This window comes from Gopherus flavomarginatus, chromosome 3, assembly GCF_025201925.1.
Source record: "Gopherus flavomarginatus isolate rGopFla2 chromosome 3, rGopFla2.mat.asm, whole genome shotgun sequence".
Taxonomy (NCBI): Eukaryota; Metazoa; Chordata; order Testudines; family Testudinidae; genus Gopherus; species Gopherus flavomarginatus.
Genome location: NC_066619.1, coordinates 272,855,205 through 272,999,383, shown reverse-complemented (window position 1 = coordinate 272,999,383; position 144,179 = coordinate 272,855,205). Strand labels below are relative to the sequence as shown.

Here is a 144,179-nt window from a genome sequence, read left to right as displayed (position 1 = left end):
TTAATGTCTCAGTTAATGGGCCACTTCACCTTGAACGGTCCCTTGAAATATGCTTTAACTACGTACTCCAAACAATCTGCTCCACCTTGTATTTAGTTGTGACACTCGGAGTATGTTTCCCAGACCTGTAGAAGATCTCTGAGTAAGCTTGAAAGCTTGTCTCTCACCAACAGAAGTTGGTCCAATGACAGATATTACCTCCAGAGCCGCCCCGGGGAGAGGGGGGCAATTTGCCCCAGGCTCTGGGCCCCACAGAGGCCCCCATGAGAATATAGTATTCTATAGTATCGCAACTTTTTTTTTAATGGAAGGGGCTCCTAAAATTGCTTTGCCCCAGGCCCCCTGAATCCTCTGAGCAGCCCTGATTACCTTACCCACCTTGTCACATTCATCCACTGTAAGAGGAAAGAAGATTCTCAGGGAGAACCTGCTGTCTGAGGCCATTGACTCTATACGTTCCACTTTCAAGTATACGCACTGGGTAAACAGAAGCTAAGATAATCAGTTAAGATTTGGCGGGACACACTGAGTGAAATTCAGCCCTGTTCACCGTGACTCAGCACAACGGCTACACCTTGCATAAATCCCCTTTAAGTCTTCAAAATAGGGGCCTACACGGTATGTAGGCCTGGGACTGGCCTTTTGCACAGGGGTGAATTTTACCCCTTATGAGCATTAATCACTGAAGTAAATCATGTTGCAGCCTTCTGAACAAGCTGCTGTGCTTGCAAGGACTTATCAGGCAGCTGATAATGATGTAATCTAATCTAGGAATATATGCATCAAGGACAGGCATTCGGTAATTAACACAGGGTGAAATCAAACAAGATATTGCTACAAGAAACCCCATATTAAGAGCTTGTCTAGTCCTGAATAACACCATGCATGGAAGCCTTTTCTTATAGAATCAGACTGTTCACACATGGAGTAATTCAGGAATACCTATTCCACTTTAAGTTCATACACTACCTTCTTCTGAAATAACTTTTATGTGTAGATAGGCCCTGAGACAGCATTAACTTAAAGGAGACCTGCAAAGAAAAAGAAAAAAAAACCTGGATTTATGCCATTTTGTGCTTCTGTATCAAACTGGTAATAAAACCCCAAGTCAGGAGCATTTCACCAGGTTTGGGGCTTTCACAAATCCACTGGTGACATCCTCTAAAGCATGGGAAGGCAGTAGGAGCTAGTGGCCAGATCACTGGCCTGGGACTCAGGAACTTTGTATTGGGTTTGCCACTGGCCAACTGGATAATCTTGGGCAAAGTCACTTTGCCACTCTCTGCCTCAGTTTTCCCATCTGTAAAGTGGGGGAAATCATAGAAATGTAAGGCTGGAAGGGACCTTGGGAAGTCATCTTGTTCATCCCCCTGTGCTGAGTCAGGATTAAGTATACCTAGACCATCCCTGACAGGAGTTTGGCTAACCTGGTCTTAAAAACCTCCAGTGACTGGGATTCCACAACCTCCTTAGATAACCTGTTCCAGTGCTTAACTACCTTTCTCACTAACCTACACTTCCCTCACTGCAAACGAAACCAATAATGTTTTGTCATACGCTCAGTGAACATAGAGAACAATTGATCACCACTCTTTTTACATTGTTTTCCATATTTGAAGACTGTTCTCCACCTATCCTCCATCTGCCTTCTCAAAACTCTAAACTAGGGGTGGGCAAACTTTTTGGCCTGAAATTGTATGGAGGGCCAGTTAGGGGAAGCTGTGCCTCCCAAAACAGCCAGGCATGGCCCGGCCCCGGCCCCCACCCCCTACTCCGACTCCCCCTGCTTCTCGCCCCGATGGCACCCCTGGGACTCCTGCCCCATCCAACCCCCCATTCCCTGTCCCCTGACCACCTCTGGACCCCTTCCCCTTCGTGCTCCCCACCGCCCCATCCAACCCCTCCTCTCATTCCTGACTGCCTCCCTCAAGTCCCTCCTCCCATTCAACCCCCCTGTTCTCCGCCCTTTGACCACCCCGACCCCTATCCATACTCCCACCCCCTGACCACCACCCCGATCTCCCCTGCCCTCTATCCAACGCCCCCTGTTTCCTGCCCCCTTACTGTGCTGCCTGGAGCACCGGTGGCTGGTGATGCTACAGCCGCGCTGCCCAGAGCACCAGGACAGGCAGCCGTGCCACCCGGCTGGAGCCAGCCACGCCACCATGCAGCACAGAGACCGGGTCCTGCCGCCCAGAGCATTGCACCGGTGGCACAGTGAGCTGAGGCTGCGGGAGACAGGGAACAGCAAGGGAGGGGTTGGGGGTAACCCTCCTAGTCCAGGAGCTCAGGGGCCGGGCAGGAGGATCCTGTTTGCACACCTCAGCTCTAAACTAACCATGGCCAGTTCTTTCAACCTATCCTCACAGGTCCAGGTTTCACTAAACCTTTTATCATTTTTGTTGCTCTCTCGTGGACTCTCTCCAATATGTTCACGTATTTCTACGTGCACCTACACAGCAGCGGAGACCTTGCTTCTGTGCTAGCTCTGCTTGAGCTAGTGTGCTAAGACTAGCAGTGTAGTCAGAGATAGCAGAGGTGGCAGCTTAGGCTAGACACCCAAGGACAAACCCCCCTGGACCTCTGCTGCCATGATTACCCCCAGCTAGACTGCTATTTTTAGCACACTATCTCTAGCAGAGATGGCTCATGTCTGTCTACTGAAGTGAGGAAGTACGCTCCCAGTTGCAGTGTAGATGCACCCTCAACATGCATCCAAAACTGGCCAAAATACTCCAGCTAAAGTCTCACCAGTGCCAAGTACAGCAAGACAATTACCTCCCCTATCTTACATGCAGCACTCTTGTTAATACACCTGTCCCTTGGGCAATGCTCTGGAACTGTTCCCCACAAAGCCAGCCATGACTTTGGGGAGCCTCCTGTCCCTTGGAGCAGACTGTCTTCAGGGCAAGAAGCTCACACGGCTTCACCTTCCTGGGTCTGACCTTGGAGCATTCAGCATATGCCCCTCTGTGTGCTTCACACAGCGAGTCCGCCCAGGCGGGGTCCTGGGGAAACCAGAGGGTCCTGCACGCACCTCCACTTCGCAGTCAGACGTGACTCTCAGCCAGCCAGTAAAGCAGAGGTTTATTAGATGACAGGAACACGGTCTAAAACAGAGCTTGTAGGTGCAGAGAACAGGTCCCCTCAGCCTGGTCCATTCTGGGGCCCAGTGAGCCAGACAACCCCATCTGCCCTCACTTCTTGTCCCCAGCCAGCTCCCAACTGAAAAACCCCCTCCAGCTCCTCCTTTCTGGCCTTTGTCTCTTTCCCGGGCCAGGAGGTCACCGGATCTCTTTATTCACCTTTAGCTATTCCCTTGCAGGGGGAAGGGCCCCAGCCATTTATTGCCAGGATACAAAGTGTCAGCCATTTATGCACAATGAAGACTTAAAAAAAACATAGGGGAAACTGAGGCACCCACACAGTATTCAGAGGAAACATTAAGAACAGTCCCGCTTCGTCACAACACCCTAGAATGGCATTTGTCTTTTTCATTGCAGCATCACATTGCTGGCTCATAATCAATTTGTGATCCACTATAACCCCCAGATCCTTTTCAGCAGCACTACTGCCTACCCACTTATTCCCTATGTTGGAGTTGTGCATTTAATTTTTTCCTTCCCAGGTGTAGTATTTTACACTTGTTGTTATTGAATTTCATTGTACTGATTTCAGACCAGTTCTCCAATTTATCAAGGTCATTTTGAAGTGTTATCCTGGCTGCCAAAGTGCTTGCAACTGTTCCCCTCCCCAAGCTTGGTGTTATCTACTGACCTGTGTAGAACCCCTTTTAACATGTCCACTCCATGTGACAGCAAACCATTGAAAACTACTCTGAGTACAGTTTTGCAATCAGTTGTGCACCCACCTTATAGAAATTTCATCTAGACCATATTTCCCTAGTTTGTTATGAGACTATTATTAGAGACAGTATCAAAAGTCTTACTAAAGTCCAGATATATCACATCCACTGCTTCCCACCATCCATTAGGCTTATTACTGTGTCAAACAGTAAATTAGAATGGTTTGGCATGATTTGTTCTTGACACATCCAGTGTGGGTATTACTTATCACCTTACTATCCTCCTGGTGTGAACAATCTGATTGTTTAGAACATAAGAACGATCGTACTGGGTCAGACCAATGGTCCATCTAGCCCAGTATCCTGTCTTCCCACAGTGGCCAATGCCAGGTGCTTCAGAGGGAATGAACAGAACAAGGCACATATGGAGTGATCCATCCCCTGTCATCCACTCCCAGCTTCTGGCAATTAGAGGTTTAGGACACCCAGAGCATGGGGTTGCATCCCTGATCATCTTGACTAATAGCCATTGATGGACCAATCCCCCATGACCTTATCTAATTCTTTTTGGAACCCAGTTATAGTTCTGGCCTTTACAACATCCACTGGCAAGGAGTTCCACAGGTTGACTGTGCATTGTGTGAAGAAGTTCTTCCTTTTATTTGTTTTAAACCTGCTGCCCAATAATTTCATTGGGTGGCCCCTGATTCCTGTGTTATGCAAAGGCATAAATAACATTTCGTTTTCCACTTTCTCCACACCAGTCACGATTTTCTAGACCTCTATCATAGCCCTTTTTGTTGATTCTTTTTCAAGCTGAAAAGTCCCAGTCTTTTTAAATGCTCCTCATGTGGAAGCTGTTCCATATCCTAATCATTTTTGTTGCCCTCTACTGTACCTTCTCCAATTCCAATATATCTTTTTTGCGGTGGGACAGTCAGAACTGAATGCAGTATTCAAGGGGTAGGTGTACCATAGATTTATATAGAGCCATTATGATATTTTCTGTCTTATCCCTATCCCTTTCCTAATGATTCCTAACATTCTGGTAGCTCTTTTGACTGCCACTGCACATTGAATGGGTGTTTTCAGAGTGTTACCAGATTTGCCCGTTACTTTGGGGTATGCTCATTTATTCGGGTTACTCTTCTGGGAGGGGGGGGTTTCAATGGGCTGGGTCAAGCAGCACTTTCAAGCTGCCACCCTTATGTGTTACACATTCAGCATGTCCCTCTCCCCACTCTCACATCACAATTGTACTGGTAGTAACCTACTTGATGAGCAAACCCCACTGTATTTTGGGCACTGCAGGGATCTTTAGCTTAGGTAAAAGAAGCGTTGCTGCAGAGTAAACGAGGGAATCTAAAACCACAAAAGAGTAAAGTTCAGCAAGAGAGAGAGAAGCAACCAGCTCAATCATAAAAGTTATTGAATAATAGTGATAACTACACAAGGAGGGCTAAACCAATATAACAGTTACATTATTAAAGGTGAATACCTGAGGTAGAAAAGAAAAGGGGGTGGCGGGCTCTCACCCACTCCATGAGTCTTGAACTGGTCGGGGTTCCCAGGTGATGGTGGTAGCTCAGGGTCCTGAGTACTGGAGACAGGCAGAACCCCTGGCACGATCAGTCAGGAGAAGATGGAATCCCAGTGGAACTGATGCAGAGTTTGAGTCTATGCATCAGAACACTGACTGGAGGGTAAGTAAGGATTTTTGTAGAGAAAATACAATGGTTCAAGGGAGAACACTAGATTTGTTTATAGGTAAACTGATGACTCAAGGGTTTTCTTTAGACTAGGTAATAGGAGATGATCACTGCTAGCTATGAGTGATGTTTCTTGCTGGGAGCTCACAATGCAGTTAGGGAGCTTCAGTATTTTGGATATCAATCAAGGACTCATTACTAGAACTGGTCTGATACTGCTGAGCTGGGTATGTGCAAATGTAGGTTCAATAACATCTGAAGCAGAGATCCCCCATGATGCAGTGTGTCCCTGCTCTCCTGGTCCCAGAGTTCAGTGTGGTTCTCTGTTCTCCATTTGGTATGCTAATGAGATGAATCCCTGTCCCATCTTTCATGCAGATGCAGCTAGGGGAGTTGTCTCTGTTCTCCACTATGTATACAAATGGAGATGTCTTAATGTTGTCACCCTTGTCAGGAGGGGTCTAGGTGTGTCTCCCAATACCCTTCATTGCTCTCTGCAAGCCTTTTCTCTGATTGGTTTTGGTTCAAGCAGAGACTGGTGGGAGGGGGGTGTCTTTCATGAGTCAGACAATCTACATACTGTACCCTGGTTCCCCAAGAACACAGAGCTGACTGGTATCAAGAGAATTATCCACAATGACTCCAAGATCTCTTTCTTGAGTGGTAACAGCTGATTTAGACCTCCCCCCCATTTTGTATGTATAGTTGGGATTATATTTTCTAAAGTGTGTTAGTTTACACATATCAACACTGAATTTTATCTGCCATTTTGTTGCCCAATCATTCAATTTAGTGAGATCCCTTTGTAAGTCTTGGGTCTGTTTTGGACTCAGCTATCTTGAATAATTTTGTAACATCTGCAAATTTTTCTACCTCACTGTTTACCCTTTTTCCAGATCATTTATAAATATATTGTACAGATCTATAGCCAAGACTTCTCTTGGTGAGAGAGACAAGCTTTCGAGCTTACTCAAAGCTCTTCTTCAGGTGACCTGAAGAAGAGTTCTGTATGGATCCAAAGTTTGTCTCTCTCACCCACAGAAGTTAGTCCAATAAAAGATATGACCTCACCCCCCTTGTCTCTCTAATATCCTGGGACCAACATGGCTACAACTACACTATGTATCGTATTAGGTGCTTTTGAAAATTGTAATGGTTATCTTCAGAAAGGGCTGAGTACCCATCTTCTGAAGATCAGACCACTTTAAAAAGTCTCAAGGTGGGCACTCAAAAATGGACACTTCCAAGATCACTAGTCACTCTTGAAAATCTTAGCATGTCTCTCTCTTTCTTTCCACTTCTCCTTCCCCACGCCTTACCCAAACTGGGAACCTGTCCTTGAGATTTCAAGTTTAAGGAGCAATGAATTAATTTTAACCCAACAATCAATTGATTGGATACGTATTCTATAACAATGCAGCTGAGGACACCCTTTCTGGGGCTAGAGAGGTTAAACTGACCTCATATTTTAAAATAACCCACATTTCAATAAGGACAAGTTGCCTGACCTTTGCTATTGAGATTAAGTTTATCTCATTTGTTAGCAAGCCTGTCTAGAGAATAATTACCCGAGCCAAAATTCATTTCTTCTTTTCTTTTTTTTAAAATGTTCCTCTGTATTGTATATTGGAGTATAATAAAAGAACCTAAAGCCCCCAAAGGATTTGCAAACAAAGGGTGTAAACTGGGGGGTAGGGGGGTGGAGCTAGCATTGTGATCAATCAATTATTGTAAACAACTTATAACAAATATGAATAGGGATTTTTGGGTTTAGTTTTCCAGACTCATGAACAGCTATTTATTTGAACAGCCTTGAGATAATCAGGTTAGCGTGAAATCCACTGTAGTAAATGAGATGAGAGAAACGTGCTTCTCTAAAGTCTGGTCTGCGCTAGGAAAACTACCAGTTGTTGATGATGGGGACCTATGCTGGGGAAATTTCCCCCAAACTCTAACTGGTTTTAAACTGGTTCAGCTCACTCGACTTTCCACTGCATATCATTGGAGGTGCTTGTAGGGTATGTCAAGCTACATGCTGCAGGGAAAAGCCTGCTGCGTCCACACTATGTGGCGTGTAGCTACATAGAGCAGAGAAAGGCTCTGGTAGGGGAAGACAGCAAGGAAAAGCTTCAGCAACTCCCTGCTGCCAGAGTCTTTTCCTGGTGCTAGAGTCTTTCTCTGCGGCAGGCAAGAGTCCAGGGAAAGACTCTGGCAATAGGGAGAGGGTGGGGCGCCACCACAACTTCACAGCTGTCGCTGGATTAAAGCTAACACAGGTATGCATATCCAGCCCCCACATTACAATCACCACTTAACTTCGCAGTAAAGACGTACCCGTAGACAGGCCTTGGGTGTCAACGCTGAATGAAATTGAAATGAGGATGGACACAATCTTAGTGCAAACAGTGGCGCTGGAAGACTTTTTGCAGTGGGGGTGCTGAAAGCCAGGGGTCCCCAAACTTTTTACTTCACACACCCCTTTACTCCTGTCCATGCCCCCTCTTCTCAGAGCTGGGGCCAGGACTGGGCTGTGGCTCCAGGGGGTGGGGAGGACGGGAGTAAAGGAACTGAGGCTGGGACCACAGCTGGGGGTGGGAGGGCCAGGAGTGCAGCCCCAAGCGGGGGCTGGCAGCAGCCGGGACCCCAGGTGCCAGACATGTGGCGGCTGGGACCCTGGACATAGGGACAGGAATGGAGCTCCAGGCACAGGGCTGGCAGCAGCCGGGACCCGAGTGCGGGACAAGTGGCGGCCAGGACCCTGGGCATGGGGACAGGAGTGGAGCTCCAGGCACAGGGCTGGCAGCAGCCTGGACCCTGGGTGTGGGCCAGGAGCAGAGCCTCAGGCGTAGGGCCAGCAGTGCTGGGACCCTGGGCGTGAGACTGGCGGCCAGGACCCTGCACAAAATCTGTGGGTGCTACAGCACCCCACACACACCCCCTAGTTCCCACACCTAGGAGTGCAAGACTAGAGCAGGCTTTAACCATGGTTTCAGAAATCTGTCCTAGTCTACACTTGCAGTTCGACTGATTCACTAGGATTTGTACCTATCACAATTTAAAACACTATCTGTCAGATCCTGGTGTTCTTACACTGCCCTTTCTCAGGCAGAAGCGGCGTTGGGCCATTGGCTTCATTTGGCACTGTTGTCTCGCAGGACTCTGCCCATTGGGTAATGAAGCCAAATCTCCTAGGGAGTGGCACACACATGCAAGGTCCCTGAGTGCAGGATGTTGTAATTGGATCTCAAATTGGCTGGGAGGCTCATTAAAGCTCCTGCAGCCTGGCAAAATCCTGGTGACTCAAAATCCACATTTTGTCCTCCACCCACACGCAGTAGTGGGAGGGAGTTTAGTGTCAGAATCAGAGACCAGGCCTGGTCAAATACCATAGGCCCTGGAATACTCGTCCTTCCAGCGAGAGTGAGTGATAAATTACACCCACGAGACAGCCTGTTTCTGATAGCCTACCAATAACGTATGCAGGCCGGGCTGGAACATCTTGCTTCACAGTCCTTTTGGGGGATCCTCTCTCACAAAAGAGACAACCATGCATAAATATTAGCAGCATTTCTTATCTACCAAGCACTCTTGGTGGTCTCACCGCTGCTCAGTGCAACATGGCCCCTGACCATAGGGACTCATTACCTGAATTACACAGAGGGCCAGATGCCCTGAAGCTGGCTGGAGAAGGTGTAAATGGATCCCTGTGTAACACCGACAGACCCTGGTCATGAGTGGGTGGGATTGAACCTGAGACCTCTGAAGCTAAATGCATGACCCTTTACTGCTTAAGCTAAAAGCCATACTCCTCTTAGCTCAGGCTGTAGAGTAGACTCATTAATCTCTCTCTAAGTGGTCTTGGTGCCACTAGATGGGAGAGAACACAAAGGCACCCATGAGAGGAGAGGGTTCTCTGGCTATTGTTTTGTGCAGGTTTGTGTGTCTGAGAGAAACAGCAAAAAGAGAAAAGGCAGCAAGAAGGCAACAGACAAAGCCTGAACTAGAACTGGGAGCGTGGCCTTGAGAAAAACCTAGAGAGACAGAGCCTTTGGAGCTGAAAGAGGCTTCGAGCTGTGAGAAAAACAGCTGGCTCTTGTGATTTGATTTGTCCTGTGTTCAGGGAAACAGGACTTTGTACATAAACAGGATTGCATCAACAATACCTGGCCGTATCGTCAATTTCCTCTTGTAACTGGAACAGCATGCCAGAGCCTAGGTTTTTAACTAACTGCTCGGGTCAAAAGGGGTAACACAAAGTTTACCCCAGCAGATGCTAACTGGATTAATATAGCCCAGACAATGCTGCTCAGACATATGCTGTGATAAACCAGCTGAACAAAGAAAGCTCTTGTCACAGACAGTGAAGAGTTGTGGATTTCTTTAGTGGGTCATCCCTGAAGCGTTTAATGGAAGCTGTGAGGTTTAAGGAGGGATTCGGAAGAACCAAATTTGGTCAGTAGAGCTGGTTGGAAAATGGAGTTGTTTTCTGTGGAAATTTGTGACTTTTCATTGAAAAATTGAAAATTTTTGGCTGAAAATCAAAAAATTGGGGTTTTAAGTTTTTTGATTTTCTGACAAAAAAATTAGAGGGAAGCAGAAACGTACTGCACAAATTTACATGTAGTCAACCCCACAATTTTCCATAGAGAAAACTTTTGATAGAAAAATTTTCCTAGCCCTAATGGTCATCCAGTAAACAAGGAGACTTCCCAGCATAAGGAGCAACAGAGGTGAGAATGGAAGATGGAAAAAGAAGAGACTAATTAGGCTGGTGGCTTAGGGAGAATGACAGAAATCCTCAGGGGCCGTAGGAAGAGATGAGATCAGAGATGGACTAAGGAGCAGCGCTGTGCAAACCTCTAAGAGTGACAAATGGAAGCCTGGATTTGATGCACAAACCAGGCAAAGACCAGCCAAGGAAGGATGATTCCAAGCAGTGAGGAGGATTTTCACAGTAGCTTTTTGGATGGACCGATCATGCAACAGTTCAGCATGGAGGCTGCTGGTCACCTCACAAATTATGCAGCTTTTTAGAGACACTAATATGCAGATCTGAGTGCAGTGATTATCCTTAAGTAGCCAACTGGCAGTGGGTGGGTGGGGAAGGGGGAGTCTAGGGATGGCTTGTTGCGGTTTCTTTTCCCCTGCTTTTATGGTAGCACAGAGCTTTATCACCTCCGCTGCCATAACGGATCTAGTGGCAACCAGCTCTTTTTTCATAAGCTCAGCCCGGATATGGAGACAAAGGCCAGTGATCAAGCCTGGATCTGAAACAAAGTTTTTTCAAGTTTGGAGCTGGGGTTTTGGTTCAGACTCATCTGTATCTTCATTGACCTATTGGAGGATGGTCACTGCTTTTTAATACAATTGTGAGATCCAGGGGTAACCCTGGATTGCAACACAAGTTGCCGTTACACTGATGCTGCCAAGCATTACAACTGGGTGATATGTGTAGCTGTTGGACCATAGCCATTGCTCTTTGTGACCATAGGCGGCAGGTTATATATGTTTGCGGTGCTCGAGCACCAGCAATATTTGGAGCTGGGTCTCTCCCCCGGCCCTGCCTGGATCGGGCCCGGCCCCCGCGGGTCTCCCCCCACCGCCCCGCCGCGTCCCTGCCTGCTCCTGCTGGCAGAGCAGAACTGCTGTCTGCTGCCCCAGGGTCCTAGTGCCTGCCATCCCCTACTGGCAAGGCAGGCTGCCCTTACCCTGCCCTTCGGCCCTAGCCCTGAGCCTCTCCACCACCCCAAACCCCTCAGCCCCCCACACCCTAATCCTCTGCCTCAGCCCTGAGCCTCCCCACATCATGAATCCCTCATCCACAGCCCTCACCCCACACCTCAACCCTCTGCCCCAGCCCTGAGCCCCTCCGCAGCATGAAACCCTCATCCTCAGCCCCAGCCCTCATCCCCCCACACCCTAATCTTCTTGCCCAGCCCTGAGCCCCCCCACATCATGAACCCCTCTTCCTCAACCCCAACCCTCATCCCCAAGCACCCTGATCCTCTGCCCCAGCCCTGAGCCCCCCCACATCATGAACCCCTCATCCTCAGCCCCACAGCCCTCACCCCACACCCCAACCCTCTGCCCTAGCCCTGAGCCGCATCATGAATCCCTCATCCTCAGCCCCACAGCCCTCACCCCTGCACTCCCTCCTATCCCCAAACTCCCTCCCAGAGCATGCAACCCCTCTCAGATCGTGCACTACCTCCCCTTTCCCACACATCCCTTCCCACCCCCAAACTCCCTCCCAGAGCCTGCACCCCTCCTCCCTTCCTACACCCCCACCCCCAGCCCAGAGCCTGCACCCACACTCCATCCCAAAGCCTGCACCCCTCACCCCCTCCTGCACACCCACCCCCTGCCCCAGCCCGGAGCCTGCACCCAGCACCCAAACTCCATCCCAAAGCCTGCACCCTGCACCCCTCCTGCACCCTAATCCCCAGCCCAGGACCTGCACCCCAGACCTCCTCCCCCAACCACCCCCAGAGCCTTAGGCAGGTGGGGGCGGAGTTTGGGGGGGCGGGTTCTGGGCACCACCAAAATTTCTACAAACTTGCCATCCATGTTTGTGACAATATGTTGGGAAGAGCAAATGAAAATCCCTACGTCTCACACAGCACCGCACTCAGATGTCAAAATAACTTCCCAGCTGCCCTGCTCTTTCTAATGTGTTTCCAGAGTTCTAGTCCAGGGGTTCTCAAACTTCATTGCACTGCGAACCCCTTCTGGCAGCAAAAATTGCTACATGACTCCAGGAGGGGGGACCGAAGCCTGAGCCCACCTGAGCCCTGCTGCCCTGGGCATGGGAGGCCAAGCCAAAGCCTGAACCCCACCACCCTTGGTGGGAAGGGTCAAAGCTGAAACCAAAAAGCTTCAACCCCAGGTGTGGGGGCCTGTAGCCTGAGCCCCACCACCCAGGGCCGAAGCCAAAGCCAGAGCCCTGCCTCCTAGGGCTGAAGCCCTCGAGTTTCAGCCCCAGGCAGTGGGGCTCGGGCTTCAGCTTTGGTACCGGGCAGTGGGACTCGGGCTTTGGCCCCAGGCCCCAGCAAGTCTAAAGCCAGCCCTGGTGACCCCATTAAAATGGGCTCATGACCCACTTTAGGGTCCTGATCCACAGTTTGAGAACCGCTGCTCTAGCTGGTTTGAATCATTTGACCTTTTCTCTGACAACCAGCAGACAAAATCTCTCTGCACTTTTCTCCCCCATTTCTTTAGTTTTACAGACGCTGCTTTGTATTTTGTTACATCTGCAATTCCACGTCTTTGTCAAAAATAACCTACCCCACTTTGCAAACTTAGGTCAGCAGCTGAGGGCAATTTATCACTGACCATTGCTCAGTCATATGTTAATGTTTGAGCAAGGCCATAAAAGAATGACATCATATTACCTCTGACCAACTTTCAAGGCAATGAATCTTTACAAAGCCCAAGCACTGATTATTGACAAGCTACATTCTCTCCTGACAGGGCCACAGAGAACATCTCCAACATGAGCTTCAATGGAAAGTTTGAACTCCAGTCCCAAGAAAATTTCGAGCCTTTCATGAAAGCCCTTTGTAAGTATCAGATACATGTAACTATGTTTAGTGTGTATTGCCTCTGTCCATATGTAGAGTCCAACATTGGTTAAATGAGTCTATTTCGTGCAGGCATTCAGGATTTAGATGAAAATAATTTTAATTTCTAATATTGAATTTTACTGTCCTTAATTTTTATACATGTGGTCTGATGCATTCATGAAAAGAACACATGATGGAATGAATCTCTATGATTGACATGCAGGAACCATTGCATAAAATTCTCTGCTGTATTATGCAGGAAATCAGCCTAAAATACCATAATGGTCCCTTCTGCCCTAAGAGTCTGCGGGCCAGATCCTCAGCTACTGCAGACCGGTGTGAATTTCCACCTAAGTCAGTGGAGGTATGCCAGTTTACACTGGCTGAGGAGCTGGTCCTAGGAATCTATTAAATGAATCTGTTGATTTTGCCTTGACTCTGCTAATCTGTCACTCTGTTCATTTTGTATGGAACCTCTGATTCAACTGCTTGTCAAAAACTAGGTAAAATGGGCCACTTATTTAGGTGCCTGAAGTTAGATTTAGGTGCCTTTTAGACACTCAAGTTTGAAAAATGTTGGCTTACATTTTCAATAATTTTCTGGCCAGGGATTGCATTTTCTCCAGTCTCTCTACATCTCCCACAAAAATTCCTGTCTTCTCCTCTCCTCCATCCACTTTCTTTTGAACTTTTCTTTCCACTTAGACTTTCAAGGTGAGGGCAGGGGTGGCATTTCTTCCTCTTTCTAACCAGCCATGTAGGACAGGGGACAAGTCCTGGCGTTGGAGACTTTCCCCAGACTAGACTATGAATGACATTGTTCATTGCACTCAAACAGCAGCCAACTGCATGGCCCTATGTTAACTTAGGAAGTGTCCCTCAGAGTGAGGCCACTGTGCACCAGCCAAGGAGCCCTCTCAGCCATGGATTTCACAGCCCCGAAAGCTGGCTCTGTTTGTGTGGCTTCCCCATCTGCCCTGGAAGTAGAGCTCCTGAGAACGCTCGCTAAGCCTAGGCTTATATTTCTGGCCAGGTCTTTCTGACGAATTGATCGAAAAGGGCAAGGACGTCAAGAGCATCTCAGAAATTGTACAGAATGGCAAAAAGTTCAAGGTCACCGTGACAACCGGCAGCAAAGTGCTGACCAATGAGTTCACTATTGGAGAGGAGGCCGAGCTGGAGACCCCAACTGGAGAGAAGGTCAAGGTAGGTGCCCGGTCCTCCCTTCGTGTAGGGCTGTGGGTTGCTGAGCATCTCCTGTGGGGTGCTGAGTGCCCTGAGAGTGCTCAGTCCCCTGGAAGGGGCCCTCTGCACCTTGCAGGATCCTGCCCTGACACTCCGTCCCAGCTACACTATCCCACAGAAAGGGCTGAACTGACATTGCCCCCAGTACAAGGCAGTTGATTTCTAGTGGACTTGTAGCACTTGATTTCCTTTTCATCTAACCCAGCGGTGCCCCAGATTTGCTCAACTAACAGCCACGCCATCAGCTTGGCCCTGGAGATCTGCAAGATGCATCAATGCCTGTAACTGCTGCTGGGCTAAATTCTCTGCTTGTTTAAAGGTGTGCAGCTCTTCTAACTTCAGTGGGATTGCACCCATTTACACTGGCAAAGAATTTGGTGCCTGGTGTGTAAGAGGGATGTGTGGCCGTCAATGATTAGAGCTCCCAGCATACGCATGGATCAAAGTGGAGCACTGCATGCTGGGAGCTGTAGTTGCTGTGGCCTGAATCCCAGGTAGTGAAGTTTAGGTGGCCATGGATTGTATTGTGTAACTTCATGGATTGATCTTGGCTCACAGCTTGGCCATGTGTGATTTATTGTAGTGAAGGGGAAGTAAGGCTCCAAACTGTAGCTAAAGGAAGCATTGCATAATGGAGAGGATGTCTGGCCACTTGAGTGCCATGCCTTGTCCTGTTTTGGACAGGAGCAGAGGTTCTAGACAGGAGACCAGGTTCACTCGGCCCAGGTCAACAGACTCCAGTTCACTGGGCTCACGCCACAGTGCTAAAAGCTGTGTAAACATTGCAGCTCGGGCTGGAGCTCAGGCTCTGAAACCTGCAGCTTAAGAGCACCATCTATCACAGCTATTCTTAGCACTGCGGCATGAGCCAGAGTCTGTCGTTCTGGGCGCGGCGCTCACTGCCATGGGCTGCCATTGGCTGTGTGTCAGCAAAGTTTCAAAAGTGACCTCAGATGTTGGGGTGCCTCTCTTGCTGAGTGCCCTATTTTAGAACTCCAGGGCTTAACTCCCACAGGCGCAAAGCACTTTGCATTGACTTCGGTTGGAGGTGTGGCTGCTCACTGTTACCAAATTCCTACTTAAACTCATCACTCGGCACCTCTGATAATCAGGTCTTGGATGTCTAAAGTTAGATGCCCTAAACTATAGGCCAACCCTGAAAATGCGGGCTGTAACCTCTCTTTGCCTCAGTTTCCCCATGTGTAACATGTTTGAGAGCCACAGATGAACAATTCTGTAAAAGTGCTAAATACTGTTCTTCCAGACTAGTCAGCTGAATCAAGTTTGACATCATGTAGTCTGTTACATTACAAAAGAGACACTGAGTTCCATTTTATTTTTATAAAAGGGGATGATGAAATGTGGCAGGGGATGTACAGGCATAAAACAAAAACCTGCCCTCTTAAAGAAGGATTATGCGCAAGCTCTTTGGCTGCTCTGACTGCTCCTTCCTCTGCCCTTGTTTGCATGTGGAATTAGGGTTCACAGCTCTTAAAACTGGATGGTTCCTGTTCCTGGAAGGGAAAGGACAGATACAATGGTTCACTTAAAACCCCAGCATTGGCAATTCCTGCCCCTCACTGTCTCGATCTCATCAGCAGGTGGCTTTCTAGATCTTTTGAAGGCTGGAGGAATTCCTCAGTCACCTGAAATAGCACTGCAATGCTACATACCTAGAGGTCACTGAGATCCCACATGTGTTGTACTGGGGATAGCATCATGAACTGCTGGAGCAAACCACAGGCCACCAGCACTTGAGCTAAAGGAGAATCCTCTGCAAGTGTGGCTATAAGAGTTTTACCTGCTGTATAACAGCCACTAGGGAGCATGTAGGTTGATACTATTTGTATTATCATACTGCCTAGGAGCCCCAGTCATGGACCAGGACCCCACTGTGCTAGGTGCTGTACAAACGTGGAACAAAAGGACATTCCCTGCCCCAAAGAGTTTACAATCTAAGGAGGTAGACAAATAAATAATGTTTTCCTATTGAAAGCCTTTTACTTATGTAATTTCAGTTAGCAGCGATGTTAAACCACTTAGGACTCGTCTACACGGGAACATCCAGGAAAGTTAGTCTGAAGGAACTAAAGGTGTGAATTGGAAATGGATTAGTTACACCGCATTAAACTCCCGTGTGAGCACCCTCATTCAAAATTATAGTGGCCTTAATTTGGTTTAGTAACTAAATGGAATTAAGGCCACTTTTAATTCTGAATAACAGCATCCACCCAGAGATTTAATGTGATTTAACTAATCCACTTCAAATTCACACCTTTAGTTAATCTGGAGTCTTACACTTGCCTAATATATCAAATAATTAGACACATGAGTGTGCAAATTAGTCTTTATTCCACAGGCAGTAACGTTCATGTCTCTCTTCCCCCCACCCCCTCTCTATCAGGCTGTTGTTCAAATGGAAGGTGACAATAAATTGGTCACGAACTTGGGCAAAATCAAATCCGTCACTGAAATAAAGGGAGACATAGTCACCAACGTAAGTATATGAGGTTATATATAACATTAGAAAAACGTCATCCCTTACAGCATGAGGCTATGGTGGGAGTTTCCAATGGAGACCAGCAAGTAGCTATCAGCATAGAATACGCACCCAGAGTACTGGTATACATGGGCTAGAACTTCCCCAGGTATAAATTGGCATAATTCTACCAAGTTTAGTGGAGCTATGCTGATTCCCATCTAAGGATCTGGCCTATTAGGTAGTAATGTCTGAGAATCAGTTCTTTTAAATATATCATGTACAAGCGTGTGCGTAATTTGGCCTTTTGTTAATGATCAACGTCTACCTCCGGTGCTTAAGTTTGGCTGGTCAATCAAGTGGCCATTTTAGGCCATTTTCAATGAGAATGTGCAGTACGCTACATGCTGTACACCCTTAATTATCCAACAGGCATTGGGGCCACTGAAAAGTGTGAATAATTAAGGTTTCAGGTAAGTGAAGAATGTTTTCACTGTCATTATGGTAGATGTTGTGGGGCATGACTCTGCGACGGAAAAAAACAAGAGGGGGCTCAGCTAACTGGTTTCAAATAAGCAAGGTCACACTGGACACACACGTTTTTGAGTATTTATTAATATAGTTAAAGGATTAGCAGTGCAATTTAAAGGAGATACAGTTGGTTGACCTTGGGTCCCACTCTGAAGTGTGGGTTTCTGGTCTGCGGGATCAGGGCCTTGATATGTGTAATATTTGCAGGCTACTTCGGTGAAAGACTAATGCTTTGTGCTTTTTATTTGGTTTTTAGACATTGACCGTGGGAGACATCAACTATACGCGAATCAGCAAGAGAATCTAGCTACCCTGTGCATTTCCTATACTGTGTAAAGTGTGCCCAGTAAAGTACAGTTTGTATTAAAGCACCTTTGTTGTTATTATTATTATTACTCATTATTATTAGCATCCTCCTTGTCATTTGGTGGCAATGTTGTGATTCACAGATGCCTATTGTAAGAGCTGTATTGGCCGCAGTTTCTGTCCATTTTCCGAGTGAACAGCTATCCATGTCACAAAAGCCACCACCACGACTGGCACAAACTGGCTAGCAAGCTCTACACAGAGGGCCCAGTATGAATGGGCTATAGCAAGTGTACTACCCTCTGTGCCACAGAAGTGGTTCCTCCGGGTCAGCGTTGACACCCATTGCTGCGGCCCATGCTATATTTGTTCTGTTGCTAAACACAGGCATCCCCTTGTTGGTTCATATTCAATTTGTGAGCCACCAGAACCCTCAGATACTGCAGTACTACCACCTAGCCAGATAGTCCCATTTTGTACTTGTGCAGCTGATTTTTTTCCTTCCTAAGGACTTTGCATTTGTCTTTATTGAATTTCATCTGGTTGATTGCAGACCAATTCTCCCATTCATCTAGGTCAGTTTGAATTTTAAGCCTGTCCTTCAAAGTGCTTGCAAAACTGCTCCTGGCTTGGTGTCATCCATTAATGTTATGTGTCTTCCCCACTGCACCAGCCAAGTCATTAAGGAAAATATTTAATAATACCGGACCCAAGACAGACCTCCCTGTAGATCCTTACTAGATCCATCCTCCCAGTTTGACAGTGAACCACTGATAACTACTCTTTGACTATGCTTTTTTCAATCAGTGGTGCACCCATCTTAGAGTAATTTCCTCTAGACCTCACTGCCCTGGCTTGCTTATCAGAATGGCATGTGGGACTGTGTCAAAAGCCTCACTAAAATCAAGATACATCTAGTCTACTGCTTCCTTCTTAACCAGTAGGCCAGTAATGCTGTCAAAGAAGAAAATTAGGCTGGTTTGGTATCATTTGTTCTGGACAAATCCATGTTGGCTATTACGTATCACCCTATTATCCTTTAGGTGCTTACAGACTGGTTGTTGAATAATTTATTCCAGTAGCTTTCCAGGTATCAAATGTCCCATTAAGATGATATTTCCAAACATTTATACAGTTGAACACAGCTTCAGGAAGATGAAACCAATGTCTCTCTCTCTCTCTCTCTCTCTCTCTCTCTCACACACACACACACACACACACACACACACACACACACACACACACTTCAAACCTCACTGGGTTGTTAAAGGCCTGACCCATCTTAATGTGCACATCTTCCACAACCCTCTCCCCTCACTAGTCCTTTGCATCCACCAGCGGGGCATGCCCCATACTTTGGGAAACACTATGGTAGATCTTTATAATACAATGTTCCCTCTTCCTGCCTTTCATGTGATGGGCATTCAAACAGTGAACAGTTTTGGCATTTAAAGTATCTCCACTGGCCTCTGAGTTTACACCCATTGACATGAATTCAGACATTCAGAGCCATAGTTTCAGGCTCTCTGCAGGAGAGTCTGGAATTTATTTTTAAAACTTAATTACTTTGCAGAAGAATTTTATCAAATTTACTTGCAAGTGTCAGGTTGGGGATTCCCAGGGTTGGGGAAGGGGTCCCAGCCCCACGCACACACCAACCCTCCCTCCTAGGTGCAACAGAGTTAAACTCCTGGAAAAAGTACCACTCTTAATGATAGAACAACTCATTCCACATGCCAGGCAAACCTAGGAGCAAACCCAGGCGAAGACCTCTAGGTGGAGTTACAGACTCTTTGCCGCCAGTACGCCATAAGAATCAGCCCAGGGACAGAACTCTAGCAGGGGTTTCACAGCGTCCCTTGCCCTGGTATACCATACAGCATGCTGCCCCCATGCTTAGCTAGCATGCACCATGCACTCAGAATGGTGAGTCCTGCTGCATGGGCTCAGCTGTCCGGGCAGCTGTTTGGTGCCTGCCTGCCCTTTGTTCTGTGCGGCTGGTTCTGCTCCTCCTGGGGCAGCTGCTTCTTCTTTCTTCTCCTCCTTCCAAACTTCCTGGGCTTGCATCCCTCCCTGCCCCCTGTCCCCTGAGCCCCCCCACCAATCTCTTATTAGCTCAAACCCTCCCAGATGGCCAGTAGCCAGTTCTGTGTCCTTGTTTTGCAGCGGCACTAGGATGACCAGATAGCAGGTGTGACAAATCAGGATAGGGGGTGGGAGGTAATAGGCACCTGTATAAGACAAAGCCTCAAATATGCGGACTGTCCCCAATAAATCGGGACATCTGGTCACCCTAAGCTGCACTCCCCCCAGTTTGGTGGGAGGGGCTCTACCCACACAAGATTCATCTACCCACACAAGATTGGCAGAGGCCCTGGAGGTTTTTCGCCTTCCCCTGCAGCGTGGGGCATGGGTCACTTACTGGTGGATTCTCTGCAGCTTGAGGTCTTCAAACCACAATTTGAAGACTTCAATAACTCAGGCATAGGTTAGGGGTTTGTTATAGAAGTGGATGGGTAGGGTTCTGTGGCCTGCTTTGTGCAGGGGGTCGGACTAGATGATCACATTGGTCCCTTCTGACCCTAGAATCTATGAATGTATGTCAAGTATCAGAGGGGTAGCCGTGTTAGTCTGGATCTGTAAAAGCAGCAAAGAATCCTGTGGCACCTTATAGACTAACAGACGTTTTGGAGCATGAGCTTTCGTGGGTGAATATCCACTTCTTCAGATGCATGAATCTTCTCTGGTCCAGCTTTTTGATTTTTAGTGTCCATTGTCAGCTCTTTTGTCTAACTGACTCATCTGCTCTGACACTAGCTCACTGCAGCTGTAGCTCTGAGAAGTTGGATTGTTTTTTCCTCTCTCTTTTTTGTTCTTTTCCTTCATAGACTACTTAGCACTTTTAATCCTCAGCATCTTGTACAGATATTAGCTGGCTAATCATCATGACTCCCTCATCCAGTGATGAATATCATCTCCCTTGCACAGATAGAGCAGTTGTGAGTGATTTGTCCAAGGCGGCAAAGAAAACCTGTGGCAGACCCAGGATTTGGGCTCAGGAGTTCGTGGCCCCTAGTTCTGGGGTATTAGCTCGTGCCTTTGTCTCAAAGCTGTGCCTGGCTCATGTTTCATATATACTTTCAAACAAATGGAGAATCATTTCTTTCCCCTCCCTTTTGCCATGGGGAAAAATCACGATGCGTGTTTGATGAAATGTGACTTTTTGATGAGTCTGCTGGTGGGCAGAATTTGTTTCCACAGCCCTAACAACAATACCAGTTGGTTTCAGGGAAACTCTTGTGATCTCCTATGCCAGTTGAGACAGGCGCTTATATGTGTCAGCCCATCAACATAAGAACAGCCATACTGGGTCAGACCAAAGGTCCGTCTAGCCCAGTATCCTGTCGTCCAACAGTAGCCATTGCCAGGTGCTTCAGAGGGAATGAACAGAACAGATAATCATCAAGTGATCCATACCCTGTCGCCCATTCCCAGCTTCTGGCAAACAGAGGCTAGGGACACCATCCTTGCACATCCTGACTAATAGCCATTTATGGACCTATCCTCCATGAATTTATCTAGTTCTTTTTTGAACCCTGTTATAGTCTTGGCCTTCACAACATCCTCTGGCAAGGAGTTCCACAGGTTGACTGTGCATTTTGTGGGAAAAAAACTTCCTTTTGTTTGTTTTAAACCTGCTGCCTATTAATTTCATTTGGTGACTAGTGTTATGAAAAGGACTAAATAACACTTCCTTATTTACTTTCTCCACACCAGTCGTGATTTTATAGACTTCAATCATATCCCACCTTAGTCGTCTCTTTTCCAAGCTGAAAAGTCCCAGTCTTATTCATCTCTCCTCATACGGAAGCTGTTCCATACCCCTACTCATTTTTGTTGCCTTTGACTGAACCTTTTCCAATGCCAATATATCTTTTTTGAGATAGGGCTACCACATCTGCATGCAGTATTCAAGATGTGGGTGTATCATAGAGGCAGAGCTGTCCCTAAGGTATGGGAAAATGGGGTGACCACCTCAGACTTAGTGCTCTGCGGGGTCCTGTGCTTTGTTAGGAGGTGAGGAGCCCCTCTACCAACCTCCCCCACCCCCAAGCACCTCCTGCTCGCTGCCAGCCCCGCCAATCAGCACCTCTCCCTCCCTCCCAGCACTTACCGCTGATCAGTTGTGTTGCGGCATCTGGAGGCACTGGTGCGGGGGGGGGGGAGCGAGGGCACAGTGTGCTCTGGAGAGGGAGAGGAACTGGGCGGGGAAGATACAGGGTGGGGGTGGGGACTTGAAGGAAGGGGTGGAGTGGTCGTGGGGCCTGGACAGAGCCCGGGGGAGCACGCTGGAAACTTGACACCTATGTCCTGGGCCCCATAGGGACAGCCCTGCATGGAGGTATATAGAGGCAATATGATATTATCTGTCTCCCTTTCTTAATGATTCCCAACGTTCTGTTCACCCAGCTATGTGGGGATAGAGAATGATGTGTAACAAGCAATCAGCGGAGACGTGTGCGGACAGAGACCAAGGTCATCAGCCACTGGCAGGCACAGGCAGTAAAGAAGCGGAAAAAGTTACCACAGTCAGTCACAAAACTCCAGAAGTAACACTGTCACTCAGCTCGGCCAGTATGCTGCATAGCGACTAGATGTGATAGCCAGGCCAGCCAGAGGGCAGCAGAACACAGGAACACAACCTAAACTATCCCATATGGATGGGCAGCTTTGGGCTAAAAGGAAACACTTGGGCATGCCCATTACAGTTGGCCATGTGGAGAACAAGATGATTTCCAAAATGGTATGTTGTCCCCTTCCTCTATCCAGTATTATGGCCCCCCTGCCATGACCCTGCAGCAACTTCTGTCTCACACACCCAAGTCTTCAGCTCCATGGCATCCGCTCTGATTCCTCCTTCACTCCCATTAGCACAGCAGTAAGGAGCAGTGGCAGATTAACAAATTTGGTGCCCCTAGGCCATCAAAAAATTGCCACGCCCCGCCAGCTCACCTCTGCTCCCCCATTCCCTGCCCCCACCCCCCCAAGAGTCACTTCCAGCACCCGCCAGCTCCAGCTCACCTGTGCTCTGTCTCCTCCAATCGTGCTGCTACTCTCTTCTTCCTCTCTCCCAGCGCTTTCGCGAGGCAAGCCTGGGAGGGAGGTGGAAGCAAGGAAGCAAGGCATGCCTGGGGGAGGAGGCGGGCCAGAGATTTGAGGAAGGAGCGGAGTTGGAGAGGGCTCACGAGCAAATTTGCCACCCTAGGCTTAGGCCTTGTTGGCCTAGGCGATAATACACCGCCGGTAAGGAGAAAGGAGCACTTTCCTAACTGGAAGCTTCTGAGCAGGTGGGTGTCATGACCCTCCTAGGACCTAATTTTCCACACACTGAAATCAATAGCAAAACTCACACTAACTTTAGTGGGCACAGGATCAGGTCTTTAACTTGTATGACTGAGACCAGAGAGTCAAATGTTGTAGTCATCTGTAAAGGACTGGGCAGCTTTATGTATGCAGTGTGGTAGCCGTGTTGGTGCCAGGATATTAGAGAGACAAGGTGAGTGAGGTAATCCAATGAACTAAATGCCACAATAACAGCTAGGTGGGTGAAACCAGATAATCACTAAGCTCTCGAATGAACTCACACCCGAAAATGAGAAAAGACAAACGTACCACACTGCCTGTGGGTGAACACTTTTCACAGAGTGATTGCTCCATATCTGACCGATCAGTCCTCATCCTCAAAGGAAACCTCCACAACATTTTCAAAAGATGAGCCTGGGACCTTAAATTCATAACTTTGCTAGACACTGAAAATCATGGACTGAACAGAGATGCTGGATTTATGTCTTATTACGACAATCTATAACCCACTAACAACCCTCCACTCCAGCTGCCTGCCCCTCCTCTTCCTCCCCCTGTGATTGGAGGGCTATTACAACCCCCCACCTCCCCCCAGATGCCTTCCTCTCCTCTTACTCTCCCCCCGCCATTGGAGGACTGTTAACAGGCCACTTCACCTTGAATGGGCCCTTGAAATATGTAACTACTTTTGCTAAACAATCCAGTCCATCTTGTATGTAGCTATGACACGCTGAGGTCTGGTCTACACTACAGATGTATATCGATATAACTATATCGCTCGGGGTGTGAAAAATCCACACCTCTGGGCGACGTAGTTATACCAACCTAAACCATGCAGAAAGCGATGTGTTGAGAGGAGAGCTTCTCCCACCGACATAGCTACCGCTTTTTGGGGCAGTGGATTAACTACACTGACAGGCAAACTCTCTCCCGTCGGCTTAGAGCATCTTTACTAAAGCCCTACAGCCTCACAGCTGCATTAGTGCAACTGCACCAATGCAGCATTTTAAGCGTAGACTTTCCCTGTGTTTCCCAGACCTGAAGAAGAGCTCTGTGTAAGCTTGGAAGCTTCTCTCTCTCACCAACAGAAGTTGGTCCAATAAAAGATATTAGCTCACCCACTTTGTCTCCCTGAATAGTTTTATGACCTTTAATAACATCAGCAGCTATGGACAATAGCAGCAGGTAGGAAATTCTCATTATTTAAAGATGTGAAGTGTTCACTGTAGGAGTCAAGAAAGAATTTCATCCCCCTGAATCATCAGAGATTGGCCAGACTGGAGCGCAGATACCATACACACAATGGACTAATGTAAGGTGGGCCCTAAGAGACAGATTCTTGTCTGCATTACACCCATGTTAATTTAGAGTAACTGCAGCAAAGTCAATGAATAATATGAGAGAAGAACCTGGCCTTATTTCACCGGCCTTTCTGGTCAGGAGTAGTGAGAAATGTCTTGAATATGCCATTAATTTTATCAGCTACTCACCACTGAAGATTGGCAGAATTTGATTTCTGAAACACAGACAAAGAGAAAACATCTTTTTGTTTAAAAATGCTGTTTCTAATGTATTTCCTTTTCAACATAAAACCGACAGCCTTAGTGACACAACCTGCTAATGGCACTGTACAGAACCCAAACCAGTCTCAAAGATGATGTTAGCAGTATGGTCATGGTCTAGTGTTCACTAACAGTGGATGAGAATTGCTTTGTGGGTGCATCTGTTGAACAGGATTAGTTACAGGAAGGTTTAAAGAGACACTTTGTTAATACACGCAGGGGCAATGCTGGTTGTCAGATTGCTGTGCCTCTTCCATGCAGTGAAAATCAACAACACTTAACACCCTGCAAACATTATCTAATCATCTTCCCAGCACTCCTGTGAAACGGATTGGTATCCAATTAGACTCCAGGAGCTCAGTGTGTTTAGCTTAATCAAGAGGAGGGTAAGTGGTGACTTGATCACAACCTGCGAGTACCTTTGTGGACATTTTAATCTAGCCGACAAAATTAGAACAAGATCCACTGGCTGGAAGTTGAAGCTAGATAAATTCAGGCTAGATCAATGAGCGTAATTAACAATTGGAACAAACAACCAAGGGTTTGGGGTGACTCTCCATAAGTGGCAATTTTAAAATAAAGAGTGGACTTTTTTCTAAGAGACATGATCTAATTCAAACAGGAATTAATTCAGGGAAGCACAATGGCTTGTGCTATACAGGAGGCCAGACTAGATGAGCACATGGTCCCTTTTGGCCTGGGAATCTATGAACCTGCACTTTACAGATGGTGAACAAAAGAATGGCCACATTGGGTCAGAACAATAGTCCATTTAGCTCAGTATCCTGCCTTCTGACAGTGGCCAATGCCAGGTGCTTCAGAGGGAATGAACAGAACGGGGCAATCATCAAGTGATTCATCCCGTAACCCATTCCCAGCTTCTGGCAAACAGAGGCTTAGGGACCCCCAGAGCAAGAGGTTGCATTCCTGACCATCTTGGCTATTAGCCATTGATGGACCTATCCTTCAAGAACTTATCTAATTCTCTTTTGAATCCAGTTATGGTTTTGGCCTTCAGCACATCCCCTGGCAATGAGTTCCACAAGTTGACTGTGCATTGTGTGAAAAATATTTCCTTTTGTTTGTTTTAATAACAAACAAATGAATATGAATATGACACAGAAGGCCACATACAAAGGTGAAGCTAAACTGATGTAATTAACATTTCTTTCCAGCCTCACCAGAGTTCACATTTGTTTTAGCTTAATTTAGACTTGGCCAGAGAAAGTAATTGACTTTACCACAGACAATGACAGAGGCGAGACTGGAACACAGATTAAGTTGGCTCCCTTGCCCATTACACTAGACCGTATTCCTTACCACCAGATAAGTCCAAGCTGAACCTGACATTTCTTGAACCAAACCAAGTATGCAGGAAAGATATTGGCAGTGACATCTGTCATTCTCTTCCTAAAGGAGCCTGCCCTTTCTACCCACTCCATGCTCATCAGCGTTCACTTTCTATGGCACATGAGCCCTAAAGCCACCCCTTGGTTATACACTACATTAGACCCATCTGTGGTACTCACTGCAGGCCCCACCTGCACTTCCCTCACAAATTAACTTACACACCAGGCTTAAGCATGGTTTAAATGTTGTTGTATTGAAACAGGGTAAGCACGACACAGTTTGGTCAGCCAACAGTGCTCCAACCCAGGTTAGGACTGGGGACTAAAGTGAGTAGGAGCAATGAGGAGGACATCTCCCACTCCCTCCACTAACAGCAGAAGGGAGCTCCCACACTGTGGTCGAGGGAAGCCATGCTTCCCTGCCGCTCCCTGCCCGTTGGTTGGTGTGATGGAAGCTAACCATTCTGTTTCAATCTTCTTTGGCCACTGGCTTGGACCTACACCAGAGCCCCATTTCTGACCACTGACCTAACCTGGTTTGACTTCATCCATGCTGAGATTTAAACCAAGTGTCTATGCACTTTTTAATTGGCAGGCCAGTGTCAGCTGAGCCATTGCCACCCTAGTTTATACGGCCTTAATGGTACCTAAATTCTTCTACCTAAGGTAGGATCTCTAATTAATCTGCATATTGGTCAAAGCACTGCTTAAAGTCTGCTCCATTCGGCAGGTTAGTTCCTACACTACAAACTCGTTTTTGAACCATAGAAAAATGGCAGGAAAAGTGTCTTTACTTAAAACTTCCTCAGTGCCAAATCCTAATAGCTTTCCTCAGTTTTCACTCAATCCTCACACAGACAAGACTCCCTTTGGGCCGAACCCTGTAGTCCATCCTCATTTTCACTGGGTTTTATCCCCATCTTCACTTAGGCAAGCAGCCGTTGACTCCAATGGAAGTTTTGCTTGAGAAAGAACTGATTGAAACTCCAAGTGAGGGACTTCAAGATTTGGCCTTATATGAAGAGAACTAGCCCTAAAATGAATGATTGCAGAAGAGATGCTATAATGACCCTTTTATTATTTGTGGAAACAAGATCTATTTCCTGTGAAATATTTCTTAGCTGGTGCCCTGAGCTCCTGGAAGAATACTTGTCAAGAGCCACTCTCGGTAGATTTATGTGTTCTTAGTTAGATGGCATTGTGCTCATTACAAATAACCTCTTCAGATTTGGAAGGAAAGGGTTGATGTTCTACCAGATATGCAGGAATAGAGATAACTGGAAACTATGTGGTTACTGCTTTGTGTGGAAGAGGCCTGATGGAGCTTCATTGGTGGGCTCAGGCATAACTTGGATCTTCTGGTTCTTCAGGGCTGCTTCTCTCATTTTGTAATACATGAACTCGTTCTGTTGGAACATGCGCAGCTCCATCTCCGACTGGACACGCATGACCTTCAGGGATGAAATCAAAGGGCAGACCAAGTGGTGAAAACTCTACCATATCTCTCAAAGTAAAGAAATAAAGTACCTTCTAAGGTAGGATAGTGGTCTTCTGCTCCCCAGTTCTGTTAAATGGCTGAACATCGGTGCCATCTAATCACTGTTCAGTAGCCCATGTGACAAGGGAGGATGACCTCAGACCGGTTCCATAACCCGTCCCTCATCAGGGAGGCCAAAGGTTGCCAAAACACAGAGACTCAGCTACTCTCTCAAACCCAGTCATGGTCCCTTCTAGACCAGGCTAATTAGTAGTGTGGCAGCGTGGCGTAGATTGCACTGCCACTGTCTGCTGTGATTCTTCTGCAGACAAATACAGGTTCCCATTCCCAAAGTTGTCAACCCAGAGTTCTTCCTGAGCACAAATTCATGGCCACTGCCAGATTACAGGGCTGCCCCTGTGCCTACACAAGCAGAGAAGAGGTGCTAAGGATTCCCTTTACACCCCTCTGCAGGCCAGCTGGCCTTGGATACAGGCACACAAGGGTAAGTGGGTGCTGTGAGCCCACTATTCTCCTCCTGGAGAAGCTGGGCAAGGAGCAACAGGGAATAAGCAGAGTCTTGACTCCATCCTCCTATACACCAGCCAACTGAGCTAAGTCAGTGCGCCAGGGAGAAAGTGGGGCCTGCAACAAATTACTACCCCAGGAGCAGGGGGAGAGCATATGTAACACAGACACCTCTTTGGTGTGGTGTTCTGTCCCATTGAGTGGCACCAAGACCACTCAGAGAGCGATAAAATTAGTCTGTTCTACAGCCTTAGCTAAGGGCCACATGGCTTTTAGCTCATGCAGCAGAGGCTCATGCACTAAGCTCCAGAGGTCCCAGGTTTGATCCTGCCCACTGATGACCGGGGCCTGTTGGCATTACAATGGAATGAAGTGGATCCCTAAAGCACAATTCCTTTCCTAGGGAGCTCCTGGGAGAGCACAGCAACACACTGCCCCTTATTATGGTCTGAGGAAATAAAATGCACATTTGGCAGTGACTTTAGGACTATACTGCTGAGGCGGTTGCAGAAACACCTATGCATGTCTCTGTCTCTCAAACACACACACCCTGACCTAGCAGTCACAGGGCCACTGTCCAAGTTCAGGTGAGGACGGAGCTGGCACGAGAACATGTCACTTCTCCAAAGGGCCAGCAAAGCCTACCTCCAGCTCTGTAGCTAAGATATTGATGAGAGAAACAACTTGATCGGGAAATGTCACATTTTTCAATTTCCCAACACCGCATTTGGAAATGAAACACTTTGTTTTGAATTGATATTTTTACTTTAAAATGCCAACTTTTTGTCAAAACATCTGTTAGATATGAACACTTTCGCTTCAAATCAACATTCCAAAATGAAACACTTCATTTTGAATCAACATCTTGTTTCAACATTTCCAATTTTTTTATCGCTTTTCATTCCATGAAAGTTTTCAATACTGTATTTTGACTATTTCTCCCAATTGGGATGAAAACCAATGTTAAAACGTTGGAATGTCTCAGAGGATAGGAATTCCATTTTCCAACCAGCTCTAGTGAAATCTAATGGAAAACATATTAACATCACACTGCATGAAGCAAGCTTTATATGAGCAGTTCCCAGCTTTTTAGGCATCTGCTTCACCATTTATTTAAATTTTACTCTTCATATACGACAACAAACCAGATTACACAGACACAGAGACTCTGGTCACCTACCTCCAGGTCTTTGGTGATTGGGTGGGTAGGTCCATGGGTCACCAGAAGAATAGCATAGGCTTTGCAGATCATGCCATGCCCTGCTTCAATGAGACTGGCATGCCAGTGGGTCACCCCTGCCCGCATCACTGCCATCCCTAACTGTGCATTGTTGGGATGGTATATTTTCCTGGGAAAACATTGATAAATTTCACTGTGGTGAGAATCTAACTTTCGAAATGTAAATATTACCCGAAAACACTGTTTGCTGATGGCCAGATTCTGTCACGCTTACTCACACTGAGCGGTACCTCAATCTGTGAGTCGCCCCACTGAAATCAGTCAAACTGCTGGAAGTGGGAGCTACTACTTGGTGTGGCAGAACCTGGCTGGGAACGAACAACGTGCTGAGAGCGAAGTCTGTTAAGCTCTGATACAGGCTCCGAAGGTTTGTAACACCACATGCCATCGATATAACTGCAATCAAGATCCAGTGCTATGCCCCTAACATTGCAGTTCCAGCACAGTGAGCAATCACTTGAATTTACATTTAAACCTAGCTCTTATGTAGCATTTTTCATTTGTGGATCTCAAAGCACTTTGCAAAAGAAGGAAAGTTTAATTGTCCCCATTTTACAGATGGGGACTCTGAGTCACAGCGAGGTGAAATGACTTTCCTCATGTCACCTAGCAGATCAGGGTCAAAGCCAGGACTTAAATGTAGGTTCCATTTCCAGGCTTATGATCCTTCCCCTGGACTACATGGCCTCTCATAAAACAATAGTGGTCAATGGCATTTAAAATAAAACTGGACAAAATGGCAAACAACACACTCCTGGGAACAATTCTTCTTTGATGGGAGGAAGAATTAGGTGATGCGATAGGCCTTTTCTACTTCTAATGTCTATGATTTTAAAACCTGTGATTTCAAAGAATCTGTGCTCACTTTGCAATTTGAGCTACACTTAATATGAGGGAGGAAAAACAAAAATTGCAGAGCTTTAGGGCTGGTCTGCACTGTGGGGTGGGGATCGAACTAACATACGCAACTTCAGCTACACTATTCGCGTAGCTGAAGACAAAAGTATCTTAGTTCAACTTACCTGGCTGTCCTCATGGCGGCAAGTTGACTGCCGCGGCTCCCCTGTCGACGCTGCTTACTCCTCCTGCTGAGGTGGAGTACGGGCGTCGATTTACGGATCGATTTATTGCATCTAGATGAGACACGATAAATCGATCCCCGATAGATCGATTATTACCTGCCAGATCGGGTACCCTTAGCCTGAACAGAATAAAACCCAACCCACTTTTCCATAGCTTTACTGGCTTTGCAGTAGGAACTTGGTTTAGTCAGTAAAGAAGTAGATACAGAGTGTTCAAAGAAGACAGCAATGTTCATCATGTATGACTGAGCTGTCCAAAAGGAGATCACATTAAAATTATCACAACATGGGGGAAGCACCTAGATAAGATGCTGCTAGGCTGCTAAGATGGAAGGAAATTCTAGATGGTTTGAGGCTCTTTCTAGACCAGCTGGGTATTTGTTTCTGGCCAATCACCTCTTGATGGCCAACTGTTGGAAGGAAGGAAGGCAGCTTCCAGGTGCAGATGCTCCAACAAAGCAAGAGACTATTTCACAATGGAAAAGCTCAACAGTCAAAACAAGTTTGAATATATATTATTTCCTAAAGGCCTGTCCCTAACCCCCATCATTGAGTCCTTTAAAATGGGACTGGGCCAAGCCACCTGCAGGGGATCAGAAGGGGATTTCCCCCTCTCCCCATGTATTCTGGGAGAGTTTTTTTTATCTTCTTTCTCGGAAGCATCAGGGATGCCACGGGGCACACTGGGCAAGATGGGCCAGGGCTCTGGGGTAGCATCAAGCATTTGTTCTCTCAGGGGCTTGGCTGACTGGTTCTTGCTGTCATGCACAGAGTCTAACTGATCACCATGTGTGTGGTCAGGAAGGAATTTTCCCCCAGGTCGGATTGGCAGGGACGTTGGGGATTTTGCGCCTTCCTCTGCAGCTAGGGATGCAGGTGATTTGCCTGGATTATCTGGGTGTATCTCATTTAATCATTTCCCTGCCATTGTGGGGGCCTCGGGCACAGGTGCACCTCAGTTCCCCTGCTCTCTGCCTGTCACACATAATACTCTAATCTTGCATGAGTTTCATTTACTTTGGTCTGACTTCAGTTGTTGGGCTTAGTGTGCAGGTCCTGGGTGGGTGTCAATGTCCTGTGATCTACAGGAGGTCACACTGGATGATCTAGTGGTCCCTTCTGGCCTTAAACCCTGACTCTGACACTCAGGAATAAACTGCAAGGAACATTGACTAGCAGTAGCAAGGGCTAGATGTGACCTGAAAGTGGTGCACAGTAAATGGGCAAGACAAAAATTTGCACTTGGTGACACTTGTGCAACCCACCAGAAGTTTTCTTATCACAATAGCATCTCTTTACCAGTCAGAGATCACATTCTAGGAGCACAATGTGTTCTTTATCTAATGATAGGTCTTCTCCGTGTATAATTTTTCTGACACCATCTAAGCAGTTCTGGGCAGCTTCTCAGACAAAAGAGATGGGTTAATGAAACCTGTCCAGTTCCCCTCTGAAGTTATATGCAGATACATTGAAAAATGATCCTGTTTTGGAACTTTCCATTCACAAAGTGAGCAAAATTATTTCTCTCTTTGCTGATAAAAACAGGGCCTGATTCTGAGCTCAGTTATACAGGTTTTACACCAAGGTCACTCTGTTGACCTTAGTGGACTTATTCCTGTTTTACACCCTTGTAAACTGAAAGCAGCGTCAGGCCCAGATTCTTTGTAGAAATGTCTTAATTAAATTATAGAATCAGAAAGAGCCACAGTGAAAACGGGCAATTTGATCACATACATGTAACCATCAACCATCCTCTTTGCATAGCCTGATGCTTCCTCGAACATCTGGAGGTAGGAGAGCACTTCTGAAGCGATGCTCAGAATTCTCAGCAGGTAGATGTTAGTGTCTCCCAGTACGGGCTCTTGTTTCTTCAGACACTCACGACAGAGCTTCACAACCTAGGCACCCATGAAAGGCAAATGAGTTCAAGAGGACGTCACAGCATTGCCTGCTCTAGAATTGCACATCCGCCATGACAGAGCGCTGTATTTTGTATGTTTCACATTTATCCTATTTGCTCAATAGCTGCTCTGCAGAAAAAGTCAGTCATAAACAAGCGAGGAAAGTAAGAGTAAAAGGTGCAAATGTAACCCACTGGTGAGTGAGTTACAGGTTTCCCCTGTGTCCCCGTCCGTAAAGGACATGAGACTATTTCAGCCTCACCTAGGGAGTCTTGGCTCTTAGCTCATGCTTGTAGCTCTGGAGATCCCTGGAGTGCTGGCCAAGATGGCGGCCACCACACAAACTTTCCTCCAATCACTAATGGGCATCAGCAGAGAGATGGGATCAGAGTGACACCAGCTCTGAACCTCTCACATGCTGGTGAAGGGTGGATCCAGCGTCAGCCCTGGAGGTTCAGTCTCATCCTCTGTGAGATGGATCAGAGGGGAAAGACTAGATCTGATCCCCTTGGACACCGAGGGAGTTTAGATCCAGCTCAGAACCATTGTGACTTGGTCCCATCCCTGTTTCATAGCCCTGGAGAGAGAACGGGAGAGTTCCAGCGAGATGGGCAGCCCAGTGGAAGGGTCACTCATTGGCAGGCTGTGAACAGAGTGGTGGAGGACATGGGCAGAGGAGAATGAATGACCCAGGGAGGAAGGAAGTGGATACTGGTGAATTAATTTCAGTGTATCCATTCATTGTCTGCCCCATAAACACTGACATCAGCAAACTGACCCGTCAGCTTGAGTATGCAACTAGTGCCCCTGTCTGCAGGACAGTTTCATTAATATGACAACACAAATGCTGTCAGAGTCAGCCCAGTGGCTTGGTGAGATCAGCTGCCTCAAGAGAGAGCCAGGCCTGCTTCCTTTCCCTGAAGTTCTGCAGCAACGGGAGACCAAAGACATCGTGACTTACTTCGTGGTAGACCCCCTCGGAGCGGGCCTTGTTGATCTTCTCCAGGGTGTCCTTGGAGAATTGAAGAACTTCCTTCACTACGTCTTGGGAGGGCTGGGGACAGCATTGGAAAGCTATTGAAATGAATTCACTTCTGAAGTAACACCCATGCTCCCCAGACTAGAACCAGCTGCCATACTGAGGTCCTGAAGCTTGCTACCATTGAACTCAATAGTAAAACTGCCACTGATTTCAACGGGAGCAGATCAGCCCCTACCTGTACTAACCTACAGTGTCACTCAGAGCTGCTAACGCATATATATGGCCTGATTGTGCTCTCACTGGGATGGGGGTGTGGGGGCGGAGAGGGACCTGAGTAGTTTGGGGGGCTTGGTTTTGTTTGTTTGTTCATGCAAAATGTCAAAAGTTAGTGATTGGCAATTGAGAGACTCTTGCAAACCTCAAAGGGGAATGAAAAAGACTGAGCATGGGAGATAGAAAACAGGCTGCCCTCAGTGGGGTTACATGGAGTCACCAGGTGCTGCATGTGCACAATGTATGGCAAGATTGGGGCCATGGACTGAGACTTCCATGGAGTTATACCAGGGAGGAATTCAACCCCATATTTTATTTACATACTGGAAAAACTGTCAGCATTTGGGCCAAAACATGACTTCCCACCTGGCCTTGAAAGCATGCTCCTTCCATCTGTCCACGCTGGAATGCCGGTTGCAAGCATTCCAAAACCACAAGTCAGGCCCCCAAAATATTGAGATTGTCTTAAAAAATCATGCAATTTAAAAACTAATTACTGTTGGGTTCTTTTTCTTTGCCTTCTGTTTTTTGAGTTTCTGGGGTTCCCACTTCTTTGCAATAAGAACGGCAATACTGGGTCAGACCAAAGGTCCATCCGGCCCAGTATCTTGTCTTCCAACAGTGGCCAATGCCACTTGCCCCAGAGGGGATGAACAGAAAAGATAATCATCAAGTGATCCATCCACTGTCGTTCATTCCCAGCTTCTGGCAAACAGAGGCTACAGACACCATCCCTGCCCAGCCTGCCTAATAGCCGTTGATGGACCTATCCTCCATGAATTTATCTAGCTCTTTTCTGAACTCTGTATAGTCTTGGCCTTCACAACATTCTCTGGCAAGGAGTTCCACAGGTTGATTGTGTGTTGTGTGAAGAAATACTTCCTTTTGTTTGTTTTAAACCTGTTGCCACATCAGTCATGATTTTATAGATCTCTATCATAACTGCCCCCCCAGTCATCTCTTTTCCAAGCTGAAAAGTCCTAGTCCTATTAATCTCTTCTCATATGGAAGCTGTTCCATACCCCTAATCATTTTTGTTGCCATTTTTTTTTATCCTTTTCCAATTCCAACGTATCTTTTTTGAGATGAGGCGACCACATCTGCACACATTATTCAAGATGTGGGTGTACCATGGATTTACATGGAGGCAATATGATATTTTCTGTTTTATTATTTATCCCTTTATTAATGATTCCCAATATTCTGTTAGCTTTTTTTTTTTTTTTTTACTGTCACTGCATATTGAGTGGATGTTTTCAGAGAACTATCCACAATGACTCCAAGATCTCTTTTTTGAGTGGTAACAGCTAATTTAGACCACATCATTTTATATGTATAGTTGGGATTATGTTTTCCAATGTGCATTAGTTTGCATTTATCAACACTGAATTTTATCTGTCGTTTTGTTGCCAAGTCACCTAGTTTTGAGAGGCCCTTTTGCAGCTCTCCGCAATCTGCCTGGGACTCTTCATAGTCTGCTCTGAAATTAATTATCTTGCTGATTTTTATATCATCAGCAATTTTTGTCACCTTACTGTTTACCCCTTTCCCCCGATCATTTATGAATATGTTGAATAGGACTGGTCACAGTACAGACCCCTGGGGGACACCACTATTTACCTCTCTCCATTCTGAAAACTTACCATTTATTCCTACCCTTTGTTTCCTATCTTTTAACCAGTTACCAATCCATGAGAGGACCTTCTTTCTTATTCCATGAGAGCTTACTCTGCTTAAGAGCCTTTGGTGAGGGACCTTGTCAAAAGCTTTCTGAAAATCTAAGTACACTATATCCACTGGATCCCCCTTGTTGACATGCTTGTTGACCTCCTCAAAGAATTCTAGTAGATTGGTGAGGCATGATTTACCTTTACAAAAACCATGTAAATTCTTCCCAAACAAATTATGTTCATCTATGTGTCTGAAAATTTTGTTGTTGACTATAGTTTCAACCAGTTTTCCCGGTACTGAAGTCAGGCTTACCAACCTGTAACTGCCGGGATCACCTCTGGAGCCCTTTTTAAAAACTGGTGTCACATTAGCTATCCTCCAGTCATTTGGTACAGAAGCTGATTTAAATGATAGGTTACGAACTACAGTTAGTAGCGCTGCAATTTCACTTTTGAGTTCCTTCAGAAGTCTTGGATGAATACCATGTGGTCCTGGTAACTTATTACTGTTTAGTTTATCAATTTGTTCCAAAACTTCCTCTAATGACACCTCAATATGGGACAGTTCTTCAGATTTGTCACCTAAAAAGAATGGCTCAGGTTTGGAAATCTCCCTCACATCCTCAGCCATGAAGACCAATGCAATGAATTCATTTAGTTTCTCCTCAATGGCCTTATCATCCTTGAGCGCTCCTTTAGCATCTCGATCGTCCAGTGGCCCCACTGGCTGTTTAGCAGGGTTCCTGCTTGTGATGTACTTAAAAAAAAATTGCTATTAGTTTTTGTGTCTTTGGCTAGCTGTTCCTCGTATTCTCTTTTGGTCTTCCTAATTAATTTTTTACACTTCATTTGCCAGTGTTTATGTTTCTTTCTATTTTCCTTACTAGGACTTAACTTCCACTTTTTAAAGGATGCCTTTTTGCCTCTCACTGCTTTTTACTTTGTTGCTTAGCCACGGTGGCACTTTTTTGGTTCTCTTACTATGTTTTTAAATTTGGGCTATACATTTAACTTTAGCGTCTTTTATGGCGTCTTTAAAAAGTTTCCATGCAGCTTGCAGGGATTTCACTTTTTGCACTGTAGCTTTTAATTTCTGTTTCACTAACTTCCTCATTTTTGTGTAGTTCCCCTTTCTGAAATTAAACGCTACAGTTTCCCCCGCAATCACAAGGGCTAGAAATCTACTTCTTTTGTTTCTAAGGAAAGCTGAAGTTGTTTTATAATCACATGATGCCTTGAGGTGGGGCTTCAAGAAAAACACCCTTTATTGTGAAATTCACAATAAAATTGACAACACTGTTATATGACCAAGAACCAAAGCAGTAATCCTGGGTTTGTACCTGAGGAATAGATTTTGATCCCTCCTGAAAGAAGAAGGGGTTTGGATTCAACGCTCTAGGTTTGTCCCGTTGTTTGCTTTTAACATCTGGAGTGCGGGAGGTCTGGAGAATCTTTCTGTTAGATTTTGCTAAATTTGTGGAGACAGACACCTGTGATCCTAATGACAGCCAGGCTAGAAAGGGCCCTGAAAGTTTACAATACGAGGAACAGGAATGGTCTTTTTCTCAGAGTCTATATACAGAGTTATAGCTTAAAAGACTGAAACTACTGAAGATAACCAGATTTTAACCCGGGTTTAAGCCTAAATAGTGCTTTTGGGATATGTCTACATTGCAGGTGAGGGAGCACGTCTCCCAGCCCAGGTAGACAGGCACATGCTAACGCTGCTCAAACTCACCCTAAAAATAACAATATGGACATTGTGGCACAGGCTAGCCACCAGATTGTGGTCGTGGGGCCAGGCAGGCTTGGACGCAGCCAGCCAGCTCATGCCGCTACCTGTGCCTCAACATCCACACTGCTATTTTTAGCATGCTAATTCAAGCAGAGCTAGTGTATGTCTTTTCTAGCCCAGTTGGGGCTCACGCCTCCCGGTTGCTGTGTAGAGGTACCCTTGGGGTCCTAGCCTGTTCTGCAGACTTTGTTCAAAAGGCATTTTGATGTCAATGCAAGTTGTTTCGGCTGAGTAAGGGACTTCTATAATGGGTACTTGAAATGTAATTTAAACAGTAGCAGCATATGCTCGGGGGGAGGGGGGGCGGAGGGGCTATCCCATTTGCCTACATGAATTGTCAAATGAAAGCTGTTTCCTGCCTTCACTAAGAGCCTAATCCCGGTCCCACTGAAATCGATGGAAGCTTTGCCACTCATTTGAAAGGGTGAAGGATCAGAGAATGGAACAGTTGTTGAGTATGTAAACTGTCATTCCAGCATATATTCAGAGGGCATTTTCCATGCAGCTGTGAGGGCTGCTACTAACCAGGGACTGAGCCTGAATTCGGAGAATGTAGAAAAGCTGGGCAGCAAGCAGACATTGTCTCCTGTTAAGGTCAATACCAAGATTTATTACCTATGCATGGAGAATATTTTTAATATGTAAAATCCCAGGCCTTGCATAGGTGCAGGGAGATTTTTCCATGAGAGCACTAAAAGATATGGAAAATATTCACCCTGAAAGAGACACACGCTGACTGTATGTATAGCAGATCCCCAATGACACACGCACACAGAGACACACAAGCCTTGCTCTGTCTCTATCCTATGAGCAGCCGCAGAGGCATGGTTTAGCCCTGCTGAGTACAAGCCCACCTGAAAAGCAGTGGGTATGTGCCTCCACTCCTGTACTGGTGCTACCATGACTACAGTGCTATTTATACACACACTAGCTGGATGAGAACTAACACAAGTATATGTACATGAGCTGGGAAATCGCATTCCCTCACTCGTTGTGTAGATGTAGCCTAAAGGTTTACCAGCAGGTGCTATAGAAAGCTCTCAGATTTTTGAATATATTGCTGGAGGTGTTCAGACCCCACAGTGATAAGTGTGGTACAAGTGACCACAGATGCAGAATAGAGACAGGTAATTTACTAGTACACTATGAATTATTATCGTAAATAATAAAACGAAACAAGAGTTTAATTTGCAGTGGTCTCCCAGCAGTTAGTAGGAGTTACGGGCTGCATGCAGCCCTTACTCATGTGAGTGGTTCCTGGTTGTACAAGTAGTCCCCTCGAGTTCAATTAGGGCCTGATCCTGTAAACCTTTACTTGCAGGAACGGTCCTAACAATATCAAGTAGAAGAGTCACATGGCAGGATCAAGCTTTTACTGATTTCAGTGATGCTACTTGTATGAGTGCAAAGTTGCAGGATTAGGTCCTTAAGGTAGTTCAGCTGTGCTTTGATTTAGAGAGGGGCTGATCATTGTGTGATGTGATAGGGCAAGGCCAGATGGCTACAGTAAAGTACTGAGAAACAGCTTTGTTAGCCCCAGGCTAAACAAATCCCTAGTACCCCGGTAACCAAATGGCAGTTGCTCCAGGTTAATCAAGGCACCTAGGGCCAATTAAGATTTTTCTAGAAGGCAGTGGAGATAGCTACTTTAATTAGAACACCTGCAGCCAATCAAGGCAGGCTAATCAGGGCACCTGGGTTTAAAAAGGAGCTCACTCCAGTCAGGCAGGGAGGGGCCAGAGGAGAAGGAGCGTGTGTGAGGAGCTGGGAGCAAGAGGGCAAGGAGCTGAGAGTGAGAGAGTGTACTACTGGAGGACTGAGGAGGACAAGCATTATCAGACACCAGGAGGAAGATCCTGTGGTGAGCATAAAGAAGGTGTTTGGAGGAGGCCATGGGGAAGCAGCCCAGGGAATTATAGCTGTCATGCAGCTATTACAGGAGGCACTATAGACAGCTGCGATCCACAGGGCCCTGGGCTGGAACCTGGAATAGAGGGCGGGCCCGGGTTCCCCCACCAAACCTCCCAACTCCTGATCAGACACAGGAGGAGCTGACCCAGACTGTGGGTTCCACAAGAGGGGAAGATCACTGAGGTGAGCAAATCTGCCAATAAGATCAGGACCCACCAAGGTAGAGGAGGAACTTTGTCACAGTGAATAAAGCTATTCTTCCAAGAACTCAAGTGGAGCTGAATAATAAACAAACACAAGTCACTATGCTTCACTATGCCTGTCATGTGAACTCCCCACAGAGAATCGACTCAATGCAGCCACTCACAAAGACCTAGCCAGGGGTTCTCATAACAATTTTTTTGGTAGCCTCAGAGTGTGGCTACCAACTCTTGCTGGTGGCCACTCAGACAATTTTTCCTAAAATACTTAACTTTATGAAAAACAAATAAATATGCACATTTATGTATCCAAATCATAGTAACTTATTTATGGAGGGTTTTTTTTTTGCAGACTCAATAATCAAAATAATTTACAGTTATCTCTATTCTTTACTGGATCTAAACAGAATAGAAACACAAATAAGGTACTTTGCATGTTCTTGTTTTTTTTATTGTTGTTTCTTTTGCTTTTTTGATTGCATTTTTTTAAACTTGCTAGCTATTAAGTCTACTTCTGTGAAAAGTGACATCTGTATGTTTGTTAATATCACTTTTCACAGCAGCAGACTAGTTAGCTAGATGGGAGGCAGCGAAAGTGATATTAACAAACATTCAAATCTTACTTTTGCCAGCAAATTTACTCAGACCTGGCAAGCTGGGGCACAAATTAAGTCTTGGATGGGGAGGTGAGTAGGGAGACAACAGGGTGATGGAGGGGCAGGGGTCAGCTCGGAGATGGAGGCCGGGGGATGGAGCCCGCCATAGTGCAGCCAAAGCCTGGAGCCCAAAGTCCCGCGGTCAGAGCCAGTGGCAGCAGCCCGCTGCTGCACAGCCGGACCCTGCCATCTGCCACCCCGGGGCTGAAACCAGAAGCCTGAGTCCCACCATCCCCGGGAAGGTGGGGAACTCACACTGGCTGTCTGCTCCTCTGGTGTCTGTGGCTCCAGAGGTGGGCAGAATCCAACCCCTCCTGGCAGCCCCAGAGGAGGGGCTGCTGCTTTGCCCCTTCCCCCCAAATCACTACCCAAGAAAAGCACCTGGTGGCCAAAACACTGACCTAGACCCTGTGTTTGTAACCAGGGAAACTTACTTTTAACCCAGCTGGGCTAGCTCTGGCCTACCCAGTCTCCTATTGCCTGGGGGATAGCCCCTACTATCTGCTGCAATACAAACAGTGAAGAAGAAGCATTGCCCCATGACTGAGAGCTGCTAACAAAGTCAGTGATGTACCTTGTTTTCACCTTCTTTTACCGCCAGCATCAGATCATCTTTGATCCCTTTCTGGCAGTGCTCACACGTGCAGTCAAAATAGTACTGCTTCTGCAGCTGCTGCCTCCGCTCTTCGCTGACATTGAGGAAATCAACATAGGAGACAGTCAGCTCTTCCCCAGGTGAGATCTTACCCAGCGCACGCAGCTCGATTCTGGTTTCAGACAGAAAGAGATGTGGAGTTAGAAAGAGACATCTCAAGTCCAGGACACTGTTTGCAAAATGGAAAGGGACAATTTCCACTAAAGATCCTGCCTCCGATAAGCAAACTGTTGCCTTAAAGGACCACTTTAACCCTTCAAATACTGAAGAAAATACACATCTGTGCAGCACTTCAGCTATTCTAAATCACACTACAAAATGCCTCGTCCAAACCCTTCACCACCTCTTGCCCCTCTCTCGGTCCCAACCAGAAGTTCACTTGAAAGTATAAATGGCCTGAATTGTGATATTCAGATCTGGATCCACTTATATAGTTAGGGGCTGAATCTAAGATACAAACTTTGATTATGTTTAAGGGTAGTTGGATGTGGATCTTTGGTTCCAGGCCATTGCTCTGTCCTGGTTTACTGGGGAATCTCCTCAAATGAAGACACCAACACTTGATAGTGCACAGCTACCACTAAAACTAGCCTTTCTGATCATGTCTGCACCCTGTGAATAAAAGCACTGACTAAACTGCCTCCCCACCCCATCTAGACCATACTGGACTCAGTGTAAAACATAGTGTGGATTCCTGAAAGGCGGGAGAGACTCTTTGTTTTTTCCAAAGCCCTGGATCAGGAATCTGAAAGTGACTTTCATGTCCCTTCACCCATCTCTACTCAAAGATTAAGCAAACCCTTCAGTGAAGATGGCCACGCTTCAAATGTACAGTGAGGCCAGTCTTACGTGGGCTTCAGGTTTCCTAACAAAACTGTCCCATGTTTCTAATTGCAAGCATGTTACTATTGTCTTTACTGACCATACAGAAAATACCAACTGCTACTACAGTACTCTGGTGAAAGCTGCGGAATGATGCCAGCCCACCCCCTTAAAGAGCCAGCACTTTGCATCTTCGTTTCATCCTCTAGCATGTGTTTAAAAGCCCTGGAATACTCAAAAGTCCACCATAGCTTGTTTCACTGGAGCAGGCCAAATTCTCCTCTGCTTTATACTGGTACAAGCCCCCTGATGTTAATGGGCTGCACTGGTGTGACTGAGAGGAGAATTTAGCCCAACAGGGTTACTATCTAAGGGGGGGAAAGCTCCATCAAGTGACTGTGCATAAGGCCCTCGGAGATAGTTAAAAGTACTAGGTTGTTTCTATATATCTCTCCTTCATTTGACCCTTTTTGACTCTTTCCCCCCCATCCACCTATTAGCAACTCCTTAGCACTAGATCACTACAGTTTTGAGAACAGAGCCCCAGGGCTGTTCCCGCAATACCAGTTAGTGGGCAAAATGTATTTGTGCATTGCTAAGCATATATCAGCAAAATGGAGCTAGTCCAGTGACCGGATCTACAGTACATTTTACCTTGTTTTAATCTATCACCATGCTCCCAATCCTGCTATTACTCAGCTGTTTAGTTGCATGACCCACCACAAAGGGCCGCGTACCTCTCTACGAGGCCTGGGGATTTGTAGCGAATGAGGTCTATACTTCAGCAAATCATGTCCAGAGGAACCCCTCACCCCCACCCCGGCTCTCAGAGCAGGATAAAGCCCTACAGGGAGTGTTCACTGCCTTGAGAGCAGCAGTAACGACATTAGTTTGTAAACTGCAGAGCTAAATGGAGCAGCACACCAGACCTGAGCGGGAGGAAAGTGGGGCCTTGGGAAGTGAAACAATTCAGATAGTTATCCTCTTTTACTAAAGGTTTGAGCCTGTCCCTACTGAAGCCAATAGCAACATTCCCGTTGACTTCAGCAGTACAGGGGAGGTCAGAGTAGGTTAGATAAATGTCTATTAGGGATGGTCTAGACAGTATTTGGTCCTGCCATGAGGGCAGGGGACTGGACTCGATGACCTCTCGAGGTCCCTTCCAGTCCTACAGTCTATGAGTCTGAGATGGGAACTCCTGACTTTCACTGAAACAGCGGCACCTAGTGCAAATACAGCCAAAAGCATACCCACAGAATTTTCAAGGGATGGATGGAGCAGATCTATTTCATTGATTTTCATTACTGCATTTTTTCAAGAGGATTAAAATTTGTGCAGGATAACTATGTTTTTTGACCATAACTATGAAGAGGGTTCTAGCCCACAAAAGGTTATGCCCAAGTAAATTTGTTAGTCTCTAAAGTGCCACAAAGACTCCTCTTTTTTTTTTTTCTTTATGCAGGGGTCGCAATTTTGAATCTCTCAGCCATAAAATTCTAGGACTGCTACCTAAGTTATTCATCCGGTGCGGCTGGCCCTGACCACCTGTTGCATTAGATTATATCAACAGGCTATTTCATACTAGACTCATCACTGGACATGCCGTCAAAAAGGACAGCTATTAGTTATGTCACAAGAAAGTACTAAATTTACACAGAGTAAGGTGCAACCAAGTGTGACTCTAAGGAGAAAATGCATAAGGTACAGTATCCATGGTGAAGATTTACATATATGCACATCCCTTTTCAGACTTAGTGGGGCCTTAACTAAGGCCAATCATAAACTTAGAGAAACAAAATCAAGCTTTTGAACTCTGATGTTTTCGTAGCCCAAGCACAGTAGACATTTAGGTATTTTTAACCAGCCAGCCGTACCATAGAAGGAGCTGGCAAAATTTTGTGGAAAAAAAGAAATACCAGGAATTGTTTGGAACTATACAGTTATGGGGACACTATCTACTTGATAACGGCTCAAAACAGGGTTTTTAAAAGACTTTAAGATCAACAAAACTGCTCCCACGACCTTCCCTTCTTCCTCCAAGATTCCAATGAACTTGCAGTGTCTGTAACTGGAGCATTGCCCCAGTGTGCGGACACAAAACAGCCAGAAAGTGAAGTTGACCAGATATGATGTCTGTAAACAAACACAAAACTCACTAGTCTATTTTCATGGAAACGCACTGAGGAAACAAACAACATTAATGGTGAAAATCATTTAAAAATATTTCAATTCTAATTTATGACAATGAATTGCCTGCTTGTTTTGGATGCAGATCCTATTGAAGTCAATGGAGCTCTGCTGGTTTACATGTGTTGAGATTCTGGATCATATATGTTAAGACAACAGTGTCTCTTTAAACTAAACAGATTGCAATATATCAAGTGCAATGAGGTAACCAGAGAATTAAAAAAAAATACACCTTTAAAAATCCTTTTAAAACATCACACAGGAAAATATTTTGAACAGGTAACAATGGCATCGTAAAAAGGCATAACAGGAACAACTTTTAAAGATAAAATTGGATAACATCTAAATCTCAGTGTATTGCCGCTATAGTCAATGCATCCAGAGGGAACTGTTTGTTACAAAGAAACAGAGTATTTAGTTTGTCAGTAATGCAATCACTTCTCATCTCATAATAAACCGGGTTTTATTGCAATTATTTGGGGGTGGGCAAGGTTAGCGAGGTCTTGCTGGACTTTCATGCTCTTTCTGTAGTTGAGAGAACAGGAGTGAAGAGTGCATGAAGGGAAACACTGAAGCAGGCAGGGGAAGGAAGGAAGGAGGAGACAGAGAGGGCATTAACAAGTGGCAAGTCTGAGCATATTGAATAATGTCAGCTTTTTTAAAAATCTACTACAAAATGCAGAGGTTACAAAGGGAGGCTTTGGGTTTAGTGGGACTTTACACATGGTAGGGGGAGGGAACATTTACATTCTGAGAATGGATAGAGTGAAACTATCCACAAACCGAGGCAGCTTCAAGCCTCATCATTGTTGCTTGTGGCTTTTAGTTAACACAGGGTCAGAAGGGAAGGTCAAAGGGGAAGGATTATGCTTACAAGACCAACCCACCTCATCTGTGTGTGGAACATTGATCTTACAGCCTCATGACTGAAAGACAAAACAAACATCTGCAGTTTACACAGGTACACGTACGACACAAGCAAAATGGAATCGGCACATACAGTATGTGGAACAGTAGCTGCTCACAGCCTGGGGGACATACAGGGGTCCCAGGGACAGACACGTATCCAGTTGCAGGGTGGAGTCTGAAGCGATGTAGCTCTCTGCTGCCACTATACAGCTGCTGTAACCGAATCGGCCATCGGTGGCCTGGGGCAATTTCAGCTGGCAGCTGTCCTGGCACTGTGACTTAAGGAGCATTCTGCACAAGACTGCATGTGAGTGTCAAGGGGGAATCAGGTCTATCTGCAGTTAGTTTAGCCATGGACAGGTGTTATCTGCTAGGATCTGGGCATATATGGACAGCCTCAGTCACTGGATGAGAAAGACTTATATTTTGCAACATTATGGAAAGAATGGATCTGATTTTTTTCGATAAATCATGAATCACTCTATTGACACCAATAGATATACACTAGCTTAAAACCAGTGTGAAAGGAAAATCAAACCCAGTTATTAGAAACATAGAAATGATCATATCTGATCAGCCCCATTAAAAATAATGGCAAAATACCCATTGACTGTTATGGGAGTAGGCCCCATCACCTCTTACTGGTTTCAGAGGAAGACAAGAAATGGCCATAATGCCCCTGGCTAATTGTGAGAGGGGTGGAGAGTGTCCTTCCTGACTCCACTGAGTGGTCAGCAGATGTCCCAAGCATGATATTTGTTCACAAGTTTACCCACTTTACAAGTCTTGGTAAATTCATTGAGGGGAAAACTGCATAGAGAGCTGGAGAATACCAGTGTCTGAGACATTTTTTTGAGAGGGGATTTGGGAGAGCAGTAATTAACCAGATAATAAACCATCTGTAAAGTCATGATTTAAACCATCTTAAATGTATGACTTTTCATGGAGAAAAATCCTCCACATTTTCCAGGGAAGTTAATTCTGAAACTCAGCTGAACCTGCCAGCTGCAGGGCCCCTTGGTTTGCCAGATGAACACTTGTTTCCTAAGCACTGTACTGAGACCTCCAACTCACTGCACATAGGACCCTGGAAATCTAGAGCTAAAATAGTAATAGGTCTCAGGACCCATGAGAAACAGCAATGTTCCAAGCAAAGGTGCAGATTCTAAGCTCAGACATGTGGTGGGCGTTGATGTGCATCTATGTAATTGATTGCTAGTGTGCTCACACATTGCTAGTTTGCTTGCACTTCCTCAGCACAGCCCAGAGTATGGGGACCCAGGAGACCTTGTCTGTGGCAGAACCTCACTGACATCACAATACAGGGGGGCAGGCTCTTACGAGGCCATGGAGTAGGTGCACTTCCCCTGTGCCTTGCAGAGGCCAGCTCCAGAAGGAGTCTTGGCCCATGGCTGCACTGTCGGCATTTGGGAGCAAGGTGAGGGAAGACCACTAGATCAGCTGTTACGTGGATTCTTGCGCCATCACTCCCAATGGAGAGGGATACAGGCAGTGTGGAAGCTAGTTCTACAGCTGTGGCTGGAGTAGCAAGCGTGGAGAAGCTCCACTGCCATCCTGGGAGCAGAGAGGAAAAGTTCCTGCAGCCCAGGCCCTGTGTAGATCTGCAGTGTGCAGCCCAGGTCTGTGCAGCCGTGTCAGGTGGCAATGGCAAATAATCACAGAAGGAGTCACTTTCTTCTAGCACTGAACAAAGACATTTATTAGGAGCAGGGAAACAGTATTGTCCTGAAATCTACTCTTTCTTTGTTTCCCTGGAAAGTTTCTGCCTCAGAACATCCCCAGCCCTCTTCCTGCCACAGATTAAAGAAACAATGCATGTACCCTCATTCATGGGGGAGGATTTGGGGTGTATGCACAGTAGTGGAGTCCTAAAGAGACAGGCCAGAGTGTGCCACACATCTGAGATTAGAATGCAGCTCAAAATATTCTCCATCTTTTGAAGGCAAACACTTGGCATGACAGATAGCTCTGCAAGTAACCCAGGCCTGGTGTGCAGTGCCTATTGAAAGTGAACTGGAATGCCTTTTTAAAAAAATAACCAAATGGTTTAAATTCAGTAATAGAACACGTGCATGGGCGTACATAACTGCCAAAGAGCTAAGATCAGATGTGAGAGTTGTTGATCTCACTACTTCGCTATCTATCTAGGTTCTCATAAGGTCCCATCACCATGACATAGGTCTGATTCAAAGCCCACTGAAGTCAATGGAAACGCTCCCATTGATCAGGCCCTATCTCCCCAAATCCAACAGTTACAAAGCAGTTTCCTGCTCTTTTCTCATTCCCCATTGGTGGGTGTAGAAGCTTCAATGGTTGGTAGATGCCATGAGGGTTACAGTCTGATTCCTGGCACCCCTAAAGCTCTCAGTTTTGGTGCATAAGGAAGATAATTAAGGGGACACCATTAGGCTGATTTAGGCCCAACATTTAGTTTTTGTGAAGATAGGATGTGACAAACCCTACGAACAATATAGCCATTCTGAAGTTTTCTTATTTTAATTAAAGTGACAGCAGTTTTGCTCGGATTTATACGCTGTGTGCCAGATCCCCAGCTAGTGTAAGTCAGCATAGGTCAGTATAAGTCAATGGAGCAATGCCCATTCACACCAGCTGAGGATATGGCCTTCCTTGTATGTTAAAATCTGCAGGCATGATCCCAAGAGGTGCTGAACACACACGCACCCCTCCCATTGACTTAGCTGGACAAATGTTCTGGCAGCTGGCAACCTACCAGCCCTGTCCAACTGGTCTGCTGGTGCTGTGTTTTCCACTGGAACTTGTCCAATCCCTTTCAGTCTCAGCTATTATTTTTAGCTGACCCCAGGAGGAATTGTGGGTGCTCGGCACCATATTTACATGAGGGTCTCCGTTCACATACATCAGTCACAATTGATATTAAGGTTCCATTTATAAATGGTTTATTAAGGGTTAATAAATGATTACTAGGAGTTATAAGCATGTCAGACACATGAGTATATTGTGTTATAGATGGTTATAAACTCATCAAGGTATTATATGTGGTTACAAGCCACAGTTATAAGCAACCTATTACCTGGACTTTGATAACAATTGCTTTACCATAAACATCCATTCACCGTAAATTATTTATAAGTGGAACCTTAATATAAAGTGTAACCAATATGTCTTGTTACTCTTTTACTCCATTTGAGTGTTATAGGCCTGATCCAAAGCCCACTAAAATCAATTGAAACAATGGCTTCAAGGGTTTGGACCAGGCCTTCTAGGTGTCTTTTGCGTATTTGTTTTGTGCACCAAAAAACAGTAAGAACAACAACAACAAAAGACAGAAAAAGCAGCAGACCTGCAGCTCACCATGAAGGGGTCTGGCTTTCCTGTGTCTAATATTTTGTTTTCCGCAAACAAGCCAGAAAAAGAGGAAACCGAGGGATTTTCCCAAGGTGCACAACGTGAGGCTTGGGACCAAATCTGGAAAATGAGTTAAGCATTGGGGCAAACGTCTCCCCTTGTCCCTTGGAATGGAAATGTACTCACTTGCCGTTGTTGAATATGACAGTGCAGTTAGGCCAGCAGTCATGGTTCACCAGGCAGAGATTGGGGAAGACGCCCACGCCAACAGCCTGCAGTCCCCTTTGGTCACTCAGGGTGAAGCCATTGCAGTTTATCTAGCCCCCAAAACATAGGCAAAAAAAGTATTAGGGAAGGAGAATAATGGTGAAATCTTGGCTCTATTGAATTCAACAGGTGTTTTGCCATTGACTTAAACGAGCCCCAGATAGCAGCCTAGATTATGGAATATTTTTCACTGATTCTTCATAAAATGTGTATTTTCTGTGCTCCAGGCATAGGGGCGTGGCCTTCAAATTTTGGGAACAAGGGAGAGATACACACAGGGAGTGCTAGAAACAGCATCCTTTAGCCTGAACAAAGTACGAGAAAGTTCACAATGCAGAACTCTAGCAGATAGACTGCATGATCTAAAGCAAACACTGCAAAATACTGTCTGCTAATATTTATTCCTATTTGTAAATGTGGTTGCTTTGAGTATGTTAAAGCCCCTTTTGTGTTCATTTTCTGCAAATATTCTAGCAAACAAGTCACATGGGAAAAGGGACTTTTAAGCAATTTGTGCAGAACAGTCACAGGAAGCAAATTCCAAACTTGTGAGAGTACCTGGATCAACCTAATTCTACAGGCTACACTCACCCAATCTGAGAACACAACATCACGTGACCTCTGTATCCAAATAAAAATAACCCAGTTCGTAATGACTTTCACCTACCACATCCTGGCAACTCCCAAATGATCAACAAACTGAGAATTATTTGCAGTCATTATTCAGTGACTAATTTCAGTAACAAAAAACATAGGCTGTTCTAACACAATTCACAGACAGAAAATGAGGGGAAATCCTTCAAATGAACTGTTCACTAGATAATAATTCACTCAACTACTATCTGTTTTATTTCCTTTCCTGGCCTCCCTGGTCCTATCCTCCAGCCAAGGACCAGCAGAGTGTAGTCTAGCAGTTAGCAGAGGTGAGAGGGATTCTGGACTCTGTTATTCCTGCCACTGACCCATTGGACAGGTTCCCTCTGCTGGAGCAGCACAGAGGGAGCAGAGACTGGCTGCATTCCCCCAGCTGAGCGTCAGCATAGCCAATTCCTATGCAATCTCCCATTGGCCCCTGGTGCAGGGAGAAGGAATCACTGGAGCACACTCTGTCCATCTATCCTCAGCTGGTGATGGTTCTTTGGGACTGTTTATGTTACAGCACCCTCATGTCGACTCTCACTTGTACCGGGGCCAGGCAGAGAATCAAAGCCATAACTGGTTCACTGCGGCCCACAGGCGCCAACTTTCTCATTTCCCTGGAGGAGCTCGACCCCTGCTCTGCCCCAGGCCCTGCCCCCACTCCACTCCTTCCCCCAAGGCCCCACCCTGCCCTACCTCTTCCTGTCCCTACCCCACCTCCACACTGCCTCTCCCTGCCCCTGCTCCATCTCCACCACACCCCGCCTTTTCCCACCCCCGCTCTGCTGCCACCCCACCCCCTTCTGTCTCCTCCTCGGAGTGTGCCCCACCTTTGCTCTGCCCCGTCCCGCCCAGTGCCTCCTGCTCACCTCTGAACAGCTGATCCGCAGCAGATGGGAGGCGCTGGGAGGGAGTGGGAGGGGCTGATCAACATGGCCACCGGTGGGTGCTGAGCACCCACTTTTTTTTCCATGGGTGCTCCAGCCCCAGACTTACTTTCTGTAGTCCATTTTGATGGAATTGGCCTCGTTAGCACTACAAAAAGTAATTTTCTCTCTGTTGACATTCACCCCTTCTTGTCAACTGTTGAGAATAGGCCACTTCCACCTTGATTGACACTAACCCAGGAACCAATCCCTGCAATAAACCCCATTGCCAACTCTGTCCACATATCTATTCCAGTCACACCATCATAGGACCTAACTACATCAGCTACACTATCAGGGGCTCATTCACCTGCACATCTACCAATCTAATATACGCCATCATGTGCCAGCAATGCCCCTCTGCCATGCATATTGGCCAAACCAGACAGTCTCTACACAAAAGAATAAATAGACACAAATCAGACATCAAAATTGTAACATGCAAAAACCAGTAGGAGAGCACTTCAATCTCCCTGGACACTTCAACAAAAAAACTTCAAAAAACAGACTTCAAGGAGAAACTGCAGAACTGGAATTAATTTGCAAACTGGACATAATCAAATAAGGCCTGAATAAAGACTGGGAGTGGCTGGGTCACTACAAAAAGTAATTTTCCCTCTGTTGACATTCACCCCTTCTTGTCAACTGTTGAGAATAGGCCACTTCCACCTTGATTGAATTGGCCTCGTTAGCACTGACCCACCACTTGGTAAGGCAAATCCATCTTTTCATGTGTGGTAATATATATACTGTTTCCTGTATTTTTAACTCTATGCATCTGATGAAGTGGAGTTTAGCCCAAGAAAACTTGTGCCTAAATAAATTTGTTAGCCTCTAAGGTGCCACAAGGATTCCTCGTTGTTTTTCCTCACTGTTTGTAAAGGATTGGGAAAGCCTCTAGTGAAAACTGCAAACTACTTTACTGGAAAGTGTTGTTCTGACCACACCTAACTACTTATGCATATGCATGAGGTTTTCAACCCTCTTTTCTTTATTTGTGCATCCACACCCTGTGAATAGTGGGGTGACCCATTTTACATAGGTGGTTTCTTAGTTCCTCTTATTCTCATAGCAGCTACACACAACATGTACCCTGCAGTCAAGACAGGACATTCCATGATTTTACAATCAGATGTCTCATGATCTTGGACAACAGCTTGCAGTTTATTGCAATCTCGGTTTCCATAATGTTAACTATTGGCACATCTTTTTCAGTAGTCTTGTGGACTTACTGACATAGGGTTATTCCTACGTCATCCACTCATGTCAAGTGTTCTTAAGTCTATGGCCTAGTTTGTCTAAGCAAAGATCTTACAGGCCTCAGCCTGTAGGCTTGCATTCCAGCCATGCTTTACTTATGTATCTAATACACACTCATCACTCCTAAATACTTGTCAATCTTATACTTCTACAATCCTGCAACTTCAGTCTATTTAGCATACATTGATTATATATGCAACAGCATATGCCTTGACCATAACGCCATATAGCACAATGATAAATGGATGATAAAATGAACTAATTGGCTACAGGAGTGAGTGACAGAAGGCTCATTTTCAGCCTTCTTTGTGAACTCAGCATAGCCCTCATCCTTGGGTATTATAAATAGCTCTCGCTTTGTTCTCCCAAGAGGTTGACATACCACTCCAAATATATGAGAGATGTACTGCATGCCAAACTGCTGGCTCTGGGGGGGCCAGAAATTGAGGAAACTCTCCACGTCGGCTCTCAGCTCTTTCTTCTCCTCTTCTCCGAAGTTCTCCACGTGGTTCTGCAAGTCATCGATGGAGACCAAGCAGCCCTCCGTAAGGCCGCCTCCCTCTCTCTCTATCCTCCACATGATGCGGGCTGCCAGCCTGGCCAATACAGAAGTGTGTTAGGAAACTCTAGTGTGCTAGTGCAATTCACAGACAATCAAACCCAGGCCCAGCAAGGTGGTAGGGACCGAATAGAGGCCATCACATTGCAATAGGGCAAAGCAGGGGTAGGATTTGGCCTTGATGAATTTCTCATCTGGAATTAGTTCAATCAATGGCTCCTGGCTCCCTTTGCAGGTAGCTACCAAAACAACTGAACATGCCCTTCAAAGCACAGAAGGAAAACAATGCAGAGACTTAAAGGAGAAAAGTGACGAGAATTTTCTGTTGTTTGTGTCCTCTCTCTAGTTGTGTAAAGTAAAGCATGAAACTCTTAAACCAGGGAGTTTGGTAATTTTTTTGTTTTCAAAACATGGTACAAAATGTATCAACTTGTGGCTCTAGTTACAGTGCTTATCTGGCCCTCATCACCTGGGTATCTGAGCACCTCACACTCTTTAATGTATACATCCTCCAAAGGCAGGGAGTGGGTGCTACTACCCTCATGTTACAGATGGGTAACTGAAATAGACTAAGTGTCTTGTCCAAGATCACAGAGAAAGTCCGTGGCAGAGCAGGGGATTGAACCTAGGTCTCCAGCCACAGTCTAACCACTAGTCAATCCTTCCTCTAGAGAGTTATTGAGCTAAGAAATGGCACATTCTTATTCACCCACTCTCCACTCACCCCATGCACCCACTCTCCAATCCACTCTATGTGTATCCTCTGGGACTCCAGCACCACCCCTGGCAGAGCTCCCAGAGCTAGTGGCTTCCTAGTGAACCTCCATGAAGGGGGATCCCCCTGTGGAGTGGAGCCATCAAAGGATAATGTACCCTGAGCTCCACAGGCCCCATGGGTGGACAATGTGCACAGTGTGACTGTTAACGCCACTTTAAAAGTGGCAATGAGGTCTCCATCCTTCCTCTGCTTGTCTTGCAGGCTGAATACCCACACTGGTGGTTGGCAACACACACTCGAATGCCAGAGCCGTCTGAGTGATTGCTAGCCCCTGGAGCTATCTTTGCCACTAGCTAACAATACCTCTCAGTCTCATGTATCACAAAGGGGTATTTTTATACAGAGGCTATTAATAGCTAGCTGATAAGTGAAGGAACTCGACAGACTAAACCCAGGGAAAGCAGGTGGCAATTCCATGTCCTAGCGAAAGCTACCCTGCTTTTTGACTTCTTATTTTAAGGGGAGATTAACTTGCTTCACTGCAGAAATGTTTGTTATTTTCTGGATGGCAAGAGCTGTCAACTTTGCTGTTGGGAGGAACGGCTTTTAGACATACCTTCCTTAGGGCTATCAGCAGATTCTCCAGTTTATTTGGAGAGATTAAATGAAAGGCCAAAGCTATTCCCAGCTCTCCTCACTGCTCTAAGCTGTCTGTCCCCGCAACTCCAAACATTCAGTAGCTTCCCAAGCAATGAATGTATTTTCCTCTCCTCTGCTGTGTTATTTATACAGGACTGGAAGTGTACACAGCACTGTTCAGTAGGTGATTGGGGTTGGACAAAGAGCAGGTCCCTGCCCCAAAGAGCATGTATGGGTACACCAGTGTGACACAATACAAAACAAACACAGAGTGGCATACAGTCAAGGTCAGATGGTACAACAGGTCCATCTCCCAAGAGGCCCTAGGTCTTAGAGGCCCCCAAAGCCCTTCCAAGCAATGGCAGATCACATGCAGAGTTCAGGGCCCAACAGAACTTCAAGCTACAGTTCCATCGGGAAGGCCCGACTGCTGGAGAAGAGTGAGGACAGGGATTCAGGTGGGGTCAGGCTGGACTCAGCTGCCCAGTTTTTGAATACAGTTTGCTTCTGTGACAGCTGCCCTCTTGGCCAACACAACAAGGGCCTCCAAAGCTACAAACAGGACCTGCTACAGGTTGAGCTAGAGCCCAGCGCTCAAGCTGGGGGCTGTAACAACTCATCTCCTCCTCAAATGAGTGGGTTATGCTACAGCATTATGTTACCCGAGACAGCCTGTAAGGCCCAACATGTTTGCGTGCTGAATTCAAACGTTCGTGACAGCAAATGGCAGGTGGGCAGTGCAGGTGGCAGGCCAAGAATTGAGAGTCACGGTCATGGCTGGCTCCAGTTTTTTTGCCACCCCAAGCAGCGAAGGAAAAAAAAAAAGAAAGAAAAACCCGATTGAGCTGGTGCCAAAGAGCCGCTGAAGAGGAAGAGAGGGAGTGAAGGACCCACCGCTGAATTGCCACCAAAGACCAGGAGGTGCTACCCCAATAATGGATGGAGTGCTGCACCTTTCTATTGGCCGCCCCAGAGACCTGCTTCCTTTGCTGGTGCCTGGAGCCAGCCTGGTCATAGCAAAGGGAAGAGAGATAAGGGACTCTCCCCATCCTATCCCTCTTGGTGATGCAGTACACAGAGCATAACCCCTTCCCAGAGCCCCTTCAGAAACCCCTTCTGTCTCCTTTCCCTGGAGGCCCTCGCCTGCCACCTGACACACTGTGCACAGTCAGTATGGCATGATGCAATGCAAAGCACACTCAGCCATGTGCAGCTCTGAGGGCTCAGCTGCTTCTAGGGATGAGTGAGGAAATGGTTTGAGAGAGGAAGGAACCTGACTCTTTCTTTGTGTTGCATTCTTCTCCACTGTGCATTGTAGATGGACCTTTAGCCACCAATGATCCTCACCAATGCCACAGCCATTCAGACCTTCCCAGAGACAGCAGGGATGGAGACTGTAAGTCTCCTGGGGCGAAGACAGTCTAACGTTTGTACAGCACCTAGCACAATGGGGTTCTGGTCCAGGATGAGGGCTTCTGAGCGCTAGCACAATACAAATAATCTGCCTGCTCCAAGAAGCACAAGCTCCTACCACTTGAGCTAAAAGGCAATCCCCTATTGCTCTTTCCAGTGTAGAATCTAAGATACACAAGTGAGCAGTTCTGATTCCATACATACCAGTGGTCACCAACTGGTCGATCATGACCAACTGGTCAATCCTAGAGACTCCCTGTAGCGGAGCAGTCACCTGCTCCAGCCCTGGAAGGGTTAAAACCAGCCCCAGGAGAGGGCTGGGGCTGTGAAGCAAAGCCTGGGCTGATTGAGGAAGGCAGTAACAGCTGGGGCCATGCCCCAGTCAGGCCCAGCTGATCCCTATAAGAGGCTGTGAGCCAGAACCTAAACACCCTCTCTCTGCTTGTAGAGAGAAAAGGGCCTGGCTGCTAGGGAGTGGAGCAGGGCTGGGGGAAGGCTAGAGGAGCTGGGAGCTCCAGCCTGGAAAGCCACCTGGCTGTGGGCCTAGCTGAGGGCCTAAGACAAGTACTGGGGTTGCAAAGGGGCAGCCCAGCAATAGGTAGAGGCAGCAGGTCCAGACCCAACCTTGCCTATGATGAGTGGCTTATGCTGCAGTCTGCCCCAGTGTGTGGAGGGTGAGTGGTGGTGACTGGCAGTAGCCTATGACTGAGGTGAGGTGGGGGTAGTGGGTGGTGGTTCCCCTGAGTGGGGAGACCTGGAAAAACAGTGGAGGTACTGCCAGGGGGCAGCACCCAGTGAAAGGGTCACCTGGGGTCTGGGAGGGACACAGGGGGCCAGCGGTAGTGTGACACCGGCCAACAGGGGGTGCTCTGGAGGCTGGAAGCTAATTCCCCGAGATGACCAGCAGAAGGTGCCACCGGGTTAGTCTACATGCTGTTACACTCTCCCAGTCAATCACGATCGCTGGTGGTGCAGCGGGGCTGACCACTGCCACTAAGGCAGGCTCCGTGCCTGCCCTGGCCCCACACTGCTCCTGGAAGTGGCCAGCGTGCCCCTACAGCCCTAGGGGACAGGGGTCTCCATGTGCTGTCCTGCCTGCAAGCACTGCCCCCGCAGCTCCCATTGGCTGAAAACAGGAAACTGTGGCCAATGGGAGCTGCAGAGGGGGGAAGCATGCAGAGACACATGCCCCCTGCCCATCCAGGGACTGCAGGGGCATGTTGGCCCCTTCCGGGAGCAGCATGCGGTCAAGGCAGGCAGGGAGCCTGCTTTAGCCTTGCTGCACTGCCACCTGGGAGCTGCCAGAAATAAGTGCTGCCCGGCAGGAAGCTGCACCCCAGCCCTGAGCCCCCCTCTTGGAGCCAACACCCCATACCCCTTCCTGCACCTCTAGCACCCCAAGCCCTGCCCCAGCCCTGAGCTCCCTCCCAGAGCCCACACCCTGTACCCCCTCCTTCACCCTAACACTCTGCTCCAGCCCAGAGGCTCCTCCTGCACCCAAACTCCCTCCTAGAGTTTGCACCCCTCACCCCCTCCTGCACCCCAACCCCTGGCCCTAGGCTCTGCCTGGAGCCCATTACCACACTGTGAACCCCTCGGCCCCTGCCCAGAGCCCACAGCCCCTTCTGAACCCCAACCCACTGCCCCAGCCTGGTGAAAGTGAGCGAGGGACAGATGGGGGGGTGGAGTGAATGGGGTGGGGCTTCAGGGAAGGGGTGGGGCCTCAGGGAAGGGGCAGGGTAGATCCTGGGTTGCCCTTAAATTCAAAAAGTGATCTTGGGAGTAAAAAGGTTGGAGACCACTGCACTCCCACTTTTTTCCTACCGTAAGGGAAAGCGACAGGTAGGGAGGGGTGGAGAGGAGCAAGCACAGAAAAGGAAACCCCCCCTCAAGCCTACATTTCTCAGGCATACTCAGGAACCAGACCAAAATCATCACCCTTGCCCTCTCACCTGATGTTTTCGTTGGGCGCTTTCCCATGCGCCTTGATGGCAGAGCATTCATGTTTGTGGTTCAGCCAGGCGTCCTTCTGGCAGGTTCGATCACAGTAGTGGGCAAACTTACACTGACCACAACGGTGGAGTTTCTCCTGCCTTTTAAAGCAGGTGTGGCAGACCAGATGAGTCAGGCTAAAAAGACAAAAGGAGAGGCAGTCAGCATCCAGGAAAAGTCCATCGGATCCCGATCCAGACTTCCCAGCTGGCCCCAGGCTCCAAGGAGACGTTCCCAGGGAGCATAGCCTAGGTCCTAACTGTCACATTGCATCCATACGTTTTAGGGAAATATGCTTGAGTGTGAATATGAGGTAACTGAAATATGCTTTATGCAAAAAGTCTCTTGTAAGGGCTCATTACGAAGCTTATAATCTACTGAATATATTAATCCTATTTGTATGAATATATCATTCTTGTATCTGAAACTAGAAATATGAAGTATAACTCTGAGGTCCTATTGTAATTATGCAAAGTGTGGGACATTAATGGTGGTTTAGAATCTTGATGGCTCATATTGACTAGGACAACTGGTTGTAAATGGTTTATTTACTGGCAAGTTTTCCTGTGTATCTGTGGGCCAGCCCAAGGTAATGAAGAATGAGGGCTTACAGTGGCATGTGTCTATTTAGAAGGCGAGGTGGGAACCCAGAGAGACAAAAGATTCCTGCCTTGTGCCAAAACTATAAAAGGGGGTGGAGCAGGACAAAGAATCTGTCATGAGCAGGGCCGTCCTTAGGATTTATGGTGCCCTAGGCAGGATTATTAAACTGGTGCCCCTGTGCCTGTCTTGCTCTTAGCAACACAAACATAAGCTTACACTATTGGAAAACTTGCCACATGCATGTTATTAAAACCAGTTTAACGTAGTTAAGCCACTGTAATGCTGATGGACTAGCATGAAAGAAGTAGCACTATAGAAAAAATTCTGGTTTGACAGAATGATGCAAATAATATAATTTTTTTAATTTGTCAATATTTTATTGGAAATTTATATGAAGAGGTATTGAAACGAGGATTTGTTTTTAATTAAAAGCAATCTTTCTGGCTTTTTTGGCTGCAAAATCAGGAATAATGTCATCGTATGACAAAGACAAAGTGATGTCTTGTTCGACTGCAAGAATAGCAAGACCATTTAAGTGTTCCTGACTCTTTGTAGAGCAGAAATAGTTTTTAATGAGCTTTAGTTTTGAGAAACTCCACTCTCCTGATGCTACTGTTACAGGAATTGTCAGTAGAATACAAGTGGCAATGTACACATTAGGATATATGTCAACAAGTTTGCTGGTATGAGTAAACTGTACAATGTCCATCATCGATTTTGCATGTGGCAACACGGATGACAGTATACTCAATTCTTCATACAGTTCAAGTCCACTTAAATCAAAATGATAGCCGTGGTTCAGGAGGCTTTCTAGGTCAGGGGTCCCCAACACGGTGCCCGTGGGTGCTATGGCGCCCGCAGGGGCCTCTCAGTGCACCTGCGTACTGGCCAGCGGGCAAGTATCTGCTGAAATGCCAGCAAAATTCGGTGGCATTTCGGCGGCGATGACTCTGGATGATGCCGCTTGCTGCCGATAAGCATCATCATCTAGAGGCATTGCCGCTGAAATGCCGTCGAATTTCAGCGACATTTTGGCGGATGCTCGTCCACTGCCACGGTCCTTTGTCTGGCGGGCGCCAGACGCAAAAGGTTGGGGACCACTGCTCTAGGTTCTTGCACTTTGTCATTAGTTGCTCTTGTTTTCCTATTTCCTTGAATTTAGTCCTGCTCAGCCCGCTACCAGCTGAGTGAATGGAACCCCAGGCCGACAGCGGGTTGAGTGGCTCAGCCAGGGTCTCAGCCACCGGCCTTCTCAGCCCGCTGCCAGCCTGGGGTTCCTTGGGGGTCCCCAGGCCAGCAATGGGTGCTGAGTGGGGCCAGCGGCCAGGACCCCGGGTGGCAATGGGGCAGCTGCCGGAACCCCAGAGCAGTGGTGGGCTCAGCCGCTCAGCCTGCCTCTGCGTGCCATCAAAAATCAGCTCGCCTGCCGCCTTTGGCACGTGTGCTGTAGGTTGCCGACCCCTTCTCTATACATTAGTAAGGAGATGAGCATATTACAGTTGTTGGAGGGCTCTATTTAGCAGTAACAGGGCTATAGGAAAGTCAGTCAACATTTTTAGTTTGTGTGATGAAAACTGGCCCACTCCCTTCCCCATCCCAAACTTGTCACAAATAATTGTCAACTTAATTTTCTGTTTTTGGCTAAGATATTGATTTTTTAAAAAAATATATATTGAAATTGAGTTCAGGATTGTTAGCAAGCATTTTTGGGGACCAAATTTGTTAAATGACAATCTAAATGGAAACACAGTACTGCTTTCATGCTTGGCTCACCCCCCAGCCTGCTGGTCCAACAGCTGCAGTAGAGGAGGAGATAGGTGGAAAACTGCAGGACCCCAAAATCCACTGCTTGGGGTGCAGAGTGGCAACAGCAGCAGCAAACCCTCAGGTCCGATCACATGCCAATGGGCACCACCGCCAGCCCAACTGACCATGGTGAAGTTAGCACAACATCTGATCTCAGGGACAGGGCACCCATGAAGCCACAGCAGCTCATCCTGCCCTGTGCAGCTCCCCCCGGATGAGATGGATCACTGTCAGCCCAGGGGAGAGATGCGCTTCCCAGCTAGGGTGACCAGATCCAGATGTCCTGATTTTAGAGAACCAGTCCCGATATTTGGGGCTTTATCTTATATAGGTACCAATTACCACCACCTAGGATGACCAGACAGCAAATGTGAAAAACCGGGATGGGGGTGGGGGGGAATAGGAGCCTATATAAGAAAAAGACCCAAAAATCGGGACTGTCCCTATAAAATTGGGACAACTTGTCACCCTACAGGTGAGTTCCTTCCCCCACTCCTTCCCAGAGACCCCAGCAGCCAATCCCCTCCCTCAGACTGTGCTGCATTCATCTCTCTCTAGGACCCAGCAGCCCTGCTCTTACATGCTTCCCATCTGTCCAGGCTCCCAGCAGAGCGGTGCCCCCAGACCTAGTGGTCCCCTAGGCAGCTGCTTGTTCTGCCTATGGCTAAGGATGGCCCTGGTCATGAGAATACCCGTGTTTACCACCTAAGATGTCTGCTGGAACTGACAAGTACTGTACAAGGGGAAAGGATTAGGCCCAGATTAGGAAGGTGTCTAGTCTGTGAAAGAAGCTTATTGGAACATCTCTAGGGGTGAGATTACCTGTAATCAGCTTTTTAATGTATTAGGCTTAGACTTGCATGTTTTGTTTTATTTTGCTTAGTGACTTTCTTTTGTTCTGTCTATTGTTACTTGAAACCACTTAAATCCTACCTTTTATACTTAATAAAAATCACTTTTGTTTGTTATATACCCAGAGTAAGTGATTAATACCTGGAGAAGCAAACAGCTGGGCATATCTCTCTATCAGTGTTAGAGGACAGACGATTTATGAGTTTACCCTGTATAAGCTTTATACAGAGTAAAACAGATTTGTTTAGGTTTTGGATCCCATTGGGAGCTGGATGCTGGAGATAGGTAACCTGCTGAGCTGTTTTTAAAGTCTGCAGCTTTGAGAGCGTGGCCCAGACCCTGGGTCTGTGTGGCAGCAGGCCAGCGTGTCTGGCTCAACAAGGCAGGGTTCTGGAGTCCCAAGCTGGCAGGTAATTTCAAGTTAGAAGCTCAGAGGCAACTTCAGCACATCAGATGACAGTCCCAAGGGGGTCTCTGCGACCAAACCCATCACACCAACCCCATGAGGCATCATACCCAATAAACTGAATAATGCTGAGCAATATATTCCACATGCCTAGCGGGAAGGAAGGATAAACATTTCAAGCAAAGTGCAGTTAATATCAACGTCTTTGCCAAGTGCTGTTGACTCTTTCCTGGGCTATAAGTATGAGAGAGCTTTTTTGTTTAAAAGAGGGAACAAATGGATGCATTCCCCAGTCTGCCAAGCTTCCTGTCTCTAGCACATGCACTCCTGGTTCATATCATCGTTGCTAAAGGGACACCTTTTTTCCCATAGGCCCTTGTTAAAACATTAGCTGCCTGTCCACTGAGAATTTGTCCTAAAAATTCATTTAGTGAGTATTTAGAGGGGTAGCCATATTCGTCTGTATCAGCGAAAACAATGAGGAGTCCTTCTGGCACCTTTAGAGACTAAACAATTTATTTGAGCATGAGCTTTTGTGGGCTATAATCCACTTTGGTTATAGCCCATGAAAGCTTGTGCCCAAATAAATTGGTTAGTCTCTAAGGTGCCACAAGGACTCCTCATTGTTTTAGTGAGTCTGTCACTCAACAGAACCAGAAAAAAACTGCCACACTCAGTGCAGAGGACCTGATCCTGACCTCTTTACACTGGTGTAACTTGAGAGTAACTCCTCTGAATTCAACAGATTATACTGAGTTCAAACCTGCGTGAGAGCCCAGGTGCCAAGCTCTCTGTGGCTTTTCTCACAGGTGAGAGACAAGCATTAATTTTCACCCCTTCTCTCCCTCCTGCAATGGTAGGGGTGGGACAGGCAGGCCTAAATCCCTCAGTGCACTGGGAGCAAAGAGGATTGGGAGGCGGGAGGCAAGAACTCCTCTCCCATGAAGCAGGTAAAGACACTCACCAATGTGAGTTTTTTTCCCTGTGTGTCAAATGAATAGCTGCCAAGCTGAGGTTTAAAACCTAGAAGTGCTGCCCCAGGCAGTCCCCACCCCCCACACTTATTTTCTCTTCCTTATTCCCTCTCCTTCCTCCCTCTCCACTGACTCACCCTCCCACAGCCAAGAAATTCATGAGAGTGATTACTATGATTCTTCACATCTCCCATAAGGGGCTGCTGCTAGCAAATCCATTTCAACAGATAGGAGTGCTCGCTTTGTCCACTGCGACATTTCTGCCACCTTCACACACCTCAGCGATACACATCATGGGGCTCCCTGGCTTGCTCTCCACAAGATGGTCCCCAAAGGCCCCAGCCAGAGCTGTTCCATCTTCCACATTACTTGGGAGAGTCCTGATTTTGGGCACCTCCTTGGGGATACCAGTTTCTACCTCCCATTTTCATTGAGAGTTTAGGATTTGCACCACCAGTCCTTAATTTATAATGAAAGAGGTGCCAGAGCTCATGCAATTTTTTTCTTTCATAACTGACTATGAAGTGCCAAGCCTAGAGGTGCCAGGGCTCAGCCCTGGCACAAATTAAGACCTGGTCACCTCTGAGGTACAAAAAAAGGGACATCTGGGGTGATCCTGGGACCATAAAATAGGACCGTGTTTACTGAGCACCCTTGCCGATTTCTGAGAGCTACCTCAAAAAAGGGGACAACTCTGGGAAAAACCTGTACAGGTGGCAACTCTACAGGAAGGGCTGAGAAGTGTGTGTGTGTGTGTGAGAGAGAGAGAGAGAGAGAGAGAGAGAGTGAGTGAGTGAGTTCTGAGTGAGTGAGAGAGAGAGAGACACCTAGGATTTCTCCAGGACATAACCACAGAGAATTTGCCTAGGGCATAAACCACCCGTAACCTACCCACCACCATAGAGGCATGGCAAGAGCACTGGATAGCAATAAATCACCTGGAGTGATTTGTAGCAAGATGGCTAGTGTTGGCATGCACCGCTGCCTTCTAATGGATGGCTACAGCTCTGCTTCACCTGCTAGGTATGTAAGCGGTCTCACAGAAATCAAAGGGGCTCCTCATATGCTTAAAGTTAGCTCATGTAGCTTGCTGAATAGAGGCCTGTCCGAGTAAAGTGCACACTTAGGACAATCTATGGGAACAGTACTGCTTGTTACCACACGACTGACTACCATTGTTTACAAAGCATTTACCAACTTCTCTCTGCAACTATTCCTTGTCACAATTGTAGCTCCTGCCATCTAGCCGGCTACTGTTTACCGTATCATTTTTCTTTCCTCTAAGAGCCTGTCTAACTCCTGGAAAAACAGGTTTGTGACTGTTAGGGTGCATTGCAGACATGATCCTCTGCCTAAAGAAATATTAGGAGCCTGAAAGTTTCCAGAACACAGGTAGAATTGGGAAATAAGGAAAATGTCATAGAAACCTTATCAACTCTTCCACCTGAAACATAGCATATAAGTTATGGTGTGGGAATAGGAAAAACAAATGCACTTTTTTAATGCAGATCACCCTGTGTTTGGCAAGAATTTAAAATATTAAAGCAAGTATCCAAGTTGCTATTCACTACCCTGGCTGCAGTGCAGAGGTACCCTAAGGAGAGGTCTGCACTGTAATCAGAGCACGCATAGACATGCCTGAGCTAGTTTTGATCTAGCTAGCCAAATAACAATAGTAGGGAAGCTGCGGGTGTGGTGCCCTACATCAAAGGGGTGTTGTGAGGATAAATGAAGATAGTAAAGGTTGTGAGGTGCTCTCATTCTACCATATAAGTGCCTTAGACAGTTTGGTTCATACACAGGGGAGTTCAGAACCTAAATTGACTCCTGTATAAGGGAATCCCCAATACACAGGGCTGCTTTCCAATGGTTCACACCCATCATTGATTTAGGTCTTTGATTTTAGACTGGGGATATGGCCCTGATTACAACCACAAGTGTAGCCGTACCTCTGTTTGGACAGATGAGATTACTCCTGCTCAAAACCAACGTAAGCTCTACTAGTGCAAACAGCAGCCTGGTCTGTCTACACTGGGGGTTAAACTATCACTTGATTCATTATTTTGGTCATTAATACTGGTGTCCTGGCTACATTTGACCAATATTACTGTGTCCACCTAAAATCTACCTGCATTCAGGAGTTTTGCACTTTCATTGAATTTGTCTGTATTCTCTGCCTTCAGCTTTTGTTTAGTGTTGCCTGTCCACTGTTAAACAGCTGCCATATTCCATCCCAAAGGCTGGTAGCAGGTACTTCAATGGCTGGCAACTAATGACTGAAATCTACGCAGGCTGCCAGTCTAGAAAAGGCTTCACTGCACTGCTGACATGGTGCTGTTTAAAAAAATGATAATATGATGAAAGTCAGTTAAACAAGTTCCACCAACACAGATTTTTTCTTTCCCAAATGCTTTATAAACTTTATGCACTAGAGGCCTGATCTTCAAACTCATATTCATGTTGTGATTAATGAACTTGTCTCCATTATTACTTTTTTGTGTAGTGCACCTTTAAACGGAGAGAAGACGCCCCTCCACATGCACACAACTGCAGGGATAACTGCCATTGGGCATTCAGATGCAGCCTGCTACACAGGAAACACTCTCTGTGCTCTCCCATGAAGTCTTTAATTTTGTTGTCTCTTGTTTTAGTTATTCCCTTAATGCAAAATAAAGATCATTCAGATGGAAAGTGTGTGGTTGGTCTTTGTGTACAGACAACTACAACACATGGGAATGGTCTTTAATCCCAATAGTGGCCCGTGGCCCCATTGACTCCAGCTGGACTATTTGCACGAGGCAGTACTGTCACGCTGTCTGGTGTGGTTCACAACTGTGAGTGCCTACCTCTGGGCAGACTGTCAGAAAACAGGGCAGACAGCTGCTGGGGGTATGTTTCATAATTAGATTTCCCCAAGCCAGTAACAAAAGTGAACTCTTGGATCACTGTACCAGTCTTACCAGGGAGTTACAGACAGTCCCCTTAGACTCTCCAGTCTATCTTGCCACCCAGACAAACTGGACTTTGTGATAAAAGCTCACGTACACCAAAAATCACACCACATCAGGCTGCTCCCAGTCCCAAGAGACCGGTCACTTACCCTAGATCAGTTGGTACTCCAGATCTTACACCAAAGACAACGCTGACAGCCAATTCTATAGGAAACGAACTATAGGTTTATTAGCTAAGGAAGTGAGAATTATTGTGAGGTTAAAGCAGGTAAACTATATGCACAGGTGAGTCATGGTTTGTAATTTCAAATGGTGGCAGTGATGTAATAAACTGCCAGTTTCCCAAATGTCTTTCAGGTACCCTGATAATCTGTGGGGATCTCTGCTTTGCATCAAGTACATTTCTCTGCAAGAGTCCAAACAGTCCAGAGACCCTGCCTTGAATCCATACTTATAGTGTCTTCTCACAGAAAACAAGTTGACAGGGTCACTACCCACATGGGCTTTTCCTTTGATGACAGAGAGTGAAGAACTCATTTAAAGTCTTTGACCTCCGATCATTGCACACAATGACTTCTTGCTTTGAAATTAGCACTTTTCTGTTAAAGTTCTTCATTTGCATTCCACAAAGCCTCTTCCTGTTTGATGGGTTATTTAGTTATGGGATAGGCACAAAGTAAACGTTTGCTATTATAGTATAACAGGATACAGATAAGTGAATATAATGCAACTAACATCCCATTAGTTTTCATGAAGTTTAAACACCAAATGCACTCTTCTACATTTAGCAATCACTTTGATCTATACTAATACACAAGTGAATTAACCAGGAGCTTCATCATGAGCTGGCACCTGGTCCGCCAGCATCACAAGTACTACTCATGGTAAGGATTTGCAGGATCAGGTCCTATATATAATGATTGAAATGTTGTCTCGTACTGACTTGACTGTGCTCCTAGTGAAATCACTGGAAGTTTGTCCATTGGTTCAATGGCAGCAAGATCAGGCCCTAAAAAAGGAGCTAGCTTTGCTTTCTCCTGAATAAAACCATATATACACACAGGAATCTGTTTACCTATCACTGAAGTGCAGCCACCTCTGGGATCCAATGTGTTAGCTGTCTAACAGTATACAAGGAGCACTGAACCATAGCTGAGGCCAGGAAATAAAGAAGGATTCTGAAAAACTGCAAAATTAGTGAACGCAGGTAGGATTTTAGGTGGCAGATTGTAATATTAGCCAAATGCAGCCAGGAGACTAGCATTAACAACCATCATAGGATGTTAGTAATGAATCACGTGCACTTTGCAAAATTCAAAGGTTAGCAATTTAGAACTTGTCACTGGCGTCTTCATACACTCATCACCAGCCCCCTATTAAACCTAAAAGGTAATGAGTAACTTCTCTAGCTTATGTGCCACGCATTTCAAGAGGGGTTTATACCCTTGTGTTTACTCCTTAGAACACCTTCCTCTTTCATGCAGACTGGCTGGCAATGGCAGGTATCTCAGAAGAACCAGCTGTCCCCAGAAAGTTCATTTGAAATGCAAGGGACATTTATATCCAGAGGACACAACAGGTGCAGCCAGCTGGCTCTGTAGTTTACTAGCTTACCGTTTACACTTCAAAGGGTGAGATTTAGACTTTCCTCTCTAAGCACATAAAAGCTTCATTTGTGACTCATAAAACACATGGGAAGTGCCAATAGCACAATAGGTCAAGGGTCTGTTTAATCTGACATCCTTTCTTTGGTAGTGCCCAATGTCAGATACTTCAGAGAGAGGCAGAAGCCCACCCATAATGCACCTAACTACAACTTTCATCCATATAGCTGCCTCTCCTGGTCACTTGCTTTGTTTGGAAAAAAGGGGAAGCCATTTCTCTCCTCTGCCGTAAGCCGCAGAACCTTCAGGACCCTTCCACCCCAGTCTCCGATACAGAGTTATACCATGAATGAACTGGAAACTTAGGCTATGTCTATGTGCACAGGCTAGCCTGCCTGAGCTAGTTTGAATCCGGTTAGCACTGGTAACAAAGGCAATGAATACAGCACAGCCTAGGCTAACAAACTGAGTATGTACTGACAGGTCATGTTGGGCTTGTACTTCTCACATTGAAGCTCACACTGAGCCTACTTCAATGCTGTTGTTACCTGTACTAGCTGGGTTCAAACTAGTTCAGGTGGGCTAGCCTGTGCACAGCTTTTGCTGTGGAAACACACCCTTAACCATGGTAAGTGGGTGTACATAAGTCTAAGCGTGTCTTATTGAGTGCAAGAGAATCCAAATAATCATAACCATGTCTAACCTAGCAGCCAAAGGCCACAAGCAATGCATTATTGAGCTAGGTAGGCACTGCGATGCACCTAGAAGGGAGAATCCTTGCTCCAAAGAGCAAATAGACAAGACAGGCAAAGGAAGCGTTATTTATTAGCCCTGCCATGAGTGCAGGGGACTGGACTAGATGACCTCTCCAGGTTCCTTCCAATCCTATGATTATCACCCACCTTTTGCAAATGGGAAACTGAGGCTGAGAGAAACTATGCATGGGAGGTTTCAGAGTAGCAGCCGTGTTAGTCTGTATCTGCAAAAAGAACAGGAGTACTTGTGGCACCTTAGAGACTAACACATTTATTTCAGCATGAGCTTTCGTGGGCTACAGCCCACTTCTTCTGATGCTTAGAATGGAACATATATTGAAGAGATATATATACATGTATAGAGAGCATGAAAAGGTGGGAGTTGTGTTACCAACTCTAAGAGTATCAGAGGGGTAGCCATGTTAGTCTGGATCTGCAAAAGCAGCAAAGAATCCTGTGGCACCTTATAGACTAACAGACGTTTTGGAGCATGAGCTTTCGTGGGTGAATACCCACTTCGTCAGATGCAACTCTGAGAGGCCATGCATGGGAGGTCTGTGCTAGAGCTGGGACTTCAACCCAGAGCTTTAGAGGCCTTGTCCAGTGCCTTAACCACACAGCCATCCTTCCTCTCTACTTACAATGGAAAGGCCAGCACAGCTGTAATTCCTCTAGCATTGCTACCTGTGCTGCTAACAACATATGCCTTGCTCCTTCCACTCTAGGTTTTGCAACACAAACAAATAGAGCTTTATTAAGCGACAATTGCAAACAAGATTATAGGCAGAGTGTAAAGTCCCACGTTAAACAGTGGCTTGTAGGATGACAATGATCAGGCACGCTGGAATGCCAACAAGAGACAGGCTGGCCAGCAGGTTCCATGCTAATAGCAGGAGCAGTGGCCTGCTCTCTTGAGTCAAATGGCAGAACTGGGTGCTGGTCAGAAATGCAAGACTGTGTTCTATCAGCTGTCAAGTCCTGGGGGCAGAAAGGTGCAGCAGAGATTACTCTCCTTGTAAGGCAGCAAAGAGCCACAGGACTGATAAAAACACACAAGTGTACTGTACAAGGCAAGGAGAGAGATACTGCTGGGAACGGAGGGGTCCTCCCCACCGTCGTTAAGGGGAGCCTTCTTGCTGCACACAGGTAGACAGCAGCTGAAAAGGGTTTGTAAAAAAATGTACCCATCAAAGCAAAGGAAGCCTTTCAGGAGGATGTGTTGCAGAAGAACCACTGACCTAAGGCTGTTGGGTTTTTTTTTCCCCCATGAGAGCAGGAAGAAAGTAAAGGTTTTGATCTCACATTAATAGTATTGCTGTGTAGAAGGACTCCAAAGCAAAACTGACATGCAGCATGTATAGGGAGCATTTCACTCATCTCTGAAAAGCAGCCACCTCTGGGGAGGAGCACAGCAGCCTTTCAGACAATGCACAACAAAACCACGTGAGGTTTTAAAGATAGGAAGTGAAGCAGCAGCCCAGGTCTTATGGAAAATGCAAGAGGAATTTTGAACTCATGCGGCTCTATTATCCTTCATTTATACAAACCTTGTCAACTAATTGGGAGCAGTCACACGTATGTAGCTGGGGGCTGAACTTTACTGATATGCTCTAAGGACCCAATGACAGCCAGTGGAACAACAACTACTTAAAGTGAGCCAGTTAGACCGCTTATCTGAATTTACACAAACTGTTTAATTCTCTGTGGCTTGATTCAGCTCCCCTTCTGTAACATGGGAATAATAACACTTCCTTTTTCTCCTAGGACTATTTAGATTGTAAACTCTTTGGAGCAGTGAAGTGCTATCACTGACTATGCGGCTGCCCATCACCTCACAATGGAGCTCTGGGCTCAGTTGAGACCTCTCACCAGTACTGTAATACAAATAACAAGGGGTGAACTGCTCACCAGCTGGGGTTAGGGAAAAATGTCTTTCCTTGGCATAATATAGCACAGTTTGGTGCATCATACCGAGGCAGAAGGAGATCCCCTTTGCTCTGAACTACTTTTAGAAACAGCCTGCCAGCCTAGATGGATTGTTGTTCTGTTGATAGAAGTTCGGGAAGGAAAAGGTCTGTTAGGATAGGAAATCCATCCCATTGCAAACATAACATCTAGTCCCTTGCGGCAGGCAGTATAAGCTATTCTGTCCAGATAACATTTTTGAGGAGAGGGGGCAATGTTGGAATTATTTATAGAACTGATTTTTTTTTTAAACTGCATTATTTCAAAACCTGCAAGGCTTTGAAACAGCTGCCCCAGGAGTCTGACTATAAATATACTGGTGTATGGCTAGGGATTACCATGTTCTGTTTACACTGAAAACAACTTGGGGGGTGGGGTCCCAATAATAATTGACATTTTCCAAGGATCATTTTTCAAAAAATAAAAAAGAGGTGGGGGGCAGTGGAGAAAATGGAAAGTTTCTTTTAACAGGACTTTCACTGGCAATTCACACTCCCAGGCACGGGCCTTACCTGGAAAATGACATGGTGGCAAAGCAGGTAGCCTGTTTACAGTAGCACATAGCACCCCACTAGCACAGGGGGAGCTGAACTGGTAGCAGCAACGGTAGGAAATGTTAAGAAAAATAATCTAGTGTAGACACAGACTTTTATACAGGTGCCTTACACATTGCTTCCACGTGTAAACCTGCAAAGCTCCATATATTGGTCCCAATCCCCAGCTGGCATTCATAGACATAGGTTATGGCAATTTACACCACGTGGGGATGTGGCTTACTGTGTTCAGTAGACAGAGCAGTGTAGAATAGGTGGAGCACTGATAAGATAATACCTACCTTGACAGGGCCCTGTGCAGATTAATGAGGGCTTGTGAAGCACATTGAGATCCTTAGCTGCAAGAGACCAAGCAGCCTTTTCTTGTCAAAGAAAACAATCTAAGGGCCTGACCTCAGCTGGTATAAAGTGGAGTAGCTTCATTGTAGTCAAAGGGGCTTATCATAGAGATAAGGATCTGTACGCAAAGATCCATCTGAAGAATATCTATGCCTTTAACATGAGCATAACTGGCTCGTAAGAACAGTTCTCCAAGAACGGTGTATAATCATAACGATCCATTTCTAGATGAGTCTGCAAGGCAGCTACAATCTTTAAGACTAGTCTCAATGGGCTGCGTCCCTTTACTATGAACATATTCAAAAAAAAAAACCCTAACTAAATAAAACCATTTTATTTTAAAGATATGGTTAGAACATTCTGTGCAAGCTACTTCTGTCTCTGCCTGAGACAAAACATTCTTCCGGTGGTATTTTAATTAGCCTGCTGCTCATTTAAAAAAAAAAAGTTCATTATAGGGATCCTTGAGACCCAGCCTAGTTCAGCTCTGGCCAGAATGATTAGCTGGCATTAAACGACCATGCTTAGGAACAAATCACTATAAAATCACCTCTTAGTCCTGATCTTGCTTCCATTTTTCCACTGAGTTCAATAGGTACTGCCAGATACTTCCACCCCTACTCTTAGTGAGTATTACCTGTTTCACAAATAGATCCATTGATTCCAGTGGGACTAACTGCAGAATAAGTTACTCAATGGGCCTGGCCCAACGCCCACTGAAGTCAATGGAAAGACCCCTATTAACTTTGATGGGATCTGGATCAGGGCCAATGTAAGGGGAGGCAGAATCTGGCCTAGTCGCAGCAGCATTGGGCCCATAGTCTGTTAGTCTAATCGATTTTGGCATTTATATAGCACTATCCATTGTGGTATTTAGGCATAATTCAACTACCATCTCTCTGCCCTGAGCCCTGACCCCCCCCCTCACATACACCCAGCCCTCTGCCCTGACCCCCCGCTACACACACATCCAGTCCTCTGCCCTGAGCCCCGCAGTCCTGCACACACCCCCGGCCTCTGCCGTGAGCCCTGTACCCCCCTCATATACACCAATCCCTCTGCTTGACTCCTTCACACAGACTCCCACAACCCCAGCCCTGACTCTGGTACCCCCACACATACCCAACCCCCATGCCCTGACACCTGCACCCCCCTCACATGCCCCTCAGCCCTCTGCCCTGACTCTTGCACTCCCTCCACATACCAGCCCCCTCACACTCCATGCACCCCCCACATCCTGACTCTTGCACCCCCCACATCCCCACCCCCACCCTGAGCACCAAACGGGAGCTCCTGCACACACACACACACACACACCCATTCCCACCTACACCCCTCGCACCAAATGGGAGCTGCCCAAGTAAGTGCCCACACCCAAATCTCCTGCCCCAACCCTGAGCCTCCTCCCTCATTCTAGCTCCTGGCAAGACCCTTCACCCCCAGCCCTGTGCTCAGTGCACTCCCACCCTCAGCTCAGTGCAGAGAGAGGAAGAGAATGGGCCAGAACCAGGGAGAAGGTAGGTACCTACTGTATGTGGGCAGGGCCGGGACCCCAGACCAGCAGCGGGCTGAGCGGGTCTGGGAGCTGGGATCCCGGCTGGCAGGAGCTGGCGGATGAAACCCCTGAGTGAAAGCCCACTGTTGGTCTGGGGTCCCGGCTGCTGGACCCTTGCCAGCCAGAATCCCAGCTGCAGGCCCTGCTCAACCTGCTGCTGGCTTAGTTGAACAGAACCCCAGACCAGCTGCGGGCTGGCGGCATAAGATCAACATTTTAATTTAATTTTAAATGAAGCTTCTTAAACATTTTGAAAACCTTGTTTATTTTACAATACAACACTAGTTTAGTTATATAATATATAGACTTATAGAGAGAGATTTTCTAAAAAACATTAAAATGTATTACCAGCACGTGAAACCTTAAATTAAAGTAAATAAATAAAGACTCGGTACACCACTTCTGAAAGGTTGCTGACCCCTGAGCTAGACATTTGGCACCAGGAATCAGGAAGCTTTGTGTATGCCCATTGGTGAGAATGTAGGTGCCTAAGGGATTTTAACAGCAAAAATTGGCATCTACAGGGAGAGGGAGCATCTGAACAGGGGTTTTGAGGATCTAAATTTTGGACTTAGGTGCCTAACATGGCATTTAGGTGCCTAAATCCCTTTGCAGATCTAGTCCTTAACATCCACATCCACAAGAGAAGTTGATCAAATATTATTCATGTAAAAATAAGAAGCTCACGATAAGTAACATAAATGGAAAATGCATCTTGATCAGGAGTCACTTTTGAGTTTCGTCAATATCGCAGCAAAGTTACAGAAATCCAATCTCTCCTCTCAAAGATGACTGCACCAGCCCAGCCCATTAATTCATCCACTGGCAAGTACAACACTGCTGCCAAGTTCTATGTATTAGGCCATTTGTTTGGGGGTAACTGGTTATAAAGGGGCACAGGATGAAAGAATCTCAAGTTATTACAAACTATCAGTGGCATGAATGTATCTACTGTCTTTCAGCATTAGTGCCCTCTCTGTGTATATAGTCAAAGGGGTTATATTTGAAAACAAAGCATAATGACATAGTGTACCTGCTTCCTACAGCAAAGTCAGTTAGAGGTTCATTGTAACTGCAATCGCAGCTTGAACACTGCAATTCACTTGAATAATTTGCTGAGGCCCAATTTTGAGAGGCGCTGAGCTCCCTCCACTCCCTCTGCTCTCAATGGAGGCTGAAAGCGCCGAGCACCTTCCAAGATCATGTCCCGGAAGCAGGTTGCACTGTATTTAAAACAGGCAAGCAGACTGACTATCCCGTCCTAGCAAGAGGACAGCCGCTGTGACCTGCAGCTCCACAGAATGACTCTCAGTGGAGCGCTGCTGACTGCAATTCTGTGAGCCTTTCTTGATATTATCCAGACTCTAAGGAAGCCTTCACTGACTGCAACCAGACTGGGCTTCACAAGCCGCACAGATTGGTTTTTTGCTGCATAATAACTTCTCTCTTACCTGTCAAAAACTACCGCAGCGTAGGCTGGCTCCGCAAAGATGACATCCCCAGCCCAGAATTCCTTGGCTGCCTTCAACCCCCTGCCTTTGCCTTCTGAAGTGAACACTTCCACCATCTCCATTTCCCCTGGTGCCATGTCAGGGAAACCAGGCTTGCAACGCAGGTGTCCTGTGAGCCAAGTCCCTTGTCACTCCTGCTTTTTCAGCACCTTTGGGTTGCCACAGGACCAATCCTAGAAATAGATGGTCCCCATCACACCCACCTACATGAGACTATACCATTTTCCACTTGTGGGGGGAGCTTTTTACTTCATATAGTTATAAGCCCAGAAATCAAAGGGGCTGGTCCTGCATGACCAGCACTGTTTGCTTCATTAGGATAAGCTCGTCTGAAAAACAAGTTGGAATTATTTCCCAACCTGAAAGCATTTGTATAGGTTATGGCCACAGCGTCTAATTAACCCTCTCCCATTGGAAAGAGCACGTATTTTCTTTAGGAGGGTATTTTTAGAAACCACATGCTTCTGTTTGTCAGGAGCCAACAGCTGAGACAGTGGTAAGTGGTGGGCTGGTGTGTGTCCCTTGCGCTGTCATCTGGTCTCTTTCAGTAAGGAAACAATGCTGCTTCCCCCCCCCCCCCCGACCCCAGTGAGATTTACAGTAGGAGAGAGGGGGCCATAGTCAAATACGTGCCCCGAGTGCTGCTGGAGAAGACAGGCCTGGAAAAGTCGCTTTTCAAATGCCAGCCAAGCAGCTCGTAGAAGCATGGGGAATATGCTGGAAGGACTGCAGACACTTGGCGTCTCTTTCAGTGCAGGTTGCCATGTAAGCTATTCCCTCCAGTGTTTAATAGGCTCAATGAAATAACATGCTGGAGGACTAAATTCACCCAAGTTTCTCTCCACTGAATTGGATGGATGAATTGGGCCCACAGAGCACGAAAGGAAGAGAATTATTACCAGGGAGTTCAATTAAATTACAAAAATGGGGACCAGTTTCTGCTCTCCCTTTACAGCAACTGGAACAAAGTGGTCATCAAGGGTTAATTGGATTACTCAGAGTTTTAGGGCTGGTGCCCTGTTCCACCCCTACTCCTCACTGGTTAGTTAGTGGGAGTTTCCCCCAGCTGCATTAGGAGGCATGCAGTTAATAAAGCAGCAAGTTCCTAGCCTGCAGTCCTGAGAGTAGGCTTGTTTTTGCTGCATTGAGCAGTCCCTTTACAAATCCAGTCACTGAGGTTGGTGGGGTTGCTCCACGTTCACGCTGCGGTCGCTTAGGCAAAAAATGTGGTCCTGGACTCTCAATCGGCTAAATATTGCTATTTAGCATCTTACAGTTCTTCGATGAGACCTTGCACTTTTAAAGTTCATGGTAACCTCACATGCCCGTCACATTGGTATCTGAGCCCATTTCAACCCAGAGTCTCAAAGTGCTTTATAAACACTCAAGAATTTAGCATCCCCGTTTCCCTGAGAGGCAGGTAAGAATTATTCATTTAACTGATGGGGAAACAAAGGCACAGAGAGATGACAGTGGTTAATTCTTCTGAGTGACCCACGGCACCTTGAGGATGAACTCTGTCTAACCAAGGCCGGTGCAAGGAAGTTTGATGCCCTAGGAGAAACTTCCACCTTGCACCCCCCACCCAGCTCCCCCCGCTCCCCCCACGGCAGCTAACTAAGCCCCCCATCCGGGGAGCCCACCTGCAGCAGATACCCCCCCACCGCGACAGCTAACCCCTCTTTCCCCCGTCCCCCCACAGCAACTAACCCCATCCAGGGAGACTCCCTGTCCCCCCACGGCAGGTAACCCCACCTGGGGAGACTTCCCCCCCGCCGCCACAGCAGCTAACCCTGCCTGGGGAGACTTCCCCCCCTCTCCCACCCCCCGCCACGGCAGCTAACCCTGCCTAGGGAGACTCCCCCCTCGGAAGCTAACCCTGCCTGGGTAGCCCACCCCAGCTCACCTCGGCTCTGCCTCCTCCGCTGAGCACGCCAGCGCTGCTCTAATTCTCCTCCCCACCCAGGCTTGCGGCGCTGATTGGAGGAGACTTAGAGCTGGGCTGTGTGCTCAGCGGAGGAGGCAGAGTGGAGATAAGTTGGGGCGGGGAGCTGTTCCCCTGTGCGCCCCCCCCCCATTACTGCGGGCACCCCTCCTCGCGTGCCCCCCCACCCAGCTCACCTCCACTCCACCTCCTCGCCTGAGGGGATTTTTAGGCCCCCCCAACCACTAGGTGCCCTAGGCGGCTGCCTAGTTTGCCTAAATGGTTGCACCGGCCCTGTGTCTAACTATATGTAATAAGCCAGAGAGAGAGAGAGAGAGAGAGAGAGAGAGAGAGAGAGAGAGAGAGTGTGTGTGTGTGTGTGTGTGTGTGTGTGTGTGTGTGTGTGTGTGTGTGTGTGTGTGTGTGTGTGTGTGTGTGTGTGTGTGTGTGTGTGTGTACACCCCTGCCATCTACTGGACAATCTCAGAACTGCTCAGTTGTGCATCATAGGCTCGGGCCCAAGTCTAGAGACCGGCATGTTCCTATTGTGCAGTGACATGTATAAAGTGTATCCATCTCCAAGTAGTTCTTGGGGAGGTTCCTGTGGTGATCTGGATTTGTGTGAGGGACCTGCCAAAACCACTCAACTCCTCACTACACTCCTAACCTCTGCTTACTATAGGAATCCTGCCCCTGGGAAGCAATGAATGGAAACAATTATTTAATAGACAAAAATCACTTTATTTCTCATATTTTAAAATGTGTTATCAACACAACGGTATAACTTGGAGTTTTATCAGTAACTATCTACCTGAGGCAGTAGGGCACACAAGAGCTTGGCTAGACTGAAAAATAAACAACTTTCCTTTGGAAGGCAGACAGGACCTGTTAAATGAAGGGCCTACTTACTAGCTAGGGAATTATGACGATCTCTGCTGGACAGTGCAGGGCACTTCTTGTGCCATCCTACCATCTTGGGCTCCTATGCAAGGACTGGGCACAATCTGATCTTTTCTGTTTTGCAATTGCAATGTGTAATTTGGGGGCCTTTGTCTGCTAGTTTCCCCTTACAGCAGGATGGAGACCTACTGTAACATTCTATACCTTGGGGGAGTGCTCTGTAACCCCCATATTCCTCATTTATATATATTGGGATCTTGCATATAAAGCATGCCACGTAAGGTATCAGGAGAAAGGATATGATCTGCTGAAAGTCACTGTTCTATCTAAATATGTACATCATTAGTGCATATGAAGTTATGAAATTGTGTTGTATGGTTGGGTGACTGGGCAACAAAATGGCAGATGAAATTCAGTGTTGATAAATGCAAAGTAATGCACATTGGAAAACATAATCTCAACTATGCATATAAAACGATGGAGTCTAAATTAGCTATTATCACTCAAGAAAGAGATCCTGGAGTCATTGTGGGTAGTTCTCTGAAAACATCCATTCAATGTGCAGTGACAGTAAAAAAAAGTTAACAGAATGCTGGGAATCATTAAAAAAGGGATAGACAATAACACAGAAAATATATTGACTCTATATAAATCCACCTACATCTTGAATACTGTGTGTAGTTCTGGTCACTCATCTCAAAAACAATATATTGGAATTGGAAAAAGTTTAGAAAAGGGCAACAGAAATGATTAGGGGTATAGATGAAGAGAGATTAATAAGACTGGGACTTTTCAGCTTGGAAAAGAGACGACTAAGGGGGGATATGATCGAAGTCTATAAAATCATGACTGGAGAAAGTGGATAAAGTAAATAAGGAAGTGTTATTTACTCCTTCTCATAACACAAGTCACTAAATGAAATTAACAGGCAGCAGGTTTAAAACAAACAAAAGGAAGTATTTTTTCATACAGCACACAGTCAACCTGTGGAACTCCTTGCCAGAGGATATTGTGAAAGCTGTGTTGTGGAGGGGGGGAGGGATTTGGGGTTTAAAAGCAAGCTTGATCTGGAGCTGGCAAGCCAGTGAGCAGAACAGGACATACCCTGGGAGGTCCCAGGGAGGACCGGAGTAGACCCAGTATCAAGACAGTAAGCAAAGGGAACCACAGCACCCATTGGAGGGGACAAGGACCAAAAGCCTGAAGGCGACGTCCCCCGGAGTTGGGCAGCAGCCAGATGGTAGGTGGACTGGAGCACAAAGTGACCCAGGGAAACTGACGGGAAGCTGCACACCACACAAACACAGGTGAGCAGCTGAGTCAGCCTCACAGGGCCATGAGTCGGAACCCAGTGAGAAAGGCAGGCCTGGACTCCCATGCTCCCACCCAGATGGCAGGCACTAAGCAGGACGGCCACCACCTTGAACTATTGCCACGAGGCAGGACTGATGTCTCCGTGGTCTATCGCTACTAGGCATAACAGCCATTGTAGTGAACTATGACCATTAGGCAGGAGCACCCTGCAACACCCCCAGTCACACTTATGTAACCCTTCTGCCAGGCTGAATTGATAGCAGCAAGGGCCGGGTTCAATACATAGGGGTCCCTTCCCTACAACGTAATGCAAACCAGCTCGAGTCCCGACCCAGTGACCTGGGAAAATCTTACACACACCCCTGGGCGCCTCTCGCAAGCACAGAGTCTTGGTGTAGCAGAAAATGTTTAATAACATGAGATAAACAGCATAGCATTAAATTGGGAAAACACCTCAACTAGGCTGTGTCCTTTTCCCTGGGCTCTTGAGTCCAGCAACCCCAAAATCACCCCAAGACTCCAAAGTCCAATACCTCAAATGTCCCAAGAGTCCAGCAACCCAAAAATTACCCACAGTCTCAAAAGTCCAGCAACCCAAAAGCCGCTGTCCTGGGTCAGTGCAGCCCCAGAGTTCAAGAGTCTATCTTCAGGGGTTTTCCCTCCACCAGCCTGGGTAGAAAGGGGCACCTTACGTGGTCTCAGGCCGACTGCCCTGCCTCTCCATGGGATTCTGCTTCCGCCTTCCCCACGAACTGCTCCGCTCCGCTCCGCTCTGCTCCACCAGCTATCTCATGATTCACTCCAGCTGTTCCCGCAAACTGCTTGGCTCCGCTCGCTCTGTGGGCAGCTCCAACCGTCCCACAAACTGCTCTGCTCCACCAGCTGCTCTGCTCCACAATATAGCTTCAGGCTCCCCCACTAGTTAGCACAGCTCTTTAGTGATTTCAGCTTTTAGTGAGTTCAGCTCAGTAACCTGTAACTTAGATTCTTAAGGGAATCAAAAATCAGCTCTGATATTCAACAGTGGAGAGAGAAGGTGGTGCAATTGGTGCTTCTGGCTCACACAAGGAGCCCACTCTCTTGTCTAGCAAGTGTCACTCAATTGATGGTGAGACTCCCTGTCACAAAGCAGTTTCACAGTTCCTCATCCACACAATCAGGGTGACAACACTCCACTCCTCCTGCCCCAACAACAAAGAAACTGGGGATCCCACAACTGCCAAAGCATCCATTCCAGGCTGCCGTGGGCTATGCCAGGCGGGGTGAATGTGCCTATGCAAACACGATCAGTCCCTGAAATTCTTTTCCACGCTCACCATAATTCACCACCAGATGTCAGGGTAGAGCTTATCCTGACTGTGCTTACACTTCTATTCAGGTTCTTATACCATGCCCGTCATCGTAGTTTCAGAGGGCCTGGGAGAAGTGCTAGTCTGTAGTAACTGAGCCACATTTTGCTTTCACTTAGACACATGCAACCCCTCTGACTCCATTTAAAAAACATCCTCTGCTTGGTCACTGCATGATTTATTATATCAATCAATAATAAGCTACAATATTCATGAACACATGAAAAAGAGTGAGTCAGGAGAACCAAGCAAGGACTTACCAGCATTTACAGAAAGCATAACACTTGATCCTCTGTGGAGGTGAACATCCTCCATTCCCATAGCAGTTAATGGAGATAAAGACAGAAGAGCCCCCCACTTTAGGATTCCTTGAAAGTTCTTCTCTCTCTCTAGAAGTGCAGTAAAAGTTCTTTAGAAATTGTACTGGGTCATCTACTTCAGACCTATTGATAAAAGCCCGAATGAGGTAGGAAGCCTAGTGCGATTATTCAGGTCCACTAACAGTATGTGTAACAGCTACTGCCAAGTTACTATTATAACATACAAAAAGATACTGGAGATTTTTTAAGTAACAGTAAACAATTTACTTACCAAGTCAAAGCATACAGCTACCTGCCTGGCCCAAGTGCCTTAGCAACATGCTTCTGCTAATAATGCTCACTACATGATTCCCACACCCCAACACTGTGGGCAACTTTGGTTCCTACTCCAAAGTTCCTAATATCATTACATCTTCTTTTATTTTTTAAATAAAGACATACAATTTAACTGAACTTCAACTTTTTTACGTAAATTTATCAATTTAATTTAGCATCCATAACTCCACTCTGAATCCTTAAAGAGTCGTCTAGAACAATTAGTCTCTTTATCTAGCAAGTTTTCTTATCACTCTGCATTTAGAGAGAATAGTGAGAGTATCAATGTGTTTCCTCCCCGCTTTTTTTTTCTTCCTGAATTTGAACTGACCACTGGAGCCTCAGTAGATTCAGTAAACTGGCCTGGCATTGCTTGCATTTCTGAGTTGGATGTTGACACAATTTCTATTTGTTCCATTTTCCATTCCCTTTCTGCACATTTCTTTTATTTCTTTTAGTGCTCATCAAATCCTGTCTGTTTTTCTTACAGAGATCTCCTTCCTTTGTCTCAACGAGATAAAATCTTGGACCAGTGTGTTGGTCTGTCACCTGTGCTGGTTTCCATGCTCCTTTATGCCAAGTACAAACAGTCTTTCGATTTTCCAGTGGTGATAAAGGCTTTGCACCTTTGTCAAAGAAATAGCTTTGCTTGTCTCAATTTTAGGCTAGTTTGTGTGTCTCGTTGAATCCGTTTAGGTTGCAACAACTATGATAAAGTCTGCAATCTGGCTCTTAGACGTTTTCTCATGAGGAGTTGGGCAGATGATCCTATATGTCCCATCAATGTATTCAGATAGTCCAACAGGCTAAAATAGGCATCTGTTATCCAAACTAGATTTTTTAAGACTCCTTTTCAAGAGAACCCAGTGTAGCTGTTATTGGGTTAAACCTTTCACAGAGCACGGGTAATCTAGAGTTTTGTGATCAGTGAACATCTGAAGTGGAAGTCTGGCTCCTTCAAGATAATGCTCCAGGTCTCAAAAGCCACTTTGATGGCAAGTAGCTCCTTGTCTGAAATTTCATAATTGTATTTGGCAGGAGTGAGCTTGCAGGAATAATATGCACAGGGATGAACTTCTTTGTTGAGGCCCTGTTTTTGGGACTGCACTACCCCAGTGGCGATGGTGGAAGTATCGGTTTCCAGGATAAACAGCTGACTTGGGTCAGGATGCGCGAGGATGGGCGTGAAGGTGAACCCTCCCTTTAGATGAGTGAAAGCTTCTTGAGCTTCTGGTGTCCAAGAGACCTGGGCAGGTTTTCCCACAGAAAAGTTATAGGGGCCAGGATTTGGGGGTAGGCTCATACACAGCATTTATAGAAATTTGCAAACCCAATGAAGCACTGAATTTCTCAATTGCTTCATGGTGTTGCCCACTTGCAAACCACTTCCACCTTCTGCAGATTCATAAAGACTCCCTTGGCATAGAGAATGTAACCTAAGAATTTCCACAGTGGGCTGAATGAAGATACATTTCTCCAGCTTAGCACAGAGTCCACGTTGGCAGAGACTTTTTGGACCCTGTGCACATGCTGGTTGTGCATAGGCTGGTCTTCAGAGTCAATTAGGATGTCATCTAAGCAGGCAACCAAATAGTGGTGCATCCAGGGCCATCCCTATCCAGACACAAAGTACGCAGCTGCGTGCTGTTCCAGCCCCTGCCCCACCTCTTCCCTAAGGCCCCCGCCCCTGCTCTGCCCCAGCCCTGCCTCTTCCCGCCCCTGCTCCACCCCAGACCCACCCCCATTCCACCCCTTCCCCAAAGCCCCCAGTCCTGCTCTGCCCCAGCCCCGCCTCTTCCAGCCCCTGCTCCACCCCAACCCCACCCCCACTCCACTCCTTTCCCAAAGCCCCCATCCTCACTCCACTCCTTCCCCGGAGTCCCCAGTCCTGCTCCACCCCAGCCCCGCCCCTTCCCGCCCCTGAGGACTACAGCAGGGCCAGGCCTACACTCACCGGCAGTGAGAAGTACAGCAACCCAGCCCCAGCCACACCATCAGTGAGTGTGGGGGCGGTTCCCCCCTGCCTCCCAAGCCAGTCCCACCCCACTGCAGAGGCCGGCCCCCCCCCCCCCCCACACACACACACCTCGCGGGCTGAGTAGGACCCCAGAATAGCTAGAGATGGCCCTAGGTCCATCATATCTCATAAGACATCTTTAATTACATGCTGAAAGGTCATGGGTGCATTAGTAAGTCCAAAGGCATCATAAGATATTTGAAGTGTTCCTACTGAGTGCAAAAAGTGGTTTTCTATTCATCCCCTGACCAGTTTCTGAATAGGCTGAATGCCCCTCTGAGGTCTAACTTGGTAAATAGCCAGGCTGCTCTTACCTGATCCAGGAACTCTGGGATTGGGGATAGAGAGTAGAGTTCCACACAATGATCTTGTTTAGAACACAATAGTCCACACAGAGTCTTAGGGAGCCATCTTTCTATTTACAGGGGATGAGGTCTCATGGATGTAGTCCTTAAGGGTCTGCTATAGAATATATTCGGCCAAATGGAATCGAGGCCCAGGCTGTAAGTTGATCAGGCAGTCATATTCCCAGTGAAGGGATAGTGTGTCTGTGTTTCATTTTCTGAATACATCTGAAAACTCTTGGTATTTTGTTGGGAGTGCGGTAGTTGACCCTAGCAGCAAAGGGGCCTGCTCTGTTGCACAGGCATCTCTCCCTGTTTCCAAAGCCTAGGCAAGGCATCGAACCTGAGGTTCTGGAGGCTCAAGCTTGGAAATCTGGAGGTAGTTCGCCTGCAAAAACTGAGAATTAAATGTCATGGCATGCTCACTCCACGAGATATCTGGGTCATGTTTTGCCAACCAGGGGATTCCAAGTACCAGAGATCAGGCTAAACTGGAGGGTGCTCCTAGTGCTCCCCAACCATCACCTCCAAAACTCTTGACTGACAGAGCCAGAGGCTAGCAGCAATCCATCGACTGTCTCGACTAAATCAGAGGTGGCCTTAGGCTGTATGGGTAGGCTGAGTATTTGAGCCACAGTAGTATCCATGAAGTTATTGTTGGCCCCAGAGTCAATAAAGCTTCTTGAGGGGAAGGGGAGTGGGAGAGGATCTATCTAGAATCTTGGAGCCAGAGTTGTAATTGAAGTTGTAGGTGTGGGGACATTTCCTGTATTGGACCAGAATGGTGGATGAGGTTTGGTGGAGTTTTCTCGATGTTACCTAGGCTTGATCCCCTTACTGAGGCTGGGCAAGTTCATTTCCCTGGAACCACAGGGACAGATGGACACCATGTGGTCAGTGCCACTACAGTAGAATCACAAGTTGTCATGCTGCTGTTGGTCTTATTTGGAACGGTCCAGTTGGTTTCATGCCACGTCCACCTGCATAAGCTTGGGTAAAGGAGCCTTTGCAGCGGTTGTGTGTGGTGCCTGGATGCAGGGTGGAATCCCTTTCCTCTCAAGTTGCCACTCACTAAGTCTGGTGCCTATTTGGAAGCAGAGCTCAATAAATGCATCTAGATTCACATGAGGCACCGTGGGGGCAAGCTCATCAAGACAGAATTAGCGTAGCTGGGCCAGTTCATTCCAGGCCGTTGAAAGCAGGCTGCATACTTTGCAGCCCACCCTGAGGCTGGAGGAGTCTCTGAATGACCACCTCCGCAATGCAAGCTCAGTTGTTGAAGATTGCCAGAGGAAGATGTCCCAACTGGCCAGTATGGGGTGATCGCGCTGTAGCAAAGGGGACACCCAGTCCAGGGCCTGACCTGTTAGAAGGCTGATGTCCAGTCCTATCCTTCCCTGGTTCATCTGGTAGGCATTGGGCCATAGCAGAAAATGGAAGCCTTTCCTGGTTAACCCATCGTAGCAATCTGATAATGGTACTGTGGGTTCAGGTCTTGAAGGCGGCATGTGCCGTGGGGCTATGGGAGACATTCCCACTTGGAGTCCTGTGATTTGTTCTCATACGTGCAATTTTCCACCTGGAAATGATCCATTGTGGCTGTAAGGTTTGGTTTTCTGCCTGTAGGTGAGCAGTGTCCCCTGAGGCACCAAACCTGTAGGCTCCACACCTTTTACAGAAGAGGTCAGAGGAGCTCTGTGTAAGCTCAAAAACTTCTCCCTCGCACCAACAGAAGTTCAGCCAATAGAAAATATTAGCTCACCTACCCTGTCTCTCTAATCATATAGTTAATCAGGCTTTATGGTCATTTAGTCCTTGTAACATTTTGGATGATTCATCTTAAAGACTGACACTTCACATTGGCTTTTCAACATACTGTACCATTTGAACATATCAGCTTCTTTAATACAAAACAAATCCCTTGGATATAGACCTTTGTTAAAGTTTGATTGTATGTATCATATCGATCACATTTCTATTTTAAAAAGATGGCATGGTCTGAACTATTTGCAATATTTTGTAGTCAGGGTACCAAGCCAATACCACTTCCCCACACTGAAGGAGGGTGATACAGAATGCCTTAAAGTATATCAGAAAATTAAAGCTACTTAAACACCTTTAAGATTTATTTTATCTAGTGATAAAATTATACCATATGATACTGTATCAAATAATATAGCTTGATCTACTGTATCTATATTACCAATTATAAGCTTAAAGCATATAAAATAGAAGAAAAGGGTAAAAGAGGAAGTGACTTATAGAGCTGGAATTCCAGTTCTGCGGGAAATTCTAACATTTTGAAAAGATTTTGTTCCAATTCAAACTGATCTCCTCGAAACTGCTGTCTTCTTCCACTCCTGCCTCCATTGCTCGGGACCTTTGACCCTCAACACAGTTTGTACTAGTGTTTGTGCAACCATCTGTGGCACTATCTTCTTGGCCACTGAAAGTAAACAGCAGTCTGTCAGCCTTTTGGGGTCTTCAGATAGCAAGAATAACTCTAGAAAGATTTGCTTTTGAATTTGTGTGAGTAGCGAGATTTCCGTGCTGCTGATCAGAGGTTGCACAAGTTTACCACTCAGTGAACTTGTAGGTCATCATACTGTAGTGTCACAATATATAATTAAAATTCCAGTATTAATAAGAAGATATCCGTGAAAGACTCAGCTTTTCTGAAACTTCAGATATCTTTGGCTGGGAAATTTTTTCCCATTCCAAAATGAAATGAAAGCAAAAATTTCAAATTTCCAATGGAAAAAATTTTCAAAGAAAAAAAATCATTTCAGGTTGCTTGAAATACCTTGCTTTGATAAAATTAAAATGCTTCATTCCAATTTCAATTTTTAATTTTATATTACATACCATAATATTTTTATAAATTGACACAAAAAGTCATTTTGAAATGGAAAATCAAAACATTCCATTACTAAAAGGTTGAAATAGAAGATTTGAAATGCTTTATTTTCTTTCTAAATGAACTTTTGGTAAAATCAACATTTCCACTGAAACATTTTGCTTTCAACTAATTGGCATTTTCTGATGGAAAATTTCCTCTATCTCTTGTCCTTATATCAATAAAACAAATAGCACTATCTGCTGGCCATAATGTCATCAATTACATGCTAGTATCAAGTCTTACATCTCACTAGCAATTTTTTTTTCTGGGTCACTGCACAGTCCATTATCAGAGGGGTAGCCGTGTTAGTCTGGATCTGTAAAAGCAGCAAAGAGTCCTGTGGCACCTTATAGACTAACAGATGTTTTGGAGCATGAGCTTTCGTGGGTGAATACTCACTTCGTCAGATGCATGTAGTGGAAATTTCCAGGGACAGGTATATATATATATGCAGGCAAGCTAGAGATAATGAGGTAGTTCAATCAGGGAGGATGAGGCCCTCTTCTAGCAGTTGAGGTGTGAAAACCAAGGGAGGAGAAACTGGTTTTGTAGTTGGCAAGCCATTCACAGTCTTTGTTTAATCCTGAGCTGATGGTGTCAAATTTGCAGATGAACTGAAACTTGGCAGTTTCTCTTTGAAGTCTGGTCCTGAAGTTGTTTTGCTGCAGGATGGCTACCTTAAGATCTGCTATTGTGTGGCCAGGGAGGTTGAAGTGTTCTCCTACAGGTTTTTGTATATTGACATTCCTAATGTCTGATTTGTGTCCATTTATCCTTTTCCGTACAGACTGTCCAGTTTGGCCGATGTACATAGCAGAGGGGCATTGCTGGCATATGATGGCATATATTACATTGGTGGATGCGCAGGTGAATGAACCGGAGATGGTGTGGCTGATCTTGTTAGGTCCTGTGATGGTGTCACTGGTGTAGATATGCTAGTAGCTCATCAACACAACAGCTGAATCCTCAGTGTTTAAGTGGCTCATACAATTTATAATTAACTTATCATTAATTATGGAATTTGATTCTCTAATTATGAGCGAGCAAGTGGCAAAGAAAAACCTCAGGGACCTCATTACAACAGCCCTGAAACTCTATGAATCTCATGTAGGCAACATGTGCTAGACTGGGGTTCTCAAACTGATGATCGTGACCCCTCAGGGGGTCACAAGGTTATTCCGTGAGGGTCAAAAGCCATCAACTTCCACCCCCAAACCACACTTTGCCTCCAGCATTTATAATAGTGCTAAAAAATAAAAAATGTGATTTTAATTTACAAGGACGGGTTGCACTTAGAGGTTTGCTGTGCAAAAGGGTTACCAATGCAAAAGTTGGAGAACCACTGTGATCTAGAGGAAAGTGGACAGGCTGGCAGTGAGGAATCCAAATCTGTATCCAGATCTACATTTGAGGTTGATCGCCCACCTGTTGGGAACCCAGCCAAAACCCTTGACCTTTGTAGCGTTCAAAATCTAGACCCAAGCATAGGTCTCCATTTCATAGGTCAGGCCCATCTCTAGTACAAAGCTCACCTTAAACATAATTTAATCAATTTTTAATTTCCTTCATCTTCCAGAGCACTGACTGCCGGATGAGCCTGACAGCCTATTTCAGTCCGCGGCAGTGCAACCTGGCATGCCGGTGGAGCTCATGATATGTGAACACTTGGGGTTTGCAATACTGCAGCTCTGTTATGCACCTATCAAGAGGCAAGCTGGATGGAGAGTCTTGGAGGCCATCAAGAGACAACCAAAGCCCCGGCAGAGCAGACACAGGCAACGTGGGATCCCCTGAGATAGGCCCCAGGGCTCCACAGCACAGCCTGCAACAACCCCTTTCATCGGTTAACACAGCCTGAGTGGCCTGGTCACAGGGCCTGCAGGCTGGAGCAGCCGCGTGGCATGCTGGGACCTGCCATCCCTGGGGCCGAAGCGCAGCTGGAGACGGGCTGTTACGGGGTGGCACCTGGAAGGTTCATGTGCGCCAGTATTTAAGGAGGACTGGTCCTTTGAAGGGGACAGGGCGCTGGCTAAGATGGCCTGGTCCCCCTTAAGGGGAGCTGAGCGCCGGTTAAGGTGGACCAGGTTCCCCTTGAAGGGCCCAGGCTCTGTTGCGGGGGCAGCCGGACCCGGCTCTGGTTCAGGGGCCTGGCGCAGGCGGAGGTTTGTTTTTTAAGGTGGCCTGGCGGGGAAGCCGCATGAGCTCCAGGCCCCGCCCGCCGGCTGGTCTGGAGGCTGGGCGCAGGCGCGCTCGCTGTAAGATGGCCGGGCGGGGCGCCGCCGTGCCTGCGCAGCTAGCGGGGAGCGCCCGCCCCACGGGCTCCCCCATGGCGGCGGCCCCCGTGGGGGGGGAGGCGGGGGGTAGGGATAGGGCCCCGCGCCCCGTGCCCACTGTCCAGAGAGAAGGTGAGTGAGTGAGGGGCCGGCCGGCCGGCCGGGAGCCCCTCCCCCGCTCCCCACAGGGTGCGGCCGGAGCCGGAGCCGGAGCCTGGCGGGCAGCAGCCGGACTAGGCAGAGCGAGGACGGGGAGCCGGGGCGGGGCTGGGGCTGAGGTGTGATAGGGCCCCTACGTGTGAAAGGGAGAGGTGGGGGGGCTGCGCTGGGGGGGTGACACGGGGCGATGGGGGAGCTGCGCTGGGGGGCTGACACGGGGCGATGGGGGGCTGACACGGGGCGATGGGGGGGCTGCGCTGGGGGGGTGACACGGGGCGATGGGGGGGCTGCGCTGGGGGGGTGACACGGGGCGATGGGGGGGCTGCGCTGGGGGGGTGACACGGGGCGATGGGGGGCTGACACGGGGCAATGGGGGGGCTGCGGGGCTGACACGGGGCAATGGGGGGGCTGCGCTGGGGGGCTGACACGGGGCGCTGGGGGGCTGACACGGGGCGATGGGGGGGCTGCGCTGGGGGGCTGACACGGGGCGATGGGGGGGCTGCGCTGGGGGGCTGACACGGGGCGATGGGGGGGCTGCGCTGGGGGGGCTGACACGGGGCGATGGGGGGCTGCGCTGGGGGGCTGACACGGGGCGATGGGGGGGCTGCGCTGGGGGGCTGACACGGGGCGATGGGGGGGCTGCGCTGGGGGGCTGACACGGGGCGATGGGGGGGGCTGCGCTGGGGGGCTGACACGGGGCGATGGGGGGGGCTGCGCTGGGGGGCTGACACGGGGCGATGGGGGGGGCTGCGCTGGGGGGCTGACACGGGGCGATGGGGGGGGCTGCGCTGGGGGGCTGACACGGGGCGATGGGGGGGCTGCGCTGGGGGGGCTGACACGGGGCGATGGGGGGGCTGCGCTGGGGGGCTGACACGGGGCGATGGGGGGGGCTGCGCTGGGGGGCTGACACGGGGCGATGGGGGGGCTGCGCTGGGGGGCTGACACGGGGCGATGGGGGGGCTGCGCTGGGGGGATGACACGGGGCGATGGGGGGGCTGCGCTGGGGGGATGACACGGGCGATGGGGGGCTGCGCTGGGGGGATGACACGGGCGATGGGGGGCTGCGCTGGGGGAGTCTGTGAGGAAATGGGGGGACTGCACTGGGGGGACAACATGGGGCAATGGAGTTGCAGTGGGGAAACCACAGGGGCGATGGGGGGGCTGCACTGGGAAGGGACACGGGGTGATGGGGGGGCTGCACTGAGGGGAGTCTCTGTAGGGAGATTGGGGGGGCTGCGCTGGGGGGACATGGGCGGTGGGGGGGGCTGTGCTGGGGGAGTCTGGGGCGATGGGGGGGCTACACTGGTAGGGGACACGGGCAATGGGGGGGCTGCACTGGGGGGAGTCTCTGTGGGGAGATGGGGGGCTGCACTGGGCGGAGTCTATGGGGCTGACCCTCCTGAATACTGCAGTAGTACAAACCATAAGACTAGTGATAATAAAAGGGTAGAGGTGTTGGCTGGGGAAGGGGCTGACAGAGGGGAGGGATAAGGAGGAGGTGTTCAAGGGGAGACTGGAGGAGGGGCTGTTGAACGTAAAAACAGCCATACAGGGTCACACCAATGGTCTGTCTGGCCATACCCTGTCTTCTGACAGCGGCTGGTTCCCGATGCTTCAGAAGGAATGAACGGAACAGGGCAATTTACAGTGATCCAGCCCCTGTTGTCCAGCCCCAGCTTTTGGCAGTGAAGAGGCTAGGGACACCCAGGGTATGGGGTTGTGTCCCTGTGACCATCTTAGCTAAAACCCACTCATGGACCTATCTTTCATCAACGTATCTAAATCTTTTTTTAATCCAATTATAGTTCTGACTTTCCCAATATGCTGTGGTGATGAGTTCCACAGGTTAGCTGTGTGTTTTATGAAGAAGTACTGCCTTTATATTTGTTTTAAACAGGCTGCCTGTTAACTTCATTGGATGACCCATGGTTCTTGTGTTATGCGAAGGGGTAAATAACACTTCCCTATTCACTTTCTCCACACTAGTCATGATTTTATAGACCGCTATCATGTCCTCCCTTTAGTAGTCTCTTTTCTAAGCTGAACAGTCCCAGTCTTTTTAACCTTTCATATGGAAGCTGTTCCATACCTGTCGTGATTTTTGTTGCCCTCCTCTGTACTGCTTCCAATTCTAATACACCTCTACCCTGATGTAACACTGTCCTCAGGAGCCAAAACATCTTACTGCATTATAGATGAAACTGCGTTAAATCAAACTTGCTTTGATCCACCGGAATGCACAGCCCCGCCCCCCTCGTAGCCCTGCTTTACCGTGTTGTATCTGAATTCATGTTATATCGGGTTATGCTATATCGGGGTAGAGGTGTATATCTTTTTTGAGATGGGATGAGCAGAACTGCATGCAGTAATCAAGGTCTGGGCATAGCATGCATTTACAAACTGGCATGATATTCTCTGTGATATTATTTCTCTCTTTCCTAATGGTTCCTAACATTCTGTTCATATGTGCCAACTTCCCCTCTACCCAGGGGGGTGCTCGACCCCCTGTCCCCTCTGCTCCAGGCCCTGCCCCCACTCCACCCCTGTCCCCAACCCCCTGCGACACCTCTATCCCTCTTTGGTCTGCCCCCGCCCTGCCTCTTTCCACCCCCTCCCTCGAGTGCGCCCCATCCTCACTCCTCCGCCGCCCTCCCAGAGTCGACATGCGCACCGTAAAACAGCTGTTTGCGGCAGGTGGGAGGCACTGGGAAGGCGGGGAAGGAGTGATCAATAGGGCCGCCGGCGAGGCAGAGGCACTGGGGAGAGAGTGGGGAGCTTGGCTGTTGGTGGGTGCTGAGCACCTGCTAACTTTTCTCCGTCGATGCTCCAGCCTCGAAGCACCCACAGAGTCAGCATCTTTTATTCTGTTAGCTCTTTTGACTGCTGTTGCACATTGAACAGATGTTTTCAGAGGACTATCTACGGTGACTCCAAGATCTCTTTCGTGAGTGGTAACAGCTAATTTAGACCCCATCATTTTGTAAGGATAGTTGAGATTATGTTTTCCAATTGCATTACTTTGCATTCATCAACATTAATTTTCATCTGCCATTTTGTTGTCCAGTCACCCAGTTTAGTGAGATCCTTTTGTAACTCTTCAGTCCATTTTGGACTTACAAAATTATTCACAATAGTATCATGTACAGAGTTTGCCATATCACTGTTTACCTCTTTTCCCAAATAATTTAGGGATACGTTTAACAGCACTGGTCCCAATAGAGATCCTTGGGGGCCCCCGCTATTTACTCTCTCCACTTTGAAAACTGACTGTTTATTCCTATCCTTTGTTTCCTATCTTTTAACCAGTTACTGATCCATAAGAGGACCGTCCCTCTGATCCCATGACTAATTATTTTGCTTAAGAATCTTGTGAGCAACCTTGTCAAAAGTTTTCTGAATGTCCAAGTACACTACATCCACTAGCTAACCCATGTCCACTTGTTTGTTGACACCCTCAGAGAATTCTAGTAGATTAGAGAGGAATAATTTCCCTTTATAAAATCTGTATTGACTCTTTCCCAACATACTGTGTTCATTGGTGTGTCTGATAATTCTGTTCTTTATTGTAGTTTCAGCCAATTTGCCTGGTATTGAAATTAGGCTTATTGGCCTGTAATTGCCAGGATCACCTCTGGAGTCTTTAAATCAACATCACATTAGCTATCCACCAGTCATCTGATACATAGGCTGATTTAAGCAATGTTACATGCTGCAGTTAATGGTCCTGCAATTTCATATTTAAGTTCCTTCAGAACTCTTGAGTGAATCCCATCTGATGCTGGTGATTTATTACTGTTTAATTTACTAATTTGTTCCCAAACCTACCCTACTGACCTCTCAACCTGAGACAGTTATCAGATTTGTCACCTAAAAGGAATGGCTCAGGTGTGGGAATCTCCCTCACATCCTCTGCAGTGAAGACGGATGCAAAGAAGTCATTTGGCTTCTCCACAAAGCCTTATCTTCCTAGAGTGCTTCCTCAGCACCTGGATCTTCCAGCAGCCCCACTGGTTGATTGGCAGGCTTTCTGCTTCTGATGTACTTTAAAAAAAAAAAAAAAAAGGTTGCTGTTAGTTTTTGGGTGGGAGGGGACAGGGTGGAAAGGGGGAGTGGAGGTATGGAGTGTTGTGGGGAGCTGGCTGGGGTCAGGAGATGTTGGGAGAGGGAATGGTGGTGGTAGTAGAGGGGAGAGGCTGGTGGGGAGTGTTAAAGGGAAGGTGTGGGGGTTGGCGAGAAGAAGAGGCTAGTTGGGGATAGCCTTGGGAGTAGTAGCTGGAGCTGTGGTGTACTTGCAAAGCAGAGGCTGAAGGACTAGGGGCTCTCAGACCCTCCTGTGAGGAGACAGTAACTTAACCTAACCACGGTTTACCAGGCCTCTTGGGCTGCGAGAATTTAAATGAGGGAGATTTCAGAAAATAATGCGTGAGATTTTAAATCTCAGTGAAACACAGCAAAACCATGTCACAGGAGAGAGAAATTTCAAACACCACTTTGAAATCTGTTCCTTTTAACCTGGGAGTCTTCCTCCCTTCCGTGTGAGCATGTCTTGGCAACAGGTGTGCTTTTTGGCTCTGGAGCATACCAAACCTGTAGTGCAGCTAGTGTGTATGTAAATTATATACCCTGTCAGGCCTGCCAAGTCTCATTCATTGGGGTAAGTGTCACTCTCTCTTCTCTGTGATGCATTTTAAGCCAGATTTTGAAGGCTCTCCTTTGTGAGGTTGGGTTTTGCTGTATGTTTCAGTGAGACATTTAAAATCTCACTCATTCAAATTCTCACAGTTCGAGACTCGTGTCTATATTTTATATACTTTTTAGTGATGCCTAATCTCTCTTGCAGTGAGATCTACATACTGATCCTGATGCACCTGGTGCATTTGCCTCCCTGTAGACAATTTTCTCATACATGCTATGATGTCCATTACCACACATGGGGGAGAAAAAAAATCTTTTAAGTGCATGTCACTGTTCTAAATCTTCTGGAATTTTCTTGAACAACAAATATGAACCAAATTTTATACATCAGACCTGCAAAATGGAGTCCTGAAGCTTAATCTTGAGGTTGTGGCTTAGGGTGAGAGAACAGTAAAAACAATTTTCACCACCTCTTACCATTTGATTGTAGAGAGATTCTCCTGTAGAAAGCATCATGTGTGGTAACATGTAGCTAATCACACATACTAACATGTAGCTAAACACAACATTACTACCTCATCTTGCCAGAGGTCCAATAGCAGAGATAGATAGTAAATAAGTCTGCCATGTTAGGCTTCATTTACATGTTTATCTACGAAGTACTTGCCAGGACACGGAGTACTGCAAATTAAAGTGGAACTGAAGTCTAAATTAACCAAGTACAGTTAGTGGTGTATAATTGTTAAATTTCTGAAACTTGCATTAGTGATTAACAATAGATCACCCCATCGCTAGTGCAAATTAGTACAGGTCTGCTGCAATGATTAACAGAAATAATAGTGACAAAATGATTCCTTACAAGTAATAAAACTGCTTACGTATGGGTGGTAAACTGACACTAAGCCTTTTTAAACAATCAAATTCTTGAAGATGAGCATTTACTTTCTTCAGATGAGTAAGTTTGGGGAAAATGGTACAAAGTTCTGTTTTCTCAGGTTTGTGGGATTGGTGTTTTGTTTTTGTGTTTTGGGTAACTACATATGCCTTCAGTTGAAACTTAGCATTTTATAAACTCATTAGCACCAAAGCTCTCAGGGTGAAACTATGTATTGAAGGTGTTCCTCATGTCCAATAGCCTTCTGCACCAGCCACTGTAAGAAGTATTTTGAAAATGCTAGAGGTTACTCCTCTAGCGAAAGAGGATTCATTCATCTGAACTAGGGAGTAGAGTGTTTAAGGGCCCTCCTTTCACTAATATCCCTTTAAAATGTTAATTTTGCAAACAATACATTCTCACCCCATTAAAATATCTCTGTTAGCTGGTATGGGTAACAGTGAAAACTAGATTCATGATAACTATCTGTTCTTGTCAGCATATATAGTAGGGGCTGCTAGCCATGTGTTTGGACATGAACTAGCCTAAAGGGAGAATGTTAATAGTAGGGTTGTCAAGTGATTAAAAAAAATAATTGTACTGTTAATAATAGAATACCATTTATTTAAATATTTTGGGTGTTTTCTACATGTTCAAATATATTGATTTTAATTATAACAGAATACAAAGTACGGTGCTCACTTCATATTTTTTATTACAAATATTTGCACTGCAAAAAAACAAGAGATAGTATATTTCAGTTCACCTAATACAAATACTGTAGTGCAATCTCTTTATCATGAAAGTTGAACTTACAAATATAGAATCATGTACTAAAAAACTGCATTCAAAATAAAACTGTGTTAAATTTTAGAGCCTGCAAGTCCACTCAGTTCTATTTCTTGTTCAGCCAATCACTCAGACAAACAAGTTTTTGTTTACTTTTGTAGGAGGTAATGCTGCTTGCTTCTTGTTTACAATGTCACCTGAAAGTGAGAACAGGTGTTCACATGGCACTGTTGTAGCCAGCGTCGCAAGAGATTTACGTGAAAGATGCACTAAAGATTCATATGTCCCTTCATGCTTCAACCACCATTCCAGGGGACATGCGTCCATGCTGATGACAAGTTCTCTCAATAACAATTCAAAACACAGCAGATTGACGCACTTTAATTTTCATTACCTGAGTCAGATGCCACCAGCAGAAAGTTGATTTTCTTTTTTGGTGGTTTGGGTTCTGTAGTTTCCGCATCAGAGTGTTGCTCTTATAAGACTTCTGAAAGCATGCTCCACACCTTGTCCCTCTCAGATTTTGTAAGGCACTTTGGATTCTTAAACCTTGGGTCCACTGCTGTAGCTATCTTTAGAAATCTCAGATTAGTCCCTTCTTTGTGTTTTGTCAGATCTTCAGTAAAAGTGTCCTTAAAATGAACAACGTGCTGGGTCCTCCGCTGAAACTGCTATAACATGAAATATATGGCAGAATACAGGTAAAACAGAGCAGGAGACATACAATTCTCCCCCCCAAGGAGTTCAATCACAAATTTAATTAACGCATTATTTTTTTAATCAGCATCATCAGCGTGGAAGCATGTCCTCTGGAATGGTGACCGAAGCATGAAGGGGCATATGACTGTTTAGCATATCTGGCATGTAAATACCTTGCAATGCCAGCTACAAAAATGCCATGCTAATGCCTGTTCTCACTTTCTGGTGACGTAAATAAGAAGAGGGAGGCATTATTGCCTGTAAATGTGAACAAAATTGTTTCTCTTAGCAATTGGCTGACCAAAACATAGGACTGGACTTGTAGGTGCTGAAGTTTTGCATTGTTTTGTTTTTGAATGGAGTTACATAACAAAATTACATTTCTAAATTGCATTTTCAAGACAGAGATTGCACTACAGAACTTGTATGAGATATACTGAAAAATACTAATTTTTTATCATTTTTACAGTGCAAATATTTAGAATAAAAAATAATATACAGTTTGATTTCAATTACAACACAATACGATATATATAAAAATGTCAAAAGACATCCAAAATATTCAATATATTTCAATTGGCATTCTATTGCTTAACTATGTAATTAAAACTGAGATTGATTGATTGTGATTAATTGCAATTAATTTTTTTGTGACAATCGCATGAGTTAACTGTGATTAATCAACAGACCTAATTAATAGCCGTGTCAGAGTATACTTATACAACTGTAGGTATGAATGTCACTTATGATGACACAATTTATTTGTATAGGAAAAGGGTTCTTTATATATATAATTTTTTAAATTAACAGCAGTTTTTAGCTTTGGGGACCTATTCTGGCATCTGTCCTTCCACACCCTAAGCCTGAGGTCTTTCATGGCATTTTAATGGTTTGAGCTCATACTCTTGTTGCTACTTAAAACATTTTGAGCTCTAAACAACTTACCTTTTCTGGGATCACAGCCCTGACCCCTCTACAGAGAGACAATGGGTGACTTAAGTCAGTATATTCATGTCTTTGCTCTGAGCATTTCATCTTTCCTCCTCCCACCAAAACAAGGACATAAAATGAGAGCTGTTAAGTCCTTTAGAAATATTATTTCAAATGCTAGTGAATACAATATCAATCATATTATCGGAATTCTTACATGCCAGAAAAGCAGAAAACTATATCTAAAAACGTGCACATCGACTTTCATCATTGTTGAATGTTTGATAGCAACAGGAGATACTCTATGTTTCTTTTTTAGTATTATCATACCTTCTTAGGATAAGAGAACCACAAAACAAAATGGTTCTGCCATCCAAAGAAAATAAAGTGACACTTTCAGCAAGAGAAGTAACATGGTCTATTATCCTGCAGTTTTTTAAAAACTGATTTGTGCTGTTGATTCTTTAAACCTGCTTTGGGCAGCCTCATGTACGATGCTAGGGTATAACATTTAGAGTTCATTGTTCCTTTAAGAAGTTGTTAATTCTAGCTCGGGTCAAACCATGCTGTATGTCCCATTTACCAGAAACAATGCATAACTCCTTGCCAGCCAGATATCCAAAAGACAATGTGTGATTCCTGCAATCCTGAGCAGTGTGTTACAGTGAAAGTGACTTGACGCTGACAAGACCTAGACATTTCATTGCTGTGCCAACTTTTTTTAAAAAATCTTGTTAGTTTCAATTTGCTTCAGCTGTAATGCACTGATCAGGATGTCATTGGTTTGATAGAATATAATAAGCAGAGCTCACTGTGACTTTGAACAGTGTGCGCAAGAGTCAGAGAAATGGAAACAAAAGAACATGGATTGAAATGATGAGACTAAGGAAAATAGAGGAAGAGAGATGGAAATGGCAGATGTCAATCAGAATAACTTCATGGGTAAGAGTAGACTCCTTCATTTTGGGGCATGACAATGGCTGATATACTGGGCTTTCATCTTAATTTTCTTTAAAATCTAATATTGAACTTTTTGTGTCTAAGTAGTGCATCACTTAGAAACATTTCAGAGGTGGGTTTGAGGGAGAAGAGGCTTAGGACAAGTCGTGCCAAAAGCTTGTCCTTTATATGTTAAGTCAAGTATAATACCTTATCATTGCACTGTATATTAAGGTGGGCCTAAGACCTGGTTGCTTCAGCCACAACGAGCTATAACAGGGTTTGTGCAGTCAAGACCAAACCATATTATGATCTGGCTTGGCCAGCACCAGTTCTAACAATCCCCACTGAACTCTTGTTTTATCAGTATATAGCAGTTTTTTTACCCTTAACCTGCAAATGCTTGTACTTAACTTGCACATGTAGTCCCACTGAAGTCAATGAGACTCTGCCTGGGAATCAAGCATATGCAAAAGTGTTTGTGTAATTTTGTGCACCATCCTATCTAGGCAACTACCACAAAAGATTTCTTTGTGGTTCACTTTGAAAATATAGAATGGGATTTTTTCAGAAGCACTCTGCATTGGCCTAATTCTGCTTCTATTGAAGTCAAGGAGCTAGCTATTATCTTTGGAAAATCATGGGAGACAGAAGAAATTCCAGAAGACTGGAAATGGGCAAATATTGTGCCCATCTATAAAAAGAGAAATAAAAACAGCCCAATGGAAACTACAGACCAGTTAGTTTAACTTCTGTGCCAGGGAAGATAATGGTGCAAGTAATTAAGGAAATCATCTGCAAACGCTTGGAAGGTGGTAAGGTGATAGGGAATAGCATGGATTTGTAAAGACCAAATCATGTCAAACTAATCTGATAGCTTTCTTTGATAGGATAACAAGTCTTGTGGATAAGGGAGAAGCGGTGGATGTGGTATACCTAGACTTTAGTAAGGCATTTGATATGGTCTCGCATGATATTCTTATCAATAAACTAGGCAAATACATCTTAGATGGGGCTACTATAAGGTGAGTGCATAACTGGCTGGACAGCTCGAAGAGTAGTTATTAATGGTTCCCAATCCTGCTGGAAAGGTATAACAAGTTGGGTTCCCAGGGGTCTATTTTGGAACTGGCTCTGTTCAATAACTTCATCACTTAGATGTTGTCATAGAAAGTAAGCTTATTAAGTTTGGAGATGATACCAAACTGGGAGGGATTGCAACTGCTTTGGAGGATAGGGCGATAATTCAAAATGATCTCGACAAATTGGAGAAATGGTCTGAGGTAAACAGGATGAAGATTAATAAAGACAAATGCCAAGTGCTCCACTTAGGAAGGAACAATCAGTTTCACACATACAGAATGGGAAGAGACCGTCTAGGAAGGAGTACGGCAGAAAAGGATCTAGGGGTTATAGTGGACCACAAGCTAAATATGAGTCAACAGTGTGGTGCTGTTGTAAAAAAAAAAAAACATGATTCTGGGATGCATTAACAGATGTGAGCAAGACATGAGATGTCATTCTTCCGCTCTGCTCTGCGTTGGTTAGGCCTCAACTGGAGTATTGTGTCCCGTTCTGGGCACCACATTTCAAGAAAGATGTGGAGAAATTAGGGTCCAGAGAAGAGCAACAAAGTACAGTTGTAACATTCCACTTTTTTTATAATCTCTTGGGTTTTGAAAAACTTTCATTGACTACATTATTTAAGAAAATTGAAATATGTTAAGTTTCAGATTTTTCTCATGGAAGCACATCCTTTCATCAGCCAGCTGCTGAAGCCCATGTCTGTCTAGTTCTGCTTTGTCTTGTCTCTGAGGTACACAGTTTCTCTTTGACTCCACACTTGAGCTTGCAGCCATCTTTCAAATTGGTCACCTTAAAAAATTGAGGTCCTCTCTGCTCTCCATTGTTTAAAAATAAATAAAATAAACCTTTGGCACTTTTCACAGGAATGAGGCATTTATCCTGATGTGCCTTTAAGAGTTCCCTTTTAACCAGCTGCGCAGTGGCTTGTGTGCATGTTTGGCTGCTCCACTGCATCCCAGCGGTGGCTGTATTTCTGTAGTGTTGTATGCCTGTAGTTTGGGATGAAAGGTGTTAAAATATAATTTGATTTTTCTAACATTTCTATTGAACCTGTTTTTATATATGGTTGAGACTACTTTCCCTTCTGCCTACCAAAAACAATTACCAAGAACGAGACTGATTACAACAGAGTTTATTTTCCAGTATTTCCTACAATAGAACCTCTGCCTTTCCTTCTTGCAGTTACTATGAGGCAGCAAATAGAAAATCATGTAAAAATGCTTGTGAAATAAGAAAATCACTTTTGGGGTCAACATGTGCTCTACATATTTGTTGAAATCAACACGTATATATGTTAAAGTTGTAGTCCTGACTTTTAATACTATACATGTCTCTGTGGTATTTGAGAACAGAAATTGATTTTACCGTGTTCTATTGGTGCCATCAAACTGAAACCCCATTGCCCCCTCTTGCCTAAGGGTTGTATTTGGCACAAGGTTTTTCTTTGCACTCTTCTAGATTTCTGTACTCTTGCAAGTTATCCTTGAGAATCAGGGAAGAAGAGCTATTAGAAATAGGTTGAGCACACTTCCTTTTCTACATTATTTAAGAAAATTGAAATATGTTAAGTTTCAGATAGTGAGGTTCCTTTTCCTTCACACTCTGATCAAAAAGCTTCTGCACAAAACTATAGCATGTTTACAGTATAACTTTTCTAATGTTTTAACAACATACTCTCCTACCACCTTTAATCTTACGCTTCTTAGAGGTTGAAGACTGAGGACAGGTCTATTCTACTGTGGGGATCGATGCTCTGCGGTCAATCCCCCGTCGGTTGATTTAGCGGGTCTAGTAAAGACCCACCAAATCAACTGCACATCGCTTTCCAATTGACCCCTGTACTCTACCCCCAACGAGAAGAGTAAGGTAAGTCAACGGGAGATTTTCTCCCGTCAACCCCCTTCAGTGTAGATCCCACGGTGTCTCGACCTTAAGGTATGTCAATTCCAGCTATGTGAATAATGTAGCTGGAGTTGCATAGCGTAGGACCTCTTACCATGTAGTGTAGACATAGCCTGAAGGGAAGTGGAAATAGACCGCGTGCAAAGAGAAATTTTAAAAACATCTTGAAGATGCTTATTAAATGACATAATCAGAATTTTCATGAGGATCTCCAAAAGTTTTCTCTAAATCTTAGCCTCCAGTATCTGTCCCTACACTTTTGTTAGGACAGAGTTAAGGGAAATGTCTGAGAACTTTTAGCATGTAGCAAAAATAAATTAGTGCAGTAATATTTCATAAAGTGCTTTTTTGAGTACCTGCATATGTCACTGCTTTAATTGCTGTATCAAAGCACTGTGCCAAAGGAGGAACAGACAGATAGTTACAAGGCTAAAAACAAATGCAGCAAAGCATACACCCAGAGAGGGGTGGCTGAGAACAGAGTGTCAGGAATTGAATCCTTGTCTCTTAACTCTGTTGCTGGACAGTGAGTCTGCAGCAGGCTATTCAGCTGGGCCCAAACTTGCAAAACTCTGCATTTGGGTTTTCAAAACTGTCCTTTTGGGGAAGTGGTGGAGATGCCCAATTTAAGCACCTCTTACACTCCCCATATTATAAGGGTGATGATAATGCTAAATCAAAAAGCATTGGGAGTTCTGTAGATGAAAAGCAATATATGAATGCTGAGTCTGAGTACGTTAGTGTGAATTCCTCTTCTTTTGGATTTTGCATTCTCACCCTCATCAAGTGTCTCCATTCTGGTACACCTCTACCCCAATATAACTCGACCCGATATAACAAGAATTCGGATATAACGTGATAAAGCAGTGCTCCAGAGGGGGCGGGGCCGTGCACTCCAGCAGATCAAAGCAAGTTCGATATAATGCAGTTTCACCTATAACACAGTAAGATTTTTTTGGCTCCCGAGGACAGCATTATATTGAGGTAGAGGTGTAGTAATTGATGTTCTCCATTATGATCCCACGACTTCTCATCACTAGTAGTCAGATTAAAGGTTAATATAAAGTGGATCAAAAAGTAGAGTCTTCTGCATTCTTTCTAAATGCTCTCAAAGGGCTACAGTCAAGTGGCTTAAGCTGCCTTTAAATTGTTATAATCCCCTAGGATCTACACCAAAGCTGCTTTGTATTGCCAGTTTTGGCTTTCAAGCAGTTACGGACTCCTGCACTGCTCATGTTGAATCTACGGGGGCAGTTTAAGGACATGAATAAAAATAGAACAAGGAAGTAAACGGTTGTTTATTTCAAGCAGTCATAACAGGATATTTGCTTACTAAGTAGAAAAGAACAAAGATGTTTATTTTACAACTTAAGAATGTTATTTTCAGACAGCGGAAAAGTAAAGGCAAATTTAAATGATAAAAATATGTTGATAGCCTTATAAAGAAGTGCCAATGATATTTGGGCCCAATACTGTACTTGGTATTACAATCAGGTAGAAAATGTCTTTTTTTTTGCTTTTAACTGATCATTTTGAAAAATGAAGACACTTCTTATGCAGATTCCCCCAAAAAGTGTTATTTGGTCTGCTGGCTGATTGTCTGCCGTTAACTAGTGTACCTGGTTGACAGCTTTGGACCCAGTGCTGCTGGTGTATGTACAAGAGCTACTGCTCCCAAGAATGATTGGTTTATTTGAGTATGTATCTGTTCAAGTACAATTGGGTTTCTCCTCTTCATCTGAATTTGTTTCTCACATGATAATTTGTTTGTGATACAAAACTTAGCTGTGGTTAAAAATTATACTACCCCAAACTAAGATAATGGGTTCAAGTGGGAAATAATGGATCATTGCTTGCTGTAGAAATGGGCTTTCTATAAAGATAAAATAAACATTAGGAGATGAATAGTTATTTAAAGACTTTCATAGTGAATGCCTTTTAATAAAGAACAATGCTTAGAATTTTGGCATACAAATAAATTACATTTATTCTGGTCTTTAATATGGTAAAGCATAAGAATAACATATCAATAAATATAGTAGATCTTTCATATAGTCATATTTCTTAAATCCAAGCTCATCTGGGACATGGATGTGCAGTTACCTTTATAAGGATCAGAGAACAATCACTGATGTAAGCATAGCTAAAGTGTTTGGGAAGTCTATTTTTGCTGTAAAAGGAATCTTCAAAAAGCTTCCAAAATGCTATAGTAATAAGTTAGTAATTTTTCAGCATCTCTGTAATGATTATCAAAGCATAAGATTTGGCTCAGAGTAAGTTTAGAATGTGAATATTTTGTGTCCCACTCCTGGGTTTAGATTATTAGACTTCTGTCTCTGAGTTGGGCTCAGAAGGTAAGATCCTAAATGCAAATAAAGGGAAACAGTAGAATCCAAGGTAATATAGACAAATTCTGCACCAGAGAGCAGATGAGCACTGAGGTAGGGGATGGAGTTTTGTCCAGTAGATACAAAGAGAATGACTTTCTTTCAAGATTACAGTCCTTGGGAAGTGGTATTAAGAAGAGTGTGCGTGGTTTTTTTCCCCATTGCTCAATTCTTTTCTTTGCGAATTCCACCCTTGTAAATTTGCTTAATGGTCCCTCAGCTGCCATTCACTATCAATTATCCCTAACTCTGCATCAAGTAAAAACTTTATTGACTTTGTACCTTCTGTCCTGGGAATATCCCTTTGCTAGCAAAAATTCAAGACTATTTTAATTGATTAAGAGATGTCTCATGTACAAATGATGACCACATTAGCAGACTTATTGGCATGAAATATAGCAGATTGTAGCCATTCTCATCGTTAATATGGCCTATGGCACTACAAGTCCCATCATGCAATGCTCCAGTTTGATACAAGCAGAGGCCACTTGAATCAACAAGAAGTATCCTATGCTGGAACTTTTAAACTCAGTGGGCCACATATCTAAAACAGGGAAATATGTCCAGCACTGCTCATAAGCTTAGCACCTAAATATAGTATGAATTTAGATAAAAAATTAGTTACTGTTCAAAAAGCTTTGCCCAAAATAAAGGTGACTTACCCAAGGTGACAAGCTTGTCATGGAGCTGAGACTAGAACCAGGTTGTCCTGATGAAAGTCCTGTGCTTTAACCACAGGACAATTGTTTCTCCTTTTTAAATACAACTGAGTTCTGGTTTAATTTACCCTATTATGCCCTCTTTTGCATAGGTATTGCATATCGTATAGTACATCACACTCTGATGTGAAATGTCTTGCTTTTATCCTGTTGTCACTAATGCACAGAACAGCATTAACACACCAAAATTTATATTTAAACACTATCCACTACCTTATACTGATGTTTATATAAACATTTAGTAATCCATTATTAATACAGTTAGTAGTCATGGTAGTAATTTGGATGGTGTGATTGGTAATGGGATCTGGAGCATTTAACCTCCAGATCATAGTTCAAAACGTGGTCAGAATGGACAAAAATCTCTTCAGTTGAGGACTGTTCAGAGGTCTGTGTGAAATGAGTTGTTTATGGTCCACATTTATTCTGGTCTCAGTACCAGGAGTTTACATTGTAACAGGCACTGTTTGTTAGCATTCTCAACAAGTGCTTAAAAGTTTTCAGAATATAAACTGACCATAGAATATATGCTTCAAAGCAACATACTTTGCAGCTGGCCCCAATAAGGTCCAGTTAAACTCACTTCACTGCAAACTTTGCCTTTGGACCAAACCCTGTTGTGCTTCCTATGGGTTCTCCTTATTAATGTAGTGATGCATTTTTCAGAGAAATAAATAACTGACTTGCATGCCAAAATTCTGAGCCTGGGAATATATATTAATTGAGCCATGGCAGCACTGTTTCTCCGGAGTCATCACAGCACGATTGTTGTATGTCAGCCTTTAAGAGCCCTTCCTTGTGATTAGCGTTAACATATCTATATCTGCCATTATTACACAATTGGTGCAAGTCTTTTCCCATAACTGGGCATCAGAGGGAAAGGTGTTGTAGTTGTCTGTGGGTGTTTTGGCCAAATACAATAACCTGAACCCTGAGTGAAAAGGAATCATTTTGACACCTGATTCACACGGATGCCTGGTAAACGTCAATAATCAGGATGTAAAACGGCAGTAAATATTTCTGGTAAATAGGCAGTGTCTATAGTTATATCTACATTAGAAGCACAGCAATGTGTGTATTCAGGAACATAGTTGTACATAAATGGCATGCAGGGCATGATGCCGAAGGCAGTGATCAATCAAGTAGTGCTGAGGTTCAGGATAGTATGTATTATGGGGTGTGATAGTGTGATTAAATTGTCCTCATTCAAGAGTTCTCATACTTTTTCATAGCGCGGAGCACAGTTACATCTTAATATGCCTTAGGAACATGAACTCTCCCGTTCCCTGTCACTTAAACCACATCCTCTCCCATTTGCAATTGCACTCCATCACTGTGGCAAGTACAGCAACTAATTATATGCATAAGTAATATTACAGAAATATTAAGTGTAATAAATGTAACTTAGTTGCTTTAATATAATGTAGCACCTGGAAACTATGGAGGAAGTTTAGCAATGTGCAGTTAGCCAGTTCTCTGGGGCCCATTGCCAAGTGGTCACTGTTGGAGGATAGGTGTTCTGTTCCTTCCATTCTCCTATAGTTCTGTTTCTCTGCTGGACACATTTGCAGAGGGCTTTATTAATGTATCTGGTCTGTGAATTCTTCCAGAATAACAGGGAAATACAGAGCAGACTTTCAGTAACAGTGAATTGTAACAAGCTGGCTTGATCCTGTGGTCCTGGATTGCTTGACTTCACTGCCCTACTCTTTGGTTTTTTGAGGGGTGCTTTTCCCCTGCTGTTTCCACTCTCTGGAACAGCCTTCTTACCTTTCTGCCTCTTCTGACTCCATCTCTAGATTCATCTCTTTTCTCTGCTTTCGGACCCCAACCCTCTGTAATAACTTATTTGGGGAACTTGGGGTTTGAATTTATAACATTTGATTAGTTTCAGCTGTTCTTCTGAAATGCACAAATATCCACGATTAGTCTTTACATAATTGAACTAACATTTGGATTTTTTTTCATCCTGTGCGTGAATTGCAGGTCTTTTTGACACAGCTATATTCATTTTGATATATAAAACAATACTAGTAGGCACCCATCTAGTGCTTTAGATCTCCTTATGATTAGTGCAAAAGCAGTTACTAAGTAGGTTTGGGCAGTCTATCTAAATCTGTTTGAATATAGCGAGAGAATCAGAACTCTCAGTTATTCCCTCATTTCTCCCACCAGCCGCCACCTCGAGCAAAGCAGGTGGATTCTGTAATTACTGCCCAATTGAAATCATCTATATCAACCGAACAGGTATGGCATGGATAAGAGCAAGGAAAGCTTCCTTCCCGCTGCTGCTCTGGGCTCTGAAACACAGCAAGGTGGGTGGGTCTCAGAGCCTAGGCTCCAATGGAAGCCCAAATGTCTACAATGCTATTTTTACCCCTGTAGCACAAGGCCAAGTCAGTTGACGCAAACTCAGAATCTCGCTGCCCGTGGGAATGTAGACCTTCAGTTACCTTATGCAGTCCTGTGTTCTGTAACTGTCGCCTTTGTCTTCATGCCCCTTCCATTGTGTTGTACACCCATGCATTGTGCTTTAAACAGGAGAAAGGACTGTTTCTTATGTTTGTACAGCATCCTGCACAAAGAGGCTGTAATCCTGATTGGTGTCAGTAGGACTGCAAATCATACACTGGATTGTTAACTCTGCCTTTATATGGACACATACATTGATGCAGTCAAAACTTTTTCTCAGGCATTAGCCAAAGAGGCTCATCTAAACATCTTTTTTTAAAGTCCCTAAATACGGTCATTCTAACCTGGCACTCCAGATCCTGTGACTTCTAGCGGCAATGGTAACTGATCTTACCAGCTGTAACTGCAGTGTCAGAAGATGATTGTTCAGCTACCTATTCAGGAGTTACAGTGAAGTTATGCAGATATACTTCTGATTCATTTGTGAAGGGGCATTATTGGAGATAGGCTGAGTTCTGTAGTGGCCAAATATAGTAAGCCCTAAAATCACAGGCAAGAATTATTGCTTTGTCTCCTCCTTAGAATATCACTAAGATCAGAACAAAAGCAATGCTCTATATTTCCCAAGGATATTGAGGATACATTGGGTAATGACTGTGACGATCTCCAAATCTCCTCATTAAATATCATATATAAACACATGGAGTGAAATTCCAGCCCCATTGAATCAATGGCAAAACTCCCATTGATTTCAACAGGGTCAGGATATCACCCTGGGATAGGAAGATGATGATTGGAACAAACTTACCCTCCTTTACTTTGCTCCCCACTCCCATACTCCCAATATTGCTGATCATTAATATTTTCCACTTCTATAGTACTTCCTTTGTGAGCATCTCAGTAGACTTTACAAAATGCTGAGTCTCACAGACCCTGTTTGAGGGATAGGTGAGTAAGCGTTACAATCTCCATTTTACAGATGGTGAAACAGAGACAGAAACTTAAATGACCTATCCAAGGTCACAACAAGTCAGTAACAGAGCAGATAGGAAGTGCCATGCCAGATCAAGCCAACTGTCTGGCTAGCCCAGTGTCCTGCTTCTAACATTGGCGAGTGCTTCAGAGGAATGTGTACGAAACTTGATACTGGACCATTATGGAATTACCTATCCAGAGGGGAAGTTTCTTTGTAACCCCAGGCAGCTACTGATTGACTTGTGCCCAAAAGCAGGAGGGTTTGTATCCCTCCTACACGTTGTTTTCATCCTATCTAATGTAAGTTTGGATGTTCTCATTAGCAATATAAATGTCCAATAAATGAGGACCAATCGCTTTGTGGGGAACAATCATTTATCTGTTTTGTGAGGGAGAATTGTCTTTAAATGACAATGTTAGTTCAGAGCGATCTGAGCCCATGCCCTGGAATGCTTCACAAAGTTTTTGTGGTCATGGACAAAATATTGAGTTTAAAATGGCAATCATGCAGGGCTGCCGCTTTGAATTCAGTATCTCTGTAATGTTTCTCCTTAATGGTGCTGTCTGATGCAAAGTGTTTTTTAAAGTGTATTTAGTGGTCATAAAAGGTGCTGTCTTGGAGACAGAAGCCCTCTGTGTACTCTCCGCAGAAGAGGTTCAGTATAGGCAGTGGCAAGGCATGGTTCTCCACTCTGCCGCCAGTGTGCGTCAGTAGCATTCTTTAGGGATTGCTGTAAGGAGATGAGGGTAAATTCATTCTCCAGCCCATTCAGGTCTGGCCATTTCTGCTGGGAATGCCAAAAGGAATGACGATGCACTGGTTTTGTGATGTGCACACTTGCCCAATAAGAACTGAACTAAGATTGCAAAGGCCACCCTGAAGAGCCTTAATGATGTACTGGCTGGATTAGATTTCAGTGGAGCTGCATCCACTCCTGAATTTTGGTCTGCATGTTTTTGTTGCGTGATCATGTTACACATTGGATAGTGGGAGCATACTACTGGGCAAATATTTTGCTTAAAAATCTGCATTGACACAAAGATAAAATATATTTCATATGCTTAAAGCCAAAACTTTTAGATTTAGGTTCCTAAAGTTCAGCACCAGGAAATGGCTCAATTTTTTTCCAGACATGCTGATCATCTACAGCTCTGACTTCAGTAGGAACTGCAGGTGCTCAGTACCTTTGAAAATCAGGCTGCTTAAAGCCTTGTCTGGTTTAGGAAAAGTGGGTATGGTTATGTTGGGCTTAGCTAACTCATTTCCTAATATACATGCTTGTTAATACCTTTGGCTCAATTTCAGCAGGTCAGGTTACTAAGCTAAAAGTGTTACTGTACAATTACAGTGTGTATGGGGGGAGGGGAGAGGCAGCTGAGTTTGTCAGGCTTAGCAAGCTCATAGCCGCTAAGTCGGACCTAGACTTAACCTTTTCTCTCTAGACAAAGCTTATTTAGGGGCCAATCTTTAGCCAACTAGGTTAAAAAAAATCATTGGCCTAATTCTACAAAACAATCAGACTGTTCAGCTACCTAGCAAAATGAGCATGACAGTTTGCCAGCCTAGTCTGAAAACCTACTCACCTAGATTTACCATATAGATAATATTTTTAAAAATCCCATTACAAGTACTTGCAACTTTGCATGCTATATATCCCCATTTCCTCTTGTTTTGTTTTTAGATTCCTGACTTTTTGCCATGCATGTCATATCAGGAGTTTGCAGGGGGATGATGAATAATGCTACTCAGTTTCTTGTAACAGAACGCAAAATGCTGATCATGGGAATTTGACAAATGGAAAGTCATGTGCATGGGAAAGAATCATTTGAACTACCTATGTATATTGCTGGGTTCTAAATTAGCTATGACTAGTCAAAAACAAGACCTATTTGTCATTGTGGGCAACTCAATATAATTCTCTGCTCACTGTGCAGCAGCAATCAAAAAAGTAAAGAGTAAACGGATGTTGCCAGTTCTTATGATTGTATCAGAAGACTCATAATATTAAGTGTCTCTCCAAAAGTCTTGCCTCCTTGTCATTTTATTAGCTGAAAATCCCAACTTCCATTTGAAAAAAAAAAAAGTTTCTAGCCATCATGATGTGAAGAATGTGAACCCCAAAGGCTCAAAACCCCAAAAATCCTGAATTTATTATTTGTTTAAAATCTCATGATACTTACATTAGTCTCATATTTTTATTTTTTTTTTTTTTTTAAGATCAACTCTTTTTTTGGACACTTGGGGTTGGCAATACTACAAATGTTAAGATGTGCAAATAACAGAACAGAAAATAATACAGAGAACATTATGCCGCTATATCAATGTATTCTCACCTGGATTCTGCTTACCCTATTAGAGAAAAGATAGAACTAAAATAGGAGAGGGAGGAGATGTCTGAAGAGAAAAGACAAAATTGATCAAAAGTATAGAAACTTTTAAGGAGAGATTGGAAAGATAGGAACTACTAAGGAGGGATCTAAGATGTAACATGATAGACGTATAGAAAATAAAAAATGGTATCGTCTGAGTGTATCACGTCCTACTATTTATTCTTTTGCATAATACAAGAACAGGGGGACACTCACTGAAAATGAAAGGCAACATTTAAAGTGGTAAGTTTTTTTTTTCTTTTTTTAATGCAAGCCACAGTTAACCCAAAGAAGTCATTACCACAAGATATCATTGAGGACAAGAGCATAGCAGGATTCAGAAAAGGATTAGAAATGTTCTAAGAGAAAACATAGGAATTACAATGCCAGATTAGACCCGTGGTTTCTCTAATCCAATATTTATTTCTGACAATGGCCTGTACTAGCTACGTTAGAGGAAGATGCAAGAAATTCTGCAACGAGCAGTTGTGGTATAACCTACCCATATAGAAAGCTTCTTAATCTTCATTGGCTTATGGGGGGTTTTTTGTCCAGAAACATGCAAACCTTTGGGCTTCAGGGATAAACACGTGACTGACAGCTAGAAAAAATCTTCTATTGCAGATTATTTTACTATTGGCCATTACAATGTTTCTAGCACCTTCCTGTGAAATATCTGGTTTTGGCCACTGTGAGAGACAGGACACCAGAATAGATGGACCACTCATCTGATCTGCAAAAAGAACAAGGAGTCCTTGTGGCACCTTAGAGACTAACAAATTTATTTGGGCATAAGCTTTCGTGGGCTAGAACCCACTTCATCAGATGCATGGAGTGGAAAATACAGGAGCAGGTATAAATACATGAAAAAATTGGAGTTGTCCTACCAAGTGTGAGGTCAATCTAATGAGACAATTTAATTAACAGTAGGATACCAAGAGAGGAAAAATAACTTTTGTAGTGGTAATGAGAGTGGCCCATTTCAAACAGTTGACAAGAAGGTGTGAGTAACAGTAGGGGAAAATTAGTATGGAGGAAATTAGGTTTAGGTTTTGTAATGATCCAGCCACTCCCAGTCTTTATTCAGGCATAATTTGAGGGTGTCTAGTTTGCAAATTAATTCAAGTTTTACTGTTAATTGAACTGTCTCATTAGACTGACCTCACTCTTGATAAGGCAACTCCCATCTTTTCATGTATTTATACCTGCTCTTGTATTTTCCACTCCATGCCGCTGGTGAAGTGGGTTCTAGCCCACGAAAGCTTATGCCCAAATACATTTGTTAGTCTCTAAGGTGCCACAAGGACTCCTCGTTTTTGCTGATACAGACTAACACAGCTACCCCTCTGTAGTCTGATCTGGTGTGGCAATTCCTATGTCCTAGTTATTTTTAACTTGAAACAATATCTGAGTTTAATGAAGAGGGGAAGCTGACTAGGCCTAGTCTGTGTCCTTTTAGAAGTTTGACTCAGTTTGACACTGCAACAAAATAAAACTGAGTAGAATTAGTCAGTTTCCCTTTGCAACATTTTAATAGCAGCGTGAAATTAACAACACGTAATAGCACATCATTGCTTGTGTGCGTACAGCTGGGTGGTAGAGTGACTAGCAAGAAGCATCAGTAAATTGTATTGACCACCAACCCGCTCTGAAAGGGAAATGAACTAGATCAATTTATAGCCCTCTTCCACCTTTAATTTTTTTTGTTCTTATCTGTGAGATAAGGACTGCAAATGGACCTGTCTCAGTGCTGACTTTGATTTGCAGCACTCCCTTCATTCTCTGATTTTTTTAAAAAAAGTACATGTGTTTTAAGAATGCCATTTATAGTGTAACACTTCTTGGCAATCACCAGAGGGAAATGTTCATCTGCTGTTCCTCAGAGTGTTTATAATGTAAAGTTAAAGTTGGTTGACACAGAGAGTAGCCAGCCAACAGGTGTTAGCTGTTTGCCAGCACCAGAAGGGGAAAGAACACAGTGTACCTGATACGCAGTTCCTTTTCTCAGGTGACCCTTAGGTTATGTCTACACAACAGCAGCACAGCTATAGTCTTTCCATCGATGTAGATAATCCACCCTTGTGACAGAAGGTAGCTAAGCTGATGGAAGAATTTTTCTGTCAACCTAACTGTGTCTATACCATGGCTTAGGCCGACTTTACTACATTGCACAGGGGTATGAATTTTTCACACCCTTGAATGACGTAGCTAGGTCAACCTAAATTTTAGGTATAAACCGGGCTTCCATTTGATTATTTTTAGGACTGAGAAGCTTAAAAATCATAAACTTCTGTGTTTAGCTGAAAAGCGTAATCTAGGAATAAGCAGAGCCATAGAAGTTATAAATGGAAAAATACCAATAGTTCAAACTCCAATTTCATGAAACATGACTATGATACAGTCTTTTGCACATTAAAAAAAATCAAACCGTATTGATCCCCAGTCTTTGGTAAGGGTGGCTGTCATCTTATGCTCCCAGAAGGATGGAGAGAGAGAAGCCATTTTAGTGTCATGTAATAATGTCCATTAATTTTGTGCAGCACTTAGATACCATGACCGTAGGCACTACCATAAAAATCTAATAGATATATTGAGTTTGATATACTCGTTCAAACTTTTACAAGATAGCTGAATTGCTTATAAATTCTGGATTGAAGTTTAGAACTCAAGCAGAAGTCCTACATTTATATTTTGACGTTTTTTTATCCCACTGAAATCAGTTGGAGCTGCTGGGCACCCAGCGCTCTTGGAAAAACAGGCCATTTATTCTGGGATATGGGAACTTCAGCATTCATTTTAGAAAATTTTGATTACAGTATTTTTTAGGTGCTCTTACTATACGAATGATAGCACATAGTCAGACTTTTTTATGTAGTCAGTATGCTTTGAAATGATAGAAGAATCTAGAATAAGAGAACCTCTGGTAACAAAATTCTGCTTTTTACACAGACCCCACTTCAAATTGCATTGACAAGAAATAAAAAATGCCCACTGTAAACCAATGTCTATGCAGTTCAGGCAACGCACAGTTCAAGTACTATGGTTAAGATTTTCAAGGCAGCCCAGGGGATTTTAATTTTCCATTAAAACTTGTGGAAAATTTGTGTCCTAATCCCCTGCACTCTCTTGAGAATCTAAACACATATCTTTAAGAAGTGACTGCGTATTAATAGTACTTCTTGTTGGACTAGAAGCTCAGGAGACCTGCTATTCCTTATAAAACCAAATATCAAATCAGTATTTGCTTTTTGTAGGTGTACGATAGTAAAACATAACTTTATGGCATCCAGTTAATTGTTTCAACTCTGTTCCGTGAAACCACCAGATCCATATTCCCTGCTGCTAACACCACAACATTTCTTTTCCTTTCGCACTCCACATCAGGATTCATAGGTGTGCTATAGAAATATTTGACAGCACATTTTTGCATACCTTTCTTCTCTGCTAAGAAATCTGTGCAATGTGAATCTATAGTCATGAGACCATATTTACCATTAATGTTCTTGAGCGGGTCAGGAAAGATTGTCCAAGTTTCCCTGTTCAAAACAAGAAATATTGCAAACATTTTCTAACGGCAAATAAGGCAGCCATTGGCCATGGAAATATTATCATGTGTATTCCCTTACATTCCAATTCAGTTTTTTAAAAAAGAGTTCTCCATATATATTTCCCCAGTGTAGACGTCCCTTTACTGTTCAGTGCTCTTGCTAGTTACGCAGGATAAGGGGCCTTCCTTTAGGCAAACTGATCCAGTTTTGTTGAAAGTTTGTAACTTTCGGAGACTTAGGTAGGCTTGTACTAGAGCACAGAGCTGAGAATCATGAAATCTTGGCTCTCTTCCCAGCTCTGAGTTGCACTTCTTGTGTGGCTCGGAGCAAGTCGTTTTACTCTCTCCATTTGACAGGGATGAGACTAAATACATCATGAATCTCTGAGTGTTTTACAGTGGATAGTGCTAGAGAAATGAAAAACATGATTAGAATTAAGCATCTGGCCAATGTAACTCATGAAAAGTGTTTGAAAATAAAGTTTGTATTTGGAAATAATATTTGTGAGCCAATGACTGGTGGTGGACATCTTGCTGAAAAGCAACATTTGTCACATAGTCATTCTGGGAACCCAACGCAAGAGACTGTAAGGGCCACATTTTTCAAGGTCTTTGCCCGTGAATTGCAGTTACAGATCAACCAGTAGTTGTGTGCAAGTCAGGGCTGTATATGTGCGTAGATACAATAATAAAGATTTGTGCGTCGGCAAATCCCCACATTGTACGAGTGCGTCAAGACTTTGTGGTAGAAGCTTTTCTTTGGATTGTTAAACTGATATTAAAGCAACATGCAAAGTGGTTTTATAGTCCCATGTTTCAGGCTTCCATTCTGTAGGAGCCACAAATTGGTGTCCCTTTTCAAGGAGATGACTGCAGCTGTGTCAGTTCATTCCTACGTTGTACTGCTTGTACTTAAATGCATGCTTGATTAAGAGAAGTGTTTGAATATGTCTAAAACCACTCTTTTATAACGAGTATTTTGTATGCACAGATAAGCTGATGACTGTTCTCCCTAGCATTAGCAGAGGGAATATCATTCAGAGCAATAAAATGTTCATAGCCAGGGGATCTCAAACTTTCATAGTGTGGACCACCACCTAACAGAGAGCATCTCATAGACCTGACACCTCCCCTAGCATTTGTGGTCATACAGACCATCTGGCTACCCACATGGTCCTTTTCATCCCGTGTGCTCCTAGACATATTACCTGGTACATTTTTTTCTCTTGCTCCCCCGGATGTTCCTTTCCTGTTGCTGAATGGCAGCTGCAGTTCCACTGGTGACTCCAATCCCCAAGGGCTGTTTCCACCTACTACCTTTATGAGAGCATCCCTTAATGGAGACATTAAAACTTGCTCTTGTTCTTTGCTTCAGTCTCCTCACTGGGATCTTCAAGGCCCTGCCAATTCAGTGCCTGGTTGTATTTCCTCCTCTCTTCTTCCCAAACATCCCTGCTAACTGCACTTGTTATGTCCACTTCCATGCTCCCCTTTAAGGGCTTGTTAACACAAGAAGGGTTTAAACAGAGGTGTGAATTTGAGCCCATTTATTTAAACCAATGCACACCCTTATGTGTGGACACTCTTACTTCATTTTAAGAGTGGCTTTTTTTGGTTTAGTTTAAGAATTTATCTACACTTGAAAATTAATTTGGATTAAGTGTGAATTTCAAGACAGTCAACCTTGGATTAAGCTAAATGGGAATAAGATTCTCTGGAACAAGAGTGTCCACACATGGAACAGCTACTGTGCTTTAAATTCACACCAGACCTGATCCAAATTTACTTCCAAGTGTAGGCCCCCTCAAGTCAACGAGGGTTAAACTAAACCAGAACAAACCACTCGTAAACTGAAAAAAAGCATTCCCAGAGGGGTTTGCCCCAGTTTAACTAAATCAGTTTAAAAACCAATTTAAGGTAAACTAGTGCAACTTTTCTTGACAAGGCCTCGCTGCCTTCCTCTTTTCATGTGTCTAGCCACTTCCTCATCGTCCTTCAGATCTCCTTCAAAATGCACTTCTTTTGCCAAACCTTCCCACACTGAAATTCATCCCTGTGCAGAGGGCTAGCAAAGGACCTTTGTACTACTTCAGTCCTATTTAAGGGCCTGTTCCCATCCCTTTCCTTTCAGACTGTTTCCAATCCATCTGAACTGGACTCTAAGCCCTCAGGGCAGAATCTTTGCTGTCTCTTTATTTTTATAAGGTCCAGGCACACTTCTGGTTTTCTATAACTAATACCTTGAAAGTCCACTAGAGCCGCAGTTTTGTGGGTGAGATGGTTTAGGTAGCTTTGCAATAGTCCTTTGAAAACATAACCAGGCTCTGTGATTTCTTGCTTTAATATATCACAGTTCAGTGAATGGACCTTTGTTTCATCATCTTGCATTGGATGTAAATATGTGAACATCAACAGACCCTGATATGTCTTATCTTATTGCCCTTATATAAATTCATGGTACACCCACATCTTGAATACCGCAGACAGGTGTGGTTCTCTCATCTCAAAAAAGATATACTGGCATTAGAAAACGTTCAGAGAAGGGCAACTAAAATGATTAGGGGTTTGGAATGGGTCCCATATGAGGAGAGATTAAAGAGGCTAGGATTTTTCAGCTTGGAAAAGAGGAGACTAAGGAGGGATATGATAGAGGTATATAAAATCATGAGTGATGTGGAGAAAGTGTTGTTCCCATAATATAAGAACTAGGGGCCACCAAATGAAATTAATGGGCAGCAGGTTTAAAACAAATAAAAGGAAGTTCTTCTCGCAGCGCACAGTCAACCTGTGGAACTCCTTGCCTGAGGAGGTTGTGAAGGCTAGGACTATAACAGAGTTTAAAAGAGAACTAGATAAGTACATTAATGGCTATTAGCCAGGATGGGTAAGGAATGGTTTCCCTAGCCTCTGTTTGTCAGAGGGTGGAGATGGATGGCAGGAGAGAGATTACTTGATCATTACTTGTTAGGTTCACTCCTTCTGGGACACCTGGCATTGGTTGCTGTTGGTAGACAGGATACTGGGCTGGATGGACCTTTGGTCTGACCCAGTATGGCTGTTCTTATGTCTCTTAAGTAAAGAAATGTAAATCTTTCTTGTTCTAGTTACTGACTGCTCCTTTCTTTAACCTTTGATTTTAGGTGGTACATTGGATGAGGCGATGAGAAAAGATCTTTTCACAGACACCTTCTGTAAAGTGTGTGGGGCTGTGCTGCAGTTTGAGTCACAAAGAATTTCACATTATGAGGTAAGCCATAAGCATATGTCAGTATCCTCCTACATAATCATAGAATCTCGGGGTTGAAAGGGACCTCAGGAGGTCATCTAGTCCAACCCCTTGCTCAAAGCCAGACAGATTTTTGCCCCAGATCCCTAAATGGCCCCCTCAAGGATTGAACTCACAACTCTGGGTTTAGTAGGCCAATGCTCAAATCACTGAACTATTCCTCCCCCGCCCCAAGCTACCTATATTTTTTCAATAACAATTGCATTGCATATGGATCACTGGTGGCTTTTTGTGGTGAGTTATCAAAGACTCATCATCATGGTTGGATGGTGACCAGAGTTGCATACTGTGACTAGCAGGCTCAGTTACAGGTAATGCAGCTGAAGGGCTGTGCACATGTTCTAGGTAGATCACATAGGACACAGTGAACTATAAATCATGCGGAAGGCTTTTATTCTTGGAACTAATAAATATCTTGGGTGAATACTTTATATGTCATAAAGTGTCCTTTGCCTTTACGTGAGACCCTGTGTCTGTACAGAGGTTCCCAGGCACTAGCATTTCTTCCAGTTTCAGCCAAAGCAATACTATCTCTTCACTCTCAGTCTTCACAAGTTAAAGAAGTTCAGAATGTCTACTGCCTTGGTAGTTCTTTCTTGTTATCTATAGTAGAAACTGAAGATGTGCTCCAGCAAGGGGCCAAGTGCCCTTAACTTTTGTTCACTTCTGTTGGAGTAAGAGACACTCAGCACCTCATAGGGATCAGGCGTCAGCATGAGTTTTTCTCTTTTGGGATATGTCCTCTCTGGGGAAAAAACAAAAAGTGTGTTAGCTCAGGTTAGTTAACTTGGGTTAAAATAGCAATGAAGACATGGCATGTCAGCTTTTCACTTGGGTTAGCAACTCAACTTAACCTCAAGCTCCCCTAAAGGCTTTGAACTTGAGCTGCTAACCTGAGTTAAAAACAGAGTTGCTGTGTCTTCGCTGCTATTTTAACCCAGATAGTTAACCTGAGCTAAGAACACACCATTGTTTTAGTTTTTTGCAGTGCAGACATACTCTTTGTTGAATCTGACCTCAGCTGAGGATGCAGATAATATCCTAATGACTTCACCGTTACAGGGGGAAAGGCTGTTTTCCATACTAATAGTGTTTTCTGAGTCAGTGTTTTAGCCAGCCTTGAACTTGTGTGTAGCAACATCTCGTTCTCTTTGGTGGCATTGCATGGGCAACCTGGGATTGCCCCTCTGAAGCCATGGCATCCGTTTGGATAGTATCAGCTCAGAGCAGGCAAATGACATGTTGGCCAGCAGGTGACTACCATATCCTGGAACCTATGTGAATCTGTGTTTTACCAGCATAGGGTGTGGTGTGAGATGGCACCTCAGAATTAGCAGTAAATATGTCCAACGGCTGTGATGGGATGTTTCATGGGGTGGGATCTGAGTTACTACAGAGAATTCTTTCCTGGGTGTCTGGCTGGTGAGTCTTGCCCACATGCTCAGGGTTTAGCTGATCACCATATTTGGGGTTGGGAAGGAATTTTCCTCCAGGGCAGATTGGCAGAGGCCCTGGGGGGGTTTTGCCTTCCTCTGCAGCATGGGACATTTGCTGAAAGATTCTCTGCACCTTGAAGTCTTTAAACCATGATTTGAGGACTTCAATGGCTCAGACATAGGTTTGATACAGGAGTGAGTGGGTGAGATTCTGTGGCCTGCGTTGTGCAGGAGGTCAGACTAGATGATCATAATGGTCCCTTCTGACCTTAAAGTCTATGATTCTATGAATTAAAAAGGAACTGAAAAATGTAGGATCCTTCCTATTGTGAGGCAGAATAGCCTTGTGGTTAAGGCACAAGAGTGGGAAGCAGTGAGAGCCTGGTTCTCGTTTTCAGTACAATAGACTTTCTCTGAGATCTTGTGTATGTTTCTTAGCTTGTCCAGCCTGTCATGTCCCCATCTGTTATAGCGAGATGGAAGGGATGCTTGTTTCACTAAGGTGAGGATTAACTCATGACTGTAAAGATTGCTTTTAGATCCTTGAACAGAAACCCCTATAAAAGTACTACATATTAGCATTATTGATTAACTTAACTTCTGTACCTGGAAAGATAATGGAGCAAATAATTAAGCAATCAATTTGCAAGCATCTAGAAGAAAATAAGGTGATAAGTAACAGTCAGCATGGATTTGTCAAGAATAAATCGTGTCAAACCAACCTGATAGCTTTCTTTGACAGGGTAACAAGCCTTGTGGATAGGGGGGAAGCGGTAGATGTGGTATATCCTGACTTTAGTAAAGCTTTGGGTACTATCTCTCATGACCTTCTCATAAACAAACTAGGGAAATGCCAGCTAGATGGAGCTACTATAAGGTGGGTGCAAAACTGGTTGGAAAACCGCTCCCAGAGAGTAATCATCAGTGGTTCACAGTCATGCTGGAAGGACATAACGAGTGGGGTTCCGCAGGGATCAGTTCTGGGTCCAGTTCTGTTCAATATCTTCATCAATGATTTAGATAATGGCATGGAGAGTACACTTATAAAGTTTGCAGACAATACCAAGCTGGGAAGGGTTGCAAGTGATTTGGAGGACAGAATTACAATTCAAAATGATCTGGACAAACTGGAGAAATGGTCTGAAGTAAATAGGATGAAATTCAATAAGGACAAATGCAAAGTACTCCACTTAGGAAAGAACAATCAGTTGCACACATACAAAATAGGAAATGACCGCCTAGGAAGGGGTACTGCAGAAAGGGATATGGGGGTCATAGTGGACTGTAAGCTAAATATGAGTCAACAGCGTAACACTGTTGCAAAAAAAGCAAACATAATTCTGGGGTGTATTAGAAGGAGCGTTGTAAGCAAGACACAAGAAGTAATTCTTCCACTCTACTCCGCGCTGATTAGGCCTCAATTGGAGTACTGTGTCCATTTCTGGGTGCTACATTTCAGGAGAGATGTGGACAAATTGGAGACAGTCCAGAGAAGAGCAACAAAAATGATTAAAGGTCTAGAAAACATGACCTATGAGGGAAGATTGAAAAAATTGGGTCTGTTTAGTCTGGAGAAGAGAAGACTGAGAGAGGACATAAGTTTTCATGGACATAAAAGGTTATTACATGGAAGAGGGAGAAAAATTGTTCTTCTTAACCTCTGAGGATAGGACCAGAAGCAATGGGCTTAAACTGCAGCAAGATCAATTTAGGTTGGACGTTAGGAAAAACTTCCTAACTGTCAGAGTGGTTAAGCACTGGAATAAATTGCCTTGGGAGGCTGTGGAATCTCCATCACTGGAGATTTTTAAGAGCAGGTTAGACAAACCATCTGTCAGGGATGGCCTAAATAATACTTAGTCCTGCCATGAGTGCAGGGGACTGGACTAGGTAACCTCTCAAGGTCCCTTCCAGTGCTATGATTCTATGATTAATAAATATTATTATACAAACAGTCTTTGTCCAGTTGTGATTCTCTTGCTATATCAATACAATCCGTAAGTATGAAAGCAGCTTCTCATAGTTTCATAGAGTTTAAGGCCAGAAAGGACCATTAGATCATCTAGTTTGACCTCCTGTGTATCTGACCTCCTGTATAATACAGCCCATAAACCTTCCTTAAAATAATTCTTAGAACAGATCTTTTAGAAAAACATCCAATCTTGATTTAAAAATTGCCAGTGGTGGATAATCCACCACAACCCTTGATAAATTGTTCCAATGGTTAATTACCTCACTGTTAAAAATGTACACCTTATTTCCAGTCTTAATTTGTCTAGCTTCAACTTCCAGCCAATGGATCATGTTATACTTTTCTCTGCTGGATTGAAGAGCAAATTGTCAAATATTTGTTCCCCGTGTAGATGTTTCTAGACAGTGATCAAGTCACCCCTTAAACTTCTCTCTGTTAAGCTAAATATCATGAGCTCCTTGAGTCTATCACTGTAAGGCATGTTCTCTAATCCTTTAATCATTCTAATGGCTCTTCTCTGAACCCTCTACAATTTATCAATATCCTTCTTGAATTGTGAACGCCAGCAGCAGACACAGTATTTCAGCTGTGATTGCACCAGTGCCAAATACAGAGGTAAAACAATGTCTCTGCTCCTACTTTAGGGTCCACTGTTTATGCATTCAAGGATCACGTCAGCCTTTTTGGCCAGAGCATCACACTGGGAGCTCACATTCATCTGATTATCCACCATGATCCCCAAGTCTTCCTCAGAGTCACTGCTTCCCAGGATAGTCCCCCGTCCTATAAATATGGCCTACATTCTTTGTCCCTAGATGTATACATTTACATTAGTCAGATTAAAATGCATATTGTTTTCTTGCATCCAGTTTACCAAGCAATCTAGATTGCTCTGTCAGTGACCTGTCCTCTTCTTCATTCACCACTCCCCCAATCTTTGTAATCTCTTTTAAAAAGTTATCAAGTTAGTTTGGCAGTATATACTTTCCATAACACTGTGTTGGTTGGCATTAATTAACCCTCTGGTAATTCTTTATTAATCAAGTCCCATATGAGCAGCTCCATTATCTTGCCGGGTATCAGTGTCAGACTGACAGGCCTGTAATTACCCAGGTTATCCGATTTTCCCTTTATAAACAGTGACACAATATTTGCTTTCTTCTGGAACTTCTTCCTCAGTGTTCCAAGAATTATAGAAAATCAATACTAACAGTTCAGTGAGCTCCTCCTTTTAAAACTTTTAGATGCAAGGTATCTGAGCCTGCTGATTTTAAAATGTCTGACTTTAGAAGCTGCGTTTAACATCCTCCTGAGGTACTAGTGGAATGGAACAAGCATTATCGTATGATATGACTACATGATCTGCTTTTTCCCAAATACGGAAACAAGATTTATTGGACATTTCAGCCTTTTCTGCATCATTATTGATAATTCTACAATTTCCATCTAGTAATGGACCAGTACATTTTTAAGGATTATCTGACTCTGAGCAAGTGAACAATACGTACCCTCCAAACATCTGAGAGGATTGTCTGAACCACCTCAGAGCATCAGTGTCTTGTCTCCAGCTGTGGCCCATCCTTCATGCTTCAGAGGAAGGCAAAACAAAAAACAAACAAAAAGCCCCCAACCCAGAATACATCTGGCCAATTGTGATACAGGGATGAGGGGGAGGAGGATTCCTTCCTGACCCCTTCAGGTAACCAGCTGAAGCCTTGAAACATGAGATTTAGATTATAGTCATTGTCTTAATGCAGAGCTGCAAGTATTATGAGCATGCTAAGGGCGGTGCTGAGCTTCCTGTTCTCTCCGTGGACCATGAAGGAAGAGAATGAACAGGGGGATTCTCAGATTTTGACAAAGCAAATCTTAATTTCTGGGTAAATCAGCACATGGGTTCTTGTTAATGGAGTATGATGATTTTTTTCTCTTTCCAGGGCAAAAAGCATGCTCAGAAAGTTCGCCTTTATTTTCAAATGCACAGTGAACAAGATGATGGACAAGAAGCTGGCAAACAGAAGAGACAAGATTATGTGAACTTTCAGGTAACGTTTCCTCTTCAGATCTCTGGCTAAGATGTTAAATGAGCTCTTCTCAGTTACAAGGGTTCAACAATGCTTGTCTTTGGTTTCAGGTGGATGGGAGTGGAGTAGTGGACAAAAACAAATATTGCAATCTTTGCAACATGATTTTTACTTCTCCAGTTGTTGCTCAGTCTCATTACCTGGGAAAAATACATGCCAAAAAGCTGAAGCAATTATCAGGAGACCAACCTCAAGTGCCTGCACAGAGCACTCAACCACAAACAGGTGAGAACTAAATGGGCTCCGTGTTCTACATGGTGCATGTATTTTATTGTCACATCTCTGAAACCAATCAAATGAGGCATTGATCATCTTCCCAGCACTACTACTTCTCTGTGCTTATAGAGTGTATTGAAGTGTGGCAGAAGGTATGACAACTCAAGATGCAGCCATCAAGTGGAAGAATGAAGACATTGTTGCTTAATCAGAGTCAGCAAGTCTATAGCAAAGGACTGGGAGTCAGGGATCTTGGAGTTATGATGCCTGCTCTTCGTCTGACTGTGGCTGGAGGCAAATGTCTCCATTTCTCCATCTGTGAAATGCAAATAACAACACTTCTACTCTTGGGGTATTGTGAGGGTTGATTGCAGCCCTTAGCAGGCATTATATTAATTACTAAATTAGTATTACCAATTATTAAGAGAATCAATCCAAGAACACATAACTTGACTGGCACCTTGTGCTAGCCCTAGGGCTGAAACCTAAAGTATCTTTTGTGTTCTCATGCCACCCACTCAGTATATCTGCAGGAGCTGGAAGAAGGTGACCTGGTGGTGAGAGAAGCTCACGTGCCTGGTGAGCCCATTCTACTTTGTGAGATGAGAGAGTTTGAGGATTATGTTCTCTCTTGAACACTGTAGTCTGTAGGCCACAGGGCTGCTATTCTGCTCTCCCTTTTCGACTCCAGTAGTTCAGTATTTATATTTACATGGTTCCAAAGAATTGTTTCACACTTTCCTTTGTTGTACTATTAACAGGTTCCCCCACTGGTCCTTCTACATCTCTGGCACTACAGCAGCCCTCAGCTGAGAAGCTCTCCCAGGATTCTAATGTTGAAGAGTCCACGTCATCCTCAAGCATTGCTTTGGATTTAAATGATCCAGACAAGTATTGCAAGCTCTGCTCAGCTCCCTTCAATAATCCATTGATGGCCCACCAACATTATGTTGGCAAGAAGCACAAAAGGAACGAAGCACGGAAGAAGATGATGGCGGAGATGGGAGAGGACGCTGTTCCTGCGGAATCCAGTGCAAATGGTAAGTAAGTTATGGGGAATTATTCCAGGGTCTTCAGTGATTGTAGCTGGATGTTTGATGGTGTCTGCTTTGTGCAAGGAAATGAAGGCTCATTCCTCTGCTTTGGACTTAATTTGTTTTCTCCTTTCCCCTTGTGCTGTCTTCTGCTAGATTTTATGGTCTCTGAACATCTTTGCTTTGGAAAATATTTCCTGATGGCACAGAGGTCCAGATCCAGTTGTCATTGAACTTGGCAGCAAAACTCTCATTAACTTTAATGGGAACCGGATCTGGCCCTGTGTGAGTGAACTGCCAGCCCTTCCTATACTAGAACTCAAGAACTGGATCTGACTCCTTATTCAAATGTTACCATTTATATATTTCAGATCTCATTAGATGTATCAGGCTGTTGATCATAAATAAACTCGAAGAATACCCTTTGATGCCAAACAATAGCCTGTTGGGGTTGGGTGTGTTTGCTGAATTTGCCTGATAGATAAGGTTGTTAGCTTTCAAGGTGGGGCATTTATTTATTGATGCTTCAGCTTCTAATGAGGGGGGGGAATTATGTGACTTAGTAAAGCACAAGCCTTTCCTCCTCAGACCTTACCATGTATTCACTTGAGGCTGCCTGTGTTACATCCATTATGTACCACGCTGACATCTCTCTAGGCATCATCCAGTATTCTTTACTCAGGAGATGCCCTTGTCTAAGCTAATACTACTGTATTTAGACTGGATGGGCCAGTTTATATTGTGAATGCTTATACTTTATACACACCATGTATTTACAATAATACTTCAATTTCCAGCACAGCCATCCTTCTTGTCAGCACTTAGGTACCAAGATAATAGACACCCTAGAAATATCAGAGAGAGATAATCATCAATGTCCATAAATAATAATCTCGTCATTTAGATCATGCCCATAATATACTGTATGCTTTAAGGTTTACTATCACAGACTCAAGTTCTCATGTAAGTATAAGAAAACAAAATCTGTTCACTGCAGAAACTTTGCATCTGTCTGTAGAAGATTTTAGGAGGATGCCGTCTCTATAAAATGGCAGTTGCATAAGGGAATAGATCAAATGTGCTTTGCGTTTTGCTGTTTCTTTGCAATCTCTTTAACCTGCAGCTCTCTGTTCTTTCAGCAGTTGGAGTTGGTAACTACATATGTCCTATATGTAACATCACTCTTACATCTATAGAAATGTACCAGTCCCACATGCAAGGAAATAAACATCAGATTAAGTAAGTCTTTTGTCACTGGGGCACCTTGCATTGGCCACTGTTGGAAGACAGGATACTGGGCTAGATGGACCTTTAGTCTGACCCAGTATAGCTGTTTTTATGTTCCTACTGTATATCTCTGGCTGCACCACTGCACTGCTGATTCAAGTTTCTGTTAAAGAGTAGAAGGGCTGGAGGGGGTGCACATCTTGTGCAGCATCCTCTGGTGGCTGCTCTGTTAATTGGCTTTGACATTGCACATTTATTCTTCTGACTTAAATAGACGCCAACAATTTAAAAATCACACTCAGATCAAAAATGTATCTACTATTGGGTGATAATATCGTCTCCTTCCCTTTCCCACTCCCCAGATCAGCTTATGGAGGAAAAACAAACACACACACACTCTCTCTCTCTCTCTCTCTTAGATGTTCCTTGCCAGCGGTAAAGGCCTGCACAGTTTTGCCTTACCAAGTTTGCCACATGGAGGCAGTACCACATACTTCAGTATGGAGCCTTCTGTGCTCAATCACCCTTGTTTACCATTGCCATGGCAATTTAGGACCTGATCCCCCAAAATGTTGAGAGCCCACAACTCCCATTGACCATGAAAGTTACTGCACACCCAACATCAGTTGGGAACAGACCCTGAACAACCTATATAAATAATATAGTAAAACTAGTTATTTACAATCTAGATAGAGAAAGTCTTTAAATCTCTGTGTCCCACTAGTTTAACAGTTTGTGGCTTTAATCTCTCTCTACATTCACGTATGGTATAATCCTTTACTATCTGGATTCTGTACCTCAGAAAGCCGGGAAGACAGAGGATCTTTTTTTTTTTTTCTTCCTTTCCCTCCCCCGCACCTTTTTTCCCTTTCCTTTTCCATCTAGTCATTCCCCCAGTTACATCTTTTAAAAAAACAAGACAAAACTGCTGGTCTTAATAATAATACTTAGCACTTACGTAGTGCTTTTCAAGGCATCTTCTCCTCTTAGTTAATTGCTTAGGTATAAATGTACTATGTAACATTCCACATCTGAACCAGGAAGACATAAAAGTCTTTACCTGACATTCTACCATAGTTCAAAAAGGAAACAGGCCAAAAAGTAGATTAGTTTTAGTAACTAAGATTTTATATCTGTTTCTTGCAGAGAAACCATGGTTGTCAACCTCATAAAGAATTCAAAGAAAACATATGACTCCTTTCAAGATGAATTAGAAGATTACATTAAAGTGCAAAAAGCTAGAGGACTGGAACCAAAAACATATTTCAGAAAAGCAGAAGAGGAAGAGTTTGAAAACTACGAGTCAGAAGCAGTAAATGATTGTGATGATATTGTATCTTCCAATGTTACTTTTGAACAAGGACAGCATTCCATCCTCTTCTCAGAAACATATATGTCATCACATGCTGTTGAAAACAGATCGCTGTGCTGGTCACCAGCTCATGAGAATAGGTTAAGACTAGAAAACATGGCTAAATGCCATGACAGCAAGGAATATTATTCAGAAATGCAAACATCTCAGGTGATCCCTTTCAAAGATGACAGCTATGGCCTATCATCTGCAGAATCCAGTGACTGCTACAAACGCATCTCTTCTGATAATAGCACCCGCTCCTATAGGAAAGGCCAAAAGCTTCGAAGGAAACATGAAGAGGGGGAAAGACACACTGGGGAAGGAAAAGAAAAATCCAACAAAGACGCCACAAAGCAGAAGAAAAAGGAAAACAGTGAAGACACAGATTCTGGAAAGGACAGTGAAATGCAAAAGCGAAGAAAGATTGATATAGATTCAACTCACGAGAAAAAATCAAAGCACAGTAAAGACAAAAGAATTAAAGAAATACCCACTGAGAAGGAGAGTAGAAAGCACAAAAAGGATAAAAGGAAACCACAGACTGATGGAAAAACAGAAGAAGAGATACTTTGGGATGAATCTATCCTGGGATTCTAATAGAGGTTTTGATTAACTTTATGAAGTTGGTATTTTTTGTAGTCTCTCTTAACCATGGTGTACTATGTTATGACTCAGTAATTTTTGCCCCACTCTATGGAAGCGAGAAAAAGGCTGAAGTCTGAAACTATTGGGTAGTAGGTATGAATCAGCTTTTAATAATCTCATATACACAACGGTCGTACAACAACATGAATTGAAAGCCTATAATCTGTCCTGGAATGTGCTTCAAATATGGGTCAGTAGCTATAGCCTTCCTTTTGGAGTTTTATTACTGAATTGTCTCTTCCAAATCATATTACTGGATTAATATGGAGAATTTGATTATTCTTTCATTAGTATGCAGAATCTTGTAAAATAAATGACAAGTACACAGTGTTGCCAACCCTCCCTGTTCCAGTTTCACTAAAGGCTTTTAAAGGGGAATGTGAAAAATGTTTAGGTTTTTTGGGTTCCAATTATTTACAACTGTTATTTTTTTCACCTAGTTCAGAGTGAAAAGAGAGAGAGTCTATTAAACATGTAACTGATTCTCAGACATATGTTGTACATTATATTTTTCTCATAGCCGTGATCCAAATTTTTAGTTTAGGAAATACTGATAACATACCATATGTAACATCAATTTCAGTTGGTAATTCCAGGCTGAGTAGTGTTTGCCACTCTGATTCAAGATAATTTACTTAAAATCTGCAACTACCAGTGGTGGAATAGAGCTTGATTTGAAAAACAAACAAACAATGCTTGAAAAATTCAACAACAACTTTGCGGGGTTTTTTTTAAGAAATAAAATTGTATTAGCTCTTCATTCACAATATGAAACTAGATCCTTTTGATAGAGGACTAATGTAATATTTGGTGTCCTATGGTACATGAAATGAGCTGGTGTTCTCAGGCTGCCTCTGTGCTACTCTAATGGGTAGTCTCAGGTCCTGGGTTCAATGGGCCATTGAGACTGGAACTACTTTTGCACCCCTACAGATGGTCTTTCTATGGCAGGGTTGAGTCACATTAGCAAAGGAGTGGGGAAGGGGCATTCACTGTGTCTGCCTATGGCAATGGTTTTCAATCTGTAGTCTGCAGACCTCCTATGCCTAAGATTTCCAAAGGGGTCCATGCCTTCATTTGACTTTTTTTAGGGGTCCGCACAACAACAACAAAAAGGTTGAAAACCACTGGCCTGTGTTGTCTAGGGGTCTTTGGCTAAAGGAGGATAGGAGTTTCCTTTGCTGTCATTCTTTCACCTTTAGGAGTGTAAAATTGACTCTGAAATGCTTTTCTGCTCATCCAAAGAATGATTGGTCTGTCGTGTAAGTACTTCACATGCTACTTGTCAAATGTTCTCATCCAGCATATGTGATATGGATCTCTATTTTATATAGAGATGTTATAATTTTCTAGCCATTCATATTGTATAAATAATGAATGTGGTTCATATTTTGTCCAGATATTTGGCTCAATAGATATTTATATGACAGTCCATTTTTTTAAACAATTACCAAGCCTGTTTAAAAAAAAAAAAACTTACTGTATATTGCAAGTACATATTTACCATATATACTGTTTTTAACTGTCCACTATCATGCTTTTTTTCTTCCATAGTTGCAAAAGCATCTCGATACTGTTAATAACTAAAGGAAAGTGTGCCAATTTTAGGTTTATTAATCTAATTGAAACCACAAAAGCATGGGAATTCAGAGCTGAGGCACAGATGAAGGCCCCGATTCTACAATCAGATCTGCACGGCTGAACAACGACATCTGCATGGAGACCTATTCAAGTCTATGGCGCTCCAGGCAGGCTCAAGGCTCTATCTGCACAGATCCGATTGCAGAATCAGGGACTTAATCTGTAACACATTCTTTTCTAAACTTGTATATGGCAAGGGTCTTTAGACAGACAGCTGCTGTATATCAACACAGTAAGGTTGAGCTGTGGGAGATTTTCAGTCTTAATTTTGAACTTCCTGGTTGCATTAGGACTGCTTGAATATAGGTTCAATATGAGACAGGATAATCTAACAGAATGAGGGATTGGGAAACACAACTCCTGGATTCCATTCCCAGCTCTGCCACTGGCTTGCCACATGACCTTGCCTAAGTCACTTCACCTTGCGCTTCAGTTTCTCCATCCGTAATAGGTATAATAATAATTACCTCTAAGAGAGGGGTTGTAAGATATACTGTTTGTAAAGAGTATGGTGGTCCTCAGCTAAAATGTGCTGCCTGAGTGCAACGAGTGTGTATCTTTAGGGTAGATTTTAGTATTTCCTGTGCCCACCTGTCTTTTCTCCCTGGTATGTGGTACATTAAAATATCCATTGTGATATCCAATACAGATATGTTTGAAAAAGGCTATAACTAAATAGGACCTCTCTCCTGCACTTTCAAGAGCAGGAGAAAAGTCTGGTTGACTATGAAATAGAATATGTAGCAGAATGATGTCATTTGAAAGCTGCACAGTGTACAATTTAAAGATAAATGTGAATTTCTGAATATACCTCGTATGCCCCCAACTCAGCAAGGTACATTGTGATCATTCACATCTTACATTTAGTCGTGCACTTAACGTACCTTGCTGAGTCAGGATCTAGGTCTTTAAAATCTCTCCTGAAAGTCTCCCCTGGCAGAATCTCTATAAAGTGAAGATTAAGAGGTCTTCTATTTTAAATGTAGTATATGATCTGAATATAATGCCCTTCAACTAGCTCCTATAACTGTGTAGTTCAAACTTCTTATATAAGCAGTACAATTTATTTATTTATTTATTTCTGAGTTAGTCTAATTGCATAGGGATATTACCATAGATATAAAAATATATCAAGTGAACAAATTTTCAGAATGTTTCAGCTATCAGAATAAGACATTAATTTGACGGTTAAGCATTCCAAAAATTCTTGTAAGTAACATTTGTGTTATTACTCATGTTGCTGTGGTAAAAATGCTTCGCACTATTTAAAAAAAAATGGGACCAAATTTCAGTGAAGTAGCTACATGATGATTGTCGATTAGTTTAGGGTTTTTTCTCTTATTTATTTTATGCTCTATTGCTTTTAGTGATACCTCTTTAGAATGGGGAGCATATAATTCGAAACACCCTGAACCTCTGAATTATGAAAGGGAGCCCACCATCTGTATTTGGATCTCTCTAAAAGTTAGTGACTCTTGGTTTAAAAAATGTGTTTATCCATCAGAGTACTGAGGTGAAAGCATCAGGCTGTGATTCAAGAGATCTCTGGTCTCCTCCCAACAATTCCACAGATTTTCTGTACAACCTTGGGCAACTCTCTTAATTTTTCCTTGCCTTGGTTTCCCCATTTGTAAAAAATGGGCTGAGAATAGTTTCATGGGGTTGTGAGGCTAAATCCATTAATTTTTGTGAGAAGTGCAGATGCTATGGTTATAGGCTTATAAAAATGTCTATAAATAAAGATAGATAGATATGTATAGTGATGTCCAAAAATGAGCATAAATGCCACATTTTTTTCCCTTTCTGCAGAAAGTCTTAAAAACAAACAGAGAATGATTCCTTCTAGAGAAGGTTCAGCCTACAGCTAAAGGAAAGGCAGTCACTCTTGTCAAATCAAAAGTTGGGGCGAAACGCCATCTGATAAATTTTCAATAAATGCAGAAGTGTCTTCATTTCAGAGAGCTACAGGAAAAGCACGTAACCAGCTTTGCTGCTGTTCCATGCATGACGAGCTGCACATGATAAACTGGAGCAGCAAGTTCGACCTAAATTCTCGACTTGCGATTTTGGGGTGTCAAACTTTTAAACCTCTTAAAGTGCCCTGATTTTCAGAGACTGCTGAGGACTTGCTCTCTCAAAATCAGGCTTCGTTAAGGTGTCTCAGGTTGAGCACCCGGAATCACTACTCTGTTTTGGAACACGTAGGGTTTCGTGCGCCAGCTCTTTCACCTCTAGAGATGTGGGCCCCCCCTAGTTTTGTCCCAAGTAAACTGAACTTGCTGGTCTCATCTTAGAATGTGAAATTCTCTGCTGCACAAACAGGCTGTCTCCTCTAACGAGGGATTATTGCGTGTCAGGACTGAAGTAATTGGCAGACCCATGACGTGAAACTTGCACAGTGCCTTTCTGCTCACACATAGTGCTTTCCTGTACTTGCTTAGCCCGCTCTCAACTTCAACGCCTTTTTTAACCAGTGTGCTTAACAAGTCACCTGACACACGGTCCCCTCCACGTACAGCCAAACTGGTTGTGGCTTCATTCACATTATCTCATTAAGGCCCCACTCCCACAAGGTGCTGAGTGACTACAGTTCTGCCTGAAGTCTTCACCCAAGTACAGGACTACTCCAACAAGAGGTAAGGTTGCTCAGCACCTTGAAAGATTAGGCCCTTATACCCAACCCTGCTCCCTTTGAAGTCAATGGAAGTTTTGCAAAGTTCACCTGGATCTGGATCAGGCCCTACACATTTAAGTGATAGGGATGCATAATCTTAGCACGTCTCTCTCTTGGTTTAATGTGCCATACAAGGCCAAATCAGGCATAAACATCCATGCATTAGTCTGTGAAATCCATATCCATTATTCACCATCATGCAGTTTTTTGACCTGGAGGGTTCGGTACAGTTCTGAATTATTAGTAGATGAAAACTCTCAGGGCATGATTCTCATTTAAGCTAAGGCCCCTTTATGCAGCTCTGGCACAGTATGTAGGCAATATGCCTTAATGCTGGCATAGTTTATATATACATCCGTTTTCAGATGCTTTGACTCTGACTGATGTAAAAGTACTCTATTGTAAATGAGATTCAGGCCCTCAAATCTGAGCGAGAATGTCACCCTAGATCCTAAACTGGCTTCTCTATGTATTTTGTATCTCTCCCTCTCTCTCTCTCTTTTCTAGCTTAGCAGATGAAAGAAAACAATCTCTCATCCTAAGGAAAGAGGAGAGCTATGGGCAGACCACACACATCAGCCACACTCTTCTCTATCCGCTGTCTCCTCAGCCGTTCATGTGGCAAAGGTGTTATGTAGGCTAACACGTGCAAAGCTGTGCGCACAGTGTGCAGCTTGGCTGTGCGGAGCGAGTGCTTGCAAGGCATCAGGTACGTACAGTATTTAGTGCAGAAGTAGTCACGGTGGCATAACCCCTCCTGCTCTTCCCTTTCGCGCTGTCCCTGTTCTCTTCATATGTGACAAAACAGGAAAGCTAATGTCAGTGAGGAAAAAGAAATTCAGAATATACTTTTGTGCTGATGTCCAGTCTCTATTTTCTTTATAGTGACTGTTTGGGCTGCTGTAGTTTTTACCCTAAGCTATTATTTTACACCAATATCAGTGATGATTTAATAGCATGGACTGCTCCTAGCCTTGCCTGAATCGCACTGGCAACTTGATTGAAACCACTAGTTCCATTTTATGGAAGGGCACGAAAGACGGCGGGATGGAGGCATATATATGTAACAATATAATATGTTCTGTCAGGCTTGTTATCTGTCAGAGGTAGCATAACTGTAACAAACATCTTTTTATAAAGCTGTATACCGTAACCCTGTGTTGGGCATACAAAGAGAAACTGTTACACAGGTAAATGACTTACATGTCTTTGCTCACATTGAGGGGCTCTGGTGTTACCGCAGTTCCCACAAGTGCAGAGCTAGCATAGTTTAATGTGATCACAACAGCAAGATGTATGTATCGAGTATGATCCAGAATGTGCCTGTGTTGCATTGATGGATCACAGGAGAAATGTAACCTGAGCCTCGGCTGTTCTAGCCCGTCTTTAAATAGTAATAATAAGTAAAAAGTTAAGCACCTAAATCAGTTGTTTTGGTTTTCAGAAGCGCTGATCACATGCAGCTTCAGTTGACTTCACTGGAAATTGTGGGTGCTCAGCACCTCTGAAAATCAAAGGCCACCCATTTAGGTGCCTAAAAATGGATTTGAACAAATTTGAACCTTCTGACCTTAGTAAGATCAAGGATAGTTGTGAAATGCTGCAAATGTGACATCTTAAAGTCACTCATTCTGCCCTATGTGTTTATTTGTCTAGTGGGCCCATGAAAATGAGCTTCCCATCACTTCTGTGCTATGCTAGCTGGCTTGATTTGTCGCATTCACCATTGAATAATGCTGGTGCCTGCCTATGGAGGTACGGTAAGTCTGTTGATTTTTTCCCCCCTCTCTCTCCCCACATCCCCCGACCCATATTGTGTGGTGGTTGCAGGTCTCTGGTAATGTCTGTTTTAATCTGATACACACAGAGACATGTATTTGTATCGGTGACTAGCTGTATAAAGTACACAACTCTTCCTATTGTTCTGATACATGGTACATATGATGGCTCATACAGTGATATACAATCAAACTGATTCTGTGAGTCAACAGTGTGCCCTTGTTGCCAAGAAGGGTAGCAGCGTTTTGGGCTGTATAAGTAGGAGCATTGCCAGCAGATCGAGGGACATTATCATTCCCCTCTATTCTGCATTGATAAGGCCTCATCTGGAGTACTGTGTCCAGTTTTGAGCCCCACACTTCAAGAAGGATGTGGAAAATTTGGAGAGTCCAGTGGAAGGAACAAAAATTATTAGGAGGCTGGAGCACATCACTTATGAGAAGAGGCTGAGGGAACTGGGATTGTTTAGTCTGCAGAAAAGAAGAATGAGGGGGGACTTGATAGCTGCTTTCAATTACCTGAAAGGGGGTTCCAAAGAGGATGGATCCAGACTGTTCTCATTGGTACCAGATGACAGAACAAGGAGTATGGGAAGGAATTTTCCTCCAGGGCAGATTGGCAGAGGCCCTGGAGGTTTTTCGCCTTCCTCTGCAGCATGGGGCACGGGTCACTTGCTGGAGGATTCTCTGCAGCTTGAGGTCTTCAAACCACAATTTGAGGACTTCAATAACTCAGACATAGGTTAGGGGTTTGTTATAAAAGTGGATGGGTGAGATTCTGTGGCCTGCGTTGTGCAGGTGGTCAGACTAGATGATCATAATGGTCCCTTCTGACCTTAAAGTCTATGAGTCTGTGAGTAATGGTCTCAGGTTGCAATGGGGGAGATTTAGGTTGGATATTAGAAAAAACATTTTCACTAGGAGGGTGGTGAAGCACTGAAATGGGTTACCTAGGGAGGTGGTGGAATCTCCTTCCTTAGAGATTTTTAAGGTCAGGCTTGACAAAGCCCTGGCTAGGATGATTTAGTTGGGGATTGGTCCTGATTTGAGCAGGGGGTTGGACTAGATGACCTCCCGAGGTCCCTTCCAACCCCAATATTCTATGATATTCTATTGCCATTCTAATCTGTATGTGTGTCCTTTGAATGCATTTACAAGTGGCTAATGCTCTGCAGGAGCATTTAAAAAAAACAAAAGGAACCTGTTAAATTAACATTACAGTTCTGAGTGAATGTAGCCAAAGTTAAGGATATTCAGAATTAATGCTTCCTCCCTATCTCTCCACATCATGCTGATGTCAGCCACATCCTTTTTCATGGTTGCAGAAGCAGTGCTGGAGAGGCCTTCATCCCTGCTTTGAGCTTAGAATGCCTGGTATGTTTACAGTAGATAGATGACTCCATCTTTGATTCACACTCCTGTGAATATTGGTGACCACAGACTGGCCCCGATCCTGCAGTCTGATTCACATGGACTGATGTCCATAGGATACTGCAAAAGAGTGAGATCTGCCAGCATGGATCGGATTGGCAGATCAGGGCCACTGTATGTAAGATTACTGCTTGATCTCAAATCCCTGTGTAGGCTGGACTAAAGAGAGTAAGGTGGAAACATCACTTACCTCGCCCTAGCCCTGTTAATTTACATTTAATCCTGTCATTATTGCAAGGAATGCTGTAACTATAAGGTCATTTAAAAAATATTTTAAAATCTCTGTACTTACAGCCCTGTACACTCAGTTTTCATATTGAAATCTAATTACCTTGCCACCAATTGTATTCTTTTTATGCTTCATTCATCTTGGACAGGGAGAGTGGCTTTGTTGATTTCACTTTCTGCTTCTAGCCCATTGTGGTTTTTAGGCACCAGCAAGTTCCTGTTAGAGTTGAGTGCCCATCACTGTAGGGGGAATACCTAATATTTTTATTCCATTTTTTAACTGAAAATAATTTTATTCATTTTTGGCTCTGCAAACCTCTTGACTGTGGGTCTAAACAACTTGGCAGTGTCCTTTTAAACATCTTGTAAGCCTGTTTTAATTTTTATTTTTTCAAGATTTAGAATAGAAAATATATGAATTCATAAGAGGTCACTGGGTCCCCATCTTAAAATATAATTCCAGTCATTCAGCTCCCCAGTAAAAACAGATGTAATGTGTTTAAATACTTTACAGGGGGAAAGGTTCTTGTTCCTCAGTGTCAACCCTGAACCCATCTACCTTTGCTCATTCTGCCTTATGGAGTAGCTCATATGTCAACCTTAATGTTGATTCAAAAAGATTTCAGACACTTCAGTGGATTTCAAAGCCTCTCTTGTGTTTTACAGGTGTACAGAGCAGAGAAACAACACAGGCGAGAGGCTATCTCAGCATCCCAGATGAGTTGCCCAACTTTCTACCTAATTCTTCTGAGAACGTTAATCCAGATGATCTCATTGGTCCACCAAGCAACAACCTTCTTTCCAGTCCATAGTTGAGGCTCACTTCTTCAGTTGTGCCCTCAAGAAATGAGCAAACAATTATATCTACATTACTCTAGGGGGAATTCTGCGCCAAAAAATAAAAAATTCTGCAACAAAAAATTAAAAAGTATGTGCACAATATTTTAAAATTCTGCATATTTTATTTGTCAAAATAACACAATATAATCCCACCAGTTCCAATTATTTTTGGTCATTTATTTCAAAATACTGTCAGCATGTATGTCTGTAACAAGACCAACAAAAAAGATTCAGGAAATGTTTTTTGACAAATAAATTCCTTACTAGGCATATTAATTCAGAATTCTGAGTAATAATTCATTTAAACTACAGTACAGAACCATTTCCCGCACCTCTCAGAAGCAGAACAAAGGTTTGGAGGAGTCGGGGTAATGGAGGAGCTGAGGGAGAGGGAAGTAAATTGCTGGGAAGAAGCCTCGGTGCCAACTTGGAGGGTTGTTGGGTCGGGGGGCAGAAATGTATGGAATGGGTGGTTGTTGTTTTCTTGTTTTTTTGTTTGGGGGGGGAGGGCAAGAAAGGATTGTTAGGGAACTTCCCCCATGCAGACCCTAGCTGACCCCTAGCCTCTCCCATTGAGTCAGGAACATCTGCTCCCGTCCCTGATGTGTCCTTGCACCTCCCCCGCCCCATCCACATGTGTCCCTCCACTCCTACTCTAACTCGCACTCCCCCCATTCCCATGTGGCCCTGTACCCCTCGCCCATCCCTATGTGGCTCTGAACCCCATCCCTGTGTGACTGTGTCCCCACCCATCCACTCTCCTGTCCCTATGTGTCCCTGTACCCTCTCCCCCTTCTCCATATGTCTGTGTCTCCATTCAGCCACCCTCTGTCCCTATGTAGCTCAAGCACCCTCCCCCATTACCATGTGGTCCTGCAACTCTCTCCCCCTGTGGCTCTGTGCCTCCACTCCTATTCAGACCAGTCTGTCCTCCCCACTAGCCCTTATGATCCCCTTTCTGACCCCCCAGCACCCCATGCTGTCTCCCCATAGCCCCTATATTCTGACCTGGCCTGACAGGCACTATGAAGAAGGCAGGTTTTTTCTCTTCCCCTAGCTGGCTGGGCGCTGCTGCTATGTTCTAGCATCACAGCGCCCTCTGGTGGGCAAAAGGCAGAACTACAGCAACATTTAGGCAGAAGCCTTTTTCTGCACAAAAAAATAAAATTATGCATGGCTTATTAATTATGTGTGCGTACAGTAGCGCAGAATTCCCCCAGGAATACTACCTGCTTATAATACCTGTTGATCGGTCATGCTGTGCATGCACGTGTGCTACATCACATGTGATTGTATTGCTCTGTCCCTCCTTTACTGCTTTGTTACCGTCACTTGTTTGGTCATGTCCCTTTCTGTACATCCTGTGAAGTGTTTGGCATGATTTGGAACAATGTAAAACATCTACTACTAACAATGAACTGAGTGATATACAACCTCAGACCCTATGCCCAGCTACTAGGACTAGCAGGAGTAAAATATTTTTATTTTTGTCGTTAAAGCCAGCCCTTGTGTTTCTGAACATTAACAGAGAGCAGATCCACTGAGTAAGGAGGTGTCATTTCTACCTAATCACTTTTCATAATCTGATGTGTATGGGATAACTCTTTGCACCTCACTGGTGCATAAACTGATTTTATTCTGAACATCCATCATTATTATTTATTTCATAGAATGCCTTATATGTTCACTGCTTTACACAATGTGTAAGGACAAAAGGTCCTTGGCTCAAATTATAATCTCACTCGGACAAATATAATACACTGTGCAATTCAGGCCTAGAAATACAAAGAGATCTTGTGTGGAAGAAGCACAGGAAGGTTCTCACCAAAGCAATGACTTTTCAGCAGTGGAAGATTTGAAGGAGGAGATTAAGTTGTTTTGACATGTGGGATGCAGAAGGCTGCTTCAGGCCTAGGGGCCTGTTTGAAAAAAGGCTTGAAGTTAACAATTGGAGAAGTAGATAAAAGGATCCGTGAGGAGAGAGGGAAGAGAAGAGCCTAAGGATCTAGAGAAAATGAAAAATGTAAGAGCTGTTGCAAAGACTTGAAGCTTGAGGAGGAGAAATTCAAACAGGAAGTGAAATCGGTCTAAAAGGTTTCAAGGGGAACTGGAGGGGCTTAGCTCAAAGTGACAGCAGAGAAGAAACCAAGCAGCCACATCAACAAAATAATCCCCTATTCAAATGTTTTCCTGATACTAAAAATTATGTTAAAAGATGCAGAAAATTCATTGAAATTACATGTTTAAAATCAGTGGTAGTGTTTCCTAGCTCTGTTACTCACCTGCTGACCTACCTTGACCCAGGTTAGCTTATCCTAGTGGAGGTTATGACTAGAGATGGCTGGAGGGCAATAATTCTGTTTTGTAGCAACTTTTTGGAACAAAGCCAAAACTTTTCGGAATGATTTTGTGAAAACAGAATTATGTCAAAATGTTCATTTTCAAGTAAAACCTGAGCTTTTTGATCCTAGAAGGTGTGACACATTCTGTGGCCTGGTGGGTAGGGCCTGGGATGGGGGAGACCACCATTCAAGTCTCTGCTCGGATTGCCAGAAGAGATTTTCATCCTAGATCTCTCTGAGTCAGGCAGGGAAGAGACTTGAACCTGGATGTCCCACATCCCAGTGGCCTCGCCACCAGGTTATAGAGGTATGATCAATAGAAAGAAAGACTGAATGTCTCAAAATATCATTTAAATTTCATTTAGTCCAAAATGTTCAAATCAGTTCTAGTTAAGTGACTTGATCATGGTCTACAAGTACATACGTGGGGAAGAGATTTGTGACAGTAAACACCTTTAAGAGAAGGAGACACAACAAGATCTAGTAGCTGGAAGCTGAACGTAGACAAATTTAGACTAAAAATAAGGCACAATTTTTTAAGAGTGAAGGTAGCTCACTATTGGAACAACTTATTTAGGGGTGTGATCCATCACTTGAAGTCTTTAAATCCAGCCTGGTTTTCTTTCTAAAAGATACGCTATAGCTCAGACAAGCTATGGGCTTGACGCACAAACTACTGGGTGAGTTCACTGGCCTGTTATGCAGGCGATCAGACTAGATGATCATAACTGGTTCTTTCTGGGTCCTTGAATTTTTCCAATCTGTAAAACTGAGATATAGTTATGTACCTGCCTTTCTAATGCACTTTGAGATCTACAGATGGCAAGGGCTGTATAAGAGCCAAATATAACTATTAATATTCATTGTATATTAAAGTGTTAAAGTTGCTTAACAAACATTTGCATGGTATTCTGAATATTTTTATTATAAAGTAATGCACATTGGAAAAATTAATCCCAAATAGACATACAAAATGATGGATTCTAAATTAGCTGTTATCACACAAGAAAGATCTTGGCGTCATCATGGATAATTCTCTGAAAACATCTGCTCAATGTGCAGCAGCCATCAAAAAAGCTGACAATGTTAGGAACCACTAGGAAAGGGATAGATAATCAAAGACAGAAAATATTATAATGCCACTATATAAATACACGGTACAACCATATCTTGAATAGTGCATGCAGTTCCGGTCCCCCCATCTCAAAAAAGATATATTAGAATTGGCAATAGTACAGAGAAGGGCAACAAAAATGATTAGGGGTATAGAACAACTTTCCTATGAGGAGAGATTAAAAATACTGAGACTATTCATCTTGGAAAAGAGATGACCAAGGGGTGGGATATGAAGGAGGACTTTTAAATCATGTCTGGTGTGGAGAAAGTGAATGGGGAAGTGTTATTTACCCCTTCACATAGTAAAAGAACCAGAGATCACCCGTTGAAATGGATAGACACCAAGTTTAAAACAAAGATAAGTACTTCTTCGCACAACACAGTCAACTTGTGGAACTCATTGCCAGAGGATGTTGTGAAGGCCAAAAGTATAACTGGATTCAGAAAAGAATTAGATAAGTTCTTGGAGGATAGGTCCATCAATGGCTATTAGCCAAGATGGTCAGGAATGCAGCCCAATGCTCTGGCTATCCCTAAACCTCCGACTGCCAGAAGTTGGGGCTGGTAGACGGGATGGATCACTCAGTAAATTGCCTTGTTTTGTTCATTCCCTCTGAAGCATCTGGCACTGGCCACTGTCAGAAGACAGGATGCTGGGGTAGATAAACCATTGCTCTGACCCAGTATGGCCATTCTTATGTTCTTATGATTGTATTTCCTTTGAGTCTCTGTCTCATAATTAACAATTAGTTAATTGGGTTCAAGTCTTTCAAACACTTGAGAAAATTTATTTGTGTGCAGAAGTGTTTGCAGGATTGGGCACCTCTTGTTTCTCGGCTGGACACCATTGTAAATGAGGACTTGTTCACCAATGGATTTTCCTGGGTTCAGTAAAGTTTTTATTCCTGTTTTTAAACAATAATTGCAATGCTGTGGTTTTCAATATGATTAATTTTTTTGCCTTGTGTATTATATTAAATCAGATTTCATGAACTTTAATAAATGTTATGATTATATTTATAGATGTTCTTAATCTAGAAATAAACATTTTATTTTCTTTGGACTGTTCGGGTGTTTAAGTAACTGTTTTACTTTTCCTGAAATTGATACACAAGTCCATGCTGCATTCTGTGATGGGGAGTACCAGATGCTTTGAGGCCTCTCCTGGAGGCCTTGTAGTCCTACCACACCCTGCCCCAGGAAAGGAGCAGTGAAGTTGGGTCTTCCAGCACTGCCTAGAAAGGCTGCAGGAAAGCAGCCAATCAGAGAATAACAGGCTTAGATAAAAGAAGCTACAGGATCTGAGCAACTTTGTTCCTGGCTGGAACCAGGAGGGTGATGTAGGGCTAGAAGACTGTGAAACTTTCCAGGCAAGGTGTACTGGGAGAGACCATGATCAAGCAGGGGTAGGACAGAGAAACTCTCCAGGTGTGGAAGCTTGGGAGAGACCCTGCTCAAACAGGGAACAGACAGAACCCAAAGATTGTAACCCTAAGGTAACGAGTGAATGTGATGAGGCCAAGAGGGAAGCAGCCCAGGGAATGCAGCAACAACTATTAGGGGCAGTAGTCCAGGGCTGCTGTTTACAGAGTCCCTGTGTTGGGACCTGGAGTAGTGGAGTGGGCCTGGGTCTGCCTTGACCAGGCCAGTGGGGAGGTGCCCTAAATCCCAAAGAGGTGACAAGATTCCTTACTAAAAACCTAAGAAAAGGGGCTAGATTTAAAGGAGCCCAAGAGGGGCTGAAGAGAGAAGGTACCTTCAGGAAGGAGGAGCTGAGTCCAGTTTGAGCCAGGGAATTGGAAGATCTTTGTGTTTGTTTTGGACTCGAGTACTCCAGAAAGGGTTCATTCGCACCTACTATCTGTGTGTGACTTGGATGGAGGGCTGAGCCACTGAAGACCTGCCTAGTGAGGTCAACAGCCTACAGGGGTGCCTGGAGAAAAAGAAGATTGCAGCACCACACCCAGCTGACAGGAGGCGCTCATGATATGTGAGTGCACAGTGTCACATGTTCATACACTGGCATAAACCTGTGGTATTTATCATTTGTGGTGGTGGTGGTGGTGGTGATGATTATCAATAATCCAGGGCCCTTAGATACTCTGGGACCTAGACTTGAATATCTGAAGTGGAGATTTCCCCATTAAGAAGCTGGCCTAGGCTTTCATACCCTTAAGAGTTAGCCAGTGCCAAATACCATTTAATTATTTTATATAGTGATGTTAATGTTGCCTGGCATTGGACAAACTGTGAATGTGCTGGATAAAGAAGAGTCCCCACACCTTGTAGCGTATAGTCTGGCGCCGTAAGCGGGTGTGATACAGAGCAATATGCAACTCTCAGACACAGAGTGCAGAAGTGGCTCTCTAACTGAGTGCTTCATGGAACAAGTGGGTCTTGGGGGATTTCTTGGAAGCCGGGAGAGGGGGGAAGCAAAGCTAGATCTATTCAATGCAGCAGCTAGTTGCTCACCTGAACGCTGGCAAGGAGATACTTCCATCAAGCTTAGAACAGTATGTTAGTATAAGGCTCCTGGTGATCTAGGAGGTAGCAGAAAACAGAGAAGATACCTCACCATACCCATCCAGCTGTATGAAGAATATGCAGGAGCAGCCAATTAACACCTAAGAAGTAGAGGTCTTTTTGTGTCTTTTTGGAGTGATAAGATCTTCCAGTCTACACTAACTGCAAGGTGAATAGCTGAATGCTGTTGTAACAAGCCAGACTAGGATCTCTTCTCTGCATGGGCTGTGCATTAAGCTCCTATAAAGTCTGACTTAATGCAGGTACACTTTAAAGACCATAGGCTCCCTAAGCAAAATTACTGATTTTGTAACCATTACAAAATAAACTGTCAGTCCCTGGCTACTTAATTCATTCAGAAGGTTATAGGAACACAGCACATGGTTCCTCTCCAAAGAGGTGCCATGGAAGCCTATTTATACATTATTCTGCCCCATTCAAACCAATGGCGTTTCTCTGAAGCAGCTTAACTCCTGAATGCAAGCTACAGTTAGAGGGCTTGTCTACATGCATCCAGGAAAGTTAATCTGAATTAACTAAAGGTGTGAATTTGAAGTGGATTAGTGAAACCACATTAAACCCTGGTGTGAACACCCTCATTCAGAATTAAACCAAACTATGGTCACTTTATCTTAATTAACTTCCACAGTGAATTATACTAAACTGAATTATGGCCACTTTAATTCTGAATAACAGCATCCTCCCAGGGATTTAGTGCAGGTTAACTAACCCACTTCAAATTCACTCCTTTAGTTAATTTGGATTAATTTTCCTGGATGTCTCAGTGTAGACAAAATCTTCAGACTTCAAAGGGTTAATACAGAACTGCTGTTTCTAAACTCATTTCTTCAATTATTTTCCACCTACTGTAGTTTTTAGTTACTGTGGCCAGAACTAGAACAATGCATTCTGCTGGGCTGTGACTATTAGTGCCAAAGAGAATTAAACTTGGCCTAACTGCTTAACTAGCCTGAGTATTTTCAGTGGGTATTTTACATGGTTAAATGGGGAGGGGAACTGGTGCATTGCAGACTGCTTAGGGCATTGATAATGGGGTGGTAATGGGGCCTCTTACATGCAGCCTGCTGACTTGACTTGTCTGGTCAGTAGTCACAGAAAGTTTTTGCCCTCTGATGGGTGTTCAGTGGCCTAAAGAAAATGGGTTGATGGGCTCAGTCCGGTTCCTAGTGGGCAGATGTTCACATCACAAACCCCAACAACTGGCAGTCTTGTTTGGCTACCTTAGCAAAAAGAGCAAGGAATGAGTATGCCAGAGGAACTGAATTACCCTGTCATCTCTACAAATAGTCCCTCTAGCTGAGGTTTGAAGCTGGAGTGAGACAATATGAGGAAATTTATACTTCCCCTGCCTGCTCTACTGATCAATAGAGATTCCAACCTCCAGAGCTGTTAGCCTTCCACCTTTTGCCAGCACTAAATTCACTTAAAATGCATGCTAGTAAACTGCATACAGTCCCTTACTAGGTATTAGCACCTCACTGCTTCTATGGTGACAGGTTTCAGAGTGGTAGCTGTGTTAATTTATTCTTTTGTGTAGAGGCTGTCTGGTTTGGCCAATGTGCATTGGTCAGTAATGCCCCTCTGCCATGTACATTGGCCAAACTGGACAGTCCCTATGCAAAACAATACATAGACACAAATCAGACATCAGGAATCATAACATTCAGCAACCAGTAGGAGAACACTTCAATCTGTCTTGTCATTCAATAACAGACTTAAAAGTGGCAATTCTTCAACCACAACAAAACTTCAAAAACAGACTCCAGCGTGAAACTGCAGAACTGGAATTAATTTGCAAACTGGACACCATCAAATTAGGCCTGAATAAAGACTGGGAGTGGATGGGTCATTACAAAAACTAATTTCCCCCTACTGTTACTCACACCTTCTTGTCTACTGTTTAAAATGGACCACCCTCATTATCACTACAAAAGTGATTTTTCTTTCCTTGGTATTCTACTGTTAATTGAATTGTCTTGTTAGACTGACCACCCCCACCCCACACTTGGTAAGGCAACTCCCATCTTTTCATATACTATGTATATATACCTGCTACTGTATTTTCCACTCCAAGCATCTGATGAAGTGATCTTAGCCACGAAAACTTATGCCCAAATAAATTTGTTAGTCTCTAAGGTGCCACAATGACTCCTTGTTATTGCTTCTATGGTATTTCCAAATCTATGTGCACTACTAGTTTTGACCCATAGATGGCAGCAGCTATTTGCAGTTTCAGAGTGGTGATTTCATGCTGTGCTGTCTGCTAGTTAGTTTCAATAGGTTCAGCTACACTAGGAAATTGTGCTGATACTACAAGTGTGATCCAAACCTTGGGATTTAGGAACTCAGGATCGTCTTTCTCTGTCTCTGCTTAGCCTGATACAAGCATAACTTTGTCATTGACTACCTGCAAGAGCTTGGGGCTGTCACTTAACTCATCTGTGCTTCAGTTTGCCCATCTGTAAAATGGAGATAATAGGAGGTTCTGAGGCTTAGTTTAAAGATGTAAATACACTGTATAAAGAGATAAATAGGCAGAGGGTAAAAAGTTTGTAACCAATTATATACAACAGGTTTCAGCACAGTGAAGTTTGTTTTATTATTTATTATTTTCTCAAGTGAACTATAAATCAATCTACTTCAAATTACATTAAAAAACCCATCAATTAGGCCTCATTCTTTTTTCCTGAGCATTTTATTTTCTACAGAGACTATGCAATTTTTTATTATTATGTACTTGGTTAATTTTGCGTATAATTTTCATTGCCTTAATTATTACTTCTCATGAAGTGTCATATTTCTGCTCCTTAAAGAGTAATGTATTTACTAAAAACACTATATTAAACATTTCCATTTTTTTTAAAGCTTTCTACAAGTGTACATCCCATAAAGGTTGCACTTTCTTTATACTTCCTAGATGCGAGTTAGTAAGACAAGTTATTTGAGATCATTTAAAGAAAAATAAATTTAAAATGGAGCAGGCGTGGCAGAGGTAAACCCTCGCTTTTCAGCCACTACGGTTTATTCCATTCCCCTGTCTTCTGGAGTTAGCAGGTTCAGTGTGGGTGAGGGTATTTATACCAAAGCCAGCGATCAGCAACAATCTGGTCAGTTGTCCATGTAACTTAAATGACCAAGAGTTTCTGTGTCGCCAAGGTGAAAATGACCAATGAAACCTTACAAAGGTGTCCTGTGCATTGGTGGCAACGGTGATGGATCATGATGGTACCAATGATGTATATAAAGTGAATATGCAAGCAAACAACTTTACACATCTTGCCAGAGATTGATCCATTTGGAATCTGCTAGGATGATTCCATCCCCCTTCCTCCATCTCTGTCTCCTACCCAGATGGTTAACTGTTTAGAGCAGGGACCTCTTTGTCCCTGCAATGTCCATAAAGCAACACATGAATTGCAGGCACTTTCTCAGTAGTAACCAGCAGCATCATTATGATTTATTTACCGCTCGGAGAGTGCTCTAGACCTGCATGGCAGCACAAATACAGACTGATTCCCTGCCCGTGGAGTTGACACTCCAAGGACCCCAGTCTTGCAACTGGCTGTGCAAACAAACCCTGGTACCCCCATGCACAGAAGTCTCTGGGGCTTGAACCGGATATAGGGGATTAACATAGTCTCAGCTGGGTGAACTGACGTAGCTCTATTAAAGTTGGTGGAAATATGCCGATTTGTACCAGGTGAGGATTTGGGTCATGGAGTCAATGTCTGGATCAGAGCCTAAGTTGAAACAAGCAGGTGGAGGTGACAAACACCCGAAAGATTAGAAAAACAAGAAGTAAGGCAAGCGAATGCAGCCACATGGGAAGCTAATGCACTGGGCTAGAGGGTCACACAAACAACTTTTGTTATATTTATGGGGTTTTATTTATGGTACATTTAATTTTAATGGGGCTGGGAGCAGTGTAGGCTTAGATGTATAAGAGCCTCTAATTAATAAGGTACTTCAAACTACCAATTGAAATTTGTGCCCAAAAGAGCCAAGTTATTTTAAAACATGAAGGTAGAAAACAATTTTAAAACCCTGATCTTTGATCCACATGGCAGATCTTAATTCCACTGTTCTGCTCTCTCTCGGATCAGAAAGCTCCTCAAAGTTCACCTACTGCATAACATTTCAACCTGCGGGAGTCCTGTGCAAGCAGTCAGACCCAGGAAAGCAGCTCTGAGCTCTACTTTGCGGAATAAAATGGAGAATTTTCAGTCCTGTTGAATGCTTTGCAAAAAAGCAATTGGATGATACTGACTCTTCTGAAAGCTACATCTACCCTTGCTGGGATTTTTTTCTCTCTCTCTAAAGTAATTTTTAAATGATAAGTGTTTTCCCCCTGCAAGTATCAGTTGCATGCTAAATAACACTAGTTGCATTATCATTTTTAAGCATACTCATTTTAACAGCTGTTCTTCAAACTAAGGTTACAGGCAGTGCACCACATTTCATTGTGCAGCTTTCTATATCCACAGTCCTTGCACCTGTCACCTGTAATAAACACTGAGACTCTGAAGTGCTATTGTGTAAATCCCCAGTGTGTATCTTGCATGTTTGATCCTATCGGTAAAGAAATCTGCTTGCCAGTTTTCTAGTAGATCTCAGTAAATTTCACATTATTTTCACTTATGATGCTTTTAATTTTTGGCTTGTTACATTTCTTTGACGCATAACAAATTTTCTGATCCTAGCCTGCTTCTTTTAGGGTGCAATTTTGTACCTACAATTATCTTTGCCTGAAATTTAGCATTACTTAGCTGTTTAAGTCCTTGATGTACGATGACCTAAATTTTTGGTGCAAAACTGCACCTGCATAAACAAAAACAAAAATTTGTCTCACAAATGACATTTCAGCTCAGAGAAGCACAAAAGAAAAAGTTATTTGTTTTTTTTCCTTCCCTGTAAAAAGAATCACATACGTCATTCATTAAAATAGCATCCAACAACTTTTTGATTCCTCTCCTTTTTGTATAAAACACCCTAAAGTTTTAGACACTACCTTTTATGGCAATACTTAACTTTCAAAATAAAATGTGAAGCTTTTAAACAGAGCTGGTGAGAAATTTTCCATTGAAATAGTGTTATTGTTCCACTGGAAAAATTGAAACATTTTAGTTTGTTAAATCAAGGCAGTGGGTTGGATTCAATGAGCTTTCGGGGTGCCTTCCAGTTCTATAAGAGGTATATCTCCATATTGTGGGGGGGCAGGATAGCTTGGTGGTTTGAGCATTAGCCTACTAAACCTAGGGTTGTGAGTTCAATCCTTGAGGGGGCCATTTAGGGAAATGGGGTAGAAATCTGTCCAGGGATTGGTCCTGCTTTGAGCAGGGAGCTGGACTAGATGCTCTCCTGAGGTCCCTTCCAACTCTGATATTCTATAAAATAGAAGTATTGTTTGACATTTGCTTGAGCTGTTGTGAGTCATGTGCTGATGCAGCCAATTTGGGACAAAAACAAATGTCAAAATATTAGAATTTCCCACAGAATGATAATTCCAGTGTTCAGCCATCTCTACTTCTAAATTGTTTTTAATTCTAAGTACCCTAACGAAAGGGATCACCTACTTAGACCGCTGGCTGAATGATTTCTTTCAGATAATGTTCTTTAAAAATTTAGCTTCATTTGTGATTAGAGAATTATGCTGAACTAATCCTGATTGTTGTGAATGTGTTCAGTACAAAAAAGTATTTGCTGAAGCATTCTATGAATAACTTCCAATCTCACTAGTTGTGTTCTTTGAATGTTTGCTTTTTGTGCTGTATGATTAGTCACTGAGGACGCCTGGCATTTGTGATAACATGTGAGATTGCTCTTTAATAATTATTAATATTGTATCAGGGTCTGTCACTAGTGTGGTGTGTTTGTACCATATAATGAAATGATATTTCACCCTAGGGGGGTTTATTTAGGTATCCTAAGGAAAGAGCCACCCAACAACTTATGTTTAAGAATCATTAAGAGACAATCATAGAATATCAGGGTTGGAAGGGACCTGAGGAGGTCATCTAGTCCAACCCCCTTATTGTGCACCGTGATCATCCAAATACTCATGAATAACCAATCATACAACCCTGCAAAACATGGCAAACCAAGCTTGGCCCTTTTAGTCATGAACATATTAATGTATCAGGGTTTTGTCTGTTTAACTATTTGACTGGCTCCACTTAAAACACAGACCAGAGTCCCCCTCATCTAGTCCAACAATGCCAGAGCAAGTAGTCTTAATGGCTTTAGCCCACTTTCATAGATTTTGGGTGTGTCTACACTGCATTTAAATACCTGCAGCTGGTCCAAGTCAGCTGACTTGGTCTCATGGGGCTCAGGCTAAGGGGCTGTTTAATTGCAATGTAGACATTTGGGCTTGAGCTGGAGCCCAAGCCCTGGGACTCAACAAATGGGGGAAGGGCC

General features: G+C 44.4%; 3 protein-coding genes across 12 annotated transcripts; 2 read left to right on the top strand and 1 right to left on the bottom strand.

Annotated features, from left to right (window-relative positions):
* The first annotated feature begins 13,006 nt into the window (after nucleotides 1–13,006).
* Nucleotides 13,007–17,638, top strand: FABP1 (fatty acid binding protein 1). The gene is made up of 4 exons (XM_050943500.1): nucleotides 13,007–13,073; nucleotides 14,110–14,282; nucleotides 16,726–16,818; nucleotides 17,588–17,638. The coding sequence occupies exons 1-4, from the start codon at nucleotides 13,007–13,009 to the stop codon at nucleotides 17,636–17,638; spliced, it is 384 nt and encodes a 127-aa protein (XP_050799457.1).
* Nucleotides 17,639–26,145: 8,507 nt separating this feature from the next.
* Nucleotides 26,146–72,102, bottom strand: SMYD1 (SET and MYND domain containing 1). 2 transcript variants are annotated; one of them, XM_050943399.1, is made up of 10 exons: nucleotides 71,777–72,102; nucleotides 55,922–56,098; nucleotides 51,023–51,236; nucleotides 47,735–47,865; nucleotides 44,179–44,217; nucleotides 40,202–40,394; nucleotides 33,102–33,194; nucleotides 31,974–32,137; nucleotides 29,098–29,266; nucleotides 26,146–27,363 (listed from the first exon to the last, which is right to left on the bottom strand). In XM_050943399.1, exons 1-10 carry the CDS (start codon nucleotides 71,911–71,913, stop codon nucleotides 27,205–27,207), a joined length of 1,476 nt encoding a protein of 491 aa, XP_050799356.1. In that variant the 5' UTR covers nucleotides 71,914–72,102; the 3' UTR covers nucleotides 26,146–27,204. The 2 variants fall into 2 exon arrangements, with proteins under 2 accessions (XP_050799356.1, XP_050799357.1); XM_050943400.1 differs by lacking the exon at nucleotides 44,179–44,217 and having other exon boundaries at nucleotides 71,777–72,099.
* Nucleotides 72,103–85,478: 13,376 nt separating this feature from the next.
* Nucleotides 85,479–136,281, top strand: KRCC1 (lysine rich coiled-coil 1). 9 transcript variants are annotated; one of them, XR_007773017.1, is made up of 11 exons: nucleotides 85,479–85,623; nucleotides 113,055–113,161; nucleotides 118,546–118,653; nucleotides 118,743–118,917; nucleotides 119,670–119,948; nucleotides 121,082–121,181; nucleotides 122,316–123,261; nucleotides 127,991–128,192; nucleotides 129,140–129,238; nucleotides 130,587–130,635; nucleotides 131,587–136,281. XR_007773017.1 is itself a non-coding variant. In XM_050943377.1 (7 exons), the coding sequence occupies exons 1-7, from the start codon at nucleotides 85,479–85,481 to the stop codon at nucleotides 123,118–123,120; spliced, it is 1,719 nt and encodes a 572-aa protein (XP_050799334.1). In that variant the 3' UTR covers nucleotides 123,121–123,658. The 9 variants fall into 9 exon arrangements, 1 of the variants encoding a protein (XP_050799334.1); XR_007773018.1 differs by having other exon boundaries at nucleotides 130,563–130,635; XR_007773015.1 differs by having other exon boundaries at nucleotides 129,140–129,243.
* The last annotated feature ends 7,898 nt before the right edge of the window (nucleotides 136,282–144,179 follow it).

Bases quoted from the DNA above. Each gene is read 5' to 3' on its own strand.
- KRCC1 (XM_050943377.1), top strand. From the start codon at position 85,479: ATGGCCGGGCGGGGCGCCGCCGTGCCTGCGCAGCTAGCGGGGAGCGCC. The intron at 85,624-113,054 runs GTGAGTGAGTGA...CTTTGATTTTAG, and splicing joins GCCCACTGTCCAGAGAGAAG to GTGGTACATTGGATGAGGCG. The intron at 121,182-122,315 runs GTAAGTCTTTTG...TGTTTCTTGCAG, and splicing joins GGAAATAAACATCAGATTAA to AGAAACCATGGTTGTCAACC.
- SMYD1 (XM_050943399.1), bottom strand. From the start codon at position 71,913: ATGGCACCAGGGGAAATGGAGATGGTGGAAGTGTTCACTTCAGAAGGC. The intron at 51,237-55,921 runs GTGAGAGGGCAA...TGTATTGGCCAG, and splicing joins GCGCCCAACGAAAACATCAG to GCTGGCAGCCCGCATCATGT. The intron at 47,866-51,022 runs GTATGTCAACCT...TTTGGGGGCTAG, and splicing joins TCTCTCATATATTTGGAGTG to ATAAACTGCAATGGCTTCAC.
- FABP1 (XM_050943500.1), top strand. From the start codon at position 13,007: ATGAGCTTCAATGGAAAGTTTGAACTCCAGTCCCAAGAAAATTTCGAG. The intron at 13,074-14,109 runs GTAAGTATCAGA...ATTTCTGGCCAG, and splicing joins GCCTTTCATGAAAGCCCTTT to GTCTTTCTGACGAATTGATC. The intron at 16,819-17,587 runs GTAAGTATATGA...TTTGGTTTTTAG, and splicing joins AGGGAGACATAGTCACCAAC to ACATTGACCGTGGGAGACAT.